The 144,179-nt window shown below is 42.2% G+C and overlaps 2 protein-coding genes across 5 annotated transcripts; one reads left to right on the top strand and one right to left on the bottom strand.

Moving 5' to 3' along the window:
- Positions 1–6,989: 6,989 nt before the first annotated feature.
- Positions 6,990–33,464, top strand: FAM98B (family with sequence similarity 98 member B). The gene is made up of 8 exons (XM_046652931.1): positions 6,990–7,088; positions 14,316–14,461; positions 15,871–16,005; positions 20,482–20,660; positions 23,555–23,635; positions 24,235–24,351; positions 30,339–30,506; positions 32,654–33,464. Exons 1-8 carry the CDS (start codon positions 7,018–7,020, stop codon positions 33,041–33,043), a joined length of 1,287 nt encoding a protein of 428 aa, XP_046508887.1. The 5' UTR covers positions 6,990–7,017; the 3' UTR covers positions 33,044–33,464.
- A 1,888-nt stretch (positions 33,465–35,352) lies between these two features.
- On the bottom strand, positions 35,353–112,517 carry RASGRP1 (RAS guanyl releasing protein 1). Of its 4 annotated transcripts, none has more exons than XM_046652927.1 (17): positions 112,246–112,517; positions 107,224–107,408; positions 70,410–70,515; positions 64,468–64,530; positions 63,140–63,271; positions 61,047–61,200; positions 57,791–57,964; positions 56,618–56,734; positions 54,043–54,318; positions 52,589–52,669; positions 51,131–51,235; positions 50,136–50,245; positions 49,227–49,371; positions 48,863–48,899; positions 47,949–48,101; positions 46,139–46,524; positions 35,353–39,040 (listed from the first exon to the last, which is right to left on the bottom strand). In XM_046652927.1, the coding sequence occupies exons 1-17, from the start codon at positions 112,317–112,319 to the stop codon at positions 38,906–38,908; spliced, it is 2,433 nt and encodes an 810-aa protein (XP_046508883.1). In that variant the 5' UTR covers positions 112,320–112,517; the 3' UTR covers positions 35,353–38,905. The 4 variants fall into 4 exon arrangements, with proteins under 4 accessions (XP_046508883.1, XP_046508884.1, XP_046508885.1 ...); XM_046652928.1 differs by lacking the exon at positions 112,246–112,517 and adding an exon at positions 111,948–112,195; XM_046652929.1 differs by lacking the exons at positions 107,224–107,408; positions 112,246–112,517 and adding an exon at positions 89,802–89,879.
- Positions 112,518–144,179: the final 31,662 nt, after the last annotated feature.

Here is a 144,179-nt window from a genome sequence, read left to right on the forward strand (position 1 = left end):
TGACAACATTGCCTTGAAATAACAGATCCATTTTATGGCAAAGATGGTGAGACAATGGGTGAAACACCAAAATGTTTACAGGTGCTACTTACCATGTACCCTATGAGAGGCGGCTGTCCTGATGGAATGGCAAAAGGGCCTATTGAAGACTCAGGTAAGTGACGAGCTTAGGCTCAGCATCCTGCAGGTTGAGGTGCTGATCTCCAGTATAAGGCATATGAGCTGAACCCATGGCTAATCTATAGAGATGTGCCCATTAGCTAGAATACATGGACCCAGGAACTAAGGGGAGAAAGTAGTATTGGCTCCCTCACCATCACTCCAAAGGACTCACTTGTAGAATTTTGTGCTTACTATGTCCACAATTTTAGGCTCTTATGGGTTAGAGACCCTGGCTCCCAGGGTGGGAGGATGTCGACTGTGGCAACTATCTTTTTACAGGTTTGGGCTCCTCATGCCAGGGAACTTATAGGCAAAGATAGTTTACTGACATAGCTATTTACCATGAGCAACTCAGGTTGCTGCTACACAGTGGAGGCACACTGAAACACAGAATTTTTACGGGTGCATCTCTTGTTGCTCTTGTTCCTGTATGACTACCAATGACTAATTTCAGCAAATATGGCTGTCAACACAGATTAACTGAAATACTGGCCAGGAATGTGGGAAATATATAATAGGTGTGGAGGAGGAAGATGACGGGCATCCATTACAGCTTGGACCATCAAGGAGTCTAGCTTGGTTTGCTGACCATTCTAAAGTCTTTTGAGGAGGTTCCAGTGTCCACTACCTCAAGAGATTGGTTTTGTACCTCTCCTGCCAGGGAAGAAGGGAGGGTCTTTCGTCTCAGATATAATAAGAGGGTGCAAGTGGCTCTTGGTGAAGCACGGGCTGAACTGACTGGATTTAGTTTATGCACCCCCCAGAGCTGTGCACTTGCATTGCGTTCTGGCCAGAGTGGTCCTAGCAATAGCTTGTGCTGTTCAGTGTTGTAGAAACCATTGCAGCTGCCCTCCTTGCTCCTACAGACTGAAGGCCTCATTGCTGTGACTTCTCTTGGATCTTCAGGTCACTTGTGGGTATCCTCTGGTGTTGTGCTCATGCCACCTGCCTGTCATTGTCTGCCCTGGGGATTCCATGTAGCTGCTGAGGTGCATATGTAACCTGGAAGTGTGAGGGTGTCATCCTCCTCATGGAACAAACTTTGACAGATGGAGACATGAGCTAGCTGATAAATCCTTCATTCCTCACCCAGAGAGATGATTGGGAAATGCATTAGCTTCATAAGACCTCACTGAAGAGACAGGGCAATCCGATTGTTGTTGCAAAGCTGTGGCCACCTTGGAAACGCGCTTCCATATATTTGCTCTCCTTTCCTGCCTCACTCCCTTCCATTGTTCTTGCTTCCCTAGGATTGGACTTACCAATAAGGTCTTAGCACCTAAGCTTTTTGCCTCAAACTCTATTTTCTAGGAAATCCAGGCTAAGACAATTGATAGCATTTATTAAGTGCTTACTATGTACCCTATACTGTTTCAAGCACTTACCATTATTAATTATTTTTTTATTGTGGCAAAATTTACATAAAATAAAAATTGCTATTTTCACCAAGGTTAAGTGTGCAACACTATTAATTTATTTTTAAAGTAAACTTAAAAAATAAAGTAAAACATACAGACCAGTGCAGAATTCCTGCAGTCAATGTATTTGTACAGGTCAATGAATTTCTGTAAAGTGAACAAGATATAGACCGTTAATAACCCCAGAGAAGCCCGTCTCTAGTATCTCTGCCAGTCATTAGTCCTTCCCAAAGGATGTCACTAGTTTGACTTCTATCACCCTTCGTCTGCAGTAGAAAGAATTATTTTATGCCTGGATTCTTTTGCTCAACATTGTGTTTGTAAGATTTATTGATGTTGGATGTGGCAGTGGTGTGTCCATTATCATTGCACATAGCATGCCACTGTATGACGATACCTTAATTTATTTATCCATTCTGCTGTAAATAGACCTTTGGATAGTTTCCAGTCTTTGATATAAATAATGCTGCTATGAACATTCTTTTTTTTTTTTTCTGCTTTTTCTCCCCAAAGCCCCCCAGTATGTAGTTGTATATTTCTAGTTGTGAGTGCCTCTGGTTGTGGCATGTGGGATGCTGCCTCAACGTGACCTAATGAGCAGTGCCATGTCCATGCCCAGGATCCAAACCAGCAAAACCCTGGGCCACCAATGCCCAGCGCGTGAACTTAACCACTCGGCCACAGGGCCGGCCCCCATGGACATTCTTGTATATGGCTTTTGGTGCTGGGCCACAAGGATTATATAGGTTCAGCTTCAATAAATACTGTTTAATCTTCCCCCAAAGTTCACACTTCCATCGACAGTGTATAAGAGTTCTCGTTCTTACATTCTTGCTGACATTAGATATTGTTGGTTGTGGGGTTTTGGTTTTTTTTTGTTTCTTTGGGGTTTTTGTTTTTGTAATTTTAACCATTCTCTATGTATGCATAGTAGCATCTCAGTAGTGTTTTAATGTGCATTTCTCTAAGGGCCATAAGGTTGAACACTATTTCATATAGTTTTTGACCATTTGAATACTTTTTTGTGAAGTGCCTATTCAAGTCTTTTGTCCAGTTTTTCCCCCTTTCAGGTGTCTGACTTTTTCTTATTGATTTGAAGGATTTCTTTATATCATCTGAATATGAACCCCTATCAGATATATGTATTGTGGATATTTTCTCTCACTTGTGTAGCTTGCCTTCTCAATTTCTTAATGGGGTCTTTTTATGAACTTAATTTTAATAAAGACCAATTGTCAATGTAACATTGAGTATCTTCATGTTCTGTGGAATAGGCAAAAATTTCTTCAATAGGACACTGAAGCCCTAACCAATAGACTAAGAAATATTTGCCTATCCCAAGTTCATGAAGATGTTTTATGTTATCTCCTAGAAACTTTAATCTTTTAACTTACATCCACAGTCCACCTGTAACTGATTTTTGTGTATTGCATGAAGTAGAGATCAAGATTTTGGTATCCCATTGACCCAGCACCATATATTGAAAACACCTGCACTACAATGTTGACTTTGTCATACTCAAGTGATTGTGTAAGTGTTTCTGTTTTCATGAGATGAATTGGCCTATAAATTCTCTTTTTAATAATGTCCTTATTGATGTTTGCTTTAAGGTACTACTGTCCTCATAAAAAGCATTGCAAATGCTCCATTTTTTCCTAGTCTTTGGAAAAGTTTGTATATGATTGGGTATTATTTCTTTCTTAAATGTTTGGGGAAATTCATCAGAAAAGCAATCTGACCTTGGAGTGTTCTTTGGGGGTGAATTTTAATTAGAAATTCAATTTCTTTAGTAGATATGGAAATATTTATATTTAAAATTTTTCCTTGTATCATTTTTATTAAATTTTATTTCTTAAGAAATTTATCATTCATCTTAATTTTCAAGTTTATTGGCATCATTTTGTTCATAACATCCTCTTATTAACTGTTTAATGTCTGATGCAAAGAACTGATGTCTTCTTTTTCATTTCTTATATTGGTTATTTACGTCTTTTTTTTTCTTGATATGCTTAGCTAAAGGTCTGTCAATATTATTAGTCTTTGCTAAAAGACTCAAAGTTGGGTTAATATTCTCTATTGTATTTTTCCCCCATTTCATTGATGTCTACTCTTATCTTTATTATTTCTATCTTTCTGTTTCCTTGAATTTAATTTGCTTTGTTTTTCAGTTTCTTGAGATTGATACTTAGACAGTTAATTTTCAATCTTTTTTTTATTTCTAATATTTGCATTTAATGCTATATATTTTCTTCCAAGAATGGGTCTAGCTGCATCCTTCATGTGTTGATGTGTTGTTATTATCATTCAGTTCAGAACATTCTCTTATATCCATTTGATTTCTAGTTTGATCCTTGGTTATTGAGAAGTGCATTGCATAAATTCCAGATATCAAATATTTGGGGATTTTTTTCTTTTTCTTTTTTCTTTTTGATTCCTAGTTTAATTCTACTGTAGTTAGAGAACATGCTTTTTATGATGTTAATCTTTGAAGATGATGATACTTACTTTCAGGTACGGTATAAGGTCAAGTTTTATAATGACACACGTGCACTTGAAAACATGCATATTCTGAAGTTTTGGGGAGCAACAATATATATCTATGTATACCAATTAAGTCAAATTTATAAATCATGTTGTCCAAGTCTTGTGTAGGTCTACTGATTTTTTTTTTTTTAGGAAGAGTAGCCCTGAGCTAACATCTGCTACCAAATTTCCTTTCTTTCTTCTTTTTTTTGCTGAGGAAGACTGGCCCTGAGCTAACATCCATGCCCATCTTCCTCTACTTTATATATGGGATGGCTACCACAGCATGGCTTGCCAAGTGGTGCCATGTCTGCACCCAGGATCCGAACCCGTGAACCCTGGGCTGCCAAAGTGGAACGTGCAAACTTGACCACTGTGCCACCAGGCCAGCACCTCTGCTGATTGTTTTGACTGCTTGTTAACATCAGTTAATGAGAGATATATGTTTAAAATCTTCCTCTGTGATTGTGGATCTGCCCATTTCTCCTTAAAGTTTGTTTGGTTTTCTATTTATATATTTTGAGGCTGGTTACTAAACAAATAAATATTTAGGATTGTTATAGCTTCCTATTGTCTTGACACTTTTATCATTATGAAATGTCTCTATTAAAGTCTCTCTGAAATACTTACTGCATTAATAGCTATTTTTATTAATATTACTACCCAGCTATCTATGGTTTAACTTTTTATTTTCCTTTTTTTTGTCTTTTTAAAGATTTAATGGTGGTTTTTTTTTTATTATTCTATTTTCCCCCTCTCTTAGTTGTTAGTTATACGTTTGATTATTCCTTCAGTGATTACTTTTAAGATGGTGACATGCAACTTTTATTTACTACCATAAGTTATTTTACCACTTCCTAGACAATAGAAGAACCTTATAGTTCTTCAACGCTATTTGTTCTTTAACTCTCCTCTTAAATTCCTTTTATATTGCAAATTTCACGAGACATTATTATTGCTGTTTTGAACAGTCAATATTCACTGAGTTTTACTCACACCCTTACCCTTTCCAGCAGTACATTTCATTCCTTTAGCCATTATTGTACTTTCATCTGGGATCATTTTCTTTTTGTTGAAGAACTCTCTTTAACTTTTTTTTCCATGTGAGTCTGCTGGAAACAGTTTATATCATTTTTGTTTTACCTGAAGACATCTTTATTTTTCCTTCCTTTCTTAAGGATATTTCCACTGTGTATAAAATTCTGGATTTGTGGTTATTTCTTCAGTATATGAAATATGTTATTCCATTATTTTCTTGCTTCCACTTTTTCTCTTGAGAAATCAGCGTATGATATTATAGTCGAAGTTTTTTTTTTCTCAATCTGCTTTTAAGATTTTCCCTTTACTTTTTGTTTTCAGTATTTTTACTAAGGTTTTCCTAAATTGTGATTTTCTTTGTATTTATACTGTTTGGGGTTAGTAGAGCTTTTGAATCAGTGGCTTGGTGTCTTTTGTCTGAAAATTATTGGCTAGAATCTCTTCTTGCATCTGCCCAGTTTTCTCAGTGGCCTCCTTGTTGGACTCCAATTATTCCAATTACTCTGTTAGACCTTTGTACCTTTCCCATGTATCTGTCATGTGGCGGGGTTTTTTTTTTTTTTTTTTGTATTTTTAATCTTTTCTTTTTTCTGTGCTTCAGTTTTGTTATTTATTTTTTAGGAAAAATAGTCACAGAATACTCAAGATTAACATTAATGAAGAACAATTGCCTCATTTCTATTCCCCAGAGATTTTTCTCTCCAAGATTACTAAGAATAATACCTTCTTTGACTCTTCAATTCTTGGAGGGAGGCGATAACCACTCAGCACATACATTCTGTCTTTGGTTTAGAGATGAATTCAGATACATTAAATTGCTAATAATTTTATACTTAAGGCTGTGATATATGGTAGAGCAGTCATTTCTGAAATTTATTCAAATGTGTGGGTAAGCTTGCCTCAGGGGGGTTTTATAAATTTATGAGTAAGCTTTAATTTTGTAACAGTGATTAGGGAGGTGAGAGCATTACTAACTTTTAGTGGACTGGGGCTAAGGATGCTATGTATTCTGCAACGCGGGGGATAGTCCCTTACAAGGACCAACCATTATGTGTCTTGCACAACTTTCAACAGTCCTGCTGTATATTGATTTGACCCTATATCCTGACTCCCTTTTACTATGAAGCCTAAATTATTTTTTGCATAGTTCAGGTAGACACTGAATTCTGCATGAATGGTACACAGAGGGAATACTGTGTTTTGTTTGGAACTTTATGGAGAGTTAGTCACAATGATGGAAGATCACATCAACTACTCTATTCTGCCCATGGCATTTTGGTTTCTTACATAACTCCCCTATATTTTGTCAGCAATACAACTCGTCGTCTGTGTGTTTAAGAGGATTCTACAGCTAGATACAAGCATCTCCTCACTTCACTGATCTACATTTCATAATGAAAATAAATTGTTATAAATTACCTTCTCTTTATTTCTTCTGTAAAGTCGAAGCATTGCCCTGTACATTGATTTTAAAATTCTATGTGTAGGTCCATGATATTACGTACCAAATTGAGTTCAAGATAAGTTTTCATTTCAGGATTTTTGTTATAAAATGAGAAGTCTGGAGTCCGAAAGGTTGAGAACAAGTAGGAGAGAATCACGATGTTCGCTGAGTCTGATTTCAATACACAGATAAGACCCAACACAAAGATGCCTTTTTATTACTATTACTTGCTGTTGTTATTATTTTTAAAAATACTGTTACATAAAGCGGTTTTAGGCACTAAGTCGATTCCCTCCGGGCTGGGAACCTCCGCGCCCCAGTCCGCAGGGCTCCTAGGCAGCCCGCGTCGAGACGGCGACCGGAACCTTGGCGCCGTGACGCCAGTTTCCGGCGGGCTCCTTAGAGCGCCGAACAGCTTTGGGCCGCAGGACCATGAGAGGGCCGGAGCCGGGGCCCGAACCTACCATGGAGGGCGACGTGCTGGACACTCTAGAGGCGCTGGGGTGAGTATTCCTGAGTACGCCTTTTCTCCGAAGACGTGAGCTCTCCGCCGTCTGGCTGCTGCAGGCTCCTTCCCGGGGACCCCGCGGCCTCGGAGCTCGGTGCAGGCCTCCGGCCCGCGCCCTCCGGCGCCGACGGAGTTAAGCGGGAGGCGGGAGAGACAGCCGTTTGGGGGTGGAGCGGGGCCGGGGCGCATGGCCCCTCTTCCAGGCTCCTGGCCTCGGGACTCCACAGCCCGGCCCGCAGCGGGGTCGCCCAGCGGCCGGCCGGCGCCGGTGCTCCGGGCGGCGTGGCCCTGCCCGCGGGGCTGTTTGTGTTGACGTCGTTGTCGTGCCCGGGGGGAGGGGCTGGAACCCGGGCTGGGGACTGTCGTCGCTCACGGTGTGCAACCTGTGGCTTAATTAGGCCTCGGGGTGAATCTCTCCTGCTGCCTTGACCGGAGAGAGCGTTTCAGTTCACTTGCGAGCCCGTTCAACCATTTCATCCGTTCCTGAACAACATATTAGCTGGGTGTTAATATGTATTTATGAATGCGTATTTCTGTGCTAGGCATACCAAAAAGACAGTTTTCAGATTCCTAGTAGCTAACATAGTCGTGGGGCTACAAAGAGTCTACTGGTATTTACAATTCAGAGTGTTAAGTGTAATAAGAACTCCTGGGATGATGTTAACAGTTGCAAGCCTGAGAATCAACACATGAAACATAGTCCTTCCCTCAGCCTCATCCTATCTTTTCTTCACAGCCCTTTGCTGTATCCCAGATTATCTTGTCCTGCCCATTTATTTATTGTTGCTTGATTCCCCGCCCCCGCCAAGTCAGCTCCAGGAAAACAGGTGCCTTATCTGTCATGTTCCAGCAACATCTTACAACGGGGTCTGGCACAATAAATAGTGGTTGAATGAATGGGTAAATGAATGAAGAAAAGTTCAAAGAAAAGAGTACACAGAGGGAAGCATAGAGCCTGATAGTTGAGAGTCAAAAAAGACCCGTGAATTAAAGAGATTGGAGCCATCTGCATAGCTGTTTGCCCTGCCAGTGCTCCAGTGTGTGAATGGGATGGCTGTGCCTTTGCAGGGCTACTGTGAAGCTTGAAATTCCCTCACCCCACTTTATTTTTGGCCTAAAACTGCTCTTGGGCCTGTGTCAACTGCTAATCTTTTGGACCCTGATAATACCTGCTTTGCAATGACCCACTGTTCCAGAGCCTTGCAACTTAGTAGATCCTGACTAAATGTTTGTCAAATGAAAGAATAGAACTAGTGATTATTTAGGGGGCATTTTTACATCTGTGAAATCTCTTGGAAATTTTCACTTAACTTGGTTAAGGAAGTAACCAAAGCAAGAATTTAAAATACTGAATAGAAGTTTAGTCCCCAAACAGTTTGAGCTTCCAAGTACTCTAGATAAGAATAGTGGGATTCTGTAAATAGTTTAGGAAAAAGGAGAAGTCACTGCTTGCTTTCTTCCTTCATTCCTTGAATTTGTTTATAATAGGTGTTTTGAAAAATGAGGTTTGCTATGATCTTGGCTTTTATCAAGGAAAATTAGTTTCAGATTATTCAGTCTGGAAAGTAAAACAATTTATACACTTTGGAATTGATTTTTCCTTATCTGAGCACAAGATTTTGAAGTTTGAATTTTCCTATAATGGTAATGAGATGTGAAAAAAGAGTAGTTGTTTACTTACAATATGTAAGTAATCGCACACTGTATTTTAAAATATCCATGTAGATTGTGAATAATGCACTTTCTATTGTGATTAAAACATTTAGGAGCCAGACCTGAAGGCCTAGCAGTTGAAGTTCAGTGCACTCCACTTTGGCAGCCTGGATTTGGTGCCTGGGTGCCGAACCACACCACTCGTCTGTCAGTAGCCATGCTGTGGTGGCGGCTGACATAGAAGAACTAGCAGGGCTTACGACTAGAATATACAACTATATACTCGGGCTTTGGGGAGGAAAAAAAAAACATTTAGGATATCAGTGAAAGTACTTTAGTTTGTCAGATAAAATAGAATGTTAAAGGGAGGAATTAAAAGGGAAAATCTCTGTGAAAGAACAATTTAGTGATATAGTATATTATAAATGAAAACAGGATAGGAAGAACTTAATTTCCTCCCCTTGAAAGGAGCAGGCTGGAGCAGATGATTTCAGAAGTCTCTTTCAGTTCTGGCAGTCTGATTTTGTAGAACGGTGGAGCTCAGCCCTAGCTGTGCATCAAAATCATATGTGGAGCTTATGAAAAATGTTCCAGTCTCTTCTCTACCACAAAATGACTGAATCATGATCTTGGGGGGTGCAGTATAGGCATGCATGTTTTTCAAAAGCTTCACAGCCAAGATTGAGAAACCACCATTATGGAGGGAAGTTTATTTCAAATATTTGTTGAGCACAACTCTATATTTGGCACTGTTCTGAGAAGTCAGTGACTAGCAAAATAGACAGTCCCTGTCCTTGTGAAGCTTACAGTATAGTGGAGAAACAGACATGATCCCACAAATATTTATAAACTGTAAATGTTTTATAAGAAAATAACAGTGTGACATAACATGACAGGAGGACCTATGTAGTCTTAGGGGTTAGTGATAGATTCCTGAAGAATTGACCTTTGAGTTGAAATAGGAAGGGTGAATAGGAGTTAACTAGGTGAGGTTGGGTGGGAAAGGAGGTCAAAGGTGCCCTTATAGTGAGAACAAACTATGAAAGGCCTTGAAGTGTGAAGGAGCGTGCTGTATTAGAAGAACTGGAAGGAGGCTAGTGTGGCTGGAGGGCAGAGAGCAAGGACCAGAGTGGTGGAGACTAGATTGGAGAGTTCAGAGAGGACCAGGGCGTGCAGCTGCCTTTAGGCTGTGTTGTGGATTTTGTTCTGTCATAACAGCAGTGGGACATAATTGAAGATTTTAAATACAAAAGGGAGTAATTAGATGTCTAGTTTGAAAAGTTACTTCTGTTGGCAAGGTAGAGAATGGAGTGGACGATTAGTAGTAGTCTAGACGAGAAGCCGTTTACTTAGTGGCAGTGGAAATGGAAAGATGTGCATTACAGGACTTAGTGATTGCCTGGATATTAGAGTGAAGGAGTTGATGGTCTCAAGGATTCATTTCTTCAGTAGGTAGTATTGAGACCCAAAATGAAATGATACACCTTGGAATCTAAATTGCATAGGAAAGAAAGTGAAGACAGCAGGGAGCTAATAAATAAAGAGATTGCAGAGGGACCAGTGGAATGGAGGTGGAGGTGAGATTACAGAGTAGTTGTAGAAGAGTGGTTGAAAGAGCAAGCTGAAACTATAGGTAGTAGATTGTGGTCAGGGAGTGACATATCTGAATTAGTGGTTTCGAAGGTGGTGTAGTTCCAGGTGATGGCAAGATCTAGGGGTTGGTTCACTGACGTGTAGTGCCGAGGTTGGAAAAGAGGAAGTTAGGGAATTAAGAGCTCAGAGTATTGGCGAGGGTATACATATTTACTTTAAAGAAACTCAGTATAATGGCAAAAATAAGGATGGAGAGGAAAACTGAGCACAGGGAATGTGGGAGAGTGTCCAAGAGATTGATAGCTGAAAACCACAGGAAAAAGAGGATGGCAAATATGAGTGGCCTGAGCCTGGAGAGAGCTGGAGGTCTTTATAAGATAATGGAGGAGCAATGATATGAATGCTGTCTTGGGAAGCAAGGGCAGAAACTTTACAATCTGACCTTGAGGAACTTGAGAGAGTAAAATAGCCTAAGCTACAGGTGGTAGGGATAATCTTTCTGGGAAGAGACTGATAATCTAGGAGAGTTGTTTATGGATGGAACATAGTAGAAGAGTTTGGGAAGCAAGGAGAAGTGAAGAGCTGGGTTGGAGGCAATTTAGAAGGTGGGTAAATGACAGGGGCAAAGAAAGAGTCTCGTATTTTATATGCTGGCTGATGAAAACAGAGAACAGAAGATAAATTAGGCTGTGTCTTTATGGAGGTTTGCCAGTGGCTCTAATGACCTGAAGATTTGGATCACTCAGCTTGAAATAGTGTCATACCATCAACTGTGTCCCAGTGTATGTGGCCCTGGGGGAGTCTAGGCCTGAGGGGAGGTGTCCCCAGTGTTTGGAATAAGAGTAGCGCTTTCCTAATTAAATAAGAATATATGGAGCAAACTAGAGCATAATAATAATAATACCTATCTTATAGGATATTGTGGCAATTAAATGAGGTAATATACATAAAACAGAGAACACTGGCCTAGCATAAGAGTAGCTTATAAATGTTAGGTGCTATCATGATTATGGTTGTTATTAGATGCTCAGGTTTGTTAAATGAATTTATTTTTTCTTCTTTTTATTTTTGCCTGATTTGATGAGTTGAGGCATTAAGGAAAGTGGGAAGAGGTTCTCCTCTAAATACAGTATTTTTGGATGATTTAATCAGTTTTTGTTGAAATTTATTATTGGCATTTCAGTGAAAATAACTTATCACCAACAATTTGAATTAAGTTTATTCAAGAGTTTATGGTTATTGCTTTATTGCAGAAGTGAAGGCAAGTAGGGGGAGATCAGGTGCTTACTGTTAAATCTCACTGAAGGGCACGTTAAGACGTGGAGGAAGGGTAATACGTAGAGGAGCCAGTCTGGGCTGGAGGAGCAGGGACAGTGGTCTGGTTGCGGCTCTGCCTTAATCTGGCTGCATTACCTGGCCAGCTTACTTGCGTAGTTTCCTTATTAGTGTAAACAGAACTTGGAGAGTTCACATGGAGTGTTTGGAGTCAAATCTGGACTTAAATCCTAGTGTCGTCACTTAGTTATTTATCTTCTCATCCCACAGAATCAGCATAATACTAACTTCAAGCATTGCTGTAGAGATTAAATGAATTCTAAATAAATAAATTTATATATAAACACAGACCTAGCACTGGGCCTGGCCTGCTCCTTGAGGCGAGTCTTCTAACCTCGTTAAGCCTTAATTTCTTACTGGCAAAATGAGAATTTGAAAATACTCACCCTTCATGAGATATGACCAGAGAAGTCAGAGAAAAAGAAATGGAAATGGCCTTGAAACATAAGAAAGATTTACACCCTTGTTCCTAAGAGAAATGTAAATACCAGATGGTCAAAAATCTAAATGGTTGACCACTTTGGTGAGTTAGGGGAAATGCATACTCTCATGCCTTGATGGTATAACCCCGTAAAGGAAAATTTAATGATATCTGGCAAAGTTACATATCCACTTACCCTTTGACTCAACAATCCCACCTCTAGGAAACTATCCTTGATATACACTGACAAAAATTTGCCAATTTTTTTAATAATGGCAAAAGACTGTAAATACCCCCATTGTCCTTTAGTGGGGGCATGGTGAACCAAATATGGTGCATTCAGACTGTGGAGTACTATACAACCATAAACGTGATTGAGTAGTATCTCTGCTGATCTCTAGGATACGTAAATGTGTGTGTGTGAATGTGTGTGTGTTTAAAGAAAGTAATAGAACAGTATGTAGTAGGCTACTTTTTATCTGAAAAGGGAGAAATATGTATATTTATATTTAACATTATCAGAATGACAACCCAAAACTAATAAATATGGTAACCTATTGGGGAAGGCGGGAATAGAGTAGAGGGAACAAGATTAAGATTGCAAGCTAGATTTGTCTGAATGTACCTTGTTTTGTAAATTAGACTTTGAGACCATATAAATGTTTGACATAATTATAAAGCAAAATTAAATAAAAATGAAATCAAAACAGAGAGAGACAAATCTCTAAAAATTAAAAGCAAAATGAAATGAATGTCCATCAATATATGAAATAGGCAGTTGAATCACATGGAAAGGAATTGTTTTTCTATACATCCTTACTGGAATTATTCCAAAGATTTAAAAAAATAGTTTTCAGTAATTTTATTGTTAGTAATAATGCTGATTTTCCTATTCTGAAACTATGTAATTTATATCTATTTTTATATATACTAGGATTACATAAATGTCATTAGAAACCAGAATTTTCATTGTAAAACAGAAATAATACAAAACAAAATAAGTAAAAACTCTACACTTGTAAATTTGAATTGGAAATAGCAATGTGAACTTCTGCTGTAATTTCTCTTAAAGAGGTGCAGATACTGTGACTAACCTTTAGTAGCAGGTTGTGTACCCTAAATACCTTGAAAAAGAATCGGGGCTTCTTGGAGAAATGGGCGATTACAGGTATAGGACAGGAATGTCTTGTCATGGAAAGCGAAGAAAGTATTCAAAAAATACTGGGGACAAGTCAAAGGACTCCTCGGCCAATGTGAATGGGCTCCCACTACCCAGAGATAGGACAGTTTAGATAGCAAAAGAAAAATAGCTGCAGTGGATTAAAACCCATCACGTATATTAAAATCTATAAGTTTATAATGTTAAAGCTCAGTTGCAGAAAGAACAATAAAACTGGTATCTAATTCAATTAAGATAATATATAAAATGACCAGAAAACTAAGGTTCTATTTAAATACATTTTGTAGCAGTGTTTATAATTATAACTGATTTAGGTTAAAAATTTCATAAGTTCTTTTCAGCTTTACACTTTTAAATTTAAAGTTTACATCTGTTCTTTTTTCATTGTATTTCCTTTTCTTATTCTTCTAACTAGTGTAAGGTTATTAGACTCTGCTCTGTGTGATTTTGTGTTACATGTAGTATTTATCTTAAAATTGATGATTTTACTAAGAAATGTTAAAATATAGGGAAAAAAAAAAAGCCAGGCGTCAGCCCAGTGGCACAGCGGTTAAGTTCGCACGTTCTGCTTCGGCGGCCTGGCATTCACTGGTTCGGATCTTGGGTGTGGACATGGCACCGCTTGGCAAGCCATGCTGTGGCAGGTGTCCCACATATAAAGTAGAGGAAGATGGGCACGGATGTTAGCTCAGGGCCAGTCTTTCTCAGCAAAAAGAGGAGGATTGGCAGCAGATGTTAGCTCACAGCTGATCTTCTTCAAGAAAAGAAAAGAAAAGAAAAAAAGCCAAATGTTAATTATATATTGCAGAAATTTGCAAACCATTTCTACAACAGACCAGATAGTAAAAATTTTAGGCTTTTCTGGCCATACTGTTTCTGTCACAACTACTCAACTCTGCCATTGCAGTGTGAAAGCAGCCGGAGACCATCTGTAAATGGCTGTGTTCCAGTACAACTTTATTTACAAAAACAGGCAGCAGGCCTTGATTTAGAGTGTTAGGTTTTGTTTTGTTTTTTAACCTTTCATGTCTTCTTTCTAGGTACAAGGGACCACTGTTAGAAGAGCAAGCCCTTACCAAGGCAGCGGAGGGTGGACTGTCTTCGCCTGAATTTTCAGAGCTCTGTGTTTGGTTAGGCTCTCAGATAAAATCATTGTGCGACTTGGAAGAAAGTATCACTTCAGCTGGTATTGCCGCTGTGTTTTATTTATTTTTCTGTTTAATTGTAAAATGAAATGATAGCTTATGATTTACGGTTTTATCTACAATGTGCCCCTATACAAAGAAAAATCATTAAAATTATGAACTTCAGTATGTGATATTAAATATCTTTGGACTAAATTGTATATTAATTAGTCCAAAATTGGTTCTTAAATTTGTATAAAATTATAAACAATTACTGTTTACTTGTTGTCTTAACCTTAGTATTATTCTTTAGAAAAAGTAAAGTCTGAATTTGGTTATTTAAAAAACTTTAATTTTTGAATACCGTTTATTTTGAATTAAGGTTTTTTTTTTTTTTTAAAGTACATGTAATCTTTAAGTCATATTACCAAGCCTATAACTCAGGACATGGATTCATATGGGAATACTTTTATAAAAACTCCTGTACTAGCTCATAAAGGTTTAATTCATTACTGTCTGGTAACTGGAGTCCTTGTGGGTCTTTCATTGGTAGAACTTCAGATAGTGTACTAAAATGAAAAGTAAAAAAGTATTGGGCATTTGCTAGGGGATGAACTAGCCTTCCCTTCTGAACTATCATTACTTTTAAATTGTTTTTTTCCTTCCTAAATCTAATAGAATTCACTTGAAGCAAAGTAAAATAAGCTGGATTGAAAACATGACACAAGTTCCTACATAATTAGATTATGAAAGAAAGATGAGCAGTGAGGCTTAATTAGATGATTGCATTTTTTATCTGAATCCATAGAAGTAAAATAGAAATGTGTCATTTGCTCTGAAGCCAGTTAATAATTATAGCCATAATAATGCTTTTAGTATTTCAGTTACTAACATAGAATATTTCCAGTTTATCTACTTTTATGGAAAGTCTAAAGTTTATTGGAAAATACTTCTCAGGGATTTAGATACAAAATTATTCATAATCTCATGATTAGACACCAAGGTTCTTTTTTTTTTTTTTTTTGAGGAAGATTAGCGCTGAGCTAACATCTGCTGCCAGTCCTCCTCTTTTTGCTAAGGAAGACTGGGCCTGAGCTAATATCCGTGCCCATCTTCCTCTACTTTATATGTGGAACACCTACCACAGCATGGCTTAGTCAAGCGGTGTCATGTACACAACTGGGATCTGAACTGGCAAACCCTGGACCGCCAAAGTGGAACATGCTCACTTAACCGCTGCACAACCGGGCTGGCCCTGATACTTAGGTTCTTAAACTTAAGTGTTACTTTGTGTATGCAGAAATTGTTTGGTTACGTTTACCTAAGCTTTGGAGTCACACATGTAAGGATTTAATGTCAAAGTCAAAATTTAGAATTGAATGTAAAATTGAAATCAACTAGTGGTATATTTTAAAGTCTCAGATAATATGGTAAATATTCAATAAATGTTTTATGATTTTTCTTTTTAAAGGGAGAGATGATCTAGAAAGCTTCCAGCTTGAGATAAGTGGTTTTTTAAAAGAAATGGCATGTCCATATTCCGTACTCATATCAGGAGATATTAAAGACCGTTTAAAAAAGAAGGACGACTGTTTGAAACTTCTGTGTAAGTTATCTTTCTTTGAACATTTAAATGCACGTGTTTGATCTGGTTTTTGTTATTTTCAAGTCAAAATTTATGAAATTTCATTAATGAGGCATTAGACATTTTCTCTGTTAAAAAGACTTTAAAATTTGACTTAAAAGATGAAGCTGACTCAGAGATATTTATATAAATATTATATAAATTCTACTAATATACATTCTAAGATTTAATTTTTTTTAAAGATTGGCACCTGAGCTAACATCTGTTGCCAATCTTCTTTTTTTTTTTTTCCTTCTTCTCTCCAAAGCCCCCCAGTACATAGGTGTATATTCTAGTTGTAGGTCCTTCTGGTTGTGCCATGTGGGACGCTGCCTCAGCATGGCCTGATGAGCGGTGCCATGTCCACAGCCAGGATCTGAACCGGTGAAACCCTGGGCCGCCAAAGCAGAGCGCGTGAACTTAACCACTCGGCCACATCTAAGATTTCTAGTACTTATGAATTATTTGGCCAATATAGAATGCCTGTGTTTGTGATTTATATAGTATTTTAGTAATTTTTTCTTTACCTAATTCATCTCTTAGCATTTATGACTAGATGGCTAAAGTTGGTGATCTCCAAAGTCTTATTTAATCTTAAAACTTTCTGAAACTACGCTGCTAAGCAGATTATTAGATCTCATTTTTAGTGATAGGCACTGAATGATAATTGGTTCAGAAATATTTATTAATCACCTAGTATTGTATGAGAAACTGCTCCAGGCACTAGGGATATATCATTTAAAAAAAGAGTGCCCTCTGGCCACTTGAATTCTAGTGAGTGTGGCCTTTTTTTGTCAGGTGAATTTGGAGTATAGATTACTCTATATCCAAACAATTACTATAAATAATAGATCCATTTATTTGTATTGTGTCCTTTCAAAATTTTTTATTTCAGTCAGTGTAATTTCATGCTCTTTTGAAAGTTCTGCAAACAACCCATTTGAAAGAATTTTCCTAACATCTTCTGTCATTGGAGATTTCTATTATTTTAGATTGTACCATTTATGAAAAGGCCCATGTGATATATTCCTCCTAGGCTGTAGTGTTAGTAATGTTTGTTTCATTAGAGCAGAAATCGTGTGTAATTTTAACTAGTGGCAATGAAAAAGGATTGACATTTGAATTACCTTGTGTGTGTTGAGGAAAGGGATAAAAATTATGTACCTCTCCCCCCCATTTCTTACACTGTTTCCCCGTCTTCCTCCCATTTGGTGCGAGTCACTGATTTAATGAACCGTTGTTATTAATGGGAGGTCAGTAACCCTTAGGTGTATTGGGACAGGAAGGAGGCTCAGAAGCACTGGCCTAGAGGAACTGTAATCTGTTGTTTCTCTTTTTTTCCTTAGCTGCTAAGAAACTCAGCACTAATAGTAATAAAAGTTTCTGGTACAAGTAAAAGTAAAGAGGCTATATAAGAGGAATTGGTATAGTTTTTTCTGATTATGAAAATACATGTGCGGGAGGTGGGGTGAAATGAGGGGTTAGTGTAAAATGAGTACAGGGTTTCAGGTGGGGAAGATGAAACAGTTCAGGAGATGGATGGTGTTGACGGTTGCACAGCAGTGTGTGTGTATGTAATGCCACTGTGCACTTAAAAATAGCTAGAGTGGTAAATTTTATTTGTTAAAAAATTACATACTCATCATAGAAATCTTAAAGTGGATAAAATTGTAAAGAAGAAAATCATTTACAATCTCACTCCCCAGAGAGAATCATGAATAACTTTCTGGAATTTCCTTTTCCTTTGTACATACACATTTAAGTAAGATTGAGATTCTGTTGCAGGTACAGTTCCTTCTCTGCCTCTTCATTTAGTGTATTGTTAGCATTTCCCCATCACTTAATATTTTTTTGAAAAAACAATTTAAATTGGCTACATAACATTCTATGCTATGGATATAACATTTTTATTTACTAGATTTCAAATTTGGGGGTATTTGGATTTTTTTCTATTTTGAATTAATTTCTTTGTTCATATATTTGGTTGCTTTTAACTTAGACAAAGATCATGAACATTTAAAAAATATTACGAATATTTATCTCTGGTCTACATTTATATCGCCATATTTTGTTCCAGAAAGGTTATACCAATTCACAATCTTATCAGCATCTTTTCCATCTTTGTCTTTAGTTTGTCTTTAAAACATATTGATGTAATAAGCTTCTTTATGTTGTTCTTAGAAGTGTTTGTGACATGTACAAAATTAAAAGGGCCAAATTCCTTACTATGTAGAGAGCTTTATAAGTCAAGAAGAAAAAGAGAAAAACTCACTGGAAAAATGTGTAAAGCACATAAGAAATGAACAGGCATTCTACAGAAAAGTTTTTTTTTTTTTTTTGAGGAAAATTAGCCCTGAGCTAACATCTGCTGCCAATCCTCCTCTTTTTGCTGAGGAAGACTGGCCCTGAGCTAACATCCGTGCCCATCTTCCTCTACTTTATATGTGGGATGCCTGCCACAGCATGACTTGCCAAGTGGTGCTGTGTCCACACCCGGGATCCAAACGGGCGAACCCTGGGCCACTGAAGCGGAACGTGCGAAGTTAACTGCTGCGCCACCAGGCTGGCCCCCAGAAAAGTTTTTTAAGAAATTGCTTCTAAACCTGAAAAGATGCCCAGTATCCCTCACAGTTAAAGAGTTACAAAGATAAAATGACAGGATACCATTTTTCACTTACCAGGGGAGCAAATACCAAAAAAAAAAGTCGTAATACAAGTTTGGAGGAGTAAGCATTCTCATATACCATAGGTATTAGAGTGTGGTGGGAGATTAACTGGTACAACCTTTTAGAATGGCAAATTTTCAATATTATAAGTGAAATTCACCTGTCTTTTGACTTGGCAATTCTGTGTGACTGGGAACATATTTATTTCCCTAAGTGTACAATGAAAAGATGTTCATTAAGTCTTTGTTTGTAGTAGTTAAATAGAAATGGTCCATCTTTGCAGGGATACCACTATCTAGCCATTAGAATGAAAATAGATCAAATGTACTGATGTGGAATGATGTCTAAGATAACAATAAATATACAGAACATGTATTCTCTTATTTGTATAAAAGAAAGAAAAGTGGGACCGGCCTGGTGGCATAGTGGTTGAGTTCGCACACTCCACTTTGGTTCACCGGTTCAAATCCTGGGTGCGGACTATGCACCGCATATCAAGCCATGTGGTGGCAGGTGTCCCACATATAAAAAGTAGAGGAATGTGGGCACTTATGTTGGCTCAGGGCCAATCTTCCTCAGCAAAAAAGAGGACGATTGGCAGCAGATGTTAGCTCAGGGCTAATCTTCCTCAAGAAAAAAAAAAAAAAGAAATGTGCTTAGATGGTAGATATGTATTCTAAATATACATACACATATATGCCTGAAAAGATAGCCAAGAAACTAATAATGGTGATTCCCTCTGGGGCGGGGGAATCTGAGAATCTATGGTGGGAAGACTTTTAAACACTATATTGTTTACCACCTGCATGGATTAGCATTCTAAATACTGGACTGAGCTCTTGTTTCTACTATTACATAGAGCATACTTCCATAGAACAAAGAAGGACTTGAGCCAAGGTTCTGTACAAAATATAAATGTTTGAAGAACTGGTGACCTGTTTTAGTGAAGTTTTGGAATCAGAGGAACCTTGGCATAGTCCTCATAAGCAAAGTTTGATATGTATTGGTCTTAACTTTTTGTGGGCTCTTTAGACTGTCTGTCGCGTATAGATTACATGGAAAAGTCTATAAATCAGTGTCTTACACATTCTTATGCATTCTTAAATTGTTGATTTACTGGTGGGTCCCTTCTATTGGACTTTAAAACTGTTTGCCAGTAGGCACTATCTTTTTTTTTTTTATGGTTCCTTCCGCCCCCTTTATACTTATTTTGTTTTGTGATAAGAACACTTAACATAAGATCTACCCTCTTGGCAAATTTTTAAGTATACGTTCCAGTATTGTTAACCGTAGGTGCTGTGCTTTAAAGTGGATCTCTAGGACTTATTCATCTTGTGTAACTGAAACTCTGTGGCTAGTAACTCCCTCTTTGCCCCTCTCCCGAGACCCTGCCAACCACCTCTAGCTTCTGCATGAGTTTGACTATTTTAGATTCCTTGTAAAAGTGATGTTGTGTAGTATTTGTCCATCTGTGTCTGGCTTATTTCAGTTTGCACAGTGTCCTCCAGCTTCATCCATGTTGTAGCACATGGCTAGATTTCCTTCTTTTTTAAGGATGAATGATATTCCATTGTATGTATGTACCACATTTTCTTTATCCATTCATCTGTCAAAGGACACTTAGGTTGTTTCCATAACTTGGCTGTTGTGAACAATACTGTGGTGAACATGCTAGTGCAGATCTCTTTGAAATCCTGATTTCATTTCCTTTGGATATATACCCAGAAGTGAGATTTTTTAAGGAGTTCCTTGTGCATTTTAACATTATTTCTTTTTCCCTTTTTTATTATAGTATTTTTAAGTACAGAACTTCAAGCTTTACAGATACTACAGAACAAGAAATGTAAAAATTCTCAATTAGATAAAAATAGTGAAATATATCAGGAAGTTCAAGCTATCTGTGATACCCTTGGTGTACCCAAGTCAACGACTTCTGACATTCCGCTTATGCTAAACCAAGTGGAATCAAAGGTATTGTATTTGTTTTATTTTTCATTTCCCAAAAATTCCACTAAATGCTGACATGCAAATATTGTATTAAAAATGAAAATATTTCCTTTAAGTGTAAGATTTACATTCAATTTCAAGAAGTTTATCTTCATGTAAACTAAATTTTGCATTTGGAGTTAATATGTATGTGGGCTGACTTGACTATAGCTAATATTCAGGAAGCCGATCTTAATGAGTGAGTGCCCTTAGGCTTTGCAAGAGTTTGCCGTGATAGAAACACTTTGCAAATTTAAGGATCTCTTTCCTAAACAAGGTTGGATTACAGTATAATGAAAGAAATAGAGTTATTCTAGAGAGTCAAAGGCAAACTAAAATTTTTTTCAGCGGATATTGTTAATAGAATTGCAATATGGTTGTCTTCAGCAGTGAGCAAGCACAATTTCTGGTGGATAAGTATTCATTGTATAGTGAATGTGAGAGAATGCCACTCTTGCAGACCAAATTCTGGCCTAGTTCCTAGGATTTGTAGGAGTCCTCTAGAGGAATAATACAGGATTCATTTTAAAGGAAAAGAAAATTCTCACTCTCAAGAATAGGTGCTAAAACTCCATTTTTAGACATGCTGCTTTAAACTAAATCCTTGAATAAAGTTCTCTTTTGCATTGATAGTTTATGAACTGAAAAATAAGATTTATCTGAATGAAGTAAGAAAATTTGAATATCATTAAGATGAAAAGACAATATTAAAAACTTTTTTTGGTAGAATTTGCAAACCAAAAAATAAATGTTTGAATCCCAGGTCAAAAACATTGTTCTGGAGTTAACAAGATACTCTTCAGAGTTTTTTTTCCCTTTTTCTCTAGATTAAGAATGATCTGGGGTTGGCTAAAATGTCTGGGACTATTTCAAAGTGAAACAGGTTTCTGAGCTTTTCCTAATCTTCCAGTGCCTCCACATATCTCAAAGAGGCTTTTCCGTTTTATGGGTTTTAGTTAATATTAACAATATCCTCAAACCTCTCTCGTCCCTACTTGAAGCAGGCTGTAATGCCTGTGTTAGTTGCTGGCAGGCTAATTATAAGGTAGCTATTGTTGTGGCCATCGTGGCCAAATATTTACCTAAAGGACTTCCTTCTCCATTCACTTTGTATCAGAAGCAAAAATTTCCATATTTTCTTTCTTCTACATGTGACATGTCCAGAAGATACTTTGTTACCATTGGGGAAGAAAATGATCATTATTTTCCAACTTGAAACTGTTCAAATATAAATCGAAAGTAATTATAGTAATAATAACAACAAACGTATAGCATTTACTATTCTAAATGTTCATATGTAATAACTCATGTAATTCTCACATCACCTATAATGAGGTAGGAAACTGAGGTACTGAAAGATTTAATAAATTAGACAAGCAAGTTTCTAAGTAGTAGTGGTAGACCTGAGGTTCGAACCCAGGCAGTCAGCCTCCAGAGTCTGTGCCTTAACTCCCTCTCTGACACAAGTCATTCTCAAACTTACTAAAACTGTTACCTGATGTTGAAATTCTGAGAATGGAGTTGAGAATGGAGCTGAATGAATTACATGTAAGAAACTACAAGTTTGCATTCAGAAGCCCTCTTGTGTGAGGAGTTACAACTAAAACTTTTAGTATATGAAATAACAATCAAAATTGGAAGTATTTACAATAGTTGCATAGAAATGGTATATTTTAAGAAAATAAGTTAATAATTCTTTATAATATGTAAGAATCGTGTCAGTATTTCAGTCGTTCTTGTAGAGGTGGATTTGCTGCGAAGCTAATAAAGCTTAAGCTTTGGGGTTTCTCAGTTGTACAAGTTCTTTCTAAGCTAATTTTTTAAAAACATCTTTCTGAAGATAAATATATGTGCCATAAGATTCACCCACTTTAAGAGTATAATTCAGTGAATTTCAGTATGTTTGCAGAGTACACCCATCATCAAAATCTCGCTTTACAGCATTTCCAGTACCCTCAACAGAAGCCTGTGCCAGTCACAGTCACTCCGCATTACTGCCACCAGCCTCAAAGCTAATTTTGTCTTCATAATTTTTAATTCTTTTTCTTAGCGTGCCCCCAAGGTTAAATAAGCTTCATACCCCTCAAAATCTGAACTGCTCTTTGTTGTTTTCACTAGTTACCTTATAACCAAGAAACTGTAAATATTTTCTGCAGTTTTTAAGTATTTTCTTTAGATAATGAAGGATTCTTCAGTTAGCGGGGTGAGCCCAGCTTAGGCTGTCACTTCTCAGTCATTTTCTTCAGGATAAATTGCTGTTATTGGAATGACCCTTAACATTGCTAAAGCAAAAGCAAATGCCTAATAGCTTGTTCACCAAAATAAAAATGTTTCAAGTAATTCAAATTAGAGACTTTGCAAAAGTCATGAAATGGTATGTGGTGACTGTAACTGAGAAGGCTTGTTGTCCTGTGTTGTCTTGCTGAAGAGCAAAACCAGAATATGTGCAATTAGAATGTGGACATAGCTTTTAATTGAGAAAAATGAATGTGCTTTTTAAAGGTTTTAGCATCTTTTTTGAGAATTTACCAAGATGTAAGACAGTGCTATCTGATGAAGAAACTCCAAAATTATTTCACATAAAGCATACAGATTCTTACAGTAAAACCTTTAGTGACTAGTTTTTTGGTTGTCTGTGTACATTATTTCTTATTCTGGAAAAGAAGATGTTCTATAGCTTGGATAAATATATAACTTACGCTTTGAAAAAGATGTTTGCATTGTAGTGTTACTCTTTCCTGGTAGGTGAAGGTATATTTTAATTATTTCAACTTAATGTTTTATTTATTCTCTAGCATTCAGAACAACATTTTAAGCAAGAATAAGGTTGTTTTAAATTAGGGATATACATTTTTACAATCTTTTATATTTACTTTTAGGTGAAAGATATTCTCTCAAAAGTCCAGAAAAATCATGTGGGAAAACCACTGCTGAAAATTGATTTGACTCTGGAACAGGCGGTAAATCCCCCCTCCCCGTTTTTATTAGTTTTATGTAATTAAATTAGTAAATACAACTTAATTTTGTAACTGGACATCTAGATTTTACAATGTGTAGCATGCATTTATTACTTTGGAGAACTAGAATGGATTGATACTCTAGAGTAATAGGTCCTAAAATTTCTTCAATCACATTATTAATTTTAAAAATACCTGGTCAGGAGTATTTATAGTCCCTAATATGTTAGCATAGTTGTGATTTGAAAAGTATAGTAGCTCAAAGCCAACAAGATGGGAAGTTATTGGTGTTTTTATTCCTTATTCGTCCAAGCACTTAGCAAGTAGACATTTCACTTAAATTAACGTTTGGTTGAAGATGAGATAAATGCTACCAATTTTAGAGTTTAATTTATATGTTTAATATCTTCTGAATATCATAAATGTCCTATCAAATACTCTTTATTATTTAAATAATTTACTGTAAAGTCTCGTGGGTTCAGAAAATGATCATCAAGTATAGTATCTTTTGAATTAGTAGGAAGTATTGGGTATAGTTTTCAAGTTTCTTTTCTGTGCATCATGAATCTAAAGCTTATGATTTTTGTTTCCACATTCTTTAGAAACAATTGGAAAGAATCAACGATGCTCTTTCCTGTGAATATGAGTGCCGCCGGCGGATGTTGATAAAACGATTAGATGTGACAGTGCAGTCTTTTGGATGGTCTGATAGAGCAAAGGTAAGGCTGTTTTCCCATCTGTGTCCTGCAGGTGGTACTCTGTGACAGCTCTGCCTGCTCTCTTGTCTGTTACTATGTAACAGTCACATTTGCACAATATCACTGTCTGATGCACATGCCCAGGCCTACTACCAGTCTTATATAATCATCCTGGTCTTGTATAAATCCCTGTTTGCAAATACCTTAATTTCTCCCCATATCTTTCACATTTGTTTTAAACTCATAGATGTTGTGATTTATGCAAGGATGTGCATAAAAGAAAGGGCATCATATGAAACAGTGAGATAGATATAGTGAGCAAATGGTCAAGAAAGCAGGAGATAGAAATAGGAACAGGTAATACGCATGCCTGAACAAGTCTTCTTACAAGTGTTTTAAAGCTGTGGAGAGTGTTTCAGTCAGGGATGGGGCATTCCCAAGTAGGAATCTCTTCAGATACCTTTCTAGAGAGCTCTTTGCCTTCATTCCCTTTTTATGCCTTTAACCTGTACTCAGACCTTGTCTGGGATCCCCTGCCCTACCCTGCATCATAGTCTAGGTAAGCTGAAATAATTATAGGGTTCACCTTATTTGCTTCCCCTGTTTCAGGGGTCACTGTCCTGTGCTCCTTGATGTCCAGTGTCTCAAAATCTCTAGTTCACATGGGTTGTCCAGTTTTATAGTTGTTCCAGGTGTGAAGGTAAATCTGGTGCCTGATACTCTCAGGTGTTATTATATTCTTTGGATTAACTGGACAGTTCTTCTGCCTGTGTTTTATCACTGCGATCACTTACGCACCTTTAGTAAGCTGGTGCTTGGGCTGGGCGGGAGCATCCAGGATGGTTGTCTGGCTTCTGCTGTCTGCTGGGCTGTTTTGGTCGTCTTCTTTGCTCTTCTTTATTCTCTCTCTCTCTCCATGTTGTGTCTTGTATTGGTTTCCTATGGCTGTTGTAACAAATTACCACAAACTTAGTGGCTTAAATAATACACATTTATTCTCTTATAGGTCTAGAGATCAGAAGTCTTAGAATGAAGGTATTGGCAGGATTACATTCCTCCTGGATGCTTCAGGAAAGAATCTGTTTCTTTGCATTTCCTAGCTTCCAGATGCCAGCTGTGTACCTTGCTTCTTGACCTCATCCTCCATTTTCAAAACCAGTAGTGTAGGATCTCCCACAATTTCTCTCTGCTTCCATTGTCACATCACCTTCTCCTGTCTCTGACACTCCTGTCTTTCTCATATAAGGATCCTTATGATTACACTGGGCCCAGCGAGATAATCCAGAATAATCTTTCCATTTCAAGATCCTTAATTACATCTGCGTCTGCAAGGTAACATATTCACAGGTACCAGGGATTAGGATGTAGACATTGGGGGGCCATTATTCAGTTTACCAGATGTCTCACCTTCTTTCTCATTGGATTTTTTCTTGCATTGTGTTTCTCTATCAAATGCTACTGCTTCTTTTTCTCTTTTTATATATACTTTAAAATCAGGTATTCTAATGAGTCCTCCATTTTCTGTATACTTTACCTCCCAAAAGCTTGTATCTTCCAGTTGCAATCTTAGCTGTTTGCGTGGTTATCCTTGGATGCTGCACTATTTCCTGGATCCCATGGCCTACTCTTTCATTGTTTATTCCCTCATTCTGCTGTAGTAAATCCACAGATAACTTCCTAACAAAGAATGCTTAGGAGGTGATTTTCTGAATTCTTGCATTCTGAAAATGTTTATTCTGCTGTCACATTTGATTGATCGTTTGGATAAACATAAAATTATAGGTGAAAACATTTTTCTCTAAGAATATGAGAGGCATTGCTTCATTGTTTTCTAGCATTTAATGCTGCTATTGAGAAACCTGATGCCATTCTCTGTCCTTTGGGGTGACCTTTTATTTTTTTCTGGAAGCCTTTGGGCTCCTCTATCCTTGGAGTTCTGAAATCTCACAATGTTTGTTGGTCTGGGTCTTTTTTTATTCATTGTGCTAAACACTGGGTGGACCTTTCAATCCATACAATCTTACCTTTTATTAATTTTTCTTTATTAATTTCTTCCCTTTTCTTTATTTTGTTTTCTTTTTCTGAAACTCTTGTTAGTCAGATATTGGACGTCTTGAATAGATTTACTTAAGTTGCTTTATTTTTTGTCTCATTTTACATCTCTTTCCCTTTTTGATTCACTTTCTTGGAAGTGTCCTCAATTTTGTTTTGTACTTGATATTGACCTTTTGTTTCTGCCATTATTTTTTAAGTTCCAGGAATTCCCTTTTTGAATTCTCCTTTTGATTTTTGATTTTTGAATTCTCCTTTTTCGTTTTTTCCCCTTCTTTTATGGATGTGCTTTCTTCTTGAATGGGGATGAAAAATTAAGAAAAATTTTTTTTGCCTTCAGTTTTCTGTTTTCTCCATGGTTTGTTTTTCTTTGTCTCCGTCTCTCTTGTGGTGGCTTTCTTCAAATGCATAGTGGTCCTTGGTTGTCCAGAGTTAAGAGCAAGGCACTGAAAAACTGATTGGGAACTATAGACATTGATAAGGATTATTGACGTCATGCTTTGGGTCTGGCTATTGTGCTGTGGGAATTCTTAATGCCAACCTGTAGAAGTCTTTTCTCTAGCTGCTAATTTTTTCAAGAAAGAAACTCATTTTTCCTCCACACCTTTTTCGTTTGGCCAGGGGAGAAGGAATGACAGCCTGGCACCAGGGGTCAGAGGAATAGACTGTTCCACAAATAGACTGAGTTGACCCCACTTTTCAGCTCCAGATTTCATTTTCTGAGATGTTGGTTCCCTCTTATCTGTATCCCTCTTTTCCATTCTCTTTGTTATAGTATATGTATACGTTTTTATAATTTAGTGTGTTCAATCTGACTCATTACCTTGAAATACTCTGTCATGGGTATTGTACATGGAGTCTCCTTCCAGATCCCTGGCAGACAGATACAGAAAATTGAAGAGTGATTAGAACAGGGTTGCTGGTGAAAACTGTTATTATTTCAGAGAAAAATTTTTTAGCATAGTAATAGTATAGCTATAAGGCAGAGTTGAAGACTGTCATTCATTTATTTTCTTTGAATACAGATTTATTCAGCACCTCATATGTGTTGAGTGCTATGATGGTACCTGGTTCTGGATGAGCATCTCAATATTCTATGATTAGGTGTAGAACATTTTTAGAAGATTTCTGTATCTGTAATTCCTAGTCAGCTTCTCAGATGGATAAAGCCTGTTTTTCTCTCCTACATGTGCAGCAGGATAAACTCCAAAGATGTGTGTGTGTATCCATGTCATTGAAATGACTCTTGTATGCAAGAAGCCCAGATTCTCTAAGAGCTGTGAGTTACCAAAGAAGTAGATGACATGATTGCTGACCTCAGGAAATGTAATAGAGGTCAGATGTGTGGGAGGTACCAGTTTTACTGACCTCCAGAAACTTAGTAGGGGTTGTATACATGTTGGGTCTCCAGTTTAACCTGATAAAATTTCAATGATAAAAAGCAATTGTTAAAAGTAGTGCATTAAAAGTGTCTTAACATACTAGCTTAGAGGATGTTCCCAATGTTGGCCTTAAATTTACAGAGAAATCCAAAACAAATGAGTTTTGACATGTTCTTTTCTTTGACTTTTTAATGAGATCCTTGGCAGTTAAATTTTTGGTTGTGTCTATGATATATTTCTAAAAGTGGAATTTCTTGTTCAAAGAATATATGTGATTTTAATGCTTTTGATGCATACTCCAGAGTTGCTTTCAAAAAGATTATTCACATTTATTAGTATGGTTAATCTAGTTTCTTTTCTTTATTATTTTGCTAGTATTGAGATAAGACTGTGAACATAATTTTATAGTTTGCTTTTTCACTGAATATATTGTGATCATTGTCCCATATCTCTAAAAGCTCTATTTCAATACTCTTTTTAAAATTAATTTTTAATTTATTTCCTATTTTTTGAGATATCATTTGCCATTCTTAAAATGTAGCATTCAGTCATTTTTAGTGTATGCACTGTATTGTGTAACAATTACCGCTATCTCATTCCAGAACATTTCCATTACCTGGAAAAGAAACACGCATCTGCTAGCAGTTATTCCCAATACCCCCACCTCCCTTCTTTGGTAACCACTACTAAGATCTACTTTCTGTCTCTTTGAATTTGTCTGTTCTGGATGTTTCATATACATGGAATCATACAATATGTGGCTTTTCATGTCTGGCTTCTTAGCATAATGCTTTCAAGGTTCATCTATGTTCTTGGATGTAATAGTACTTCCTTTCAGCATCCTTTTTGTGGCTGCATTATATTTTATCATATAGTGATGCCATAATTTACTTAACTGTCTTTTTTTATACATTTTTCCTATATTAACTAACACCAGGAATATTACTATGTATAATTTTTATTTGTAAATTTCAAAGTATATTCTTATGGTGATTACTAAATGAAAATTTACTGTGTCAAAGGTTGTGACTCTCAATGCTCTAGATTCACATGGTCAAATTGTTTTTTAGGAAGTTTGTATGAATTTAAACTCCTATGAGTAGGGTAAATGAAATTTTGTCTTCTCTTTAATATTTAAAATATTATCAGTTTTATTGCTAACTTGATGGTTAAAAAAGACTAAATTGTTTTAATTTTGTATATTTTTATTATTGGTAAAGTTGAACTTTTTTTCATAAGCTTATTAGTCATTTGAGTTTCCTCTTTTTTTGAAATTTCTATTTGTGTCTTGTCTTTTTTTTCCCCCTTTGAGTCTTCCTGTTTTCCTTTTGATTGAGCTTTTTATATATTAAGGAAGTTAGCTAGTTGCTTTATTTGTTGAAAATATTTTCCCCAGTTGTCTTTTGGTTTTCTTTTATGTTTTTTGATGTATAGAAACTTTAATTTTTGTAATACAGTTAAGTTTTTCAATTTAAAATAAAACCTTAAACAATGAACTCTATTGTATTTGGAATTCTCTTTGTTCTACATGGTGTGCCTTATTATTATTGTTATTACAAATAGTCAACAGTTCATTCCAGCACCATTTAAAAAATAATTCATCCCTTTTCTCGCTGACCTTTGATGCCTCCTCTATCATTTATTGCATTCATACATTTGTCAGGCTCTGAATCTCAGTTACTTATTTTGTTTAATGAATCTGTTTTTTCCCCCAGGTTCCATTGAATGAGACTGAGGTAGGGTGGTAGACTGTTATCTGTACACCTGTGCTTGGGGTCAAATAGACCTTTATTAGTAAGTGGGCAAAGCTGAGATTCTCGCTGTATTTTGGGGAAACTATTTAAGCTTTTTAAGCCTCACTTTTTTTCTGTCTGCAAAAGGGGATAATAAAAAGAACCACTCTAAAAGGATGTTTTGATGATTAAAGAAATAGTGACTAAGTGAACAGTATCTTGGCACATTTAAAAAGTACTCACTGAATGTTAGCTGTTACGACAATGAAATAGTTTCATGTTGTATATTAGTATCTAGTAGAACTCTTCTTGTTAAAATTCTTTGAGTCATGCTTACCTGTTTAGTGTCTGGATTAACTTTAGATCTTTTTTTTTCCGTCCTCTCAAAAACCATCCCAATAGGATTACAGTAAACCTCTAAGTTGATTTGGGGGAAAACTGACAATACTCAATGTTCCCATCCAGAAACTTGGTATTTCTCTCCGTTTATTCAAGTTTTCCTTTTGTTTTTGTAAGATGAGATTTACTAATGTTTTCTTCTTCAAGGTCCTGTATGTGCTTTTGGTAAAGCTATTTTTAGTTCTTTTGTTTTGTGTTAATATGAGTGGAATCTTTCTTGTGTTACTTTTTAAATGAGTTGTTACTGATAGTTATGTATTCTTTTAGCATCTGTTGGTCTGTTTTTTTCATTCTGCCTACAAATTATCAGATATTTGAATGTTTTCCTCTTTTCTATTTCTTGTGCATTATCTCCTTTTTTTTTCTTTCTGATGATTCTGATTGTCATTGCTCTTTCATTGAAATGTTCTTTTCCTTTTTTCCCCTAATCTTTGTTATTTAGGTAAAAACAGACGACATAGCAAGAATTTACCAGCCTAAGCGTTATGCTTTGTCACCGAAGACGACAATTACATTGGCACATCTACTTGCTGCTCGTGAAGATCTGTCCAAGATCATTAGGACAAGTAGTGGCTCCAGCCGGGAGAAGACGGCATGTGCCATTAATAAGGTTGGTTCTTCTTTCAGGACAGTGGAGAATGAATTTATAATATCCTCGTTTGATGTTTTTACAGATTTTAATCCATTTTTCTTTTACATCCTGGTTAAACTCCTAGAAAAGGGGTGTGGTGGAGGGGCTTCACTTGCTCTAGGCTTAGTTCACTGTTGTGTGTACGTGTCCATTTGAATTTCTGTATTCATAAATGGAACCAAAGTTTTATCTGAATTAGGGGAATTAAGAATTTATTTTATTAATAGCTTTAGCAAGAACTAATTTGCCTTCTTTCCATTAATGTAATCATTTTTTGTCAGGAAAAGTCTGTAAGAATCTTTTCAGGTACTGACAGATTGCTTATATCCTTGGTGTAAAGGGAAGAGTACGTGCTCTGGAGTCATACAAATCTGGGTTCACATCCTAGCTCTGTTGTTTGCTTTTAGAGGAATCACCTTGGGGAAGTTACTGAATCTCTTGGAGGTTCCGTTTCCTGATTCAGAGTCTAGATGCATTTCTCTGATAGTGGTCTGAAACTCAGAGTCTGAATTGTTCACTTTGTAACAGTAGCAACAACAATAATCTAGAATAGTAATGTCAGCTTGAATAGCATGTATTCTCCATTTGGATGATGCACTTTAAGGCGAACTTGATTACAGAAGAGCAAAAAATCAGCAATACAGGATTTGAGTAATTTTAAAACCTCGTTTCTCACTCACTATAGTTAGAAAGGCATCCTTGATACAGCACACTTTGCCAGAGAGATGGTTGTATTTAAAGGCAATTGACTAATTATTGCTAAGTTAAGCACTAGTGTTTGTGCCTCTTCGCTTTCATTTTAGATCAACCTCCTCTGTCGTCTGAAGGTGCTCTGTCTTTAAATATGTTACTTAATATCTTGCATCAAGTTATAATCTGGTCTTGCCAGATCGAGAGTTCTCCTTTAAGTGACATTGCCCATCTCTTTTCTGAGTTTATAATTTATAGTCTAATTATTTGAGGGCAATCTTATGATCACTTCCTGGAGCACCATCCCCGTATACCCACCAGCATAAGATATTTGGTAGAGAGATCAGTGCGAATAACAACCAAGACAAGCTAATTTTTGGATATGATAATTAGGACATTATTGCTGACTTTCAAAGAATGTATGTATACTTTGAACTTTGCCCCACAGTGAGCATGTTGTACTTTTTATATTTTATTTATGACAAATTACTAAAACATGGTTTTGATTAGAGGATCAGTGAAAGTAGAACCCAACTGATTCATAGGTCATTTTAGTTGAGGCAGCTACTGTTTAACTTCTTTCCTGAAAGAGACTAGGCAGGAGCTGTTGGCTTCCCCTTGGCTTTAGTGAGTGAAGGACACCCTCCTCCTCTATCTGTCTTTCTCTCTTCATGGGCGCATAAAGAAGCTCCTTTCTATAGAAGGTTGGGGACCTAAACCAAACTCTTCCTTGGTTTATGCTTCAAATATTGTAAAGCATGGTTAAATAAATTTATCAGGTCTTTTTTTTCTTTGTAATAGTATAGTGACTAGTGTCATTGAAAGTTGGTGAGCTTAAATTTCTCGTAAGAAAGGAATTGTTTGTTGAGAATCCTTGTATATCTTTGCCATGATACCTTGGATTATAATCATTGTATTCATCTCTGACCTCATATCCACGTTATCATATATACCTCATACTTTATTGAAATAAAATGTGCTCAGAAATACATTCTTTTATTGGATAATTCATTAAGAAATCAATGGCACTGGGAAGCCCAGAGTTGTTGTATAAATGGATATGAAGTTAGTTAATGTAGAGTATGCAGTTTATGTATATTCAAAGTATTTTGCTGAAAAAATTTCTTAAGTGTGATAGATACTACATTTGTTACAGAATTTGCTAAACACATTTATACAAGAGAAAATCAACAAACTCTTAAGTTTCAGAAATATTCCCTCAGATTGTGTAAAAATAATACCAAATGCTGAGGAATTTGTCATACATCACATATTTTCAATATTAATTCATACTGCCATGTCTGATACTTTCATGTCCTTAAATATTTGGCTTCTGTTCCTTTATTAGAACAATAACTTCAATATCACTTGAATCCTTTATGTAAGTTTTTACTTTTAAAATATTAGAAACTGAAAGAAAGTGTTTCTTCATGCAGGTGCTGATGGGAAGGGTGCCCGACAGGGGAGGACGACCAAATGAAATTGAACCACCACCCCCGGAAATGCCCCCTTGGCAAAAGAGACAAGAAGGCGGTGGACGGGGTGGTTGGGGCGGTGGAGGTGGAGGTGGTGGTAGAGGAGGTGGTGGGGGTGGAAGAGGTGGCTGGGGAGGTGGAGGGGGTTGGGGAGGTGGTGGGGGAGGGGGTGGAGGGTGGGGAGGAAGTGGGGGAGGTGGTGGTAGAGGAGGTTTCCAAGGCAGGGGAGATTATGGTGGGAGGGGAGATTATGGTGGAAGAGGAGGGGGCTATGGTGGAAGAGGGGGCTATGGTGGAAGAGGGTACGGAGATCCATATGGAGGAGGTGGTGGTGGATATAGAAGATATTAAAACTACAAAAATTCGATAGCAGTGCTTACTTCTTGATAGATACATTAGGCATAGTGTTCTAAATAACATACTTGAATGTCATCTTTGAAGTAAACACATTAGACTCTGATGATAACATTCTTTAACTGGTTAATATGTAAGAGCATTGTTTTATACTACCATTTGATCTCTTAAACAAAGTGATGATTTTTTCCATATTCTCTGTATCCTTGAGCATGTTATGTCTTTTTAAAAAAAACAAAAAAATGATCAAAAATTATTTTTAAGAATGTAAATATTTATTACCATGAGACTTGGAAAATGGAAAGTATTTTATTGTCATTATTGAATTTAGATTGTTACCTGTATTTTATTCAGGTTTGAGACCCATAAATGACCCCACTTGTAATGGAAAGGAATATAGACTGTTGCCTTATCTGTATTCCTGTGGCTGTGTTTTGTATTTGTTAATTCTACTTTACAAAATAGCGAAAGGAACTGACAGTTGTTTTCAATAGGTAGTTGTCATGATTTGTTTTTTCTTTTACAGGAGGCAATGCCTCTGGTCAGGTTTCTGTTAAAGTTCTATTAATTGAAGCCCAGGTTTGCTGTTCTGCATGCATATTTGATTTATTTTCCAGTTGGATTCAAAATCCATGATTTTGTTTGACTTGACAAAGCAAAGTTAAAGATTTGGGTCAGAATTTCTCTAAAGGGACAAAGACATACTAATTTTACATGATGGTGTGAAAAACATTCCTATAAAGTCGTTTCTTCATCATTTGTGCCATCACTTTAGATATCTGCATATTAAAAGGCAGGTTGAGCTGCATCAGGTAGGATTAGGGCAATAACTTCTAGTTTCAGTAGATCAGAGGTAGGTATGAGGCATCCCTTGGTAATTCGGATTCACAGCTAGGTGTGGGAAACACAGGGTTAGGGGATGGTTGTGTCTGGTTTTGTGGGTGGACTAGTCAAAGGCGTGGGGATCGAGAGTTGTGAACTCAAATCATAGCACTGGCTTAGGGCTGCTGTGGACTGAAATGACCTTAGTTCTCAAGGTGTGATTTGTCCTCATTTGTCAAATGAGGAATGCGGCACTTGCACCCTTCTTGTTATGTTTCATAAAGACCTACGTGCAAGTGCAATTTGTTAAGAATTTATAAAGGACCTATTGAGAATGGTTTAAGAGGTGGGCCAAGTAATGCATTTTTCTCTTAGTGTAGATGGTGAGAGAAAAGGAAATAGCCACACAATTTTTTCAATGCCACTGTAAAATCATATCCTGTCGTAGGCTTCTGGTCAACACCTGCGGATAACAACTTTTTGTGATCTAATCAGCTCAACAGATAGAAAGCTGAGTACCAGTGGACAAATGGTATTTGATATTTGGCAGTTTGTTGTTTTGTTTTGTTTTACACTAAACCCCATGGTGAAATCTAAAATAATGTTGAAACTTTAAATATTGTGTATACTGCAGTCTTGGCCATGTATTGTTAAGCTAACCCTTCAAAGAAATTTGTTCAGGAGAGGAAAGCAAATTTTTTTGGTTATTTGTAAACTTAGATTTTTTTTTATGTGTTTATATTTAATGAAGAGACTTAATTTCATTTGTGAAAAAGGCTTTCCATAATTAAGAAAACACTTTTATCAGTAGCCTTGGACTCTGAAAAATAAATAATTTTTAAAAATATATAGGCAAAGACCACTGGACTGAAATATTTCAAGAGTTATTAGTTAAAACAGAAAATGTGCATTTAAAAGCTTTGCTTTTCTGCTCTATTTCTTTCCAGGAGCTTTGGTTGCTGATACAGAAGGAGTTTACAACTACTTTTATCACTAAAGGTTTATGGCAAATAATGGCAGAAACATTAGTTTATCAGTTTCCGTAAGCTTTCTGTGTACCTTCCTGGGAGTGCTATTGGGTCATCCACTGTACTCACTGTAAATCTTAGCCAAGTTTAGCACTTGCTCCTGGAATCATGTTGGAGCTGGAATTGCTCCTATTTACACATTCTCATGAACTTCATTTGAATGAAAAGCTGAGTGGTCTAGCCCCTAATATCTTATTCTTTCCTGTAAAGTAGGATTTTCATGGTAATCTTTATTCAGTAAAGATTTCTTTTGTAGAAGAGTGTGCTGAGCAATTTCTAGAATAGCAGTAAGGCACTTTGGGGCCTTAATCTGAAAGGTCATAATGTGAAAATGTTTTATAAATTGAATGCAGTACAAATGTAGAGTATAATGAATGGCACTTCACTGCTTCCTAAAGTCTAACACCTTTTCTCTGCCTCCTCTTCATTCTTCTCCTGCCTGGTTCTCAATTTCATTTTTTCCTAATACCTCATTTTTCCTTCCCTGTTTTTTTCTCCTTGCCTTGGTCTAGCCTGTAGTATTTCATAACACCTAGAGACATGACCTTACTGGGAGTTTCTGGATTAAAGAAGTAATTGACCTCTCATCTGGCCCTATAGGACATAAGCCCTGTCTGTACATAATCACCACAGCATTGCACATAAGCTCTCAGTGAAAGAAGGGATCCAGCGTTTTTTTTGAACCTAGTCCCTTGTATTCTGCAGATCAGGGAAACCTTGCCGTATGAAACAGAAAAGACATTTTAAAACAAAAACATTTAATTACCTGTATTTGTTTCAAAAGAAAGTATGATAACCCAAAAAAGATTTGTGACCAGAGAATGTCTTGAGCATTGAAACTACCTATACCTTGTAAGGAGCACAGGGCAGACATACTGGGGGTGGAGGAGGGGAGGCAGTTTAACCTCTCCTTCAGGGTCAGATTGGCAACGCGACTTCATTATTTTCTCTGAAGTGTTATGGATTGCCAAAATGATAAACAGACCCACATCCAAATGTACCACAGTGGAAACTGAGTGAGTGGAATTTTTCCCCTTTCTTCATGGGTCTGGTTAAACAAAAGCTGGCTGAGGATTGAGGGAGCATCACGGCTATCTCTAATCACTACATAATGAGAGCAGGTGAATTGCCCTGGGTGGTCTGTGCACCGCGTTGAACCATCCTTTACCACAGCTTCAAAGCTTTTCTGCTTGCTAGTTTGCTAAGATAGAACAATGGAATTAAAGACAAAAGCCTCAGAGAAATGACAACCTCAGATTTATCTCCTTCAGTGTTAAGCATTTATAGACTTAATATTTGGGGATCACTATACATCATTATGCAAGAAGATGGGAAAAGGTTGAATATTTCTGTACTGTTACTTTATGTTATAGACAGATTTAGAAAAACTTACACTGAATAATTACTTGTCCTTTCGGAAAACTCAGTTTGATTAACAAAATGGAGAAGTGGTCTCAGCTGTGGATTGTAGTAAAAATTCAGTTGAAGCTTCTACATATTTATGAACGAGAAGAAACAGAAGACATTTATGTTGTAGGGGTCCTAATGTTTTTTATCATATAAATAATACACAAAGAAAACTTACATTAGGTATCAAAAAAAATCCCTTTACAACCTGTACATTTGTTTTTTTTCCTTGCAGTTCTTTTACATTATACATCTTTAGACAGAAATTCACAAATGGTCAGTAAAAAGGCAAGTCAGTTACCAAAGAAAATGAGAAGTGACATTGCTGTTAACAAAATAAGATTTATCCTTGTTTTGGCAGATAAATAGATTCCCAAACTTATTTCAAGTAGTACAAGATACAAAAATTTGTATCCTAGGCTTGACAAACCAGAAATGTGCTCCAGATTATTTCTGTAGATTCCACTAATCCCATGTAGCTCAGCGCAAACAAGACTAATTTACATCCTCTACCTTTTTGGCTCCTGCTGGACTGTAAAGACCTGTGATGAAACTGTTGCTTCCTATCCATTTCAGTGATAAATTCTAGAATGCTTGAGACCCTCTAGCATGTTAATTTGACTAATTTAAGGGGACTGTGACCTTTTGAATTCCTATAGATTACAGATTATATACAGAGAAGCTAACCTGGAGTCTGTATTTTGGATGGAGGGTTAGGAGAATGAAAAAATTTGTGTTACATGACTGTCTTTAAAGAAATTGGGCAGTACCATCTTTGGTCTATATCAGAGGAAAAGAATAATAGTGGAGACTATGAATTTTAAAGATTATCCTAAACTCATGTTTGTTCCATATAAGGTAAGTAGCAAAGTGCTTCTATAAGTTCATATACCTGGTGGTGGACCTAAGGAGCCCTTCTGGGGGGATTTCTGAGTTTGGATTTAGACGAGGGTAAATCTGTGTGTAAAGTGATTCTTTAAAACACTAACTGAAAGCTAGTCACTAGCTTTGTCACTAAAGCTCAGCACAAGGAGGTACGCAAATGAGAACTGGTCTTTCATCAAAGAAACTTCTTCAGTGGTCTGAATCCTCCAAGGAATCTGTACTCTTTATATACTTTGGATTCTGCTGAAGACTTGGTGCTATTAGCTTTAGGTTTGGAACTCTTAATTTTGAGATTATACTCTTGGCATTTGGTCAACTTGTGTATGAATTTCAAGACAGCTTGGTTCCAGGCTTTCCAAGCAGGGAAGGTAAGTTCCCCCCAAAAAGAAAATGATCATATGATTTTTCTTAGAGAAACAGAGTCTGACAAAGGAGTTTGTGAACAGTTGCCCTGACAACTAAATGAGCCCATTTATCACGAACCTTCTTTAACAGAAAACTCATAGAACTCTTATTAAACTTGTGATTTTGCCAAACAATACAATTTACATTGTGAGCAATTTCATCTTATAACAAAGTGAACTTTATATTTCTGAATTTGTGTGAATGACTAAAAGTTGTTTAATTCACTTCCACATTTTGTAAAGGAGGAAATAAAATTCCAAGCCACATGCATGCCTGATACTGTATATACATAATATGTACATATATATATACACACTGTCAGCTATTATTGAAGCCTCTGATCTGATTAGCTTATTTCTAAATAATAGTGAAGACAGAATAAGCACAAATTCACTTCAAAAATAATTACTTAAAAAAAAAAGATGGCACATGAAGGGTGAAACAGAGTCTATTTTTTAAAAAAAGCCATAAATTCCTAATTCTCTCCACTGTAGATAATATGAGGGCAAACATCATGTTTGCATTATGTTTATTTTAGCTAATTAGCCAGTCATGTAGGTAATAGCCATGTTTCCAGCTATTCCATTTGGCTACTTATTATGACTGTGAGACTAAAACCATGAGTTGATCTGCACTTGGATGATGTCGTGTTTAATAGGCCCCCCAAAATTTGTGGCTACATCTCTAGAAGTTCCCTTCTAGGTAGATATCCTTGTGTGTATGTGAGTGTAGTGAAGGAGGGGGAAAGGCTAACTGATTAGATCTGAGGTAGTGAAGTGGGAACCAGATTCGTAAAGAAAGCTGGAATATAGACTAGGAAGTGAATCTACTTTCAGAATGTGGGTATTTTTCCATTATAAGCAGGCTTTGGATGGAACAAAGGAAATCCCTCAGTTCACAGAAAACCTGGGGAAGGAAGCAAATTCATTTTCTAGGGATTTTAATTCTAAGGAAGAAGTAACTGGACAGGCCACATAGGAGAAGCCACCTTCTCAGAAAACTGTAGTTACGTTTTTATCATGCTTTTAGTATTAGTCTCAGGGAAAAAAAAAGGTTTGTGTCATGAATGGCAAAAATTTTGTATTCTTGAGCTTTGCTCCCCTTTGATTCAACTGACCGGAAGAGAAAAACAATACCGCACATTAGGAATCTTCTAGGTAAAAAAAAGAATAACTAGCTTTTCCTTTTTAAAGTACCCTTTTTAAAAAGCCCGTCAATCTAAGGTTCCCTGGGTCTTTGTGTTAACTGGTTTAGGAAGTGAGACCTCTGATAGACTCATCTACAGCTTGTGTGTGCTCCTTGAGTTTCTGGGCTAAGAACAGTCACCCTGCTCCATCTGAGCTAAGACATGATTGCTTCTTGCAAGCTGGAGAGTTTCTATTTTCTTCTGTGCACATTTCAGTTGGATCTTTAGAGCATCATTATCTGCTTTCAGGGTATTTATTTCCTAAAGAGAAAAGAGAATGAGGTATGTTAATAAAGCAGTAATGAATAGCAAATCAGTTAGACTATCAGGAGTACTACACTTGATTGGCATCTCATATTCACTGTGGCTGGGAATTAGAAACTATTTTCAAGACAGTTATTTTGCCCTGAATAGAAAATAAGTTAAATATCAAATGAGCATGTGCAAACAGCAATTAGTTTTTGTTATCAAAGATGTGAGTGGCTAGTCGGCAGAATAAACTGTTCCCTGGCGGTAGGTGGATAGGTGGATCATGACAAAACCTCTGGATGTGGTGTAGCAGGCTAACTAAACTTGGCAGAAACAGTCTCTGGTCAGGTTTGAGCATGAAAGCAGTGACTCAGAATACTGTAATGTGAGATATCATCGAACATTTAATCTAAGTTTTTTTCCCTCAATCATTGAAAACTAATGGACTCTTGATAAGGATAAGAATTTTATCCCACCCCCTAAACTGGGATTAAGTTATCTAAGCTGCAGTGATTTAACTATAGAGACAGCAGTTGACTTCTGGCCTTCTGGTTCTTTTTTTTAATTGAAATATATTTGACATTTATCATTCTTTAAATTTAAGGTGTACAACAGGTTAATTTGATACAGTCATATATTTGCCATTGTACCAATAATTAGCACTTCTATCATATTACATAATTTTCTTTTTAGTAGTAGGAAAATTAAGTTCTAGTCTCTTAGCAAGTTTGATTATAATACAATATTGTTGTCTATATTCAATATACTGTGCATTATATCTGTAGGGCTTATTTACCACTCGTAAGTTTATACCCTTAGATAGCATCTCTCCTGTCCCCCCACACCCCATCGCCTGGTAACCACCATTCTCTTTGTTTTTACAAATTTGGCTTTTTAAAATTCCACATATAAATGATATCATAGAGTACTTGTCTTTCTCTGTCTGACTTATCTCACTAGCGTAATGTGCTCACAGTCCATCCATGAGCAGGATGTCCTCTTTTCTCATGGCTGAATAATATCCCATTGTGTATATGTACCACATTTTCTTTATCCATTCATCTGCTGATGGATGCTTAGGTTGTTTCCATATCTTGGCTATTGTGAATAATGCTGCAGGATGTGTGTATCTCTTTGAGTTAGTGTTTTTGGTTTTTTTGGATAAATACCCAGAAGTGGAATTGCTGGATCATGATATTTCTATTTTTAATTTTTTGAGGAACCTCCATACTGTTTGCCATAGTGGCTGCACTAATTTATAATCCCAGCAACAGTGCACAACAGTGCACTTTTCTCCATGTCTTCGCCAACATATATCTCTTGTTTTCTTGATGATGGCTATTCTAACAGGTGTGAGGTGATATCTCATTGTGGTTTTGATTTGCGTTTCCCTGATGAGTGATACTGAGCATCTTTTCATGTACCTGTTGGCCATTTGTATGTCTTCTTTTGAAAAATGTCTATTTAATTCTGTCCATTTTTTAATCAGATTGTTTTTTTGTTACTGAGTTATATGAGTTCTTTATATAGTTTGGATATTAACCCTTTATCCGATATATGGTATGCAAAATTTTTCTCCCACTCTGTAGGTTGCCTTTTCATTTTGTTGTTTCTTTTGCTCTGCAAAAGCTTTTAAGTTTTTTCTGGATGTAGTCCCCATTTGATATTTTGCTTTTGTTTTTTGTGCTGTTGGTGTCATTCCCAAAAAAATCATTGCCAAGACCTGTTGGGTGTGTATATATTTACAATTGTTATATCTTCTTGATGTATTGACCCTTTAATCATTATATAATGACCTTCTTTCTCTCTGGTTATCATTTTAGGCTTGAAGTCTATTTTGTCTGATAAAAGTATGGCTATGCCTGCTTTCTTTTAGCTTCTGTTTGCATGGAATACCCTCTTCTATCCCTTCACTTTGAGCCTATGTGTATCTTTAGAGCTGAAGTGTTTCCTGTAGGCAGCATATAGTTCGGTCTTGTTTTTTTTTTTTTTTTTTTTTTTTATGCATCCAGCCACTCTGTGCCTTTTTATTGGTGAATTCAATCCATTTATATTTAGAGTGATTATTGATATGTAAGGACTTACTACTGCCATCTTGTCTTTTGCCCTCTGGTTTTTCATCGCCATTGTTTCTTCTTCCCTCTGTTTCTGTTTGCCTTTGTAAAGGGTTGGTTTTTCCATGGTGATGTGTTGAGCGTCATCCTTTTTTTTTTTTAAAGATTTATTTTTTTCTTTTTCTCCCCAAAGCCCCCTGGTACATAGTTGTATATTTTAGTTGTGGGTCCTTCTAGTTGTGAGCCTCATCTTTTATGTTTCACAATTCTAGATTTTTGCTTTGTGGTTACCATGTGGCTTACATAAAACATCTCATAGATAAAATAGTCCTGTTCATGCTAATAGCACCTTATCTTTGTTTCCCTATAAAGGTTTCACCCTTTTACTCCTCTCCTTTTATATTGTTGATGTCACAGTTTACACTCTTTTCATGCTGTGATTTTGTTGAGAAATTATAGTTGCTTTAGTTATTTTTAATCCTCCTTTCCTTAAGCCTGTATACTATAATTAAGTGGTTAACACACCGTTCTAGAAGTTACAGTTTTCTAATTCTGTTTTTCACCTTTGCTAGAGTATTATGTACTTTCATTTGCTTTTTTGTCACTAATTAGCATTTTTTTTCATTTCAGCTTGAAGAGCTCCTTTAGCATATCTTACAAGACAGGTCTGGCAGTGGTGAACTCTCTCAGTTTTCGTTTGTCTGGGAAAGCCTTTATTTCTCCCTCATATCTGAAGGATAACTTTGCTAGGTAAAGTATTCTTGACTGGCAGTTTTTATCTTCCAGCACTATGAATATGTCATGTCGCTCTCTCCTGGCCAGTAGAGTTTCTGCTGAGAAATCTGCTGATAGCCTAATGGAGCTTTCTTCAGAGGTTTCTTTCTTTTTTCTCCTGCCTACCTTTAAGATTCTTTCTTTATCATTGAATTTTGACAGTTTCATCATGTATCTTGGAGAAGGTCTTTCTGCATTAAGATAATAAGGTGTTCTGTTATCTTCTTGGACTTTTATGTCCAGTTCCCTTCCCCAGGTTTTGGCAATTTCTCAGCTATTATTTTTCTAAATATGCTCTCTGTTCCCTTTTCCCTCCCTTCTTCTTCTGGTAGACCAATTATTCTTATGTTTGTTTTTCTCATCATATCTGATATCTCTCACAGGGAGTTTAGTTCACTTTTTAAAAATATTAGTTCTCTTCTAATTGCCATTTCTAAGTTCCTATCCTCTAAGTTGCTAATTCTTTCTTTCATCTGATCTGCCCTATTTCCTAAGCTCTCTAATGCATTCTTGATGTCGTTCATTGAATTCTTCAGCTCCAGATTTCTGTCTAGTTCATTTTGAAAATTTCAGTCTCTTTGGTAAAGAACTCTTTCTGTTCATTAATTTTATTCCTGAGTTCATTGAATTGCCTTTCTGAGTTTTCTTGTAGCTCACTGAATCTCTTCATAACAGCCATTTTGAAGTCTTTACCAGTTAGATCTCAGTATTCCCTGCCTTAGCATTCAGTTGCTGGAGTTTTTTCTTTTTGTGATACCATATTACCATGATTTTTCATAGTGTTTGATGAAATGTGCCTCTGCTGTTGCATCTGAAGTAGCACACACCTTTCTTAGTTGTTTACTTTGACTGTAACAGTTCAATGACTGGCAGTTAGAAACCTTTCTTTTGTTTTCCAGAAGGTGATGTGTACTATAGCTCAAGTTTTTGGTTTCTCTTTATCTGGATTGGCTGTGGGGCTGCACTCTGGAGCACACATAAAAAAAGCCAGCAGCAGAGTGGGGGCGAAGTATGGACTTATCACCTGGGGCTTTGTGGGTGCCCATGGCATGGCAGGGGGATCCTTGAGTGGGGATACCCTCAGAGGTCCATGGGCAGACCTCCTGCGGAATTCGGAAGCAGACAGCGGGGGAACTCGTTTCTTCAGTGCTGTTTGTTATTCTTGTCTGCTTCTTTCTCTTCTCTCTCTTTTTAATCACAGACATCTTTGTTCAGAAATCTGGGTGCTGTTGGAGAAAAACGGGTCTCTTTGGCTGCAACCTGCATAGCCAGGTGGTCAGCCACTCTCTGCTTTCACTTTCCACCTCCTCTGTGAGGGAAGAAGTTCAGTGTGTTGCACTGTCACCATGGGGAGGGAGACTGACTCCTCGAGTTCTCCCGTCTCCTCTGCCTACAAACTCGTCTCTGTCTTGCTTTGATGGCATGCTTGGTTCTCCTGTGAGGCTGGTGAGCCTCCACAAATTCTCTCTTTCTCTCTTGTGTCTGCTCTGTTTTGCACTCTCTGGTTTTGCTTTTTCCCTTGACTGCAGCAAGTGGGGGTGGGGCATGCTCACCAACTCTCTTGGATCTGCGGATCCCTGTGAGGTCCTATCCATCTATTTTCGGAAGCACAGGTAGGTAGAAATCTCCAGAGTATTCTGGTATAATGTGCAGAGTCGCTTCTGTTTGGTTATGAATGACCAATTAGTTGTAAATGAAAGGGGAGAGGAAAAAGGAATAACTTAGGCCACCATGATGCTGACATCCCAGTCTTCTGACTTGGGATCCAGTGTTCTTACATTATACCATATTGATTAACCCCATCCTCCAAAGTGGGCAATTTCTGGGTAATTTGGGATACATTGAATTGCTTCTCAGTGTAAATTACCTAGATAGCTGTCTGTTAGCTACCATTTGCTATGTGCCAGGTACTGTGTTACATGATAATAGAGGATCTTAGCCCTCACAAAGACCCTGCACATTGGCGGTATATCTGACCCTAAGAGCCTTTGCTTTTTCTTTTGTCCCATGCTGGTTTCAAAGTATATTCATACTTAATATGTAATATTAATGTATACAATATTAATATAACATTTTAAATTCCAACTTAATTTGTCTACTCATTGTGGATGGGACAGGCAAGTCACTGTAAGGATTTTACTTGATGGGAAAGTGGGATTCACTGTTCTTCTAAAAGGTACATGGTGAATTCTGGTCCTTATGTCCCTATGACAAGCATAAAAGTAAAGAGAGGCAACTAGGAAGGTGGTGAGAGGGTCTCCTGCTCTGGTATTACTGCGTCGGAATTATTCTGGACTTAACTCATCTGAAATCTTTCTAACACCCACTTACAGCAAGAAGTCATTGTTGCCAACTACATTGTTTCCTCTCATGGGCATGTAAAATGTCAAGATCTGATGCAAACCCTAGAAAGCATGGAATCCCAGCCCCGTACTTTACAGAGGACCAAATAGGTCACACTTGAACAGGTAGGTAAGAAATATCTGGCACGAGAAACAAATCTTTGCCCCCAAGACCAGAGTTCTCTCTATTGAGTTCACTTTTCAAGGTTTCTTTCATTGTTCTTAAAAGTTGCTTTTGGCAGTTTCTACCCTAAAGAGAGATGGTGTTGCGTAACCCACATTTGCCACCTTCTGATTGACTTGGTTCTTAAAGTATGTCTTAAAAAATACTCTAAGCAAGAGAGTACCTTTCATCCAGAAAATGTGTTTCTTTTTTCATGTGTTCCTCCTAATATTATCTTCTTTGTTCCATGCACCAAACCAAGAGTTTCACGTATATTATCTAACTTATTTCTTCAAATGTTTCTCTAATTCAATTACTGGGAGTCTGACAGGGAAGGTACAACATTGAGAACAAGGCAGGAATCCTGAGGCCCTTTTGGGCAGTTTCACTATGTCGTATGTGCAATTATTTAAGGAATTCTAGCTAGGTGGATGTTGGTTTTGTGTTTGTACTATAGGCCTCCAAAAACACATTGCCAATCTCAATGTAGTAGGGGCCGGGGGGGAAGGCAGGGGCCGGCCCTATGGCCGAGTGGTTAAGTTCGTGTGCTCTGCTTCAGCGGCCCAGAGTTTTGCTGGTTTGGATCCTAGGTGCAGACATGGCACCACTCACCAGGCCATGCTGAGGCAGCATCCCACATAGCACAACCAGAAGGACCCACAACTAGAATATACAACCATGTACTGGGGGAACTTTGGGGAGAAAAAAGATGATGATTAGCAACAGATGTTAGCTTAGGTGCCAATCTATAAAAAAAAAAAATGCAGACAAGCATTCTTCCCCTTTAATAAAATGAATGATGATGTTGGATCTAATGTATCCTTGCTTTCCCATCCCTAAGATGACTTAGGTTACCTATCACTGGTAGGCAACTACTGTCCCATGACGAGGTCTGTCTAAGCCAGCCCTCACCATGAGCTTTGTACTCTAAACAAAAAGGAGTACATTAGTAATTGACCCCACAGAATTGAGTATTTGGACAACTGCCTCTTGTCCCATCTCCTATTTTCCTATGTTTTCTTATTTTTTTAACCTCATTATCCCCTTCTCTCAAACTTTGGCACCATATTCCCAAACTCCTGTTCTCCTTTTCTTGATAAACTTTGTCTTCTCTATTGCTTCCTATAAGGTACCTTATAATTAGGACATCGTGAGCCTAACAAAAAAGCAGCTCCTGATACCACAATTGTTACCATTTATAGATTATATTGCTATGTATTATATTCAACTGTGCATTTGCCAGCTGCTGTTGATTTAGCAGTTCAAATATATATATAGAAGATCAGCACATTCCCTGATGTGTTCGAAAAGATTTCCCTCATTTATATTAAGAGGGAGGCTTTTCCTGTGGTGAGCTATAATATACTCGCCTCTTTTTTTGTAGCACAAAGATCACCTACCTTTTAGGAAGATGCCCAGGCAACTTTGTTTTAAGTTTCATCTAGAAAAGCTGTCGTGTCAGCACAGTAAAGCTGATCAGTAGAAACTGGTTTTTCTCAAGGAGCCTACTGTGAACAGAGCTTTGGGTCCTGGGACCAACACTTTGAAATGGTACCTTTATGGCAATAGGGAGCACTGTATATCCTCATCTACTCCTATAACGTGAACCAGGGCCCCCACTGGTTTCTTTGAGAGAAAGCCAGAATACTCTTTTTCCTTTCTTGCTTGCTTTATCCTGCCTGGTGATCAGCCTGGTCTGAGTCTTCATTTTACATGTTCTTCCCTGGTTTAGCCCCACTTTTCTGAGAGAGTCTGAAGAAAAGGAAAAAGAAGGTACCTGTTCCAGCTCTTGGTAGGTTGGGAGTCTGAGGCGGCGGAGCTCCTCTTTTGATTTTATGAGAGATTCTTTATTCTCCCACTTGACAAAAGCCCGCTTTCTGACCAAGACTGGGCTGGGGCACGGAGATGTGGGACTGGGAAGCACATAGAGAGTATCCTGGGCTGTCTTCCTTGAGGAAGACAGCACAAAGGGACCAGAAGGGCCCTCGCTGCCAAGCCAAGGCAGTGGTTCGGTCTGGGTGGCCTTGTGGGCGACAGTCCTCTTTAGCCGAACGGAAATCTTCTGTGAGGACACTCCCATGAGCATGATGGTCCGATCCTTACTTTCTTCACTGTGTTCCACAGCCTCCCCATTAGGGAATGTGAAAGGTCCTTCCTCAGGTGCTGTAGAAAGATGTATGACATGTTAGGACTCTAAGTCAGAAAAGCAGAGACTCAAGACTGACGCACTGGTTCCAAATGAGATCTTTCTTATTGTTATGGGAGTTCCACAGGACTCATTTTCAGGGATCCAATTTAGGAGGTGGAGGAGGCTGAAACCCAGGGGCTTTGCTGGCCAAGCCATGGCCTCTGGTGTCAGGCTGCATCTACCCTGAGGAAAGGGCATCTTTTTCTGTTTGCACAAAGCTTACGTAGATGGTTTCTGTGTCTGCAGATAAGTTGAAGCCCCTGCCTCAACATTGTCATGTTTCGTAAATTAAAGAGAGCAGGGTCAATATATAGACAGACACTCTCTGTAAATACTTTTCTATGGACCCTGCGATTTGGGATCTCTCAGCACTTAACTTTTGGTCCTGATAGTGGTGGCCTCCAGCAGCTCCTGGGAATTCTCTGTGGGACCTGTTTGCCCATTTGTACAATGGGCACAGCTTAACTGTCTGAGGAAAGTTCCAGCTTTGTGGTAGTGTGTCTCAACATATATTGCCCTTGTTTGATACTGGTTGGGAAAGGAGTTTTCTTTAAACCAACACCCCTGTCCAGGACCCAGCCTAGATATTAACTATAAAAAGTAAAGTAAGGTGGATGTATTTGAGATGGGTGGTAGGCTTTAAGATAGACTGCCTTTTAGGAGCAAAGGGAAGAAAGCAAATAAAAAAGCAACAGAAAAGGAGCCCTTAAAATGTCAGGAAAAGGTCCAGGAGACTACAGTGTTGTAAAAGTCAGGAGAGGTGTAAGTTTCAAGGAAAGAAAAGCAGATAAATATAAAAAGTTACTGTGAGATTGAGAAAGATAATCAGCTAAAAATATTTGATGAGCAGGTGCCATCCCAGAGAATAATTGTTAATAAAGAGATGGAGGCAATTTGAATGGATGACAATAATATCCAGTAGTCAGTTTTTATTACAAGCAGACCTTGGCTTATCGCATTTCACAGCAGTTTTCATCTGTTGCCCATGATATACCTATGTTTATCCTACCCATTAGTCTACTCCCTTGTGGGTTCTAAGAAAGCCTCAGAAGTCCTTATCATCTGGGGGCAGGGCTGTGGAGAGAGGGCTCGGAGAAGAGAAATCTCCAGGTGCAGCCTCTTTCCAGGATGCACACTGAGGCCCTGGACCTTCATGCTGTTCTCTACCACCTTTCTCCCATGAAAATTTGCATTTTCATTTTGTGTGATAAAATTGTGGTACCCAATGGTGATGTGTAACTCCTAAAATATAGGGTGCATCATATACACGCGTCTTCCACAATGGTATTTGTGGTGATTTCTATTAAGAGTGGCAAGGATAAAGGTAATCGTTCCTCTCCAAAAACTTTATCCTTCCCCACTTCACTTTCCAAGGTGAATGCTGCCAGTGCCTACTTACCGTGGAGCATATCTTTGGCTCCCAGTGAGCAAAGGTTGGACGTCGGCCCCACAGAGGTGCTGTTCTCTGTGGGAGCTGCTGGGTTCTTGGCTCGCTTCTTGCACTCGAACACAACCAGATCTTTGCATTGTTTGTGGCAGTTCATCCCGCAGTCTGTGGACAAGACACTCAGGTCAGGAAGTCTTTCACTTTCTTCAGGCAGTGGCTTGTCACACATTCCTGTCCTATCTTCTGGAGCTATGGCACCTAACATTCCTAGTGAACCTAGCATTTTTCTCATTTGGTCAACCCTGGATGTCACAATCTTGTCATAGCCCTTACCATGAGTCTCAGAATCAAAAGTAGTATCTGGTTATCCTGGAGAGAAAAGGTGGTGTCTTGGTCATCCCACACATACTGCCTACTCTAAGGGGACCCTCTACAGGCTCCAAGATGTTAGGGCTTATTCTTCCTTGCTGTAAAAGGTCTCCTCTCTTTTACTCCTGAATTTTTCTAGTCATAGGAAGGACAATTATGTCCTGAGGGATCTACTGATAAAAGGAAAGCTGACAAAGGCCTTTGGTAATCACTTATCTTCTGTTCTAAAAGTAATTCTATGCCTTTCTTTGGGGAGCCACCTTTCCATGACCATATGAGAGCATAATCTCCTACCAGCCATCTCTGTTTCCAGGGCAACCAAGGCAGAGAGAGGATCTTGTCAGGGGAAGCTGCCTAACTGATCACCCAGGCATTCCTCTCTTCTGTGTGGTGGCATCACTCTCAGGGGGTGCTCTGGGGAAGCCAGTTGGGGATGTGGCTGTGAACTGTGCTGAGAAGTTGGGGACTGAATGGACAACTATGATGGATAAAAAGTGCTTTATAGAAGAGCCCGCAAGACCAGGGAAGACAACACAGTCGACAGAGCTGAGCCTTACCTTTACACCGATATCCTTGTTTGATTACTCCCCAGAGCTAAGAGACAAACAGGACACAGTCAGAATGCACCACACCTTGTTCACCTCTCTGTATGAGGCTATACGTTGACATCCCTTCTACTCTCTACCTCAAGTGGGAGGGAAACCTCGTTTATCTCTCATATGTCTTGTCCCTCCTGACCTTGAAAATAGGAAAAGTTGTGCTGATCAGAGTCAAATGTTCTCAAGAAGCTCACTGTAGTGGATTTATGACCCAGGCCTTTTCCTGGCCTTAAGTGGATGAGGTCTGTGCCTTGGACGATTATTTAAACTGTCTCATACCCCTCCGCAAGTTCAACACTGAGGCACTCTAAGAACAACTTACAAATCCAGCACAGTTGTCACAGAAAGTGGGCTTCAGGTAGGTTGTCTCTTGGAAGTTGTGAGGGAAGCCCAGGCCCAGCTTGGAGTAGATTGAGCTGGCCCTCATGAAGTAGGCTGTGATCTCGTCTCTGCTGATGAGGCCTTCCCTGCCAGCAAATGACAGAGACCAGGATATGAGCGGAGGGTGGGGGCAGCAAGAGAGGCTTCTAGCCTTAGAAACTCACCTTTCTGTGTGGTCGAGTGGTAGAACAGCGTGTATTAGCTAGTAATTACTTCCGTGGGCCCTCCGCAATAAGGATACAGGGATAGCATGTCATGAGGAGGTGAGTTGGCATTAATCATTTCCACAGAGTTGTACTTTGGCTAAACTAGGTTTTCCTAACTTAATTTAACCAGTATCTACAAAACTTGAAAAAGAAATGATGGAAAATACGTGTCCAGGGAAAGACATAGCCTTATGCTGCAGTTTCTGACTTTAGACAGTACATAACACATAACTGGAACCCACCTACCATACATTTGGTTTCATATGGAGAACCAAAATAGAACTTAAGTAACCTTGAGAGAACTAAATATGCAAAGTATTAATAAATAGTAGCGGTTTCTCCTAACTTGTAAGGACGAAGCAAGAAGGAAGACTAGACTTTTTCTTATTTATAGTTGACTGTTCCTAACCTGGCAGATTTATGTAATCTTTAGTTCTGAGGCATTTAAAAAAGCATGCATTTTTCATGGTCTCTTGTGATCCAGACCAAAGCAGACAGGTATTCACTTGCTTGCTCTCTTAGCCCCAATATTCGGTAAGTGATCACAGCAGCAACACATCTGAGTTTACAGATTCCTCCAGTGATGCACCCACAAACTGTTCTAACAGGCTCAGAACCACATATCGCCACACACAAATCCTCACCTGTCTTTGTCCATCACACAGAAGGAAAATGGAAAACTCGCAGCAATCTTTTCAAACTCTTCCTGAGAAATGTATCCATCCTGGTCATGATCATAGTTCTTGAAGACAGACTGTGGAAAAAGGAGTTTCTTTGGTGATTTACCAAAGAGAAACCAATCATTTCTCCCTTTAACCAAATGATAAAGGGGCTGGAGCAGCTGATAAAAGCCTCTTCTCAGCCTGAATGAGAGGAACAAGGAAACATGCTCCTTAAGCTGCTGTAAAGAAGCACAGGGTCACATCCCAGGTCTTCGCTGGTCCGGCATCTGGAGGGTGGCCAGGGACATGCAACCATCAGCACTTCAGTCATGCCCTCACTCTGGCTACCGTGGACTCCGTGCTCGTCGCACAGGGGGCTGTTCTCCCTCCACCCTGCCCTGCTTTCACTGCTAAGCTCGGACTGCAGCATCTCTGAAGCTTCTACTAATAGCCCAGTTTGAAGTGCTCCCTCCTCCCTCTTACTCCTCTACTGCTCGTTGTTCTGTCACTTGCTGGCTCTTACTTTTCTGTTATTACACTGGAATGGTCCACAGGGATAAATGTAGAAATATGAAAGTATATACTCCTCCCTTAGCATTTAGCACAGTGAACTGAATCAAGCAGTGCCCAAAATTTCAGTTTTAGATTCTCCTTATTACCCTTACTTAGACTCAAACCTTTTCCAATACCTCTCTGCCCCCAGATCAACCGATAACCTTTAAATATATGCTTTCCTGCTAGGTCATAAGAGGAGGCACACCTCCCCCCCACCGATATGAGGCCAAAGTATGTTGGCAAAACGTAACTTCTGAACAGTTCTGCAGCCACAATATGAGAAGTAAGTGGTTCTCTGTGCTCTCATAGGAATGAGTTTCAAGTTTCTTATCTTTGTGTTTCTACCATTGAACTTCCCCTCACCCCTATACAAAACTAAGCCAGGCAGTGCCTTTTGTCGGCAGAAACACAGCTGTACTTACATCCACCATCCTCTGCACATGTTTGCTTATAGTCTTTGGGTCAGGTTTGGGAGACACTCCAGAGGCCCAGTCCACTACTACTGGTGGCTTTGAAGGTGTTAGTGGCTAAAATGAAATATTCAGAGAAATCTCCGTGACTGTAATGCAATATTATATAACCTACAGCTCCTTCCTTTCCCCTGCCTGCTGGCTGCATCCATGGACAATCCTCAACCGTGTGCAGTGGCAAGGAGCAGAGCCCTCACGTCACTGAAATCTAGGACAGTAACCTTGGCTAACACAAGTATGATGCTTTACAGGTTACAAAATGCTCCTCACATACATTATCTACATCTACAGATAATTTAAAATTCTCCATTTGCCTGAGTTTCAATTCCCTGTCCATTAAACTTTTTGTCAAAACCTATCAACAAAGAGTAAAATGGATCATTTAAATTTCCTCTCTGTTCTCTACTTACTATTTAATAGAGATGAGGATGAGGAGAAAAATAGCTAAAAGGCAGGAAGACACACAAGAAAAAAATCTGAGGCACGAACAAGCTGAGATGGAATTCATTCCTAAGTATTTGAGATTTGGCCCAAATTAAAATCTCTTCCAAAAATGGGAGAATGCACCTTTTCCATTGAAATGCCCTCTAACACCCTGAAAATTGAACCCACCAAATATTGTCAGTGAACATCTTTCATTACAATAGGGAGCTAGAACTTGAACTTTGTGTATAACGACAAATTCAGCCACCTGAAAAGATAAGCTGAATTTCTTACATGTGGGCAACTCTCTCCCCTTGAGCACCACTTCTTTTGGGGCTGGGAAGCTTCCCAGGATATTGTGGGGATTGTTGGTCCTTCAGAGGGAAGACCCAAATTATTTCACCTGCCTGTAGGAGAGGTGGGGCCAGGCAACCGTGCAGTTGCTACTATGCAGCACCAGGGCTGTGAGCTATTTTAGGGACTCAGCAGAAGAGGTCCAAAGACCCAGCAGATGGCTCTGTCTGACCCAGATGAATTAAAGATGATGGGGCTTTTCAATCTACCAAGCTGGAAGTCCTCTGAAGTTTAGCTTCTGTTTAGTATGCATCTTGCTCTCATTATCATCAACAAATCAGAAGAGAAACCACTGATGTGAGGACGCTTTATAATATTAAAATAGGAGGGAGAAGTCACTCCTGCCCACAAGATTATAACCCTTCTCTAATTTGTAAACCACTGATTGATTCCACCACTCATTCTGACACTCTTAGTCTTAACCCTTCAAGTAGACTGCAGGCTCTTTAGGGTCAGGCATTATTCCTCATCCATATGTTGAAGCTTTCTCTGTTCCTAGCCCAAGGTTGGGCACATGGAAACATAACATGCTTATTATACTGAACTAAAAGTCTGTTCCTTAAGATGAATGACTTCTGTGAGTGGCTTATAAAGCACCTGTTAAACACAGGAGTCTTAATATGAAACACTCACTGGGGCTTTGTGGGTCCTTGGTTCCCGGGCATAGGACAGCTCGTAGATTTCATCTTCGGTGTAGTAGAGATCTAAGGATAACTGTGGATACAAGCAGAACAGGGTAATTGCTAGGATGCCATTTGCCTTCCTCAGGGCTGATGTGTTGTTTCTTGGAGTGGTTTACTCTTCTAAGCTCTTAGTAGTTTGTTTTTTAAAAAGGCACAAAGTTTGCAGGGTGTAAACCTATTATTACAATAGTGTAAGTGTTCTTTCTTGTTAAAATGCTTTTAAATTTTGGAGAAGTCTCAAGATGCCCTCTTTTAAACTATGATTTAATATCTAGCTTCTGTAGAGCTCAAGCGAAAGGCCCTGTCTGGTCAGATGGTCCACAGTTCACCTGTTCTCTCCCAAAGCAGACAGGTGATCTGAAAGGCCCGACACTGTTATAATTTGATTCCAACAGCAGAGCCCAGTTTAAATAACAGGTATTATTAAACAATATTAAGAGTTAATGATTTTCATATATCTTAGAACTATAAGATTTTGGAGGAGAGAGGTCTTAGAAATAATCTCGTTCTTAACCTAGAGTCTGTGGATGGGCTTCGGGGGGTCCAGAACTGAAAAACATGCATATTTTTGAGTATATTGCTAATGTATTTTTTTCTGGGACGAATGTTCACAGCTTTCACCACAGGACTTGTGATCCAAAAGATAAGATTCAGTGCATCTTTCCACAGACGATGTTGTCTAAGGCCAATACCTGCCAAGGTCACCTGGTCAATTAGCAGAAGGGCTAGGATTAGACACCAGGATTAGACACCAGCTGGATGCACAGAGACTAATCCCTCTGATTTTACAGAGGAGGAAACAGAGACTTAAGAGTTACATGCCCACAGTCACAAAGTTGGTGAACTACAGAATCACCAGGTCTGGAAGGAGTCCATCTGATCTCACCCTGCACCCCCAGTGCTAATCCTGGGCCGCTGCACCATTGCAAGTGTTTGCCTCCCCTTGGCCTGAACACCTCTGGGAACCCAGGGATCTAAGCCAGTGGTAGCAGGACCTAAATAATGAACCTGGTTTGTTTGTTTTTTACATTCTCTGTCTTGTCGTTTTTCATGAGCACACACTGTCTCCATCTCTTACCAAGCGCTGCATCCTGATTTGCTATCAGCTCCTCCCAGAGAGCGTAGGACTGCTTTTGCAGGGGGAGGGAAACACTCTTAGAAGTCTGGAGGGCAGACCGCTTACGAGCACAGCCTCTGGACTCCCACCACCTGGGTCTGAAACCAGGCTCTGCTGCTTAATAATGTTTGGTCCTCTGGCAAGTTATGTCGTTGTGTCTCGGTTTCCCCATCCATAAAATGGACACAGTACTTTTATGAGGATTAACTGAGCTAATATTTGGCAAGGTGCCGAGTGGTGCCTGGCACACAGCAAGTGCTTAGTAATTGTCTCACGTGTGAGCTCACCGTCAGCAGATGCACCAAGTCCTTGTTGGCCTCCAGGGGCGGGGGTACCTCTTGCAGCTGGATCAGTTCGTTGATATGATTGTAAAGGGTCAGCAGCTTGGGTACATTCACCTTCCCATCCTCCAGGTAGTCAGGCAGGGCTTCGTACAGGGAGATGAGGTCTTTGAGGTGCACCCCCAGGATGGGGATCTTAAAGTGGGTGCACTCCCCATAGGCTCGCCGGTAGTTGTCGTAGTTTCTATAGGAGGACAGCAGCTCCGTCATCTCACCCAGAACCTACAAAGCAGAAGAAGAGATCCCATCACAGGTCCCCACCAGGCAGGGTGTACTGTCTGCAATGGCCACCTTGTTTACACTGAGCCCCTACCATGGTTTCACCCCATCCCTAATTTGTTGGGCAGGGGGTGATCCATCTAAAAGGTGCAGATTATGACTCCCGAATTAAAACCCCAGTTCACGTCGAACATCACAGGGTGTATTTGCAAACACAAGATCTGCTTTACTTGATTCTACTACATAACTGGAAAATTCTAAATGAGGTTTTGTTTATTTTTATGCTAAAATTTTTCTTTTTAAAAATAAATAATAGAAGCTCCCAATATAAACATTAAAAAGATACAAGAGTATACAGTGAACAGTAAGTGTCCCTCTGACCTCTATCCCTAGGCCATGCAGGTCCCCTCTCTAGTGTCTTCTGAATGCTTCCAGAGACTCCAGTCCATCCCATATGCAATGTGATGTCAGAGTGCTAACTGTCTTGCTGGCATGGGAAAACATGTGTTCTACAGGCGGAGCATCAGTCATCTATTGCAAGTTCTTATTCTGTAAGCAGGTGACATTCCCTTCACAGGCTGAAACCCTCACCCAGAGAGACTGAACAGACTAGACCAGTTCTCAGCGAAGGCCATGAAAGAGGATGAGGTGAAGGTCCCAGGGGGCTTCGTTAGAGCTCACAGCCTGCCCCGGCGCTGGAAGAGCACGGCTGCTCTCCAGCACGAAAAGGGAGCAGCCAGATCTGGGGCTCTTTGCAAACACACCTGGCTCACGTCAGCAAGCAGTTCATAGAACCTCATTCCCTGCGTGATGACCAGCTCCTCAAGAGCAAAGACAGGATGTAAAGACCATCTGCCATTCACGTTACAGTGCAAAATAACCATTTTAAACACTGTACCAGAAATTCTTTCAGTAAAATTGAGGCCTAAGAAGTAGAATTTCCCCCCAGTGAAGAATGTTAGGTCCTCCCTCAATGACGTTAGCCTCCCTCAATGACTTTAGCTGGCAAGACAAGAGAGCCTCCTCATCACACACCTCCTGCCAACAGTGCAGGTGAGTGTGAAGTGTGGAAGGTGCTCACGAGGCAAGAGACTAACAGCAAAAATGACAGAGATGTTTCGCCCCCCTCGAAGGTGAAATAAACTACTAGGGGACACTTACTTTAACCCTGGACTTACTAATTCACTAGGCAGACCACCCTGGGGGTCGGGGCCCACAGGCTGAAGAGGAGCAAGCTGTATCTTGTGAGCAAAATGGCACGAAGGCATATTAATCTTTGTGACTGTCTCCTTCTGTCACCTCTGAGACAGGGGCAGTCTTTTCAGTTGTTCCACCTGGCCTCAGCGGAACTATTAGGGAATCATAAAGTGACTAGAGAGTCCTCTTTTGAGCAGACCATTGGGAGGTGGGGTGGGGCAGCATCCCCAGAGCCCAGCTGTGAGAGAAGGCATGATTAATAAGAGACTTCCCAAAAGGAGGCTGAAGACCTGGGAAAAACAGCTGGGGCACTGTGGCCCAGACGTCTCTCCCTAAGAGAGTCTCCCTCGGTGCCAGCTCGGGAGCATTGGGGTTTGAGTTTCGTAAGGGAGGGCTGGTTGACCTCTTACACCAGATGAAAATGCTCAAAGAGCAGTCATTCTCTAACCCCCACCATACCTGGCTGCATTGAGATCTGCAGAATATCCCAGTGGCTTATATGTATAACAGCCCTATGTCATAAAGGATTAAAGTCCATTGTGTAAAATCTAATGAATAATGTAGGAAAGTGCATGGGACACTCAAGAAAAATATTCCTCAATAAAACACTATCTACTTTAAAATGGCAGCTGAAAAGCTCATTTCCAGGGACAATTCAGCTATCCAGAATGTCACTCTTCAAGGGATCTGGATAGCGTGGTTTCTTATGTGTCACTCTATAACTACACTTGACATGCAAACTGAACTATGGTCAACGGAACCACTATTCCTTTTGGGAAAACATTTCAGAGCAAGTTGCTGGAGCAAGGGAGTCGGTGTTCAAGATGGTGACTGCATAGTCAGTGGTAAATGAACACGGGAAGGAGGCATACATTATTTTAACTGATCGTCAGGAATGTGTGCAGTGACACAGGCCAGACGGAATCATAGTCACTCTCAGATCTGTGACGTCCTCATCCTGTGGGTTTTGCCTCCCTGATATTTTGCCTGGTTGACAAAGGACGATGAGGTTCAGAAATGCTCTCTAGGTTGCCGCTCAAGGAGGAAATGTTGACACTGGTCCAGGAATGCTGCTAAGGGGCCCGGAGGAGACAGTAGCACTGACCTTATTGATTTCGTGTGGGATGTGGGAACTTGTCTCCTTGAGCCTGGAGATCGAGCTGTGGCTTAGCCCTCCTATCACAGCCATCAATGTATTGAAGTTCTGTAGTTGGTGGAGCTTCTGTGATACAGAAAACAGATGAGAGCAGTCACTGTACATGTCACTTAGATGGGAGCGTAGGGGCTACATTTGTCTCCAGCCGCAAGTCTTCCTTCCTAACACTGGCAAAAATGAGTGATCAGATGTTGTAATTTTCTGTTCATTTCTTCCCTTACGTTTAACTCCAGACCAGTAGGTCCCAAATCTAGCAACATGTCACATCTCCCCGCTTTTGCTGCAGCTGGTCTGTGACGACCCTCTACATCAGTGTTTCTAAGCATCAATCAAAGTACTTGTTTAACACAAGGATTTCTGGACCCAAGCCCAGATGTTCTGATCCCCCGGCTCGGGGGTCGAGCTTAGAGATCTGTGCTTTTACTATACCTTTAGTTACTATCAGAGCAGGTGGTCCAGGTACCAAACTTTCGGAAACACTGGTCTAGACCATCTGGAGCTGGAAAAATGTTAAGCGTAATCGTTCATACCCTTCCCCCCATATTAGCCAGGCGATTTTATTTTTGAGGGCAATACCAGTGCCTATCTAGGATACTAACTCAGACAGGGGAGCTGGAATCTCTGGGGAATTTCGAAATGTGTTCACAGTACCTGTTTTCCTCTTCTCAAATGCTTAAACTCTGCCCCTCAAACATTAAACCTAGCCATTCAAAACAACGTGGGCTCAAAGACGAAGGACAACTCAGGCTGGTGCAGCCCCAATAAAACTGGGAATTGCCCTTCCCTTTGCCATGTGGGCCAGATTTGGGGAGAAAATGTAGGCAGGTAAGCATCTTCTGAGAAGATGCTAACAGATCTAAACAGATCTACAGATCTAAAACCGTACAGATCTAAACAGATCTAAAACCGTATCCTGACCCCTGTATGCCCCTCTCCATATTATCCTTGCGTGGGAAAGAGAATAGTCACCATATCTACATCTGGGGACAGTTGAAGGCACACAACCACCCCAGCTGCTCCATGGTTCAGGAGGGAAAAGCATGTATAATGGATAGACTAGGTTGGGGGAAAGAGGATAATTTATCTCATAGCCCAGGCCTAACGTCTAAATCAGTCACTCACCTGAGCCACCTGGATGAACTTGATAAAGACTTCCGCTCGGAGCTGTGGGGTGGGGCGGCTGAGAACCATCAGTTGTACCCACTGGGAGATGCCATTACACAGGGCAATGGACCGCTCCATGGTGGGGTTCTCCTTCACACAGCTATTCACAAGGTAATTCTGGTAATCAGAGAACTAGGGGAAAAGAAACCCATTAGGACTGCCGCTCTGGTATTCTGGGAGATAGAGGCGTATCACCTCTGCCCAGCTGACAGCTAGAAACTGCTCTGGGACAGAGGAGCTCTTGCAAGGCCGCCTTCTGCGTGCCCTCCACTTGGCCAACAAGAATGAGAGGAAGGAAATCTTTATTATTCTACCTATGGTCTCTCTACATCAAAAGTCATTAGGCATAAGTAGATGTGTACACATCCTGGTTAATCTAAATATAGTATTTAAGTAGACATTGATACTGTCTCTTCTAATTTCTAAAGAACACAGTATAGAAGAAAAATCTCAGTACTAGTTCTAGCTCTATTGCTGAAGTTAAGGGGAAAAAAAGATAATCCTTTCACAAAAATCTAATCTCCGCCCCCCCCCCCCCCCCAGCTGTTTTCTTAATTTAAAAGCGGGAGGGTACAAGCTGCCCTATCTGGGACATGGAGTTCTTACAAACATCAGACATGGTAATGCATAAAAGCACCTTAACTTTCCAAACTGCTACATCAATGTGAGGTGGTGCTAATAGGATAATTATTAACCTCATGCTAAAACAAACCTGTTTGGATTTCCTTCTGCTCACCAGTTTGAGCAGAGGCCAAGTGAGTGGGGTGCGCGAAACCTGGTTAGCTCTACATATTTGGTGACCATAGTTTCCCAGCTGGACAATGGCACTGACTGTGGTTGACAATGAAGCAGCATATGTGAGACGGGAAATGTTCCAGAAGATCCCTGTATAAGTGATGACTGTAGCTATTGTGTCCCTGTCACAAACACTCCTGCTCAAACAGTACAACCAAGAGGAAGGAGTAGCCTGCTCTGCTCCAGTGCTCCTATGGAAGCTTTCGGTGCTGCTCCCCAACTCTTTTCAGCTCTCTGCTTCGGAACCCTCCCCTCTGAAATCAGGTGTGACCACGTGACACAGTTTAGCCAGTAGAATGTGTGTGGAAGTCATGTGAGTTTCAAGGAAAATATCCAAGAGGCAGTGAATGACTTGCCGTGTTGCCTTTCCACTGCTGCAGAGACTGTGGAAATTCACGTCAAGATGAAGCATCCTACATCCACACTGTGATCAGCAGAGGCCCCTGCTGACCCATGTTAGACCCTGTAGTGTGAGTGAAAAATAACTTGTTTGTGAAGCCACTGAGATTGCGGGGCATGGGGCTTAGGGGGCCGTTACTTCAGTATACAAACCTTCATCCTGCCAGACTAGTAAATACACTGATGAGAGAAACTCACAACCTAAATAAAATAAATACAAATTAACTTAGCCCCATTTTACTATGCTGTGATTGCTAACAGGTGGAAAAACACGAGTAGGACCAAAACTATCCTTAAGAGAGACATATAAAGCAAAAATCTTGTAGTTCTAAGAGAAAGTTCCCATGACTCATTCCAATGAATACATTTATATATATATCTGCCCCGCTATAAATATAACATATTGAATCCACTTGTTTTATAAAATAATTATCCAAGTAATCTCCCCAACCCCCCTAAAATATTATAATAAACAGAAAATATCAAATACCACTCAATTCACAGCAGAAATAAATTTTCCCTCCAACTCAATGTTGGAGGGAAAATTATTGTTTGGGAGAACTGTTTAGAACTGTGTAGAAAAAACAAAAAAAAAAACCCAGTCTTCTTCTATGAGGGGACCATGCCATTAAAAAGAAGTGAAAGTTCAAACTGACATTTTCTTTTCCAAATAGAACACTGCCTCTACCCTGCGGGAGCACAGGCTCCAGGTCCTTGTGCTACACTGATTTTTCACTTTGGCATCAAGCAGACACCTTACAGGCCTGACCGAGCAGCCCTGCCAGCTGGGCCCCAGCACAGCTCAGATTTCCAGCGTGATAAATGGCTCTTTTCAGTGTCCTTCCCCGTGGCAGGGGCAGGCACGGCCAAATGGAAACTCCCCAGGTGGAGCTTCCCAAGCAGGGCCTGTGGTTCTGTCTGAGGGGTGCCAAAGAGGAGACTGGGGGACTACACAGAGCAATGCTTGGAGACTCATTTCCAAATGGGAGCTAGGTGGTTCCTGGCTGATGGCCCAACAGCTGTGTGAAAATAGGGTGGATATCAACATTATGGGTGAAAAGATGAAATAACCTCTGTAACCTGGTGTGCAGATCTCCTTCCAGGCACAACCAGGCTCAATAAATTGGCGCCGAGTGACTGAGAGGCCTGTGACCCTAGCTCCAGCTCTGACTCTAATAAGCTATGTGACCTTGTTCAAGCCCTCTGGGCCCCCATCCCCTCATCTGGGGAACACAGGTCATTCTAAGAAATGCATCCAGCAATTAGGTCCTCTCTCTTTCTAGAGCAAAGCTGAAGACTGTATCTTTTGTAGGGGTGGGGGCTGAGTTGGAGTAAGGGTGTCATTTCTCAGGAAAGCATATGCCCAGTGAGGGTCTGCTGGCATCTGACATGTCGTCAAGTTCTCTTGTACGGAACCAGTGTTGTTTGGTATCACATGGAGTTTTAAGGAGCAAGGTCTGGGTCAGCACAGTTTATCTCTAGAATCATGCATCACTGCTGGGCCATGTCAGCACCACTTCAAGGCTTTAGGTAGATTTTGGGCTAGACCAGTAGCATCTACTTTATTTTGAGATTCCCCAGAGCCATTCAAAGCCTATCCTAGAATGAACTCAAACCCTTAGAGAACATATCAGCCCTCCCCTCCCCACCCCCACTGCTGCACACTTTTCTTTGGAGGAAAATGAAAAACTTCTAGAAGCCTATTGATTATCAGGGGTAAAATGTGTGTGTCTGTGTATGCTGCGTGTACACTCACAAATGCATGTGTGCAGGGTGTCATGCATGCCCATTGTCATTTGAATGAGGGAGCGGGCATGGAGGATGGGAGGCGGGACCCACAGCAGGAGCAACAAAGGAGTTCTGAGTGTACTGATTCTTCAGACTATACAAAGTCTGCTGGGAAAGCCGACCAGCACGGAGAGGGCCCTCTAGGGTTAGGAGGTGGGCGGGCTCTTGAATTTGTCTGCTTAGTCTCAGAAATACTCCATGCAGCTTTTCCCCCTGCCCCTTGGGTACATACCGATATCCTCCGGAAGGACTTGAACTCAAGGTAGGTGAGGTGCTCAGAGAGCTCTTCTGGTTCCAGATGGTCAAAGAGCAGAGAGACTTTCCGTTTCTTGCTGGTGTTTGATTTTATCCTTTGAGTAAGTTTCCTGGACCAGTCACGAGCATTGCTTTTGTGAGTAAACACGAAAGGGAGAAGATAGGGAAAAAGGATAAGTCAAATTGCTTTTTAAGGCAAGTAAACCCATTAAGCTTTCCCACAAGAATATACAAAGCACCATTAGCTAACTTTCCTTGGCCAAAACAATGCATTAACTGAGTTTCCCTGAATCAATTTTTTCTATGGTGCCAACTAGGAAGCCTTGCTTGTTTTCAATGAACCTTTTGCATGTGCCATGGGAACTGGGTAAAAATGTGTTAACTTTAGGGCTGTGGGAAGGACAGGGTCTCAGGCAGTGGTCACAGTTTCCTGGCCTTTGGTCCTGGCTCATTTGTCTAGCCCCTGGCATGTGTGCTCTCTCCACACCTACTGTGTGTTCCTTCATTCTCATGAAGGTGATGGGGAGGCTCTCTGGTTGGAAATCTCAAGGTCATAGGGCAGTTTTCATGCCAGAAGAGCACAGAGAACCAGAGAGAGGAGAAGCCGTGCTGTGGGGACTCATGTGTAGGAACATGTGGTCACTCTGAACAGACTGACCCCAGCCACTGAAATGAAAGCCTAGCTAGCCCTGGAGTGTTCCCCATTACACACATTTTCTTGTACACAATCCATGTATTTCTTACTCAGTTTCCATTTCCTTCACTAAGGAAGCAAAGGAAAGCAGCCATTTTGAGAGGGAGCGGGTTGCAGATCTGTGTTTCCCAAACTAGTATTCTTGAGGACCTTGTCTCTTGACAAAAGGATTCTGTGCTCAGAAGAGTTTGGGAAATGCTACAAATTCTGTAGCCCCCTTGGCCAATGAGCATATCACAGACTCTGAGAAGCACTGCAAAAGGAAAGTTTAACTCACTATTTCTCAAGTATATCTGGTCAGGTAATATGCCAGTGACTAATTCCTAAAGAACATACATACTGTGGAAAATATTGGTAGGGGAAAGTCAGCTAGGGACATCTTGGGATGAGGAGGTCTGGGTTGGAGAACTGCCCTGCACCCTAGGTTCTGCACCTTTAAAATGAGGACACTGTTAATTCAAAAATTTCTTTTATCTTTGAAGTTATATAATTCTAAGCAGAGAAGTACAGAGAATCCAAACTGATATATAAATTTATTTGGGACTATGAAATGTGATGTTGAATTCATTTCTTTGTGGCTATGGCACAGTGCCTTGAGGGCCCTCACAGTCCAGCTTCTCCTCTGCCACTAATTTAACTAGCTGTGTGACCCCCAGATGAGTCACAACCTTGCTGAGCCTCAGTTTCTCAAGATGTTGGATAAAATGATCTCTAGAATATGTTTCAGTCCTAGAATTCTAGATCCTAGGAATCTGTATTATTCCAAAATGAAGTGGCCACATCGTGAAGGCCTTAGCCTACAATGTGTACACTCTCCTCTCTCAAAATTAGGAAAGGCACTCATTTTTCCAGAAAGGGCCAATCTCATAAATAAGAAATCCGAGGAATAATTTGAAATATTTCTGAGAGCCTTTCCATCACTGACACTAAGTGTCTTGCACAGACCTCCATGTCTGTTATAAGCCCTCTGTCAACACATTTCTCAGCAGGCCCGTCCCCCTTGACACGTTCGGGTGCCTCAGGCACTAGCTGCTGAGGATGTGTGGATTTAGTCACTGCACTTTCAGTTTCTCACGATCTGGATAAATTTGAGTCAATATCTTGCTGCTTGATTTCTTTTTCACTGGGACTTTTTTTTTCTTCTGCTCTTGGATGTTAGTCACCTACAGCTTTATCGCCAGGTGGCTTCTCTGCTTTCCTGTTAAATGTCAGGCTTTTCACTTTGGTGAGGCAACTGGAACCTGCCTGTCTGAGCTTCTCAGAGAGGTGAACAAGCACAGCAGTCACAGCTGGGAGTGGGAACCTAGCTGAACAGCTTGGATTGCATTACAGGAGGGAGGTGGTTTTGAAAGCTTAGTAAAAACCTTGACACTCACATTTGAGTTGTGTCAATCAGGCGGCAGTGCAACTCTTCGCCGTTAGCTTTCACCAGCTCCTGAAACTCCTCCATAGCATTTGTCAAGCTGGCATCCATTTTAAACATGGTCCAGAATTCCGTTATCCAATACCTACAAGGCGGGAGTTACAAAACACCATCTGAAACTGAAGCCAAGGACTCACACTTTGGTGGCGTCTTCCCATGAGGAGGACTCAGAATAAGGCAGGGGTTGGTTTGTCCCTCTGAACTCCCAGGAATACAGAATATATACACTACCTACAGAATATGAGGAGCTGGGGTAGGGGTTGGAGGATGGAAGGATCACCTGCTGACAGTCCTCTGCCCTCCACATGCTAAACACTCTGATGGGATAAGGCGCATGGTAATACAAAGACTTAGGCACCATCATGTGTATCAGAGATAATTATAAAGACAACCACAGACAAACCAAATGTCCAAAGATGGGGCAATGAATCTGTAAATTCCCCTTTCTCATATCTTAGAATATTACATGGCCGTTAAAAATAATGTTTACAGAATGTGTTTAAGGATTAGAGAAGATTCCTATGGTATGAAGTGAAAAATACAGGATATAAAACTTTATATATAGGGGCTGGCCCCGTGGCTGAGTGGTTAAGTTCGCGCGCTCTGCTGCAGGCGGCCCAGTGTTTCGTTGGTTCGAATCCTGGGCGCGGACATGGCACTGCTCATCAAACCACACTGAGGCAGCGTCCCACATGCCACAACTAGAAGGACCCACAATGAAGAATGTACAACTATGTGCCGGGTGGCTTTGGGGAGAAAAAGGAAAAAAATAAAATCTTTAAAAACAAACAAAAAAAACTTTATATATATTTTGATCTTCAGTATGTTTAAAAAAATCTGCTTGGAAAAAAGACAAAGGAAATACACCAAAGCAGGTGGTTGGATATGAGTGATTATTACTGTATTCTTTTCTGTATTTTCAAAATGCTCCAAGATGACCTATATTACTTTTATAATTAGGGATAAAAACAAACAAAATAACAAAGAGATCCTTCATCATCTCTGTATCTCTCCCTATGCTATTTGATACGAAAATGCTGTAAGACTGAGGAAAATGTTGGTTTAAAATATTAAGCTCAGGCTCACTAGAAAACACTGAGTGTGCTCTGTTGGGGAATTCCAGAATTAAGGATTGCCCTTTCCAGCCTGTCCACCTGTGTGGTGTTCTACACATGGTCAGGAAGAGAAAGGTGGGGAGGACGAGGAAGGAAGTCAAGTCCCCTGTTTCAGTCTTTCATTTCACCTACTCCACAAAGTGCCAACAGCAGGCAGAAACGTTACCTTACAAAATAGCAGATCTTCAGGCAGAGCCCTGGTGAATTCTGTGCCAAGGCATCCTTATAGGTAGGGCTGTGGTTAAGGGAAACGGAAGCCTCTGTTACAGAAACCAAACGACTTCTCATCTCTGGAAGTATTTCCTCAAACTACCCCCCACACATAAATAATAATTTTTTTTTAATGAAAATTTTCCTTATCTCTCTCGCCAGAGGATAAAAACCAACTCAATGTGTGCACTGTATGCTTACTATTACCCAGAAGGGTGACAATGGTGACTTTCTATCTAGCCCACGCTGAAATGGCCTATGGGACGAGGCTGCTGCATCTCCTTTGCAGAAGCAAAAGTCAACGGCGTGGAAAGGTTCCTAGAAGAAGAAGGGGCAAATGACCTCCTGCCCGTGCCCAGGAGGTCAGGAGTGCAACTGAGACGAGTGAAAAAGAGCAGCCCCTTCGTATCTTTTGAAATGTTTCCAGTAACTGATAAACAATTTGTGCAGTGAATTAGAAGGGGAACAGATAAATATTCTGATACATTGTCGTGATAATTAAGAACAATAATGTGGAAAATAATAATGTTTGCCTAGATGATGTCAGAAGATTGACCTTATAATTTGTGATGGCAAGTCAGAAAAAGCCACATGAATAATCCAAAATGCAATCGGAGGTCAAGTGAAGGATCCGTACCGTTTGGAATATTCCACGAGAATGGTGCCGTCCTAAGAATATGAAAACATAGCGAGATTCCATCAAGTTTGCATGTCTTTAGAAATATATGGGAAGAATATTCATTTATTTTATAAGCCAAAGAAATGCAAGATCCAATCCAGTGAGGACCCTGGGTGGGTCCTACCGTCTTCTGTCAACAGACTGAGCAATCAGGCTATGTGGGCTGTGTGCCCCGTAGGACAATATGTCCTCTTTCTCTTCTAAAAACTGTGCCATAACTGCAATCTAGGGTTCAGTGAATTTCACAGCAGGACCCCTGAGAGGAATCCCGTGAGCCAGCTGGCAGAGACCTCAATTAACGGGGATGGGAACGGCCTTCCTTCAGTGGGAATGGGTAGTCTAACCTCTGGAAAATTTAGAGTTAAATATAGAAAAGTAAAAGCCCAAGTCATGGTACTGATATTTTTCATTAGGAAAGAATCTGTGTGTCCTGAGATTCTATATGTCGATGATGTTCAAGAGCATATTAGAATGATAGCCTTGAAACTTCAATTTGGAATATATAATTAAGTGCCTTAGACTTGTGGTTTTAAATTTAAATCTTATTAAGTTTATGCATAGCTCTGGAACATCTAAAATAATGTTAGCTTTACTGTTCATCACTCTAATCTGCTAGAGTTATAAAAGCTATTTAGAATTCAGGAAGGCATCTGAAGTATTTTAAAATAATCTAAAATGTAAAATTCATAATTGTAGTTTAAAACCATTGGAAGTATTTAATTAATTAGTCTTATTCAAGTTAACCAAACATTTTTCAAGGCCCCTTAAAAACGCTTGGTGAAACATGTTAGACTTAGAGAAAGAATAAGATTTGCAAACTAACTTGAGCCCCTAAAGAAGAACTATGGTTGTAAAATTTGTGCTTTTAATGACATGACTTTAATTTGAAAAACTACATTTTAATAGATTTACTGCCTATAAAATCTGTCCTTGAAAACACCAAAACAAACACACAAAACCACACACACATCAATAAGGGTAATCAAAACAGAAATAAGCCCAGGCAACTGGCACATTTCACGAAGGCAAAGTTCTGATGCCTGCCTTTCTTGGGCCTGAAAGGTAAGAGAATAAGATGACTCTACGTTCTTCATGCCACGTGGCTAAGGAAATGCATCCCTTCGATGCAAAGAGATTCAGTCATAAGGCACGTTCCAGATAAACACGTCTCAGATCCTGTGTTTTCATCATTTGATCTACCTGTTGAAATCTGTATTCTTCTTTCTAACAAGGAAGGCACAAAAAGCACACTCCTCTTGAAAACAACTAAGTGGACCTGTAAAGGTGCCTTTCCCCGTGGAGTTGCTCTTTCTCCTGGGCACTCCTAATCCTTCTCTTCATGTGTCCATCTGGCTGGCGGTGCCCGGTGGCTGTGCGTGGGACAGTATCTGTGTGAACCCAGTCAGTCTGCATCCCAGAGCTGAGCCTGTGGGCGCATGCAGGTCACCACGCAGAAAGAGCCTCCCAAGGTCCTTAGAGCCCCTCCCCCACAGCAAAGGCAGCCCCGAAGGGAGGCAGGGCACCCCTTTCTCTGCAGAGGGAACAGATGCCCAGCACGTGCAGGCCAGTAATCAGAGGCTCAGGCCACCGACGGACCAGGGGGCGACGTCAACTGTTTGCTGGAAGCTTCATGCTCCACACCTTTTCCTTCTCTTCACAGCCAGGACTGTGACGAGGAATCACCAGGATGGCTCTGACCGTACTTCAGGCATCTCAGCTAGTCAAAGCATGTTTTTAAATGTCTCTCTCTCTTTAGCAATGGAAAAACAGGAAATCATCTGAGCTTATTTAACTAACAATTCTATTACTTCCACGCCAGAGAACAGGGACATTATGTGTGAAGAAAAAATTGTTTTGCCTTCAATGTTTAACCTGGGTTTCAATGACAGGGAGTTTTATTTCATATTCCCTTCTTAGAATCCCTTCCCCCCTCCCAGACCTGAGCAAAACGCAGATTTCCCACCTAAAAGTCCTGATATATATGGAAAGAGTGTCCTAATGTTTTGCACCCACAGTAACACTTTTCTTGTGTCCTAACGTGAAATGGCCATTAAGCTAAGTTCTAGAGAAATAAAGATAGATAAGCCTTGGTTCCCACTGTTGAAGGACACACAGCCTACCAGGCAAGATGTCATGTAAATAGGTAAGTTACAATATGGTGTATGTATTTTTAAATATATGTTAAAAATACATTTATATCTTTTTTTAAAGCAACTTGTCATGTAATTAATTTCAGTACCCCTTCAACCTTCCAGATTGCTAACACAATTCAAACTGCAGCAACTGGACACAAGGGTTCTGTGGTTTACTTGAAACAGTCATCTAAAAAGACCAGAGTACATACAGATTACATTGCAAAACTTACACCTGAAGTCTAGGCAGATCCATTTTTTTTAGCTAACACAATAAAAACACTTCCCACTTTCTGCAAGCATTGATGAAAAGCTTTTCAAGGCAGATTACATTCAGGCCAGAGATATAAGAAAGACAGTTTGACTTAAGCAATACAAAACTAAGTCATAAGAATTAAATAGATTTTCCATCAATAATACTATGTTAAAACAATACAGTCATGCATTGCTTAATGACAGGGATACATTCTGAGAAAGGTGTCATCAGACAATTTCATGTGTGGACGTCATAGAGCGTACTTACACAAACCTAGATGGGATAGCCTACCACACACCTAGGCTATATGGTACTAATCACATGGGAGCATCATCGTATTTAAGGTCCGTCTTGACTGAAAAGTTATGTGGCACATGACTGTAGATGTATTTTTAAAAGTCAAGGGAGGGCTGGAAATGTCAGCAAAGACTTCACAGATGGGTCTTGAAAGAGCTTGCTAGGTAAAGAGGGAGAAAGAGGCATTCCAGGCACAGGAATTGTAAGAGGCCCCATTCTGCCTGGTGGGTGGAGCAGTTCAGTGTGGAGGGGGAAGGGGTTTCTGAGAGAGCTGCAGGATGAAGCAGAAGGGATACACTGGGGTCAGACTGTGGAGGGCCTTTTCCTGGCAACTGAGGAGTCTGACATTACCCCTGTCGTTTGCAGAGGCTCTGAAGCAATGGCCTATGTGATTTGCTTCTTAGGAAAGTAACTTCAGCAGTAGATAAGGAACGGGACGGGGAGGCCTCGTAGATGAGAAGACCAGTACAGGATAGAGGCCTAGGAGAGAGGCAATGAGGGCCCAAACTAAGGCAGAGGCGTGAGAATCGAGAGAAGAGACCAGAGAAGAGTCACTTCTGAAGCAGAAACCCTGGACTGGGGAATGGACTCTGTGGGAGATGAAAGGTAGCAAGGAGCCAGGAGTGCTTCTGATGTTTCTGGTTTAGGCAATTGGCCGGGTAATGACACCGTTAACTGAAACTGAAAATGAAAATACAGGTGTCAAAGCAGAATTAATGGGTAGTAATTGGGGATGGGAGTAGGGATGAGTTAAGTTTTGAACATATTAAGATTAAAGTGTCTACAGGACAAACTAGTACAAACATTAAAATAAAAATGGTTTGGGTTAGAGAAATACAGCCTTGAAAGTCATAAGCACAGAGGAACGGTGGTGGAAATCACCCAGGGAAGGAAGCAGAGTGAGAAGAAAACCAGGATGTCCTCTCTGGGTTTAAGAGGTGCTCGAGGAGACGCTAGATAGAAAGCTGGAAGAGGAAGAGCCCAGGAGGAAGGAGAGCCAGGCGTGTCTGGGAGCCCTGGAGGGAGAGTTCGGAGAGGCAGGGGATTGTCAACAATGCCCACTGTAAACCAGGATGGAAAAAAGCCACTGGGCTTAGCAACTGGGAGGTCACTGGTGACATCAGAGGAAAGTCTGAGTACAGTGGTGGGGGCCACAATTGAGTGAAGGAGCGAGTAGGAGTTGAGAGATCGGAGATAGTGAGGGCAGACTATTTTAAGAAGTCTGCACATCAGATTTCTAACCCTAACAATGGAATGAAGGGGAGGCAGGCTTGAGAGTTTATTTTTAGGTTGGAGAGACTTCACTGTGTTTTAGGTTGAGGGGCAGGTCATTGAAGAGACAGACTTTAAAAGTATAGGGAGAGAGGAGATAACTGACGGGGTAGGAGTCTGTGAGAAGTGGGAGGGGGGCTGGGAAGGGGAGAGGGGTCCATCCTGCTGTATGGGCAGGTGGCAGGCGGTGCACCAAGGGCGGGTGCCCCAGGGACAACTTAGTCCTCAGACCAACAAACGATTTGTTCAGTAAGGAGCATTTAATCATTGACATTGTTTGGAATGGTTGGGACATGGAGTTAACAAAAAGTAGACCAACTCTGAGTTGGTTTTATTATGGTCTTAAAATTCTCTGCACACCAGTCACCACTTCTACCTGCATCTCTTATCACGTGGACCCCTCTCAATGCTCTGCCCTTGGAATGCACTGGGAACACCTCTTTTAATACAAGAGGGAAAATTTCATTAAGTAGGTTTAGTGAAGAGATTCAGTCCTGGTGGCTTCTATTTTTTTCTGTGTGCCAAAAGATGAAAGGGAGGGGTCAGGAGAGTGGTGAAGGATTAGAGAATCCACGAACCATGACTCAGTGCCAGGGACCTGAGCTTTGGGCGCTAAACAGGCTCACCCCACCTACAGTCCTTTCTTGTCAGGGACCACAGCTTACAGTGTCATCAGCAAGAGGGAGAAGGCGGGCACTTTCTCCACCCTACTCAATTCACACCCCTGAGAAGGTTAACCTTCAACAGGCTTTGCTTGGCGCATAGCCAGTGCCTCTGCCTGAAGCAAAAAGGCCCCAGCAGACTCTCCAGATGCCAGGGCAACAGGAAGCTTTCTTTAGGACCTGGAGAAGGTAAAAAAATTGGACAGAAAAGCCAGAATGCAGTCTATCATGTGAGTCAACGCTTGCACACCTGTCAATCCGCAGAGGATGAAAATGAATTTTGATTAATCTACAGGACAAGTATTTTTTACTAGCAAGAGATACCAAAGAAGACTGTGTTTACATGTTGATTTCTCTGACCACTTCCCAGAGTAATCAGCATCAATCATATCGCCCCACCCAACAGAAAATACACAGACACATGTATGGACACACACACACAAACACACACACAAACCCTATACCTCTGAAAGGACACATGAACCCATTTACCACTCAGGGTTCTTCCAAACCAATCAAAATGAAAAGCATACTTCAAATTCCGAGATACTTGCGAATGAAGCCTGTTTTAGGATTGCCAGTCACTGTGCTAAAGGATATAGGGTGATAACTTTTTGGAGCAGTTCGGCAGAGGAAATGAGAATTCGGTGCATGGTCAGCATGACTTGCAACTGCTGGTTACTTCGACACAGGTTTCCATCTGCATCTGAAAACATAAAGAGCAGCATCTGAGTGAGGCCCCGGAAAGAAATTAGTCACCTGGGGGTGACCACCCTCCATTCCTCAAGGGTGGATGAGTGTGGGTTCCCCAGGTCAGGGCTTTGCTTCCGCTGCCCCAGCACCACACATCCCTCCCTTCTTTGCTTTTCCTATCCTCCCACCGTGTTCTCCCCTTCCCCAAATGTCCATTTTGATGCTCGTTAGCCACCCTACTCAAAAAGTGGTAGAATCTTGGGAAGGGATAAAATTTGTACCAGTACGCTTGAGTCTCTGTTGAAAGCAGAAAAGATCCAGGTTTTGTGGGGCCTAAAGTGCATATAATTGAGAGGCGGGGGTCCTTTCTAGGTCAGAGTGAAAAAAGCTATAGTCTTAATAGATTACAGTTAAAATATTTTACTTTTGCAAATTTTACAAAAACATATGAATACATTTCCAGGGCTCTGCGATGGCCTTGGGAGGGACTCATGCCAGTGAGGGGCCCTGAAACATAAGCTACTCTAGTTTTATGGGCAACATGCCTCTGGATGGAAATAAAGGAGGAAGACCATGGGCAAACATTACATTTGGAGATTATGGGTGGGTTACAAGTGTCCATGATGATTTGTATCAAAGAGCATGTTTAGCTAGCTTTTCCAACTCCCAGCTGGTACCAAATAATAAGATGCATTCTGTACACTGGCATTAGGCTTAAAGATTCCCCTTGGAGTGGTTTTCAAATCCTTTTCAACATGTATGGCATGAAGTGTTAGGCGCTGTGTTGGTTATTCGCTGCTGGATCTACTCTCTGTCCTTCACCATGGATTGCATGCTGCCAGCCAGCTTCCAGTGGGGTTCAGCCATTGGGAAGCATCAGCAAGAGAGAAGTCAGGATATTTCTTTCTCATTCCCTCTGCTTCGGCACTTGATAGTCACTACTGGTCCCTTCAATGAATGATCACACTCGTTGACCCCTCCTTCATGACTCCAGCTCTCACTGGCATCTAAACACTTCATCTCCCTTGACCCTTTGCACCTAAGTGTGGCAATGACTTCTGCCTGTTGACAGTCTCTGGCTGCAGCATCTCTTAATTCCACTCTCATCTCTGTAAGTAGTTCCTTCATTAAAGTGTCTTCATTTAAACAAACAACGTGAATTCTGTTCCCAGCTGGGCACTTGAATGATTTAGAGTAAAGCATCAAATGAAAGAATATATATGAATTGTTTTATCATTTGATAGCTCTTTAAAAAACATTATACAAAAGAGGTTGTCATTGTCATTCTTTCCAAGTGTACCAGATGGTAAATGAAGGACATAGTACATTTGGACTCAGGACTTAGAAGTCCTGGTTCATTCTCAAATGATGACCTAAAGTCATAGTTCATTGAGAAAATATAAGTAAACTGACAGGATTATTCACCTTCCCATCACTAAATCCACCAATTTACCCACACTCTATTACTCTTACTGCCTGCCATCCTTGGTTTCCATGGAAGGCCTTTTGGAGGCCAACACTTCCACTGTGTTCTGGGTCTCCTCCTTTCTCAAGAAGGATCCTGCCACCTTTGTCCACTTTCGTTCCTGCATTATCAACTTTCTCTCTCTCTCCTGATTTACTTCCACTGGCATTTAGACATGCCCCAGAATCTCCTATTTAAAACAAAATGAAATAAAATAAAACCTTAAACTCTCATCCTCTCTAGCTACCTCTCCATTTCTCTGTTCCCCTTTTCAGCAAATCTCACTGTCATTAATTTCTCACCTCCCATTCATTTTCAACTATTCCATTTTGATTTCTATCTCTATCATTCCACTAAATATTTTATTTTCAAGATGACCAACCAGCTCCACACTGCCAAGTCTAATGTTTATTCCTCTGTCCTCATCTTACTTTATGACTCAAGTTGCATTCAACCCAACCAAGTTGACAAGTCTCTCTGTCCTGGAACACTTTCTTCTCTTGGCTTCTGTAACATCACACTCTCTCAGCTTCTCTCTCAGGCTCTTCTGTCTTCTCTTCCTCTGCTAAGCTTTTAAATGTCAGTGTGCTCTGTAGCGTAGTCCTCCTACTTCCTTTTCTATAACAATTTTTAAAATTTAAAACTTCTTAAATTTTAAATTAAAAAAATTTTAACTTCTTTTTTCTAGGTGAATTCATCTAGTTCTTTGTCTAAAATACTATCTGAATGCTGATGACTGCCCAACTAATATCTTCAGGCCTGGGTACCAACTTAGTATGTCCAACATCCTACTTGGCAAATCCACTCAGATGTCTAATTTCAAACTTAACTCATCCAAACAAAACTCTTGACCTACCCCTCCCCCTAATTCATTCCTCCTCCATTCTTCCTCATCTCAGGAAATGGCACCACCACCCATCCTCTCAGTTACTCAAACAAAAAACCTAGGAGTCATCCTTCATTTCTCACTTTCCCTCACATCCACTCCATTAGCAAGTCTTGATTCTATTTTCGGAATATATCTCAAACCCATCATTTCTCTCCATCCTTGCCATCACACTAGCTGTAGCCATCACCATGATGCAATGACCTCATTGACCTCCCTGCTCCCACTCTTGTCCATCTACCATCCATTCTCCACACAGCAGCCAGGAGTGAGCTCCTAAAACCCATAAGTCAGGTCACATGCTTAATACATTTTAATGGATTCCATTATACTTATAATAAAACACCAACTTCTTATTATGGCCAACGGATTTCCACATGTTCCAGCCCCTTTTCATATCTCCTACTTCATTTCATACCACTTTGCTCTTCTCTACACTTCTAGTTATACTTCCGACCCTCTGACCTTATTCCTACCGCATAGTCTTTGCATTTATTTCCTTCAATGTGGTCTTTTTTCCCTTGGTCCATTGATACCATTTAGGTCTCAATTTCAATGTCACATCCTCAGAGAGGTCTTCCTTAAACTACCTCAGATAGCCATTACTCTGCCTGAGTTTCTTCATAGCACTTATCATGACCTGAAGTTATTTTATTTGTTTAATTTGTATGTTCTGAGTCTTGACTAGAACATAAGCTTCATGAGACCTGAGCTTTGTCTGTTTTTCCCACAACCATATCTCCAGGGCCTAGAAAGTACTGATACAAAGTCGGTATTCCTGAAACATTTGTTGAGTAAATGAGTGAACTGGATCAAAAAAGAGACCCCCTACCTTTTCCTGCATCTTTGGATATTGAGTTTGCTTTTGTCATTAGCTCTTTCATTGATGATATTTAGCATACACACTTATTCTCCTCTTGGCCACAGTTTACAAAAGAAATTCAAAGCTACGACTTGACACATCACTTTTATGAAGTATTCAGCTAGCCGGGTTATATTTTTTAAAATCTTTCACTCATTTTTCTTAACTTATTCTCTGGTGAGGTAGAGTTAGTATGGCTATCTCTATGTTTTCTGGCCCAAATAATTTCTATAATACTTATCTCTTGCCACAAAAATTCTGCATAACAAACCACCCCAAAACTCAGTGACTGAAAACACTAATCATTTTTTTCTCTCAAGTGTCTGTGAGTTGGCTGGGTGTCGGCTCATTTAGGCTGGGCTTTCCTGGGAGCCCTGCTCCGCATTCCCCCCAGGTTCCTTGGACCAGTGGGCTCGCTGAGGCGTGTTCTCTCGTGGCGATGGCAGGGCACTGAAGGGCAACTAGAAATACCCAAGGCCTCTTAAGCCCAGGCTTGCAACGGGCATGCTGTCACTTCTGCCTTAGTCTGTTGGCCAAAGTGAGTCACACTGCTGAATCTCGAGTCAAAGGGCAAGAACCTCAAGGTCACATGAAAAACTGACAGAAAGAAGGTGAAAAATGGCAGGGGGGGAGGGGGGAGAGCAATAATGCAATCAAATCCACCACAATTATGGTGGGGGGGAACTTTTCAATTCAGCATCTGACAATATAGTTTTTATCATGCATCTTTCCTCGCAGAGGTAGTGGTACTCATATTCCCGCACACTATGGTAAGAAGCAGGAGAACCTGTGAAACACGTTTGCAGGGTACGCATTAGAATGTTCTTGGAGCTATGGACACAGTCGCAGGCTTATTCAGTACGGACAGAATCTAAGACTTGCTATCTCAACTGTTCTTTGTGGCTGGTAGCATCTTGCCAGGGGTGCTCATATATGAGGGACGAGGGCTTAGAAGCATCCTGGGTGAGAATCAAAACAAGTTATCTATGGAAGGATTCAAGGAACTAAAAAGATTTGCCATGGAGAAGTCTCGAGAAAGATGTTAGAATTGTCTTTGAATATCTGGAGTGTTATACGTGGGAGAAGGATTAGATTTGTTCTGTTAGGCCACAAAAAGCAGAACCAGAGAGGATGAACAGAGGAAGTTATAGAAAGACAACGGGGCATGACATATGGCAGAAACTTCTAACCACTGGGACTGCTCAACAATGGAAAGCATTCCCATCACAGATGTACTCAACAGAGGCTGGAGACAGACACTTAATTCTATTATTGCAACCGGCATAGTTGTTGTATATGGAAGTCCCACTAAATACCAGGGCTGTCTAAGCACTTTAACAATATTATTTCTAATTCTTACAACAACTCTGCAACATTGATATTTTTCACAATGTACAGCTGAGGAAATTAAAGCATAGAGAGATTGGATAATTTGTTCTAGGTCAAAGAGACAATGAGTGGAGGAGCTAGGATCTGGCTCCAGGTCTGTCTGATTCCAGAACCCCAGCTCTTTCCACTACCCTTGGCTGCATGCCGCGTGACCATTTGTCAGGAAAGGAAATTCAAGTACTAAATGGGGGACTAAGGTAGAGGAGCTTTAAGTTGTCCTCCAGTCCTTAGGGCGCAAGTCTGAGACATGCCACTGGGAGAGTGGATTGGAACCAATGCACATTTGGAAGAATAGCTTTTCTCCTCTGGTGATTGCTGAAAATCTCTTGTATGCCTTGGTTGATTGACACTGATCATTCAAGTTACCTTTAAGATAAGAAGGGTACTGTGCCTAAGGTTCACAATCACATTCGCTCTCCACTTTTACCTTGCACACCCTCTTCCACAGAGGTCTGTGACATTCCCCTACTGTGGCTTGTTAATCCTCGCACGCTCTCTGTGGGAGTGAGGGCTGACAAATGGTAAGGCCGGGAGGGGATGACTCACTCAGCAAAGGGAACCAGAGACGGGGCGAGGGAAGAAGTATCTCTGCCCTGGGCCAGAACTCCCTTCTGGGCTCTGCTCTTCCAAGAGGAGAATGTCTCCGCTTTGCACTTGCCCTCATTCCTACCACCATCTCTCCCCAGCATGACCTTCGCCCTCCGTATGACCTCATCAAGGATGCATTCCCATCCTCCCCTGTCTCACAGAGCATGCACTTCTTCCTTTCAGAGGGGAAGAGCCTCCCTCGGAAAGTCAGATTTCAAAGTGGGTGGTCAAGGGGAATCTACCTTCTAGGCTGCTAGATTTTATTTTGATATTTTGATATAATTGCTGTAAGCTGATTTAAATATTTCAGTGAATAATTTCATTTTGTTTGCATCTTTAGGCTTTTTTAAAATGCAGGGTGTCATATTAAAAATTCTAATAAGTAAAATGTGCAATGCATAATAAAATGTGCCTAGTTTCCCATTGCCATCTGCTTCTCCTTACGCTTCAGAAGACTTTAAAAGGTTGAAACCTCAGTGAGGTCTAAAATGTCCATCTTCCATCCTCTCTCACTTAATCTGAGGAGTAATGTATGCTGCTAGAGACATATGCTAGTCAAAGACCCACCCAACCTATGGACCATTTGCTCCACAGAGCAAACAGAAAAGCCATGTGGCTTCTAGAGAGTCATTTGTTTATGAGCCAACAACCCATTTTCCATCATTAGACTCAGTGCTGGCAATAGCTACACTTCATGGTATCCCCAAATCTTGGGGTAGAAAAAACTTTAGAAACTTTTATCCAATGCATTATTTCCTCCTAAAAGTATCACAGGTAACTGGCTGTCAGCTTCTATTTGTACCCTTCCAATAAAAAGCTATGGCTCCCTAACTAGCTATATGGCAACTCTTCATTCTACTTCAATTAAAAACACTTTATAATAAATCTCCTCTGTGCAGGGCACTGTCCTAGGTACCAAAGAAGATCTGAAGAGCTATGAGAAAACTCTTGTCATTGAGGAGCTCACTATCTAGTTGGGGAATAAGACACACACCCAAGCAGCAGCAGGTAGAAAGTGTTAAGAGTGAAGCCCATAGAGACCACGCTGAGTGGTGATATGGTTCAGAGCAGGAGAGACCCAGCCAGTTGTGGTGGTTCAGGAAGCATCTCTTGATATCTGTGGTGAGGTGACCCAGAACTTCAAGACTCAAGAGGCCACCTGGTCCAGCCCCCTGCCCCTAAATCGCCCTGTAGACTTTTTTCTTCCCTTCTGTGGTTTAATCTTCAGCAAGCTTCTTGCCTCTGAGAGCAATGAACTGCTCCCTGATGCAGATGAGAATCCCGGGAGAGCAAACTTGCAAAGGGCTGCATTCCAGACCCTGTTTCTTGCTGACCAGAGCTGGGGTGACTTTCCTACAGTGAAGGCTTGTCTGGGGGATGAGGCAGAAATGGCTCGCTGCAACATGGACATAAAACATGCCCAACATCAGAGAGACTCCGGAATAGAGTCATCTCTTCCTTTGTTTTGGCTTCCATGGAAATCTCTTGATGTGTGAAGGGGTTTTGACTGCACCAAAGGTAGAATGTCAGAAACTGCTATACTGACGGTATGCACGCTGTCAGCATTGAGGACATAACACAAAATAACAGGTGCGCCGAAACCAGGGGCCAGGAGATGGTGACAGGAAAGCTAATGTCAGAAAAACAGGGCAGAGCTGGATGCAGAGCTAGAGCAGGGCTGAGCTGCTGGTGGAGGTCAGTATCTCCAGAAACGAGAAGACTTGATCCAGGTAGAACCTGACAGATGCACACAGAATTCTGAATGTACGACAACGCGATACACATTCCAGAGAAATAAAACCTACTTGACAGCAACACCGGCACATTCATTAAATCCTGTCTGGAGAGTGTACAAAAACTGCCGAACTGAACATAGGTTCACTGTTTGTTTTTGTTTCTTTGTTTTTTGAGCGCCAGCAGTTGCAACTGGGGCAGGAAGTGCGTGTGGAAAAAAGAGTGTGGTGACACACTTTGAACTCTCAGAGCTTCTGCTGCTGGAGCAGCTTAAAACATGTCTTGGGCAGCCCCTTGATCTGGCATTTGTCCCCAGCCTCTCAAGACTAGGGGAGAGAACAATCAGGAGAAAGCAGGTGACTTGCTAAGGATGGGGCCTCACTTCACAGGGCAAGTGTGAGAATCAGTGTGGTGGCTGCCCGTGGTGTGTTGGTAAGAGTTTCAAGAACAGCCCTCCTGGGGGGGGGGGGCGCGAAGGGGGAGGGCGACAGACCCTGATTTGCAGATTTCTGTGGTGTAAATACTCTCACTATGGCCCATTCTGAGCTACCAAGGGGAAGTGACTGAACCTGGAGCTGGCAAGAGAGGCTTGCTGTCAGCGCTCAGGCCAGATGCAGCTGCTCCAACACACCTGGTTGCAGCTCTCAGCAGCACACCTGACGTCAAAGGGCGGGAGCCTGCTCAGCTCCCTGTCCTCTTCCTACCCAGCCTCCTTGCTCCCGGGTGCTCCTGAACCCACTTTCCTCCTCACCTCACTCCTACTCCCATGCCCTCCAGGTCTTGCCTGGTGACTGAGCAGGGAATCCAGGCGAACACATTCCTCTGGAGGAGAGGACTTCTAGAGGGCATCCTCCCAGAGACATGGCACTGCAACAGCAGGGCTTAGAGTGGTTAGTGCTTGACCCCAATGGCAAAAATTTGACTGTAAAGTGAGAACTTGGAAGAGGAGAAGCTCCCAGTTCCTTATAAATCTAGCCCTGCTCCTGGTCCCTCCAGGACCACCTGGTATATCAGATTCAGGCCCATGGTATGGAGCCTGCCACAGGAGTGAGGTCTACCTAGAATATTTCCTATTCCTTGGCCCAGCATAGGGTTCAGAAGCTCTGAATACCTCAGTTACAAGTAGAATTTAATTGTTTATTTGCATCGGCCAGGGGATACCACAACATGGGCAACATACAAGCCTCAGTTTAACCTTGACCTGCGATTTCAAACTTCTGCAACAGGCCTTCAAGCAGAGTCTTACCAAAGTGGGGAGGGGGTTAGTCAGGCTCCCCTCCTCTCTCCTTCAACCCTGGGGGGTGATGACAGCCAAGGCCAGGGACTCAGAGCAGGGAAAATCCCGGCTAATCAACCCCAGCTTAGCGGGGCTTTGGTCTAATCAGGCCTCCCTCGACGCCTGGCCCCGAGAGGCCAACCAGGGAGACACTTGGTGAAGGAAAAGAACTTGCGCTTCCTCCCTTCATTCTGTTGATACTTATTCACTGTCCTGCTGGGCCAGAGTGGGGGGAGCAGGCGTTTCAAGTTGCACAGCATCTAGATACACGTACAGACACACACATAATACGTGCATGCACACACTCAAATCTTCCCTGAAGCGAGCCAGCAGCTGGAGAACCACTGCTCTCCCTGGAGGAGAACATCTGATAACAATGCTTTCGGCTTTTAAAGCACACAGGTGCAATAAATAGAATCCACTGTGTTGAATGTCTGAGTTGCACAACGCTGTGCAGTACCAGGGACCGTGGGCTCAATTTTAAAGATGAGGAAACCGAGCTGTCATGCTGGGCCATGGTCACAGGGCAGGTAAGTGGAGGCTCCTGGACAGGATGGCCCTCTGGTCCCCAGCCCAGGGCTCTTTCCTTGACATCTGCCTCTCCTCAGGGATTAGAAGGCGAGGAGGTGAAGACTAGTTATATTGAGAAGAGCTCTAACTTCAACCATCTGTGCTACAGGCTAAAGCCCTTCCCCACGCCCCACATCTCCTTTTCTCCCCAAGAAGCTCTGCACCCATACAGACCAAGCTCACCCCTCTCATTGCAATTATGGTGCATACTCTAAAAATCTCCCTGGAGACCCGAACCCTTAAACCCACCGCTTTTCATGACATCAACACGAGGCTGCTGTTACTGGCACTGTTTACCTAGGATGATGAGAATGCAGAGAGCCTGTGAGCCAGTGGCCGTGTGGGTGAAAACGCCAAGTCCCCTGAGAGCTCACAGCACCCCCCAGCCCCCCCGCCCCCCGCCCCAGCCCCGGCATCGGCCCACCTGACCCTCCCCCTGCAGCAGACACTCTCTGCACTTGCTCTGCCCACCCAGACATCGACGGGAACGTTCCTCCCCGGGCATGGATCTTCTTCTGAAGCCTGAAGCTCTAGGTGAAGGGTGACCTAGATTTTTTGGATGAACGATTGCAATCTATAAATGTCTAACCAAGCGCATGAATTGCGTAAAGTGAAAAAGAGCTTTTAGCTGTATTGCCTCTGCTGAGCAAGAAAGCAGCCTTCCTTGGGGATTGCCGCCTCGGTCTGCACCTGTCAGGAAGAATGAGGGGTCTGAGAAGTCCTGAGGGATGCTGTCCTCTTCAGTTCCATGAATTGGACCCAGTTCTGGGTGTGGGGGTCAGGGGGCCGGGCTGGCACTAAAAGACAAGAGAAGGGAGGACGGCGACAGGTCCTGGGCAGACCCAGTACTCTGACTCTGGGATGATGCATGACCTCAAACTCTAAGAGCCATTATTGGAAAGTGGCACCAACGGAACATCCCAGGCGGCTGCTTCACCAGGGCCCATCAAACTCCTTGCAACAGTCAAATTATCTGGCTGGGGAGTTAAGCTGCAATTTGAGTCTTTGGGGAGCTGCTGTCAATGCAGCCTACTTGGCTCACACGCGGTGACCCTTCCCCACGACAGCACCCCAGGAATGTGCCTGGTGGGGTGAAGGGGAAGCAGGGCCTTGTCTCAGCTTCCCAGAGGACGCAGAGAGTGGCCTGCAGGTGGCCAGGAGAGAGGCCAGCAAAGGGGTGAGTGGACCCAAAGACAAAGAAATGCAAACAAAATGGGGAGGAAAGTCTGGGGCAGTCCTCTTCCTTGCTCCCTGGAGCACACTCCTCTTGCTGCTTCATTCTTGACTGTCAAATTCTGGGCCTTTTTTGCATATTTGTTGACTGGCTGGATATTCTGAGAAGCAACTCAAGGGAACTTCCCAATTACTCACCCAGGGAATACAAGGCCCATCTCACACTGACTGGTTGGCCACAAACTCGGCCTTGACTGCATCCTAACTGACCTAAACGCCTGGATAACCTCATTTCAGTGCCTGACAGGACTGAAGCAATCAGTGTATGCTGACTGAAACAGCAGTGCACCGAATACAGTGTCACCATAACTCAGTTTGCACCACAGACCCTATCCTTGGCCTACAGTGCTCCACAAAGGACAGTCCTGTATAAAAAATGTCATCCTGGGGCTGGCCCTGTGGCCGAGTGGTTAAGTTCGCGCGCTCCGTTGCAGGAGGCCCAGTGTTTTGTTGGTTCGAATCCTGGGCATGGACATGGCACTGCTCATCAAGCCACGCTGAGGCAGCATCCCACATGCCACAACTAGAAGGACCCACAACGAAGAATATACAACCATGTACCGGGGGGCTTTGGGGAGAAAAAGGAAAAAAATAAAATCTTAAAAAAAAATGTCATCCTATCCCACGTATGGGAAAAGTCACTGAGACAGAAGTCACTCTGAAAGTCTCTCCTCCCCTTCCTTATTTGTAGTCAGGATTAGATTACATTTGATTCAATACAGAAAAAGGCTTAGGAAACTGGGAAGCACAGTTAACAGTGGGTGAATTGTTCTTATCTTGCTGGCCTGGGGCTTTCTTTTGCTTTTCTCTTTGCTCCTCTTAGTCTTTGGTTATTCCAGGCTGAGACTATGACTTTTCATGAAATACAAAACTATAATCACCATTCAAAGACTCGTTGTCCATTGTGGTTTGTCACACCCTCCATGCCACTGAGACTGGACTTGGTTTCCCCTCAAGCAGGGTCCCGATCCGTGGCAGAGTTAGCTGGGGGCCTTCCAATCCTAGGTTTTACATGTCCTGCCCCTTAGACCCTCACGACATAAAGATTTCTTAGTTTCCTGAGGTGCTAGAGAGAAATCTGCGTGAGGCCCTGGGGAACAACTCTGAGAGGGAGAAGTGCACGGGTGGGTGAGGAATCTCTTATTATCTGAAGGAAAGAAGAAACTGCCCTCTGTTCAGGAGCCAAGAGCCAAATAATGTGTTTCAAAACAGCCCAGGTCACGAACCGGTGCTGTGTCATCGTCCTACAGAAATGGCAAAAATGCACCACTGAAACTCACAATGTTGATATGAACTGGAAGATGGAGGAGACCCGAGAAATATTTGCTATTGTTGGAGGAAAGTCAGCATCTGACCAGAAGAAATGAACTAAATTCAAAGTTGAGCCTGACTCTCTCTCCCTCTCTCACTGTCTCTCTCTGTTGCTCTTTTTGTTAACATACTTGGAGTGTGTCCTGTGTCCCAGGTACTGTTCCCAGAGACTCTTTACATGTATTCACTCTATGAGATAGGCAGTATTATTGTCATCGGATAGGTGAAGAAACTGAGGCAAAAAGGGGGCAAGGTAACTTTCCCAAGTTTAGCTAAGGGGCAGACCTGGGATTTGAACCCTGGCTTCCCAGCCCTGGGAGAGGTCTAATCATTTCTCAGTCTCAATTTGCTCATCTGCAGAATGAGAGCTTGATGATGTCCTCCCTCCATCCCTCCCAGCAGAGAGGGAATCAGGAGATCAGTCCAGATAAGGAGAGAACTTTGATTTTTTTGGGGGGAGAACAAAGTCCTGAACTGAGTCCAAACCACTGTGCTATCTGGTTGACTTGTGGGTTCCAAATATCTAGGTGGCCTGACAGCCGCCACGTAGGCACACGAACCCTCACTGTGCGAAGAACTAACAACGTGCCATTATCAGTGCTTTCTCACTAACTACCCTCTCCTTGCACGTTAGCTCATTTGAGCCTCACAACAACTCTGTGGATGTACATTATTTCATTAATTTATAGGTGGGGAAACAGAGAGTAAGGTAATGCCACCTGCCTAAACTCACCATGTGATGAGTGACAGTGTTGGGACTTGAGTTCCCGTCTTTTGACTCAAGCCCTGCCCTTCCCACTGTATCCCACAGCTTCTCATTCTGAGAGTTGTGAAGACTAGAGGCGCATCCTTTACCTCAGTACTTGAGGGTTTCTGGAGCCAGCCTACATGTAAGTGACATTAGGAACCACCACCACGGCCATCTTATCTTGAGTACCCCCTGTGCTAGATGCGAGCTCGGCCGTATTACAGACGTTCTCTCTAAATTTGGATCACAGCTCTGTGTGGTAGATGAAGAAACAGACTCAAGGGCGGTAAATTAACTCATCAGTGGTCCCACAGCTAGGAAGGGGCCCCTTGTTGGTGGTTTTATCACTGAGTCTCGAGTGTTAGTCTATGACAGTCCTGCATTGCCTTTTAAATGAGGATCCTCCAAGGAAAAGGAAAAGGATGTGTTGACTTCCTGTCAGTTCCCTGTAGTCTCTAGTCTGCTGCCGTATGCGCCACACTGGGCCACTTCTCTCACTGAAGTCACAGTATGTAAGAACAGATAGCGACTAGCAACTACTGAGTAACACAAAACAGTGACTGCGCCTAATGTAAGGAAAGAGTTAAATGCCTTTGGAAGGAAGAAATAGCTAAGGATTTGCATTCCCAGGATCCAGAGCTGTGAGGGGCTGCTGGGGGGTGATGGTGAGGAAACTAATATAGGTTTTAAGAAGAAAGGGTAAAAAGAGGAATCAAGAAACTATAAGGACAAAGCAGGAACTAACATTTATTTAGACCATCCTTTCAATTTGTGTTCATGTTGCTGGCCTTTAGTTCCATTTACAGATCTAGACAGAGCAGCCCCTTGACACACAGTGACAATCAGAGATCCCCAGATATCTGGAAGGATCCTGAATTTTAAAGTCATTGTGCGATAGAACAAGGTGTCCTCAAGTGAGAAAAGCTTAGGCTAAAGTTCAAAAAGCCTTCCTAGGCTTTTGATTTTGATTAGATTTCCCCAAACTTATCTACCGAAAAATTGACATTTTTAGGACTGAAAAGGTGAGGGGAGATGTCTGAAGCAGCTGATATCGTGGGATCTAATAGGTGGATTCCAAGATTTCTTCTGTTTGTTGTGTCCTACTCAACTGATCAACACCTCTTTGGTCAGCTCCTGGGAGCCTGCTCTGAGCAGAGCAGAGCAGGAGGGAATGCTGAGGGTGGAGCCACCAACCCCACACACGCATCGGAAATACCGCTAAACAACCCGACTTACCTTTGCAGAGCACTTTGCACTTTACAAAATACTTTCACATGCAGGATCTCATTTGACCACCACCACAACCTTGTGAGGAGGGGAGGGACTATATGCACCTTACAGATGAGAAAGGCACACAGACAGACCTGAGGTTCAGTCTGTCCAAGTGGCATCTGTGCAGACTGATGGGGGCCTGTGCTATACCAGTCATTAAATATTTGGAATATCGCCCCTTGATAAACAACCGGCCCATGAATAACACCACCATCAAGTGGCAGAGTTGGAGTTCCAGGCTTGAACGGTCTCGACTCAAGTCCAGGGTGTTTTGTTCAAAGAGTGCTGTGCTAGGTACTGTGGGGGTGCAGAGATAACCAGGATCCTGTCCCAGGAAGGGTCCAGGAGCCACTGGCTCTCATACAGGGCAGAATACAGTAAGGGCCTGGAGGGAGGTACAAACGAATCACTGAGGCAGTGTGGAGGACAGCAAAAGCCGGATCTGACTAGAAGAAATGGCTCAGCCTTCATGAAGAGGTGGCATTTGAGGTGGACCTTGAAGGAGGGGTCACATCTTGACAGAATGAAATGGAGGTAAGGGTATTCTGGGTGGGGAAAGACATGGTTTCTACTCTTGGAGATGAGAGAGTTATTAAAAGTATATTTAGGGGGGCGACCCTATGGTGTAGTGGTTAAGTTCACATGCTCCACTTCAGCAGCCAGGAGTTCACGGGTTCGGATCCCGGGTGTGGACCTACACACTGCTCATCAAGCCATGCTGTGGTGGCATCCCACATACAAAAAATAGAGGAAGACTGGCACAGATGTTAGCTCAGGGACAATCTTCCTCACCAAAAAAAATTAAATTATTTTAAAAAAGGATATTTAGGAAAGGATGTGAAGCCCAGTTTGGTGGAATTAGAAAGCACTCGTAGGCAGGGAGAGAAGTGTGGAAATGTAGGTCAGAGTCACAGTACTGGGAACCTCACATACTAAGTGGAGGAGTTGCCATTACTCTGATCTTTACCTTAAAATTCTGCAAAAGCAGAAGGTCTGTCTACAGAAAGAGGAAAGCAGCACCCTCTCCCTTGGTATTCTGGTAAAATTACCAGGTTTTTTGTGACTTACAACCTCAGCCCTCAGGGCTCTTTTCAAGGTGGATCATTTCTAAAGAACCTTTAACCTTATTTTAATTTCTACTTGCGTCTTTCCTTAACCACACAGCCACCAACTGAAGGCTACAGTGTGGTCTGTGTGTGTGTGCGTATGTGCACGTGGGTGCACTTGCTGCTACAGTGAGGTCATCTTGGCATATGAAATAAATGTTGATTTTTGCTGAACTCAACTGATTTCATTGTTATTTAGGAAGCTCAGTTACTTGCGGTTAATATTTTCCCCCCTCATGTTGCCAGCACAGCCCCTTAACCCTTAGTTTCCTTCCCTGTCCACATGTCCCCTTCCTCCTTTTGAAGGTGAGGAATCATAATGGAAGACCATCCATGGTTACCACGGATCAAAGACTCTAAGGTTTCCGAGATCTGTCACAGGGAGGCTGGAGCACTTGCTTTTGGAACAAGTTCAGACCCTGAAAATGTACAAGTCGTCAGCAAGGATGGGGCTGAGAGTTGGCAAGTCTTTGACTTTACCCGCTGGCTAAGACTTTTACCACCGTAGGGTAAATATCGTTCTTTCATCTGTCACTCTTCCTATGCACCAGCTGGCATGTCTGCCTCTCATGCATGCTAGGGATTTAAGTAAAATGATGACCCCATAGGCAGTCCAGATAGGTCAAGAGTAGACTGTGAGGGAGGGACGGCCTTCAGTGCTTTCCTCACTTGGTGTGTTTTTTCCTCTTTATCTCCCATCTTTTCAAATAGCTAGTTATCTACGGAAACCATAGGCAAGACCGTGTTAAGGTATTGGAGACTTCAATATTCTTCAAGTCATATTTGCAGAATAATAGCTATTCTGAGAGTCATAAGGAAAAGAAAAAATTCACAATAGCTAAAATTGGGGGCTTTAGTAGGTGAATTTTTCTCTTTTTCTAGTGAGGAGGCCTTGATGATAATACTGTACAAGTTACCACAACTCACCCTTCAGAGAGTTTCAGGGGGGAAAATAATCAATGGTTTTCTATCTCAGAATGAATATGTTCAGACTTATCCAGAAACAAATGAATATATTAAACCTGACTGACTTTTCAAGACCTCCAGGGTAGATTAAAAACAAAACAAAAACACAAACCAAACAACCTCCCCCAAAATGGGATCCAAGGCCTTGTCTCATACCTACTGCATCAAGACATCCCGGGATGGGGCCTCGAATTTAGGTTAATAAAGCTCTCAGGGACCCGATGGTCAGTCAAGTTTCATTGGGATGAGTTAGGTCATTCCTTGCCCAAGCTACCAAGCTTGACCCCATGAAGAGTCTTCCAATTTCAGAAATCACTGGTGAGGTTTTTCAGCTCTTTTCAGGGCTAGATGCAAGGGAAGTACTTAACAAATAGGTGATTTGGTGCCCACACTGCAGACTCCTCAGTGGGGCTTGGTTAGTTCTATTTTATAAATCACAGTCTGAAGTGTATTAGATATCAACCCGGAGTAGCCAGAAGACCTTGATCAAAGGTAATGGATCCGGGCCACAAGGGGCTCCTATTGTACATTGGCAAAGCTCCCCTCTCCCTGGGGCCTGCACAGCCACATTTTGAGGTGATATTTTATCCCTGAAGCCAGAGACCAGAGCCCTTCATACTCTCCTAAACAAAGATGTCAGTTCTCCTGCAGCCTTCACAGGCTCTCCTGGTTGAGGGTCTTTGCCGACAGTCTCTGGGCAGTCTCCTGTTTCCCCTCTGTCCGTGGTACCCGAGGAAGTGCTCCTTGGAGGCCATCACTTTCCAGGAATTACTGAAGGGACCCCAAAAGCTCAACCCAGGGCTGACCCTGTTCTTCTTTGTTTGGACAGGGGCATTTTATCCAGGACATTAAACCCATCTCTTTCCCTTTTCCACCACCCAACTCTTGGGCCTGTTAGCACTAATACCACTCCTGCCAGAGAGAGGACCTGGAGAGGGTGTTGAACACTATTTTAAAGTATTTCAACAACTCTGGTAAAACAATTGGAATGGACTCAAAAGGATGATTAAAATGAAACGTTTGGGTTCTTGGTAGATTTCAACAAAACCCTCTTCCAAACTGGCATGGTCTCATGAATTAACCTTCAAGTAATTTGCCATGTCACCTCTGTAGTTCTTGGGGTGTTCCAAAGAGTATTCCATTAGCAGCAGGTCACTTGATTAAATAAGGAGGTTCCTTTTGGCAGGGTTTTATCTATCTCCCCAGCCCTCCCCAGTGAGTCACTGGAGGGGGGCTCTGGTTTCTGAGTTACTAGACATTTTGCCCCTCTGATCTAGGCCCTCACGTATTCGACCACACACAATCACAAAAGAACCCAAAGGATTAAAGCAGAGGTGCAGCAGATGAGAGTCATCTTCACTCCTCACCTGCTGCTGCCTTGAAGAGCCTGGCTCTCCCTCCTAGCAACCTCTACTACACAAGCATGGATTGTGAAAAGGAGATGTCCCTCACTTAAAGTTCCTACAGAAGGAACTTCTACCAGTTTTCTGGCAGCCTGTTTTGGTGATTTTTTTCTCTAATCAACTTCTTCTGTCTTATTGAGGTACAGTGAAAGGCACATCTCTTAATGCACAGCTTGATGTCTTCCGACAAATACAATACACACATGTAACCCAAACCCCTCTCAAGATCTAGCATATCTCTATGACCCAGTCAGTTCCCTAATCTTCCAGTCAGTTCCTCTAGCCCCCTCCCATCATAAAGCCATCATTCTTATTTTTTTAAATCATAGATTAGTTTTGCCTGTTTTAGAATTTCATATAATTGGAATCATACAGTATGTATTCTTTGTGTAATGCTTCTTTCACGAAGCAAATGTTGAGATTAATCAGTGTTGACCCTATCAGTGGTTCATTCCTTTTTATCGATGAGTAGGTATTCTGTTGTATAAATAACATATTTTGTTATTTTCTAATGTTAAGTGACATTTGGGTTCTTTCCAGTTTTGGATTTTTATGGCTAAAGCTGCTATGGATGTTCTTGTACAAGTCATATTGTGGACATATGTTTTCCTTCTCTTGTCTAAATATCTGGAATCGATGGGCCATAGGGTAGGTACATATTTAGCTTTATACAAAACTGCTAAACGTTTTTCCACAGTGACTGTATCACTTTACAACCCATCAGTAATGTCTGTAACCCAGATGCGCCACATCCTCATCGACAGTTGGTGTCCATCTCTTAATTTTAGTCTTTTTAGTGGGTGTATAGTGGTATCTCATTGTGATTATAATTCATGTTTTCTAGTGCCTAACAATGTTGAGGATTTTTTCTGTTTATTTGCATTTGTATATCCTCCTTTGGAAGTGTGTGTTCAACTACTTTATCCATTTTTAATTGGAATGCTTGTTTTTTTATTATTAGGTTGCACAAGTTTTTTATATATTTTGAATAAAAGTTCTTGTCAAAGATATATAATGCCAAGTATTTGCTTCCATTCTGTGGCATTTGTTTTAACTTTATATTCAAGTCTCTCGTTCATCTCAAATTACTTTTTGGGTAAGGTATGAGGGACAGGTCACAGTTCACTTTTTTCATTGCGATCAGTTGTTTGATCACCATTGGTTGAAGGGACATTCCTTTCTCCATTGACTTGCTTTGGTACTTTTGCTGAAGACCAATTGCCCATATATATGGACTTGTTTCTGAATTTGCTATTCTGTTCATCTGGTATAATTGTCTATCCTTAGCCTGTACCCTATGGTCTTGATTATTGTGGCTTTATAGTAAATCTTGAAATCAGGTAGTATACGTTTTCCTACTCCATTCTTTTTCAAGATTGTTTTGGCTATTTTAGGTCCTATCATTTCCATATAAGCTCTAGTTGCATCACCTGAAACTATTTTTTTCAGTCTCTTCTAAGATATTGACTTGCCTTCAAATATCACTGATTTTTTCTTTTCCAGCGTCCAATGTAATATCAAGCCCATCCAGTAAATTTTTCCTTTTGGTGTTTTTTCTTTTTTACTTGTAGAATTTCTATTTAGTCCCTTTTAATATTCCCACTTCTCTGTTGAGTTTACCCATCTGTTCACCTCATTTTCAATCCTTCAACATATTTATAGTAGCTTTTCAAATTCTCTATCTATGATGAACTCCAATGTTTGTGTCAACTCTCGAGTTCATTTCTATTAACCTTTTTTCTTCTGGTTATGGGTCACATTTTCCTGCTTCTTAAACATCTTGTAATTTTGTATTACACCCTGGGCACTGTGGATACAATGTTGAGAATTTGGATCGTGTTCCTTTACAGAGGCATTCGATTTACTGGTGCCTTAAAGTGATCCGGTCGAGGCTTCAATTTAGGCTTGGTTAGGGTGGGTCAAGAGAAGCTCTCATTCTGGGGCTAGAGTAGTCCAATTCCTATGTTTCAGTTTTTCCATGTCTCAACTGAATGCCCAACGTATTCTCTCTCTCCATTCTGGCTGGTTGGAACTGCAATATTTCCCAGACCAGGAGACTTCCAACGACCTACAGACCCCCAGGAACTATTTGGTGTCATGGAGTCTCACCATATTCATGCATAGCTTACTATTTGGCCAAAGACTAAAGGAGAGCCCTTCTCTCCAGTACCTTCTCTGCAAATTCCAGCCATCTCATAAGCCCTGGACATAAACTCTGTTTCCTCTGCCAGGCGAGATGCTGCTCTCTGGGCTCTAGTCCCCTGTACCGCAGTTTCTGCCCCCAGGCAGAAAGCCAAGATGAGTCTGGAGTTCACCTCACGTCTTTTCACTTTATCCACAATCACAAATCTGTCCTGTTTTCCAATACCCAAAAAGAGTTGCTTCACGTATTTTGTCCAATTTTATAGTTGTTTACAGCAGGAAAATAATTCTAATACCCAATATTCTATTATGGCCAGAACTGGGAGTTCTTGTTTTGATGTTCCATACCTTTATAAGTGGGAAGTTGCAGTTCTTTGCTGAAATTTAAACCCATTTACTCTTTATCTGTCCTCTCGGAGGGAAATAACTCACACTGACTCTTCTATGCTTAACACTGTTAAGACAAAAAGGAAAGAAAAAGCCACTTATTTATCTTCTTTTCCGATGCTGCCATCTTATATCCTCATAGATTCTATTTCTATATAATTTCTTAAATATTTATCTCCTCTGTACTCTGTTCAGCCTTCCATTCCTATTTTAAAATCTGGAGACTAAGCCTGAATTTAATAACACCCTGCACTCTTATGTTTCCAAATTTTGGTGCAATACACAGACATTGTTCTGTGCATGCCCAGAACACCAGCCTTCCTTCGGGAAACTTTCCTTCCCCAAATTCAATCATGTGGTTCTAGAGAGAAATACTCCATTCCTTTTTTTTTTTTTTTTTGACTTTTGATTGAGATTATGATAGTTTACAACCTTGTGAAATTTCCCCCCACCCCCACCCCTTTCCCCTGGAAGCCACTAATCTGTTCTCTTTGTCTACATGTTTAACTTCCACATATGAGTGGAGTCATACAGAGATTGTCTTTCTCTATCTGGCTTAATTCACTTAACATAATACCCTCAAGGTCCATCCATGTTGTTGTAAATGGGACAATTTTATCCTTTTTTATGGCTGAGTAGTATTCTATTGTATATATACACCATATCTCCTTTATCCAATCATCAGTTGATGGGCACTTAGGTTGCTTCCATGACTTGGCTATCGTAAATAACACTGCAATGAATATAGGGGTGCATGGGACTTTTAGAATTGCTGATTTCAAGTTCTTTGGATAGATACCCAGTAATGAGATGGCTGGGTCATAGGGTATTTCTATTTTTAATTTTTTGAGAAATCTCCATACTGTTTTCCATAGTGGCTGCATCAGTTTGCATTCCCACCAGCAGTGTATGAGGGTTCCTTTTTCTCCACAACCTCTCCAACATTTGTTACTTTTTGTTTTGGTTATTGTTGCCATTCTAATGGGTGTAAGGTGATATCTTAGTGCAGTTTTGATTTGCATTTCCCTGATGATCAGTGACGATGAGCATCTTTTCATGTGCCTATTGGCCATGTGTATATCTTCTTTGGAGAAATGTCTGTTCATGTCCCCTGTCCATTTTTTGATCGGGTTGTTTGATTTTTTGTTGTTGAGTTGTGTGAGTTCTTTATACAGTATGGAGATTAACCCTTTGTTGGATACATGACTTGCAAATATTTTTTCCCAATTGGTGGGTTGTGTTTTTGTTTCAATCCTGTTTTCCCTTGCCTTGGAGAAGCTCTTTAGTCTGATGAAGTCCGATTTGTTTATTCTTTCTATTGTTTACCTTGTCTGAGGAGACATGGTATCTGAAAAGATCCTTTTGATACTGATGTCAGAGTGTACTGCCGATATTTTCTTCTAGAAGCCTTATGGTTTCAGGTCTTACCGTTAGGTCTTTGATCCATTTTGAGTTTATTTTTGTGAATGGTGAAAAAGAATGGTTAATTTTCATTCTTTTACACGTGGCTGTCCAGTTTTCCCAGGACAATTTGTTGAAAAGACTTTCTTTTCTCCATTGTATGCCCTCAGCTCCTTTGTTGAAGATTAGCTGTGCAGAGACGTGTGGTTTTATTTCTGGGCTTTCAATTCTGTTCCATTGATCTGTGCACCTGTTTTTGTACCAGTACCATGCTGTTTTGATTACTGTAGCTTTGTAGTATGTTTTGAAATCAGGGATTGTGATGCCTCCAGCTTTGTTCTTTTTTCTCAGAATTGCTTTAGCAATTCGGGATCTTTTATTGCCCCATACGAATTTTAGGATTCTTTGTTCTATTTCTGTAAAGAACGTTATTGGGATTCTGATTGGGATGGCATTGAATCTGTAGATTGCTTCAGGTAGAATGGACATTTTAACTGTGTTTATTCTTCCAACCCATGTGCATGGAATGTCTTTCCCATCTCTTTATGTCATCATCAATTTCTTTCAGGAAAGTCTGTAGTTTTCGTTGTATAGGTCTTTCACTTCCTTGGTTAAATTTACCCCAAGGTATTTTATTCTTTTTGTCGGAATTGTGAATGGGATTGTGTTCTTGAGTTCTTTTTCTGTTAGTTTGTTATTAGGGTATAGAAATGCTACTGATTTATGTAAGTTGATTTTATACCCTGCAACTTTGCTGTAGTTGTTGATTATTTCTAATAGTTTTCCAATGGATTCTTTGGGGTTTTCTATATATGAGATCATGTCGTCTGCAAACAGTGAGAGTTTCACTTCTTCATTGCCTATTTGGATTCCTTTTACTTCTTTTTCCTGCCTAATTGCTCTGGCCAAAACCTCCAGTACTGTGTTGAATAAGAGTGGTGAGAGTAGACACCCTTGTCTTGTTCCTGTTCTCAGCAGGATGGCTTTCAGTTTTTGCCCATTGAGTATGATGTTGGCTGTGGGTTTGTCATATATGGCCTTTATTATGTTGAGGTACTTTCCTTCTATACCCATTTCATTGAGAGTTTTTATCATAAATGGATGTTGGATCTTGCCGAATGCTTTCTCTGCGTCTATTGAGATGATCATGTGGTTTTTGTTTCTCATTTTTTTAATGTGGTGTATCACGTTGATTGACTAGTGGATGTTGAACCATCCCTGTGTCCCTGGTATAAATCCAACTTGATCATGGTGTATGATCTTTGAAATGCTCCATTCTTAAATTACTCCACCCCTGTGACTATAGCTGATTGGTTCAAGCAGTAGCCACCTGCCCCAACGTGAATCAATCAAAGTTCTTCCCTGGCAATTTTTTCATTGAACTTGAGGAAAACACATTAAATCTCTAATCGTAAGAGACACAGGATTCGCAGCTGTTAGTGCTATATTCCCTGTCCATGGAGGAAACAAACCTTCCATGAAAGAGAATGATTAGCCGACACGCAGAGAGAAGCAAGTCAGCGAGAAAGAGAAATAAACGCGAGCACTTCCTGGTGGTGTTCCAGTTCCTAATTTCAGATGCTCCCAAGGCCTACAAGCATCCTGTATTCTTCCCGTGCTTTTAGTTATGTGACGCTAGTTGAGTCCACGGAGGCCCCTTACATTGTTCTGCCTACTGTGGTATATGCCTACAATTTGCCATAATAAGATTTTAAAAGTAAAAGTGCCCTCAAACCTAAGAAAAATCCATGATTAAGAATTACAGAAAATTCAGGGCCAGCTCGATGGTGCACTGGTTAAGTTTGCACGTTCTGCTTCAGTGGCCTGGGATTTGCCAGTTCGGATCCCAGGTGCAGACCTATGCACCACTTGTCAAGCCATGCTGTGGTAGGCGTCCCACATATAAAGGAGAGGAAGATGAGCATGGATGTTAGCTCAGGGCCAATCTTCCTCAGCAAGAAAAGGAAGATTGGTGGCAGATGTTAGCTCAGGGCTAATCTTCCTCAAAATAAAATAAAATAAAATAACAAGAATTACAGAAAATTCAAAGGAATCTATTGCCCTAATTTTCTTGGATGAACTCTAATAAATTCCATGAGATAGTTCTTGTTGGATTTTTGTCATTGTCCTGACTAATATTTTGAAAAATAATTACTTTTTGTGTTTTATTTACTGGAACACCTATTAATAAAAAGGTGTTTTTTAAAATAGAATTTTTTAAAAAGCTCAAATTTATGTGAAATTTTAAATTACAGCACTATCTACTAGGCCACACCTGCTTGTATCTATTATGGTGACATCTCGGTAACATTTTTGACACAGCCACTCTAACCAGAAATCTGCATCCTGTATCTGCGGGATGCCATTTTGCATCCTTTGGCAGTCTGCATTAATCTGAGGGAGCAGTACACAAACATTTGTGTATAGTAATAACGATTGCTACTATTTTTGAGTATCTACTGTGTAATGGCGTTTTGATAATATTTTACAAAAAGGCTTTCTTTCTACTAAGATACCTACTTCACAACAATACAAGGATTATGTATTAACTTTCGTGTTGATGCAAACTGAGTCTCAGAAACGTTAAAAAATTTGCTAAGGGCAAAAAGTTACTATGTGCCATCATTAGGACTGGACCTCAGAATACAACTAGGGTATTAGCCTCTTAACCTGGAAAGTCTATTTCTATAAATATGATCTCAGGTTATTTTAACCTTTTGAGAAGATACATGACACTACTGGCTCATGTTACATTTACAATGTACTAAAATCCTTTGGTATTTTTTGCAAGAATGACAATTAATCCAGTTTTCCTCCATCCAGAACATACACGAAACTATATATATATATATATATTTTTTTTTGAGGAGGAGGATTAGCCCTGAGCTAACATCCACCACCAATCCTCTTCTTTTTGCTGAGAAAGACTGGCCCTGAGCTAACATCCGTGCCCATCTTCCTCTACTTTATATGTGGGACGCCTACCACAGCATGGCTTGCCAAGTGGTGCCATGTCTGCACCTGGGATCCGAACCGGTGAACCCCGGGGCCGTCAAAGCAGAACGTGTGCACTTAACCTCTGCGCCACCAGGCTGGTCCCACAAAACAAAATTTTTAAACTTCAGTTTAAAAGACACTTATTCCTATTGAAGTGCTGTTTGTCAAAGTTCTTTGCTCTACCTTATTGATCTTGCTGAATTTTAATTTTCATCTAATGTACCTATCATTCCCATCAGTGTGTCTAACAAAAACATAGATTGCATTTAAGTGTGATGAAAATGTCCAGAGCTACTCATAAATGTTTATACCTGCAGAATGACATCCATGCATACCCATATCTGTATGTATACACTTTGAGTATGATTACTAGCCAGCTATGAATCTGTTTATCTAGATTTTTATGTAGCCTATATTTGCCCTTGTTCAGCATTTACTTTTTGACTTTGTAGCAGAGGCTGTCAGTGCCCCACCCATATAGTCTCAGGCTTTATCATTACAGTAGATGCTCACCCAACTTCTACCTGCCCGAGGGGGCTTGCTCTGGCGGCCCTTCCCACCTCCACCTGTGTGCAAGGCAGGCCAGCAGTGCTGGAGGGTTAAAACCCCCTAGAAGCAGCCCTTAGCCAACGACTGCTGGAACTTGGTATATAAATCCCCCAGCTCCTTTGCCCTGGGTAGGATGGTTCCAAAGTCTTCTACCTTGACTCCAGAGTAACAACTCACTTGACAATGCACCCTTTATAAGCTGCTTCCCTGTTCCTCGTCCAGTTCTTCCCAGGATCATCTTCCAAAGTCAACTATTTGTATTCAAATCCTTGTCACACAATCTGCTTCTGGGAAAACTCCAACTAAGACAAGCTTATTTAATTTTCACCCAAAGTAGAACAATCTTTAAGAATTTTCACCATTATTATTCATTTTGCAGATGAGAAAACTACAGTAAAATAACTCGTGTGAGGTCAACACTTGGTAAATGGCAGAGTCAGGACTGGATTCCAAAGACCACGACGCTGTGTGGCCTCCCATGGTCTCGGCTGTAATCTGTTTACTGCCTTGCTGAAATCAGGCTGTACCATGGCCATGGCATTGCCCTGGTCCACGCTGGGTGTCGGGGGGCGGGGTGAGGTGGGGTGGGGAGGAGAGTGTTACATTCTCTCCAACCCCCGCCTCTGACAGTAGGATTGAAGATTAAACTTTCCAGTTTTATTTTTTGTCTTTCTGGATACTGGAAATTCAACATCTCAGTGTTGAGCAGGGAAGGGGCTGAAGGTGAGGTGGGACGTCATGTACAGGACACGAATATGTTATTTCAGTGGTGTGGAACTGAAGTAGCCCAGTTTTATTCTTTCCTCTCTCCTCTTTAACACAAACATGGTACTCTATTTCATCAACCAAGAAAATTAGGACAATAGATTCCTTTGAATTTTCTGTAATTCTTTTTATTTTATTTTATTTTATTTTATTTTGAGGAACATTAGCCCTAAGCTAACATCTGCCACCAATCCTCCTTCTTTTGCTGAGGAAGAGCGGCTCTGAGCTAACATCCATGCCCATCTTCCTTTACTTTATATGTGGGATGCTGCCACAGCATGGCTTGACAAGCAGTGCATAGGTCCACAACCGGGATCCGAACCGGCCACTGAAGTCCCAGGCCATTGAAGCAGAATGTGTGAACTTAACTGCTGTGCCATTGCGCCGGCCCTGAATTTTCTGTAATTCTTAATCATGGATTTTTCTTAGGTTTGAGGACAATTTTGTTTTTAAAATCTTATTATGGCAAATTGTAGGCATATACCACAGTAGGCAGAACAATGCAAGGGGCCTCCACAGACTCAACCAGCTTCAACAATGATCAGCACACGGCCAGTTCTGATCCATCTGGACCCCACTCACTTCCCCCTCCCATATTAAAGTAAATCCCAAACAAGATCTTTTATCAGTAACTATTTCGGCATCTATTTTTAAAAATAAGGACTCAAGGAAAAAAACCCAATGCATCATTAACATGCCTAAAACCAATAGTAATTTCTTAATATCATCAAATATCCAGTCAGCACACAGATTTCCAAATACAAAAAATTATATAATAATATAATTGTATTATATTATAATATAATTTGTGTGCAAACATGTACACATAAACACAAATTTTAGAAAAAAGGTTCACACGTCATGACTGGTTGAAATGTCCCTTAAGTCTCTTTTAGTCCAGAGGGTCCTCCTCCATCTTTCTTGCAATTTAGAGGGCATTTTCTCAGTTAACTGAAGCTAAGTCCATCTCAGGTAGATGTTAGTGGTTGCTGACCAGGTGACGAGCCTCTAAGCCACTAGGGACAAGAGAGAGCGGGGGAACCACAGGCACGTATATGTGGGGAGCTCCTTCTTGGGGCTTAAAGCAGCACCAAACAGTCAGGAGAACCAGAGCCACTCTCAGAGACCAAGCGCTCAGCTCATCCTTAGCCATAATGGAAGACAGAGTCCGGCAGCCAGCGTCATGGGTACCACAGCTATCTTCTGGGAAGCAGCACGAGAAGCTGGAGTGACTCGCTGCATAGCCTGAACTCTTGGGAGTGGAGGTAAATGGTGAACCCATCAAGGCAGGTTTGGATGGAGTAAATCTGGAACCTGTGATACAAATGAACTGGGGAGGGAGAGGGCGAGGGAGCACGAAAAAGTACCTATGCACTTTGCATTAAATACGTGAATGCAAAATTAACCGAAATTATTAATTGCTCATCATATTTAAGGATGCTCTGTGGTCTGTAACTACATTCTAACAAGATAGACTCATAAATGATAATGCTGGGACATATCTTGGCTTCCTAAAGGGCCTTAAAATGGGGCTGCTCACAAGATTATAAAAACAAGAGCCAGATGGTCGTCCAGAGACATCAGTGAAGGGAAACCAGACATAGCTACCTTTGCTCCTGCACCCCAGAAATTCCCAGATGACTTCATCCCTGATGGCCTTATTACTATGGTTACTCCATTCTCTCCTTCACTGTAAAACTGGCGATCTCTGCTGTCCCCTCCCCCGTCAAGAATAGTATCTTTCTCTACTCCTTTTGTCCATTTCAGTGAATCACTGGTGTCCCTCCAATTCAAGCTCCATCCTGGCAGCATCTTCTGCCTGAAGATTTTGGAAAGAACCTTAGTAACCTCCCCAGGGTCCCTGACCACACTCTGGAAAAAACCAAAGTAGACAACATGGCCTCGCCAACACCACTGCTCACGTCTCTTCTACTCCACAAAGGAATCACAGATGTACCAAAGTGTAGCATCTTCCTGTCTCTGCTATGTATCTTTTGCAGTTGCTACTTCTTAAGATTCTCTTAGAAAGTTAATAAAGATGCAAGTTTTCTTCATTGTTTCTGAAAGTAAAGCGTATCTTCAACAAAACCCATCTGACTTTCCCTATGCATAAAAAAAGAACCCAAAAAACCTCACCCCTAGAATTTTAAGTTAATGAAAGCAGTTTTTGGTGCCTTCATTTATTATAGCTATAATCAGCCATGGTTGTCATAATTAGTGTGGAGCATTGGAAAGAAATGAGTAACTACTCTTCTCTTCTTGAATGTCTTTAATTCCTCATTAAAATCATTTTAGTTGCCAAGCAACCTTCACTTTTATGTCCCATATTTGAAGGGATTATGCCAGAATTATTTTTTAAAATCAATTTTAGGAAAAGATAGCAACTTGTGTGCTAGCACGCCTCTTTATAAACACTCATGTTAACTTTAAGATCATAATTGTTTCCACTGTGAATTATGGAAAGCAAAAAGTTAATTATAGAGAATCTACCATTTAAAAGTTAATGTGATTGTAGTACATATAAATATGCACAGAAGACAATCTAGGAAGATACAGCCAACAACGTCAATAATGTTTATCTTGCTCTTGGTGGTAGAATGGATGACTAATTTTCTCCTTTTTCCTAGTTTGTATTTTCTAAGTTTTCTACAGAGAACATGAATAATTTTTAAAGTTATTGAAATTTAAAAAGTAAATATGAGAGCTAAGTTACAGTCAGATCTTTGTAAATACAAGAACTTACAAAAGAGTGGGAATTAAATGAGACTATGCATACAAAATATATTAATATGAACACTGTATGGTTCATAGTAAATACTCAAAAGTTAATTGTTACTAAAATAAGACTTTAAAAGTCTACATAAGTGGTACATTTTATGTTATGTATATTTTACCACAATAAAAAAGTCTACGTAAGAACAATACAGACTCAGTCTATTTTATTAATTTGAAAGAACGGATTTAAATTTGGTTGGCTTTCTACGTCTCCACTCTAAAGATACGGGCTCTTTAAACAGATTAAAAGTAATTTCTTTAAATATACTAATTTTTAAAGGACTTTCTTCAAATTCACATTCAGCATCATGATTGAGACCTCATCACACCTTCTCCTAGACATCTTGAGTCTCAGAAATCAGTTCAACAGTGTCACGGTGAGGGGAAACTGAGGCACAGAGTTACAAAGTGATGGTCCAGCGCTCTGGTTTTAAGCCAATGCAACCTCAGAAACAAAACTGGAAGCTTCTTTTTCTCCAGCAAAAATTGATAGACAAACTTTTATCGATCATCCACAACAGTGCAATATGGAATTATATCATACAATGGATTTAATGTAATTTTGATTAAAATAATGGAATAGTCACCAAATCTTTGGAATAGGGGTATTTTTTTGAGTTTAGAGTTAATAAAGGAAAAGATAAAGGAAATATGGACAAATTTAATTGCATAAAAATTTCTGTATATTAAAATCCCCAAACTAACATAAAAATGGAAATGAGAATGGAGGAAAATGCCTTTAGCAAATGATATTCAAAGAGTTAATAGCTTTTTTACATAAAAATCTTTTGCAAACCTCTAATAATAAAAACATCAAGCAGCAAGTGATAAATAGGCAAAGGATAGGAACAGTCATTCACAAAATTGGAAATATCGTTAGCAAACTTATGAGAACACACTTAACAAAAGCTTGGTTATATGTATATCAATAGTACCTGTTAACATGTAGCGGGAAATGGAGGCAAACGATTAAACAGATGGAATCAGAAACAAACAGACACAGCAGATAACACACCAAGAACAGAAGTTCACAAAATCGAGGTTTGGTCAGTCAGAAATAAGGAATAGTTTAATCACGGAGAATTTTTAGAGGAGGTAAATTAAAGAGAAAAAAAGAAAACACAGTCATAACTTCAACTATGGAATAAGAATCTCTCAGTTTTACTTTTTAAGTTCCATTGTCACTTCTTTAAAAAATTTCTCAACTTCACTGATATTTCACTTCCTTTTCTCAAAGATATATTGTTCCTCTTCTTTGAAGAACACACGGAGAGTTGTTTTATAAGATATTTACAGGAAAGAAGCAAAAGGATGGTAAATAATTCTTACTTTCTCCTGATTAGGTGATTCAAAAGAAAATTTCCAGTTTTCAGCGTCCCCTTCCACCTCGACACTCTGCTACCTGAGCATCCTCTGTAGCTGGGAGAAAGCAGCGTGCTGGTTCACGTTCAACAATGGCCTCTCCAGGGGTGAGGTTTAAGAGAAAGCCCTGATTAGGAGCGTCTGCCCATTCCCACGGTGTAAATTCTCCCAACGCAGGCAACGTCAAGCTACTAGCATGACCTCACTGAATGTGGAGCTGGGAAGAGATGCACAGACCACAGCATACCACTATACAGCATTCACACCATACGGTACGACAGACATAACCTCCACAGCAGAGATAATAGTCAAATATGGTCATATCCTAGGAAATGATGAGTTTTGAGGATTTATCTTTATTTTTATTGTATTGTAAATTTATACAATTTAACTTTTAATCATGGCTGTGTTAACAAGTGGCTTGCAAAGTTTCTGAAAATTTAAGGCTCTGCTCTTGCAGATTAAGACTTTCAAGATTGTAACAGCACGAAATGGAGCGTGATGTCCTGGGCATCGACACAGGCCATGTGCCCATGAAGCTGGCTCTGCTTACACTCTTGCTCTTTCCCAGTGTTCCTCCCCGCCACTCTAGGACAACCCAACTGGGTGGTGGCCCAAACAACCTGCAGACCAAGGCCCAAAGTCCAGCAGCTGTAACTGTTCCAGGCAGAAGCGGGCACGTCTGACCCCCAGGAGGCGGGGCCTGCACTTCAGAGGGCCTTCTCCAATGGTCTCACGCCCAGTCGCTGCTGTTTCAGTCAACTATGTACACACTGCTTTTGCTTCCACACCATTTCCTAGAGTGTTTCCATCACAGACGTGATAAGCTTGATGTCACTGCAGGCCCTTAAGAAATCTGTTGGCAAAGTGGCGCTCTTGGAGGAGTACTTAGAGGAAGCGCCTCTCCAGCTCCCCTCAGCTAAGCCCCTCCTCTGGGCCTCTGACCCCTGGGGAACAGGCATACCCTAGGGAGTAAGGGCCAGCGGCACCACAGGAAACGGGTCTGAGTGTGGCTTCAAGTGGAAATGCAGACCAGGAAGCTGCCTTGAGCGCAAAGAACCAAACGGTAGTCATGAGAGACACCCCCATTCTCCTTATTTCCATGGCCAAAGCACCGACAGTGGGAAGTTCTCAAGGGAGTTTCTGCAGTGGAGAAGGGATAGCAAGGCAGGAGAATCCGGTAGAAGTGGTCCCAGGGTTGCAAATGCTCACGGGCAGGGCCTCGCTCTACTTCGATCTGGCCAGATTGCTTTAGAGATGTCCAGGACGCTGGCTTCCCCAGGCCCTTTTCTAGTTCATGCAGTGGACAAACCTACTTCCTCTATCGCTTCTCAGAGGATCTGTACCCTTCAGGTTTTCCATGTTTTCCAAGAAAATCCCCTGGGACGTCCAAGAAGCAAGTGTGCTATAGGACAGTATTTCTCAGAATCAGCCCATGGGTCACCTCCATCAAAACCACAGTGTCAGCCGGCTGAATGAAAAGCTCTGGGGTTGACCCTCAGGAATCTGAACGTTGAACACACCCCTGACGGGTACTGCTTCGTCAAAGCTGGAGAGGCTCTGGTTGAGGGGAATGAACGTGAGCCTCAGAGGTGAAGTGACCAGAGTTCAGCTCTCGGTGCCTCTCCCGCTAATGAGCTGGGCTGCCTCTCACAGGTTAACACCTCTGAGCTTCAATCCCTTCTTAATTAAAAAAGCAAAGCGGGGGCTGGCCCAGTGGCTCAATGGTTAAGTTCACACGCTTTGTTTCAGTGGCCTGGGGTTCACAGGTTTGGACCCTGGGTGCGGACCTAGTACCACTCCTCAAGCCATGCTGTGGCGACATTCCACATAAAATAGAGGAAGACTGGCACAGATGTTAGTTAGCTCAGTGACAATTTTCCTTAAGCAAAAAGAGGAAGATTGGCAACAGATGTTCGCTAAGGGCAAATCTTCCTCAGCAAAAAAAAAAAAAAAAAAGAAAAGAAAAGAAAAAATAAATAAATAAAAAAGCAAAATCATAACCATGTCACACGGTCATTATGAGGAGTAATGGAACCAATTTAGGTAAAGGCCCAGTACCCTACAGAGCCCACAGTAAGTAAGTGTTCAACCACCATCGGCTTATTGTCTGTCTGTCTGACTGTCTCTGTCTTTCTCTCAGCAGTAAATCTCATCTCTCTGGATGGACTTAGCGAACTAAAATGCTCAGAATTCCTGAGACATTGTCGACCTTATGCATAACATTGTTAAGACTGCCCCTGTTCTCTATTACAGAGGGAGGTCTCCTATAAACACCACCACACAGGAGAGCCCGGATGATCCCTTTTCCTCCTGTCTCAGGCCTGGCAGTCACCGTAACCCCTAGCCATGAGAGGGCAGGCACCGCAGCCCGGGGCACTGGGTGATGCCAGCCTGTCAAATAGGCAGCACAGAAGTTCCTTGGAAGAAATACCGTCTTGATCACAGAATTCACTCCGGAAGGCTAACAGTCATGCCTGGGAGATGCTGATGCCTAGAAGCCTGAGGACGTGGGTGCCCAAGGACCATCCTTTACATGTGAAACCTTGTGGCCTGGACTCCCAGTGACTGGGGGTTCCACTGAGGAGGCTACTGAGACAGCTGTGGTCTTCTTCAGGAAGGGCCGTCGTCAACAGTGGCCAAGCCTTCGGGTCCCTTCCTGACCCTACACTTGGTTTTGTTCCTTGGAGTTGTCCATTCTCAGCAAGGTCACAGCCCTTGGCTTCCGGTCCTGTGTTCCTGTTGCCTCTGAGTGCCTCGCTTTGGGGTACCGACTCTAAGTTGCAGAGCGGTAAGGAATATCTGAGCTTCTGTTTGCCACGGAGGGAACTGTGTGTGATCCCGACAAGCGTGTGTTTGCCTTCTTTGACTCCAATTTTAAAAACAGGTGTAGTGTTTTACCCTTAATAAGCTGAAGTCTATAAAATGCTTTTAACATCCAACTGCTCCACGGTGCAGGAAATATACCTATTAGTTTGGGAGGCCTTTGGATAGTATTGGTACAATGCACGTGGTAATTTTAATTAGTTAACACTTTGTTCAAGAGAGAATGTCAGACAGACACCTGGTATATAGACCGGGTCCAGTAAACTTTTCTTGTATTGAATGGAGTTGAATTTCTAATCTGGGGGAGACCAGGCCTGCAGAAAGTGGGCCCAGGGTGCAGCCTGTCCTGTGTGGCATGCAGGTCTCCCTGGAGTGAAGGGAGGCTTGTCCCAGGAGGGGGACCAGAGCACACTGAGCTCAGGCTGCAAGTGGCTGCTGTGGGCAGGAGAAGGAGCACAGGAGGGGCATACTTTCTTTTTAGACTGGGGCATGAGGCAGGTAGTTTCAAGCCTCAGAGGTTTGATTTATTTTCTTATTTGTCCAACAGGACAATAACACCTGATCTGCCCATTTCAGAGTCATTTTGAGTTTAAAAGAAAGTCAATACATATGGAACTCCAAGGAAAACTAAAAACCACTCTATCAATATAAGACACTGCTGAGCTGTGTTTCTCTTCACACTGAGTGGTAAGACAGACACAGTTTCCTCCCACAGCCCACCTGGAGCAAGAGCACTGCCTGCTGAGGACACGTCTACAGGTTTCTCTCTGATGCTGTCAGAAGCTGTCTTGCATTCCGAAGGGGACAAGGAAAGCACTTTCTGAATTTGGACATCTGAAGGCTTCCATTTGGCCTCAAATGCTGGCAACCCTCTTACAAAGTGAAAACATTCAAAAAAAAAAAAAAAAAAGCCCAGATGATCTCATAGGTCTTCTCTACCTCTGAAACAGATGGTGTGATTCACACACATTTGACATAAGTGGACCAGGTTGTGATGATTTGCCTCATTATGCACAGTTGAAGAGTGGATTAACTAGCAATAATATGGTGAGAATGTAAAGCATGACCTCTGATTAAAACAGAAGGTGGGAGTGGGTTATCTCGTGGTTAAAGCAGTGAACTATGACTCAAGGCTGTGAGTTTCTAATCACAGATCAGTAACCTTGTGTGTGACCTTGGAAGCCTTGCTAGAGGCCTTCAAGAGTACCCTTAATTTGTACATGCTGGTCACTCATCCTTAAAAGCGTTGTAATAAGTTCTTTTGAGAACAGTGTGGGTGGTAATTAATGGTTAATAGTACTAAAGAGAGAGCCATCAGGAACGACTGCCAAATGCCCATGATGCTTTCGAGAGTATCCAGACTACTACCTAGAGACACTAGAAAAACGCAAATCCCACAGTTTCCAGAAGATCTGTCTGTTGCCTTTGCCTTCAAGTCAATCATCTCCCCTGTCAGCACTCTCTAACATTTTCTGTGATAATGGAAATATTCTCCATACACTCTGTCCAGGGGTAGCTGCCACTCGTGGCTATTGAGCCCTTGAAATACGGCCACTGAGGCTTAGGAACTAAATTTTACATTTGATTTAATTTTAATGAATTGAAACGTATATGTAAATAGCCACCTGTGGCTAGTGGCTACCTTATTGGACAGCACAGTTCCAGCCGACTCGAACCTCCTCATGGCATCTGCACGAGGGTGAGGCTGAGAAGGTAGTACAAAGTAATTAACTAATTAGTCAGTCTATGTTTAAAACATTTTTTGCCTCCTTTTTTCAGGTTGGTGAAAGGAGTGGCTGAATCCAGGGTCTGAAGTGACAGATTACCAAAAAAAGAGTTTCCCCACTCTCGTGTACTATTTCCCTCTCTTCTCATGGGTATGAAAAGGAGAAGACACCTAAACTCATGAACCAAAGGCTAAGCTAGATCGTGTTATTCTAACGCAAAACTTTTCTCTACAAACCTGAGAAAATAACCAGTAAGACAGGATTCAACAGAAACATCAGCCTCCTTGCGCTATTCTCAGACCACCTCTGGGGAGAGAGAACTATGGAGGCATGGGCGCACACTGTCATGGATTGTTCTTTGCGATGAGCCCCGCTACCCATACCCAGCTCCACTTATCTCTGGAGCTCAAGCTCCACTCCCCTCCCCCCACAAGACACATCAACTGAAAACCAGAGGGTCACAATCACGGAGGAAAGTGCTGGTTCCCATTCCCTCCAAATACAGGGTGTCTTTTCTTCTTTGCCTCTTCCATGTAAACTCTGTGGCAGGAAACCCTGCAGTACATCATACGCAAGCCTTGCGCTGCTCTCTCTGCCTTTCCACAGCATTCCCATGGCCCAAGAGGGGTGGGACCAGTAGCTGTCTTCCCTCACCTACGTCCTCACCCTTGGAGTGAACTTACTTAAACGCTCCATGGTAAAGAATTTATTCTTCCTCCACACCTTTGCTTAGTATTGCCCAATCTTTTGTATATGTATATATTTTTCTCTGAATAGTGCATTTCTCAGGTATTCTAAAATCTAATAATGGGACAGGGTTTGGTCACTGTAATTCTCCTTGTGCACTGCCCAGCAAAGTGTCAGATGCAATTAGGGGCTTAATCAACACTTCTTGATAACGGATAAAAGACTTAGACACAATGGGATTTTTACAGCTTTTAGATTTTAAGGTCCTTGTTTTAGTCAACATATTGCAGAAAACAATGCGTCTTTTGCCCTTGTTGGATCTGTTGAAGGGAGTGGATTTATCTTGGTCCTTTTGGGGAAGGACTTCAGAATTGGTCATGTATTGTTCAGGTTGATGTCATAATTATTTGAAGGTTAGGAAAACAGCCCTAAGCTCAGCTGGCAGTTACTGTTGGTGCAGGAGGAAGAAAGATCGCATGATAAAGACATCGGTGGTCCATTTTCTCAACAGTGAAATGGAAAGAGAATAAAAATTCTTATTCATGAAATGGTCACAGTGCCCTGCTAATGGCCAGCAAATATGACTACTGAGACTGTCAAGCATATTCAAGTTGGGAGCCAGGTGAGAGTAAAGTCCATGAGGAACGATGGCTCATCACAGCCATGCTGCCACTGCCTCCCATGTCTTCTGGTTTATCTCCTTGCATGTCTATTTTCTAAGGAGATCATTTTGAAATAGAAAAACCATTCATTCTGCTCCCAAATTCATCCTTAACTGAAAGATGTAAATAAATAGAAATAATAAGTATGTTCCCACTTTTCCAAGTTAAAAAGTCTACAACAAACAACAAAGCAGTGATTCTCAAAGCTGGGTTCTTGAGTCAGCTGCATCAGCATCAACTGGAACGTGCTAGAAACATAAATTCTTGGGCCCCACCCCAGACCTACAGGAGCAGAAATTTTGTGGGTGGGGCCCAGCAACTCACGTTATAAAAACCCCTCCAGGTGATTCTGCACTAATATTTGAGAACCACTGCTTTACAACAAGGTCAAAATCATTGAAACTATTCCTTTCGATGTTGTACTAAACTGTCCTAAATGAGTACCCCTGAAATGCCAAGTCGTTCCTGATTCTATAAATAAGGTCTGACCAAGCACTCAACATGTTCAGCCAATAAGCCCTAGTTCTGACTTCTAGCAGGTCTGCATGTTGTGTGCCTGGGACCTGATCAAGCCGCCCACACACACCCCAGGAGGCTCCCAGGGGGCCACACGTGCTTCTGGGCTGGGCCATATGTGCTCATCTGCTTCACAGTGGGAGATGAAGGGGAGATGCCTCTTCTAAAAGGGGCACAGAGGGGGAACGGTGACACTGGAGATCTACGAATTTTCCATCATTCCTTTTTTGGAGGGGAGCAAATATTTAGTACTTTTCAATCACTATTTCACTATAAATAACAATCAAAAGAAAGTGCTTATAAAAAATTAGGCTAATGATGGTGAGCACAACACAGTCTATACGGAAACTGATAAATAATAATGTAGACCTGAAATTATATAATGTTATAAACCATCATGACCTCAATAAAATAACTGGGGAGGAAAAAAAAGAAAGTGCTTATAAAATTAAAAAAAAAATAGGGCCTCTTTGCAGACGCATTAAGTTGTGCATCCTTCATGGTAAGTACAAGAGATGACAGGGTGCAGCGTCTAGAGAATTCACCACCGGTGTGTGTCTGTGTGCTTATTTCCCACATCGTTGTCCCTCAGTTGCAACGCTTATTAACCAGTACCTTCCAGTCACAGACATTCTGGCTTTACCCGGTCCTATCCTATCCCACAACTACCCTCCAGATTGTAAGGAGAATCATCAAGACTTTACTGTCCAAACGATCCACAGCCTTTCAAATTTCTGTCTGATAACAGGGTCCGCCCATGTAACCCAGGCTTTGCATGCCCCAAGAACACAAGGACAGAAAAACGTCAAAGCACCAGATGCTCAACAGTGTTTCATGATATTTTTCATCACGAGAAAAACCTCCGTCCCAAGAAAAATGGAAAAGCAAACTCTCCTCAGGAACTTTTCTCACTTTGAATCGCACCTCTCATCACGACCTGCTATGCCCACACAGTCATGTGCCCTCGGTACTGCGCACAGGCTCCAACTTTTCAAAGGCTCCAGAGCTATTTTTAAAGCCAAAATACAATCTAGGCTGCTATTCTATAAAGCACTTTTTAAGGAAGAACAAATTAATATAGAGAATTTTCTGCATGTGGGCAGTTAGCCAACTCACCAAAACACTGAATGCAGCCGTTGATGAGATCGTCCAGGCTGGCTCCTTTGGCTGAATTTCCCTGAAACACCATCATTTGGAACTGGGTGATCTGCGCCAGGCTGGGGTGGCAGAGGAGGGGGCTGCTGGCTGGCTTCGCCTCTAGTTTTGCTTTAGGGGCAGCTCTGCAGCCATGAGAAGGTTTCCTGGGGAAAGTGAGGAGGCAGTGAGTGCAAGCAGGACAGCCAAGGGACAAACAAACTGGCAGCGCTCTGCTCTGAAGGCGGATTGGAGAGGAAAGGAGTAGAGATAAGACAATTAATCCTGTGAGTTGGGCTGATCGAAGACATACCCCTCCCACTTGGCAAATGCACCATTCGGACTGGTTGGCTGTTAAAGAGACAACTCCCCAGCAAATAACAAGGTGAGATTTCAGGGTTGCAAGTAGGGCTCTTGGTCCTGGAGTCAGGATCGCTCTGGCCCACTGTCTCCAGGGCCTGAATGGGAGAGGCAAGGTGCTACTATCTGAGCAGTCCTTAGCTCCCAGCAATAATTACTAATTTTAGCCACAAGGCCACTGACTTAAGTCTTAAGAACTGTTTAAGTTGGTCTCGTCTTCAGCTAAACTCATTCATCCTCAGCAAACATGGCAGATGCTGTAGAAAGTCGGGCGGCCTCAGAAACACTTTAAGGACTTTAGGGAAGAAGTCAAAGACTAAAGACCCATGTGCAGGCTTGACGGGTTACGGTGGTGGTGTTTAGATTTTGAGCTAGCCCTGCCCTTCTCACCAATCTTGGGTGGTTTTAAGATTCTGCTTCTCAATATTGATAATACAGGTAATCAGTATGAGTCATTTTTATTATTTAACATCATTCCATTAAGTCCTTACTTGGGTCCTTACTGATTGAAAAAGAAAGCAGAGGTTATGAGAGCTTTATGCCGGAACTGAATGTGAAAGGACAAGGCTGGATCTTGAAATGGCTTAGAAGTCAATAGGTCACCCTCGTCCACTCTCATTCAGCCTCACCCTTGGTCATGACCTCAGTACAAGTCAAGTTGTTTGCAAAATGATACAGGAAGTTAATTAAGCATTTTATTTTCCCTTCCACTTAAAAAATAAACATAGGGGCTGGCCCCGTGGCCCAGTGGTTAAGTTCGCACACTCCTCTTTGGTGGCCCAGGGTTCGCTGGTTCAGATCCTGGGCGCAGACCTATGCACCACTCATCAGGCCACGCTGTGGTGGCGCCCCACACAGAAGAACTAGACTGACCTACAACTGGGATATACAACTATGTACTGGGGCTTTGGGGAGAAAAAAAGAAAAAAGAGGAAGATTGGCAACAGATGTTAGCTCAAGGCCAATCTTCCTCATCAAAAAGCGTACCTTAAAAAAAATAAAAAACATACACAGACACATATCGATAATCTTTGAAGGTGTGACAGTGATGGGTGGCGCTGTTGGTAACTTCTCTGAGCATGTAGTTAACTCTTCTCTCCCTACTGTGGCTTTAGTTATTTCATAGTTTACTACCAAAGAGGAGATGAGAAAAAGAAATATACCTCAGATCGATAACTTTAGCTACTCACTACGCGCTTTGATAAACACACGATGGCATCAATTACCCAGTCAGTGCTTATTCCATGAGGAAGACATTGTGACAGGCCAGAGAGGACCAGTGAGAGAGAGTCTACGTGAGGGCACTGTGTAAACTGTAGAATGTACTCATTGTACGCTACTTGTTGCTGTTGTCATTGTTATTGTAGAAAATAGTCTCCCCCAGAAGGGACTGAAGACGTGCTTTGACCAAAATAAAATGCTGTGGTGCACGTGGATTTTGGGAAACCAGCCTGCTAAAAGACAGTGTACTGAGCTATGGGGCCACTCAGCGCACAGCCAGACGTGTGGAGGGGACACCCTGCCCTTCGAGCTGTTTCAAACTAGCTCCAGGGCGCTGGTCTGGCAGTGGCCACTGGGCTCTGATCCAACCTGGGGGGTGGTGGGCAATGAAATCGAATCAACAACTGGCTACTGGGAATCTGCTAACCCAAGGCAGTGATTTCCAAAAGATCAAGCCGGTGTTACAGGGCTTGATCAAGTTTCCGGCCATTATTGATTTTTATCCAGGCCCTGCCATAGCCCCAGGATCAGATCAGTATCTGAAAATGAGACAAAATAATAATGGCCCCCATGAACTGAGTCCCTGTGATATGGCAGGCACTGGGCCGGGGATTTACATTGTCTTTAAAGCTTACAGCTCAGAAAGATGTTATCTCCATTTGGTGATGTTGAAACTGAGTCTGAAAGAGGCTAAATGATATAGCCAGGGTTGTAGAGTTCATAGGTGCTAGATCTGGGATTTTTTTACCCAGCGCCCCTCTGGCTTTATTTAAAAAATATTACCATGCCTGGAATGGCGCACCTTTCACTCCATCAAAATTAGCAAGTGGACCATCACAGAGAGGCTGAAGAGGTCAATCAATTTAAGACAAAAGTAAAATCCTCCAAAAGCACAGATGATGACATAAAGGCTGAATCTGGGCCCTGCTCCTTCTGTGGGTCCCTGGCACAGTCCTGGAGCAGGCCACACTCTGCCCGGTCATTTCCCAAGCCCTTTATCTACACATGCAGAGGTCTAGGCTCAGAAGAGGACCGTGACTGGCCACCAGTGCAGAGACAGGCAGAACCAGGCCTCCTGTGCCCATGGCCTTCTCCCACCTGGGCTCCCTTCCCTTCCTGGAAGCACTGACAACTCTCGAAACCAGGCGCTGGTTGTCCAGTGTTGGAATGAGTCAGCTTTCCACCTTAGCTACCGCCTTTTCACCATGAAGACCTCCACTCAGGGCAGAGGCAAGAGAGTTGAAAATAAAGTCCTTCCCAGGAGAAGTGTTTAGTCATAAAAAATGACCGAATTCTAGAAGTGTTTCCCAGTGTCGCCAGGAGGGGAAACCACTTTGGTTGGCAAGGTGATTCTCGGAGGTCAATGCTTTTACCAGAACTAGGAGGGGCTCGGGCAAATTCAAGCAGAAAGGAACAGCTTGAAGGGAGCCTTGAGGGGAAGGGGCAGGGAAGGAGGGTGAGAGATGCATTCTGGGAAGGATGGAGGCCGGGGAGGTGCAAGCGGCCTGGGCATGAGAAACCAGGAGCAGAGACACTATTAAAAACCAAAGTGCAAACTGAGGGGTCTGTGAAGATGGGGGCATCTGCACCCTTAACTAGGAAACCCTGCTCTTCCTCCGCGCAGTCTCTTGACTGGCTTTGTGACAAACCATCAACTCGCTGTCTCTTCTGGTGAAATGGCTGTAGATAAGGATTTGTAAAATGCTTCACTCTAGACAGGTGTGAGGGTGTTTGAACAATCCAGAGAATGAATAGCCTCTAAGTCTGCAAAGGCATATTTTTAAAGGACGGTAGTCAAATGGTTCCTGGTCACTTCCCTCGTGAATTAAAAAGAAAAAAGCCCAAGAGAAACAAATTAACTTGAAAGTGTTTTCAGCGGCTAAAACGGGCTAATTAAAGCTCCATCAAGTTCGTGGAAGGAGATTGTCAAAACTCCGAACCGGGTCAGGTGAAATCCTTTCCAGGCACAGGTACCTCAGTGGAGGTCACGATTTCAGGTTAACCTTTATATGAAATCCAGCCCAGGAGAGTAAGAGATGAACTGGACGAAGAGAATGGAAACTTCCACCCCTTTCTTTGCAGTGGAAGGTGGCTTTTACTGGCTTCTTAGGATTCCTTCCAGTCTGTCCTCTCCCCGCCCCCATAATACAGATTCAACTTAACTTACTGAAGCCCTGCCCCCCACTCTAGTGCAAGGTCCTGCGCTGGATCCTCAAGGGAGGAGGAGGGAGGAGGGGGGAGGGGGGGGAACGGAGTGCAGAAAGGGCCAAGAACTTTCAGCTCTAGAAAGTCCAGCAGGACGAAGCTTCCTGCCTCTACAGGGTATGCTTATACAGGCTAGGCCCGGCGCTGTCACATCCAAGTCCATGTGGTTGGAGTTGGGTCGTGCACAACTTGCCCAGCCCTATGCTGAGCCCAGTAGTCTGGGCAGCTGTCCGGTTCCAGCCCTTTGGGGGACAAACACAAAGTTGCCTGGCCTGTCCAGGCCTCTTTCTCCTGCCAAGAGCCTTTTCACTCACTGTCACTCTTCCTTCATCTCTGTCACCCCAAGACCCTCCTAAAACATCTCTCTGGAATCACAGTCGGGTGGAGAGGAGCATAGGTCTCCACCCACAACACGGTTACACGGTTCGCTGACCTCTGCTTGCTCGCTGCAAACGCGCTTGGCCTTGCCGGAGATCCCCAGGGCCGCGAGAGGCCGCCAGGTGGCGCTGCCCGAGCCCGGCGCCCGCGGCAGGTGCCGGTGGCGCGGAAAGTCCGCGAGTGGGATCCCAGGTGTCCGGCGGTCGCGGCCGGGGGAGGAGGTCGGCCAGTGCAGTTCCGGACTCGCCGGACGACCTCGGGCCCCGCGGCCGCGCACCCCAGAGCCCTCCCCTACTGCCCAGGCGACGCGCTGGGCGCTCGGGGCGCGTCCGGCCCTTGCGCCCGTCTCCCCAACTGGAGCCGAGCCCCCGGCCTCCACCGCCCGCACCCCGGGCCAGCCACTTCCCGGAGAAGGAGACGCAGGGGTCGCCCGCCCCCGCGCCCCACGTCCCATCCCCGAGAGGTCCCGGGGGCCGCCCGCACAGTGGCCCCCGCCCCGAGAAAGGAACCTGATGCTCCCGAGGGCCCGGGCCCCTACTCACCGTGGAGCTTCTCTCGCCTTCCCCAGGGTGCCCATGGCCGCAGCCCGCGCGCCCGGAGCCGCCTCACCTAGCGCGGCGGGACGGGCTCGGTGGAGCGCGGCGCATCGCCACCGCCACCGCCGCCGCCTGCCGGGCCCCCTGCCCGGGCCTGCCGCCCCCGGGCCGCCCACCCGTCGCTCTCCGAGCCGGGAGAGCCCGACCGAGGCGCACCGCAGGCACAAACTTTGTGCAAGCGCGCCCTCGCCCTGTCGCCCTCCCCCGGCGCGCGCGCACACTCACACTCGCCCGCACGAACCACCTGACAAAGGCTGATGTTATCGGCTGGAGGAAATGTGTGGCGCTCCTCAGCTCTTCTCCGAAACCGGCCCCCATCGCTCGGTGGTGCCCGGCGGCCGGCGCCTCGCGCAATCCCGCCTTTCACCCTTGCCGTCGGCCTCTCCCAGCCCGAGGGCGAGGTCCGAGCTGGAGCTGGAGGGCTGGGGAGGCTCGGGGCGCACGGGGCCCCACCACCCCTGCGCCTGGGGAGGAGGGGGGAGCCCGAGGAGATGGGCTTCGCCTAGCGGCTCTCGGGGGACCCCCCGCCCCGCCGCCGTCCCGTATTCCAGTCCTGGCTCCCCAAGACCCGGTGTCCCCTCGCAGGCCTCTCTTGTATATATCAGAGCGCAGAGCCGGGGGCGGGGTAAGAAACTAACACACACTGGTGGATTCGCCTTTGCTGCGCCTTTGGGTGTCCTCTTGGTAGCAATTTGCAGGACTGGTTGGGAGACACACGCCCTGCTCCCTGCAGGAGGCGGCGGGTGTGCAGGAGCACTCCGGGGGCGTGATCCATATCGCGCGAGCAACAGCCGCCTGGCGTCTGTGAGTGTGGGAAACGTGGGGAGAGGGGGACAGGCGTGGGGAGAACCTTCTTACAGTGACCTGGCCTGGAATACGGCCTACCCCTTTGTCCGAATGATAGTGATGGTAACCACAGCTACCGCTGGCTGAGCGCGTTGTGCTAAGCACTTTCTCTACATCGCCTCATTTAATCATCTCCCCCAAATTCCAACAGGCCACTATTTTCAAGATGAGAAAATTAAGCTTTAGAGAATAATATGCCTCCCATCACACAACTAGTAAACAGCAGAGAGAACTATGACCTGGGCTGAGAGCCGTCTGACTCCCTGTGATGGCTGCTGTAGTGTCCTAATGACACACCCATTGTCACCGTCACATGCCAGAAACTCCAGCCACAATAATAGGTCTCTTCCCAGCCATAATGTTCTGGACCTCAAAGCCTCCCTCTGTGATTTCTCTTATATATTTCCTCATATTTATATGCCACCTTGTCCTAAAAAAAAAGATCTCAAGATAGCTTTCAAAGGTGCATAACCTACAAAGAGAAGTTCGAAAAATAAGGCACATAAAATGGAGTCAGAAATGAAAGTCTTTAAAAAAAGGAAAAAAAAGCACCCCAGAGAGTCCAATACCCTTGCTACAAGTGGGATCAAAGTTTGTCCCCTGAGTTTCTAGCAGTCAAGTTCGAAAGGGAGGCCTGTCTAAAACTCGGTTCCTGTCATATGCAAGAGCAAAAAAAGAATGCTCGAGAGAAGATCATATCTTTTTGATACTGAGAGCATAAACAAATTTCTCGAGAGAATCCTTGTGAACTTTGGGTAATAGAAAGAACCAAGTTCTCAGGCACAACCATGTGTGTAGAAGGGGGCATGTGGCTATTTAATAAATATTAAATTGTGACACTCTTGCAGACCTGTCCTGTATATGCATATGTATATGTGTCAAGTGGATAAACACATGCCTTTATGTAAATACATAATTATGTGTAAATATGTGTTTAGATAGATAAGCTATTTGGCGTATGCTAAACACACATGTAGGCAGGTGCATGCACCTATCCACCTGCAGTCCATTATGTATATAAGTATAGAAATGATTAGTTATTAGTTCAGTTAAGAAATGAGTCTTGCTGAGTTTTCTAAAGAAAAGGCCTGCCTCTGCCTGGGCACCTCCTTCATCTCTGGCTTCCTGAGAGCTCTGCCCTCCACTTGCACCTGATTCTGTTTCTGGGCCCGCCTGAGCTCTTTGATGAGGCTTTCTGGCGGTCCTTACCTGAGCAATTTGTCTTTTCCAAATACCCAAAAAATCAGAAGTTAGCTCTGTCTCTTTCTTCATCTTTTGCCGTGTGGTTAGTCTCCCCAGTGTTGTCTGAGGCACCTCTGACCTCAAGAGCAAAGTTCTTCTTTTCTCAAGTTCTCTTAGCCTCTCTTTTGCTTGTCCTACCTCTTTGATGGGCAGTAGTCAATGTCTCTGTAGCAGGTGAGAAAGGTTGGGGACCACTGTCTTCCTCTGCCCACCCCTTGGGTGAGGTCATTCCTTGGGACTCTTTCTCTGTCCTTCTTCCTCTTTTCACTCGGGCATTCTTAACTGATGTCCATGGGCCTTTTACTTGGCTTTTTTCACTTGGCAGGTATCTAAGCCTCTGAAACTAAAAACACCTGCTTTCATTAGATTTTCATTAAATGGTCCAGTACTCAAATTAGGTGTTTTTATGTTCTTCCATGACTTTGACAGGACCCACATGACTCTCATGTCTGAATAGCCAACCTTGAGGTCTGACATCCACACCCATGTTTCCAACTGGTTACCTCCTTTAATGGTCCCACAGGGCTTCCTCTCCACCTCCACAGCCGCATGTTGGTCTTGGTCCCCGTTATCTCTGAACCTGGACATGTGTAATAGCTTCGTAAATGGTTTCCCCAATTATAGGACCTCCTCTCCTCTGATCCGTCCTTCATATTGCTTTCAGAGTTACATGATCCTGTCATTTCTCTGCTTCCAAACTGCCAAGGAATCCCCAGTTGCCTACAGAATAAAGTGCCAACTTCTTAATGTTGTGCATCTTCACAACTGGACCTTACCAGCCACGGCCTCCAGCCATGCCCTCCCAGGCACCTGACCTCTTAGGGTACACCTGGGTCACTCCTGTAGTTGCTGTGCCATGTCCCCTTGCAGGCCCCACTGCTTTTGTTCATGTACTTCCTTCCGCCTGCCATTTCTTTCCACCTGGTAAACACACAGTTATACCAAACGCGTGTCAAACTGGCAAGTCACCCTAGAGGGCACACCCAGGGCTGCATCCCCAATGCAGGGGGGTGCAACCCACCTTTCAGAATCTGCCTGATGACTAGTTGTGCTTGGAGAACCTATTGGCTACCACAGCTTTCACTCTGCTGTCTAACACTGCTTCATCCATTTAAGACATTCACTGGTGCCTGCTTAGCATCAGATGCTGTCGCTGGCATTGAGAATCTGGTAGAGAACAAGACAGACAAGATCTCTGTTCACACGAGCTTACACGTCTAACAGACTGTAACCAAGTCAACAAGTGAACAAATACACCACGATCTTACACCCTGATTTCCAGGAGCTGCCACTTCAGAGTCGAGTTACCCCTGCCCTCTTGGGGACACCATAAGGTATCCCAGTTGAGGCCCCCCCCCCCGAACCTGTGAGGACAAAGCTGCCACATTTGGGGTGCACAGATCCAGGCGAGAGTGAAGAGAGATGGAGGGGAAAAGGAGAGATGTGACACTATCCTTTACCTGCCTGCTGACTGCTGCTCCTATTTCTGAGACACAGAGAACTGGCCTCGTTATTTCATTACTGTGACTGGCTGTCCCACACAACGGCACATTGGACGCTGTAAATCCCTGCTGCTGTCACCTTGGACCAGGGCAAGAGGAACTGCCCACCTGAGAAGCGACTCTTTGGCTCCGTGCCTGCAGACTGGGGGCCTGTGGCTGGACTCTTGCTTGTTTCACGGTTCTCGGCATCTTCTGGAGGATGCAGCAGCCTCTCTGGAAGTCTCTCCATCTGTGGGCCAACTGTTCTGCAGAGCGTTTTGTCTCCTTGAGGTACCCCCAGGGTTCTCCAGAGGGAATTTATGAATGTCGGATAAATTATATTTTAAAATAGATCACTCCATATAGAGACCCTACATGTCAATATCCGTTCTTGGTTTCAGCTGCTTTGAAGGATGCTGCCTGTCTCTGTGAAGTCCCTTCTCAGAGCACCACCCCCAAAGTCATATTTATGTGTGGCACAGACACATATTTTTGATTTTGGAATTTTTTTAGGATGCAAACTCAACAAATAAATAGAAATACATGTCATCTCACGGCTTTTACTGTTAGTGAGATGGCAGTCCCTGGAGGGCTTTGAGCAGAGGAGGGGCACGATCTGACTTCTGCTTTATAGGGGCACTGGGGCTGCTGAGTACCACAGGGTCTCATGGGAGGTAAGGGCCAGAGGCCCTCCGTGAAAGCAGCCTTCATAATTTCCAACTTCAGGGTCCCCCAGGTCAGTGGCTTTCAAACTGTTTGGAACATGACTCCATGGTGAGAAGTGTAAAATCACATTTTACATTCTGTGACTCAGATGTACATTTATGCCACATGTAAAACTGACACACAAGCTGTATGAAATATGATCCTTTCACATCCTTTTTTTATGCCATTAAAAAACAAAGGCTGGTCAGAACCCACTAAATGGATCCATTACTGGGTTTGGATCATAGGTTCCAAAATACAGCCTTAGGCTCACCTCTCATGATAACAATAGATCTTGCTGTTACTTCCGGAAAAGGGAAGCAGGTGGCTCTGAGTAGGGGGCGGATCTTACTTTTCATTGTTTCCCGTCTTATTACTTTTATTTTTATATTATGTGCAAACATCTATTCAATAATTAAATCCGACATAAATTCAATAATTCAATAATTAAATTTCAAATCATTTTGGCATAGAACTTCTTGCTTTCTTATTCTGGACTGCATGGCTTCAAAAAACCAGAAGCTGGGGCCAGCAAAGGTAAGTCGCCATGAATCTGCTTTGTTCAAGTTTATCAAAAAATGTCAAACAAAATGTTTTTCACAAATATTTGGGAGGCAGAATGGCAGAGAGTTAAAAGTGTGAGCTCTGGAGCTAGAGAGATTTTGAATTTCAGCCCTCGTGCTTCCTGGTAACATGACGTTGTGCAAGTTAACTTTTCTAAGCCTCAGTTTCCATGTCTGTGAAAATGGGCATAGACAAGGCCTACCTCATGGAACTTTACTAATGATTATACAACATGGTCTATGCCCAGCATGTTGTAACCACTAAAGTCATATTAATGTTTTGAGTGATTACTCTGTACCAGGTCGTGGGCATATAAGGTGAATGTTTCAGTAACCCAGTAAGTGCCACGTGATCACATCCAAGGGACACTTTGGTTCTCAGTTGATAGGGAGCTAGCTACTCAGGGGAAATGAGGTCTAGGTTAAGATGCAAAGGGTGAGATGAATAGTGAGCCAAACAGAAGTGAGAAGATGAGAGGAGAGGAGAGGGCAGGTGAGGGGAGGGAAGGAGGTGAAGGGAGAGGAGGGGAGGGGAATGAGGAGGAGAGTGGGGAGGGGAATGGGGAGGGGAGGGGAAAAGAGGGGAGGGGAGTGGGGAGGCCAGGTAAGTAGGGAGGGGAGTGGGAAGGGGAGAGGAGGAAGTGGGGAGGGGAGGGGGAGGGAAGGGGTGGGAGAGGGGAGAGGCGGGGAGGGGAGGGGAGTGTTTCAGAGAAAAGGAAGATGCAGAGGTAAGGAAGAGGAAGGGCAGAGATCTTTGCTGAACTACCACACTCAGGAACTTATTCCGATTCTCCCCACCCCCTGCGAATATATAAATAAGACTCTCAAGTCTGACTTAATCTTATTGCCTTTGCAGAATCTGAGAGGCTTCACACCTTGAAAAGACCCCATGAGCTTCTTAAATCCCTCGCTCCACTTCAGCTGTGATTCAATTAACACCACTCCTCAGGTTTGCCGTTGGGTGCTTAAGACAAGCGGTGCTGAAAAGAGGGCTGAGTGAGTTAAAATTCTACACTGGCCTTCTTTTCAAAGGGCTGGCATTGCAATCTTGGCAGCCATCATTTAGATGCTAAAACGAGTTAGCAAGACAGCCACTATTTTTAAAACTCCTATTGTGCACCCAGCACCCTGTTAACTTTAATAATGCTTAATAATTTAACACCAACCAAGACGAATGGGTAAAAGCTGGAAAAAAACAGTTCATAGAAAGATTCAAATGGCCTGGACCAGCCAAAGGATGTGGTTTTCTGGGTGCAAAAACTGTTTAATATGCATTCAAAAAAGTACTGCAATAAGCATAATATTGAAATAAAAACTCCTGAGTATTAATAGATACACTTGCGTGTGTGCAGTGGAGAAAATCGATGTAAATTAATAGGGGTGAGCGCTTCTCAAATTGGCATCCTCCGCAGATGCATCCTTAAGGGTCTAGAAGAAATGTTTTTCCCCTTAAAAGGGGTCATAGTTTGGTCATGTTTAAGAAATGCTAAAGTAGGCCATTTCACACACAACTTACGAGAGTTGTACCGCTTGATTTTGACAGTGGAGCTCTAATACCCCATCCTACTCCTGCCAACGCTCTTCCCCACCCCACGGGGCACGTAAGTATCTTTTTATTTGGTCTGATTCTCTGTCATGGGAATAGTGAGGGAAACTTTCATGGGCAGAGGGAAGCCTTAGGAAAAGAGTAACTTGGGACAGAATAATCCACCTTCTATTTGTCTCTGGCTTTGCAAGTGGGAAGTGAGGCTGTGTCGCCCCATGAAGGAGGGTGTGTCTTAACCCTGTGGGTAACTGTGTTCCCTGAGCACAGAGTTTTGTGTTTCACAAATAACAGTGTCACACCCAAGAGAGCACTGTGAAAATTAGAAATGCATTGATTACAAAACAAAGCTGAAAGCTTGAATTTTGCTGCGAGCATCGATCAACATTAACCTGCTTCCATGTCTCATTGGCAACAGACTCAAACATTTTAGTTGAAGTCATTTCTTAGCATCCATCCAAATGATAGCCAAAATCTACTGAAAAGAAAACTGTCTTCTTTTGCTTTGTTTTGTTTTGTTTTCTGGACCTTGCATCAAACTGAGAATACTTACCTCTGAACGAAGTGTGCAGCTAGCGGAGTCTGTGTTACGGCTTCTAAGTACGGATGGAGAACTAACCAGCAACCAAGATGGTCAGCCCAGTCTTCAGCTTAATAGATTTTGAAGTAAATTAATCAGAGAAAAGTGTCATCCTGTGTTGTGATAAATCCAGTCAGTGCTCATTTATGTGTGATTTTCAAGAGTCCCCGAAGTCAGGTTTTGCTCCCCAAGGAGGGTTGCCTCATGCTGCATCTTAATTTGAACCGCGCAGGTGTGATCCGCTGTAGCGTTAGTGGCTTTGACGTCATTAGTTCGTAACTGGGTGAGGGGTGTGAAGAAATCTGGGTTAGACTTATGACAGAAATAGACAAGTTATATATAATCAATACTGGCGGGTGTTTCAAAAATCCTCTTAAAAATCTAAGTCGCTGTGACTTTTGTCCTGTACCAGCCAGAGGAAGTAAATGGGTGGAGTAGGAGGTGAGGCGAGGTGGTGAGTTTGTCTCAGGCCCTCCCCACTTAAGACCACTCTAACCTCAGCAGGAGTGGCGGGGCCACATTTTGACGTTCCTGGGCCCCTTCCTCCATAAAAATATATTTAAAAGTATGTTTTATGATAGCGTTGGCATAAAGACGCATATAATCCAGACTGGATTCATTCATTCTTATCATATTCATTTTTTCCTTCTGACCTTAAAAGAAATTAAATCAAAACATTTTCCTGGGTCCTTATAAGTCCTGTGGGCTCTAGGCACTTCTCCTGCCAGATTCGTGGGCCCTGGGAGTTAGACTGGCTCCTTCAGGAAAGACAAAGAGCTCTTTCGTGGCTCCAGGAGAGTTTGTGGCTTCCAGTTGTTGAGAAACTTTGGTGCAAAATAAAGGGAAAGGTGAGTTTCCAGGAGGAGTTTCCTCCTGTCCCTTTTGGTCATGCGGTAGGGAGGAATATGAAAGATTTCCTGGACAGCAGTAAGGTGAGAAGTGGGATGAAAAGTAAAGACTTGCCTGGGAAGGAGAGAAAGAATTAGGGGCTCTCGAGGGTCATTCAAGGCCAAAATGGGGCCCACCTTAAAGGGGTCAAAAAACAGTACTTACTGACTACCTAGCTTTGGGACTACGGAGGGCTCGTCCCATACCAGGGAGTACGTACCTATTGCTTTCATGTTAGACTTCAACTCGGGGCTGTCTTACACAGAGGCCCAGCCAGAAAGGACCTGCCAGCCCTTGGACTATTGCAAAGAGTAGGCTAGGCTATTGGGCAAAATTGGTAGGCGGCAAAAACAAGCAAGCAAACCAAAAAAAGGGCCGACTTACATGTGATGCTATGCTGAGCTATATTCTATGATGGAATACAATGCTTTTTACTTGTTTCTCTGTATTTTCTGTTTACCATAAATTCCTCATGACGGTGATAGGAGCCAACATGCTGAGTGCTTCGGACATGTCAAGCACTGTGCCAAGAGGAAAGTATCCATTATGTCACTTCATCCTCACAAAAACTTCGTATGGTTTACCATTGTTGTCCCCATGTTATAGATGGGGGATCCAAGGCTCAGAAGGGGTAAGTGACTCACTCAACGACACATAGCTAGTGAAAAGTGAAACTGGGTTTTAAGTCAGTTTGATTCTGGAGCCCAAGCTTACCACCGTTTTGCTATATTGCCCACTCATAACATATTAGATTTTGCACCCAAAATAGTTGCGCTTGTTGGCTCTTGCCCATTATGAAATTCTGGGTGAAGTAAAGAGGATAAGCAGCCAGCGCTAACTATATTATTGATGATCTCAATGAAAGGCTAACCTTTAGCTGTCCTTCAACCACAAGTTACCAACCTGAGTGTCCTTGGGGTCAGAATTTTTGTCTGGTTACAGCTGTTCCTCAGCTCAGCTTAAGCTAGAATTCTCTCTAAAAAGACGCGGCCATTGGAGAGGAGATGGAGAGCCACTGACCTGAGACTTGCTCAGGCCTTACCCCGAGCTTTCACTTTCGTTATTTGTAAAGTGAAAGTACCAGTGTTATCAATGTGCTGTTAAGACGTAGGTCCGGCCTTGTTACGGTAATATATCAGTTCTCACATGACAGGTGCCAGGTGTGGGTGTGTGTCTACACATGTGAATGTTTCCTTAACAGATGGGGCTAAAAACGTGGTTCCCGTTACAATCTATTCTCCGTGATTCCTTTTCTAGGGGCTTTGGTCTTCTCCTTAAGAAATCAGGAACTCTTAGATCAAGTAATACAAGCATTGTTCCTTAGGGCTTTCTTACTACAACCCGAGAGGTTTGATCTGTTTGTTTGTTTGTTTATGTGAAAAGCGTTTTAGCTCATTATTATACTTTTAAAAATTCTCATGATTGAACTATTAATGGAGTTGAAGTCCAATCGTAAAGTCTACTCTCAACAGGTGTGCCTATTTTTCTGCAGTGCCAATATAAATTTAAACATTTGGTCTAACTTGGTCCAATTGGGAGGTAAGACTGATTTTGGCTTTTCTGAGTTTTGGATGATTTTTGTCCAGTCCCTCAAGTTCCAAGCCTCGACCATCCTTTCCAGGAACATGCCAGAAACCGAGCATTCTCACTATCTTCCAACCTTGTTGCCCTCCCCAGCCTGCGCACAGCTCTGATACAGATCTGGGCACTGAAGAAAAAGGGTCCCCACGTACCTTCCTCTCAACACAGGGTGAATCCCATGCTCGGAGTTCCTGACTCAGTGGTGCTGCTTTTCTTCCCGCTCCCCCGTCTCTCTGGAGGACCCACGGGTGACACATAGACTTCTATTTCCTGCTGTTCTATCAGGGCCTTGCCCTTGCAGGACATTTGAGGACCACTTTTTATCTTCTAGTTAACGTGACACCTGGCCTTTCTGCCAGCCCCATGAGTTCATGCCAAATCCTGTCCTTGCAAACCCTGGAGTCCATGCAGGAAGGGTCAGACGGTCAACTATCCAGGGTACCTATAAATCAGACGGGGGCTAGAGCTAAGGACACACAAGGAGATGCAGCAAGGAGGATGGCCCACCTACTTTCGGCTTCTGCTGCAAAGAAGCATGATAGGTCCAGCTTCCTGAAAAATTGTTTAACTGTGTCCCACCCTGCTTCATCCTCTGGGGAAAGAGTTGTCCTCTGCTCACACTTGTGTGTTTGCCCTTGTTACTGGGAAGTGGGTTCAAGCTGCCTGAGACTGACAACAGTCTTGCATTAGTATTTTTTATGCCATAACTTTCCTGAGGGTGTGGCTATCCCAAACCTAGAATAGGCTTCTGAGAGTCAGGAATTGCTTTCGATTCAGATGCTCAAGGCCCAAGGTTTTTGGCAGAAGCAGCTCTTTCTGAACAGTAAGTCATTGTTGAGTGACAGGAATAGGACCAGAGCTAAAGAAAATGAAGGTTTCAAAAGACTGCCTGAAACAAAAGTCTTTTCAGTCCCCGATATTCGGGGATATTTGGGGTTTCATCCCCATTGAACCAAGGCTGCTCATGTTACGGGGAGAAAACACACGCACTGTGCTGGCTGGCATCCAAGTACACTTTGATTGGCAGGTCAGCTGCCATTTCAGGATATGAAGTTCATCTGGAAGGGGAAGAAAGCGAGAAGCCTTTCCTGTTTTATCTGCGTTTATTCCCATCTTGTATTTCCTGAGGGGCGTGGCTGTAGTTATGGGTAGATATCAAACAGAAATCATATCATTCCAGCAGAGAAGAGAACTCAGGGAAATGGTTGTAAGTTTACCAGGTTCTTCCTTCTTCCCTAGGTCCATGTTTTTTGTTTTTTCCTCTTTCGAAAGTGAGGTCTAGCTTTTCTTAAGGAGGTTTGATTCAGATCTCAGCCAGTGCTGATCTGGAGGACTCAGGAGGGTTTTGTCAACTGTGGTCTTGCCCGTAGGAAGTGAATCCTGTCTGGGCCTGGCTGGAAAGACGCAGCCCTCTAAGACCTCCCAGGACCTGTGCACATTGAAAGATGGACTGGTCTCCTGGGGGAGATTTAAGGTTGTGGAGTCCCCTGGAAACACGTAACCAGGAACTGTCTAAAACAGGGCAGTTGCAGACTTTCAGGGCTGAGGGGGATATCCCAAACCTTTCTGGGTTTTTCCTGGGATTTCAGTAGACAGGTGGCTCCCTTAGTTCACAGAGGAGTTTCTATCCCTGTTTATTGTTCGTTACTCACCAGAGTCCTCCCAAGACGCAGAGACAAGCGACTTGTTTTGGGCCATGGGGTGAATCATTAACAAATTGGGAATGGCATCATGTCTTCAAAATCTAGCTTTGCCTCTTGACCAAAACAGCATCAAGTCTTTCTTGAAAAGATTATGTCACAGGTGGCAAAGCATTTGTCTTTGCCTGTCTTCATCTCATTTCTCTTTCCTGGTTTCTAGCATGTATTGTCTGAAAAGTATGATTAGCCTTCATAATTGATCCACATTATACAATTCGACTTTTATATGCTCCCTCTCTGCTAGTTATTTTGTTTCATTAAAATAGGCAGAAATCCATGTAATCAAAAAAAAAATAATAAAATGGCATATGACATTGCCTATAGCCCGGGAATCATCCCCATTGCAACCCTTGCTCTGTGCTGCGCTTGGTGTTGTGGTTTAGGGGAGCACGTACCCGCTCGATCCCTAATAGCCATTTTAGTGTTGACTATATCATTTTTGTTTTTTATTCAAGGACTTGTATATGTAAACTGAAAATATACATACATTTTTACAATGAATATTTTAAATGTTAAAAATCTTCTGAACTTCATAGCTTGTTTTGCTGAGAAAAAAACTCTAAGAACATTGATCAAGAATCTGATGAATTTCTGGAGGGGCCAGATGGTCTCAGAGGTTTAGTTCCCTCTCTTCTTCTCTCAAGTAGCCCCAGCTAGAACACCCCTAAAGTAGTTTCCAAAAGGGATAGGACCTGGGGGAGGGGCCAGAGCCCATCAGACTTTGAGTTTTGCAGAGTTTTCCCCAGTTTTAAGTAAACATTTACTGTTAGGTTGTTAGTTCAATTCTTTTTTTCTTTGCTTGACACACTGGACAAGTCACTCACTTCTGGAATCTTGGTCTCCCCGGTGGTGCTCTAGCTGGTAGCATCTATGATAATTTTCACCTCGCTTAACATTGACTGAACTCCATGCTCTTCAATTAGACAAGTGATACAGTAAAATATCATTAATCCAGACTCCATACTTTTAGAGGTTAGTAATTCCAGAGGGATGAGATGAAGCTTGCTGTTTCTTAAATATATATGTGAAGAAAGGGTTTATTAAGCCTAAGCATATGATTTTAGGAGCAAATAATTTACCTGCTAAGAAGAAAACTGCCTTTGAAGATGCAAATACTTTTTAAACACTGCTGCTACTAATTACAGAGAAGTTTAGCAAAGTAGACTGAGCAGCATTCTAGAAGAATCTTTAATTAATATATGTCCTGTAAAGTTAAAAAAAATAAAGATAACAACATAAACCTCCATATCCTTAAAGATATTCTGTAGATGACATTTTGGTTTTTTCTTAAACATGACATTGACCTTCTTCATACCAATGGGTCCAAATGTAAGAAGTTTAAGATGTCATAATGTTATAAGCTTTGGAGTGACAGATTGAATCATGACTTTTTGAGGGCAATCTAAGAACCTTTGGGATTTAAGTGTGATCTTCAAATATGTGGGTCTGTCTAGGTGTGTGTGTTTGTATGTGTCTGAGTGTGTGCACCCATGCAGGTGTGTGTGCTATTATGATAAATTGTCAGTGCCAAAGGATTTTAAGGCAGCTGGCCCAGAGAAACGAGCACGGGCGATGGAAGCTACTTATCTGGAAAAGTGTAAAGAAATCATCTCAGAACTTTGAAGTTGAGCAAAAGAAATAAAGAGAAACTTCACAGCATAAAAAACGAAGGGGGAAATAGGAGGCTAGTGTCACTTCATCATAAATATTCAGATCTTTGGCAGGATAAAAAAAAAAGGAAAAACCCACTAGAATAGACTTTCTGAAGTAGATAGTTATTTCTACATTTACATAGTGTTTATGTTTGGAGATAATAAATGAGTTTTGAGGTTTGTGTCTTAGAACAACAGACCTGTAGTCTATCCCTGACTGGCAGTGAGTGAAAAAAAATTCAAGCACATCCAAGCAAGTTTTAGGGAGAACACGGACATGCAGGGCTCCTCCGGGAGCGTTGATTCTAGTTCGTAGAGGATTTCTGACTCAGCCCTTTAGTGCTGACAGGTTGCCTGACTCCTCTGAGGCTGAGTTTAAAGTGACAGACGCGGACAGCATGTCAGCTTTCTCTTCATCTTTCCCTGACTGTGGTGCTCTCAGGATAAATGGGCACTGTCCCAAAACGAATATTTTTGTGGATGTCAAGTGTTCTTTGTTCACACGGATGACCCCTTCCCACACTATTTGGATTTTTCTGTCCAGATATTATTTGGCATTTCATAGTTTCCAAGCCATTTCCAGCCATTAATAAACCCAGCCTGCCCATCCATCTCTCCCCAGTTTGGTTCTTCTTATCAACCCCGGAGCGGCGGTGTTGACAGCTGCGCAGGGCAAAGGCTTTCTCCTCACAGCTCAGGAGTGTGACCAGGGGCAGGGGCCTTGGAGAACCTTTCTCCTTCCAAGATGCCAGCATTGTGACCGAGTGGATAGACACCAAATGACATCATCGGCATTCCCGTCTCACTCACTGGCTCCAAGGCCTGGAATTCCTACAGAAAGAACCTTTGACGTTCAAATTTCCTGTAAAAGGCCATACATTGTCCTTTGTGCAGCAAGGTTAAGTTAACTATACATCTATACGTAAAATAAGGAAGTGGAAGCCTTCACAGTCGGGCTGCTCACGTTAGATGATTAGCGAATGGTGACCCTGGAGCTGCAATCTTGACCTTTTGCCTTCAGATTTAGTGTTCTTACTACTAACCATGCTGCTTCCTCCATAAAATATTCTACCCTAAAAAATGTTTTAGCACAATTAGCTCAGCAGATTAACAGCCTCCAATAGATAAATTGCCCTGTTTGGAATGGAGTCTAGGGCATATGAGAGAGTGTGTGTGTGCGTGTTTTCCCTAATCTTTTGTGTGTGTGTGTGTGTGTGTGTGTGTGTGAGGAAGATTGGCCCTGAGCTAACACCTGTTGCCAATCTTCCCCTTTTTGCTTGTGGAAGATTGTCACCACGGTAACATCTGTGCCAATTTTCCTCCATTTTATGTTGGATGCCACCCCAGCCTGGCTTGACGAGCAGTGCCAGGTCTGCGCCTAGGATCCGAACCTGTGAACCCTGGGCCACCAGAGCAGAGTGCACGAATTTAACTACTATGCCACCAGGCTGGCCCTTCCCCAACTGTTTATTGTGAATTTCAGACACAGAGAGAAGTTGAAAGAATAGTACATAGGGTGCCCATCTACCCTCCTCCTAGATTCACTAATTAACAGTTTGCCATATTTGCTTTCTTTCTTTTAAAAATATTCTTTTCAAGAATAGTCTGCAGACATGCTGACACTTTACCCCTAGATTCTTCAGCTTCAATTTCCTAAGTATAAAGACACTCTCCCACATACCTGTAATGTTTCACTTATGGGTGAAAAAAGTCAGTTTTTTCCAGTTGTCCAGGCCCTATTTAAGTCTTCTCAATTGCCCTAAGAATGTATTTATAGCTCTTTTCTTTAGAACTAGGACCCAGACTAGAGTCACTCACTGACTTTGGTCATTAGATCTCTTTAATTTCTTTTAATCTAGAGCAGTAGTGCCTGTACAGTAACTACCAGCCAGGTGTGTACTATTGAACACTTGAAATGTGGCTGGTCCAAATTGAGACGTGCTTTAAGTGCAAAATATATATCAGATGCCGAAGACTTAGCATGAAATAAAGACAGTATCTCATTCGTATAATTTTAATACTGATTACGTGTTGAAATCATATTTTGGCTATATTGTATTAAGTAAAATATATTACAAAAATTAGTTTCATCTATTTCTTTTTGTGAGCACCCAAAGATTAAAAATGACATGTAGCTTGCATCGTATTTCTTTTGGGCAGAGCTGGTTCTAGAATGTGCTTCCTTCCTTTTTCCCCTTGACACTGACTTCATGAAGTGCCTATGTCAATTGTGTTTCAAATAAGACAGATGTATTTTGGTGGGAAATTAGGGACTAAGAAAAATTTGCAGAAGGGGCTCTTTCTTGGGAGGGCCTGGATGGGATGTCCCAGGGGGAGGAACACTAAGGAGCCTGTTAAAGAAGATGCTGTAAGCATCCGGCCACGTCATGTGCTTGCTCAGTGTAGCCAGTCAACTGTCCTTTGCCCCATGCCTCCTTTGTACAGATTTGTAAAGTGTCTGAGGATTCACTTTCATGTAATGTTTGGATTTTTCTTTTTTTGCCTAATGCATTTTTTTCTCAGTTTTTTCTTCTTCTTCTCGTGTTGGCTCACTTCTAAATTCATTCTTTTAGTTCATCTTAGGGGAAGCCCAGTGCTCCTGAGTGCTGTTTTAGCCATCTCTCAAGAGTTGCTGGACATCGTTGCCCTGGATACATCAAGGAGTGTTAGAGATGTTCCAGACTCAGTGCTGGAATCTCCCATGAGCCCTTCCCACCCACCTAGGCGACAGATGCTCTAGTCCAGGCCCACTCTCTTTTAGGACTTTCCTGCAATGGTTCACCAGAATTCTCTTTTTGAAAATAGTGACTTTTCATTTTTATTGCGGAAGGTAGCTGTGTTCATTTAAGTAAAGATAAGAAACATAGGATAATTAAAAGAAATTCTTACCCCGACTCCAACCACTACTCAATAGGATAGTTTGGCTACTTCTAGTGTAAACAATAATATTCCTTAACAATTACCCCAAACTTAGTGACTTAACACAAATTTATGACCTTACCCTTCAGTACATCAGAAGTCTGAAATGAGTCCTACGGGGGTAAAATCAAGATGTTGACGGGGCTACATTTCTTCTGAAGGCTCCAGGGCGGAACCAATTTCCTTCACTTTTCCAGCTTCTTGAAGCTGCAGGCATTCCTTGGCTCTGGTCCCTTCCTCCATCTTCGCAGCACAGCACTCCAATCTCTACTTCCGTGGTCACATCTCCTTTTTCTGACTTCATCCCTCTTGCCTCCATCTTACAAGGGCCCTTATGATTCCATTGAACCTACCAAGAAAATCCAGGGTGATGGCTCCATCTCAAGAACCTTCCTCTCCATCTGCAAAATCCCTTTTGCCTTGTAAAGTAGCAGACTTGTAGGTTCTAGGGGTTAGGACATGGATATTTTGAGGGGTCCATTATTCTGCCCAAACCCAAAACATTTTCCATTATCTGATTGCTCCTGTTTATGTACATGCAAATGTTTGTTATAAATTGAGGAAGAGTGAGGAATTTTGTGTGTGTGTATGGGAAGAGGGAACAGTGAAGGGAGAAAGGGAGAATGGAAGGTTTTGTGATATCTATTCCAGTTCTGCCTGAAGAACTGGACTTAAGACTTGCTGAATAGGGGGTGATGGCTGGAAATGGATGGAACCATTCAAGAAAGACTGTGTGGCGCTGGGGACATGAAGGGCTATTTTAGAGTCAAGGAAAAATGTGGCTCCAAGTTACTTGTTTTTGCCAAGAACCCAGCAGACTTCTTATGTACTGGGAATGGAAGTGTTGAGGCCTCTGGATCTGGCAGTGTCACATGGACATGCCTATTCTTATGGTGGCAGTAGTAGAGGTCCTGCATGAGAGAGAGCAGGTAGGTGAGAGAAGGGACAAGTGAATGCCACAGTTCAACTGTAGATGACCATGGGCACGATGATGCTCCATTTAGAGCCTCCCAGAAAGCCCTCTGATGACACGAGTGGAGATGTTAGAGGCAGAACAAGCATGTGGCTATGTGTATTCCACTTAGCAATATATTATGAACACTTTTTCCATATAAGTAATTTCCTTTTATGAGATATGGGACTTCCCAGTATCCCATGTTTGGAGATGTGCCAATATTTGTTCAATTACTCCTCTCTTGCTGTTGCTTCTAATTGTTTCTCTCTTTTAAACCATAGTATAATGAACATTCTTGAAGCTTTCACAAATCCATGAAAATTTTCTTAGGATAACTTAGCTGAAAGTGGAATTGCTGGATCTACAGGGTATGGGAATCATTCTAAGGCTTTTGAAGTATGAAGTACAATTTCCTTATCTGTAAAATGAAAGATAAGGTGAAATTGGTGACTTTTAAGCTTTTTTCTTTTCTTTTTAGCCAGTAGACTCTCCCAGCAGAAACTTCTGCAGAAACATGGAAAGTAAATGAGGCAAGGTGAACGCACTCTGTGGAGTGGGGCTGGGCTCTTTCTGCCTCCCCGTCCCTCAGCTGTCATGGGCTCTGGGGAACCTCTGGGTCTCTGAGGCACGCAGTTTGCAAACCACGGGGTGAGGTGACCTCACGTTCCTTTCTACTGACATCTTTGCTATCAGTTGCTTTGATTGAATGCTGGCTGTCTAGACGGGTCTGAGATCACTGTCGCTGGGTCCCCGCCATGCCCCCTCCTTAAGTAGTCAATAGGCACTTGTTAATCTTAGATTGCAGCCATTTCACAGCAGGTCAGAAGCAGGAGGGAACCTGCAGGCCAGGTTGAAAGGGAAGAAACAGCCACACCCACCTGATGGAGATGCTCCGGGAGCCTGGATGGGACAGATGAATTGGGGGAATTCCTGTGACTCAGAATTGAGGGAATGTAGACAGTATATAATAAAACTATAATTTTAAATGTATTGGTGACTTTGGAAATATTAAGTCGAACCTCTTTTTATTGGTGATGAGAAAATGGAACCAGAGAAGGTAAAGGTCTCCCCCTAGGTACACAGCAACATAGGGCATATCAGACATCCTGAAAACTATAGAAATGTCCTTGCTTTACTCCAGAGATCTCCCTCTCCCCTCTATAAAGGGAAAGGACAGAGGGGAGGAAGAAGCTAACACTTAACACACCGATTATGTACCAGACAATGATCTAGAATCATTCCTTATACCTTGTTCACCTCATCAGGATGGAATATTGTGCTGTCATATGCATGAGGTCTTTGCCTCACGAGTTCAGATGAGTGACAATGCTGTGACTCGAACGCAATCTGTGACACCAAAGACCATTCTTCCCCAATTTGGTTCTATTTTATTAACCTAGAAATGTACCTGTTGCCTACATATCAGATTGCAGAGGAATTTGGGGAGTAATTTTAAGACTAAATAAGGTAAAAGATGATGAATAAGAACTTGATAACAGACAAGACTCTAAGTAGGATAAAGACATCTCAGTTTGATTCCAACACATCAGTTTAGGATCAGAACCTGACCTGAAACCCTGCCCAGAACATATCCTCAGAGATCCTTTCTTGGCATGAAAGTTGGTATTACAGGAAGTCGTATAAGATGTAAAGAGAAACCCTCTTCCTCAGATTCCTCTGGGACATAGCACCTAATGTTCAACATCCCAGGGCACTCTTTATAAGAATGTGGGGTTTAAGGCCAAATCTCCAGAGTCATTCAGAAGACTTGGGTACCCAAACTGTGGGCATGGGGGTGTAACCCTCGGGGAGAGGGGGTGCTGCGGGAAACAAGGATCTGTGCATGATTACCTTGAATCTGAACTCCGGTACCACCTCTCATCCAACTCAGTTCTACAGGAGATCTTGCCTGATTTGGGAGAGAAATTCTAGGCTTTGACCGCCAATATCAAACTTCTCTTGGAAGTTTACAGTGCTGTAGAGTGGGGCTCATAGGCAGGAGGTATAAGAATATTAGGAAAATTCTAGAGCTTACCAACAGGATTGGGTTTTCCTTGCATAAAAGTTTTACAACTCGTGAAGTCCACTGTAATGCAACTCATGAGCCCATGGTTTTGTGAGTAAAACAGCCTTCAAAGTTTCTCCTAAAGTCAATGAGGCTGGAGCCCTGCTCTGCTTCTCCTCTCCTCCAGTGAGTGGATTCCTAAGCCCCTTCCCTTTGCCCAAGTCACATAAGAGTAGATTTTAATTCCTGAAAACTGTAAGCTGCGACACCAGTCTGGCATGCTCTCCCGTGACTCCCCAAACTCACACCTCTGCTGAGGTCCAGCCCCTGTACCTTCCTGGCAGCACCACCCCCTATTGTCTTCCCTGTGCTCAGCACCCTGGTTACTTCTTTCCTCTAATACATCACTAATAATTGTCACTAGCTGCTATATTGCATTGTTCTCTAGTTTTTCATGTGGTGTGTCCCATTGAACTCAAAATGTACACGTTTCTTGAGATTAGGGGAGCGGTGGGGTGATGAAGTTGACTGCTAGTTCAGTGCACTCAAGCTTAGAGAATGAATGCGTGTGAGTAGGACTTTGAACTGAGACTGCCTGAGATTAAATGCAGACTCTGCCTCGATCAAGGAACTTAACTCCTCTGTGCTGCAGTCTTCTTCTCTGTCAAATGGGCAGAATAATGGTGCCTACCTCGCAGGACACTCATTAAACTAGAGGATTCAGAGAAAGGGCCTGGCACATTGTAAGTCCTCAAAAATGTCAGCTGCTATTATTATTCCCATGTGCCAGGCTCCGAGTGGGCCATTTTCATCCATGATCTCATCTGTTCATCACGAGAATTTGGGGTGGTGGTGTAGTAAACACCATTGGTGTCTACACACCCGCCAGCTACTGCTTCCTCCTTGTCTGCAAAGTCCTGCTGCTGTTTACATGTTTGTCCTCCTGTCACCCTGTCCTTGGGGAAGGTGATTCTGCTCTCGGCCCAGGAGTAAGTGCGAATACTTTAAACCCATCATGGCATCCATCCCCAGTGACTGGTTCAGAGGAGGTCATGTGACCGCATTCAAGCCAGGGAGGCATGAGGGGAAGCCTGGCCAGGTGGGGGGCTGGGGGGTTGGGGAAGGTTTCCTCATTGATCAAAAAGAGGCACCTAGGAAGAAACACCCCTCTTTCTTACTCTGGACCTTGCGGTGTCTCGATGTTTGCGTGGAATTTCTACAGTTGTAAAGGAAGCTAACACAGAGGGAAGAGGCCAGAGTCAAGCGAAGCAGAGGTGGACCCTGGCTCCTGGCACACCTCTGCGCTTTCTGTTTCACAAGATAGGACTCCTCATGATGGTTAAAGCACTCAAGTCATGCTTTTCTGTCACTTACACCCAAAGAAAGCATCCTAACTCATATAGTTAAGTATTTTGCTCCCTATGTCCCAGATGAGGAAACTGAATCACAAAGGGATTTGCGTTATTTACTACAAGTCAGTCAGGCAACAGGTGGAAATGCAGGGCAGTGCCATACATCTCCAGTGGCCTGCAGTGCCCTGGGCATCATAGGACAGATGCTTGCTGTTTAATCAGTAGGCTGCATCTCAGAAACTCATGATGTTTAGCAGTCTGTGTTACCTCTGGGGGTCCGAGAGTTCTGCTCCAAGGAGAGCGCACTGTAGCGTGAGTGCTTCAGCGGTTTTAATGACTTTTCAACTCAGTGTGCATGCTGAGTTTCTTGAGTCCTCTTAAAAAGTAAGGAGAGGAATTATCTGAAGTGATACTCATTTCTAGGGCACACTTCAACACACACAGCTCTGTCGTAAGTAACGCTTGCTCTTTATTTAAATAACAGACTTTGGTGTGGTATTTCCCGCTTCTTAATGTCATGTTCATCTAAAAAGACAAGATTCATGCTATAAGTGCTTGAGAAGTCTAGTTCTCCTTTTCTGCTGCAGGCTGTGCTCAATTGATCTCAGCAGTTATCTCCGCTCTAAGAGGATCCTCTAACTGCGGACCTGGTAGGAAAGCTTGGGGTGGAGTATACGAGAACAAGAGTCAATCACCGTGGGAGGGGGATGTCTCAGAGTTTTCTGACCTGAGGAGCCTGTGCTGTGTCTCAATAGATGCCTCTCTGATGTTTGTCAAGGATAGAATATTAAAATACACCTTTAATTCTACTGAAAGCTAACCAAGGGAAAAGTAACTGACAATGACATACTGCATAGTCACAGAGCGTGACTGGGTTCCCCTTTATGTCCCACCTCAGACAGTTTGTACCAGCCAAGCTTGGTGCCCAGTGAACCTGCACCTGGGCAGAACTTCAAGGGCGGTGACCTTGACTGGTATAGCCAAATGAGGGAGGTGTCAGCCAGTGGGCTAAGATTGTAGCTGGGGGATCACCGCTCAGTACTATCTCCTTGAGAGCGAAATTAATTGTTAAACCCCCCTCCTATCTTAAGAAATAATCATAGGAGAGAAGCCAATAATAATAAGAGTGACGGTTAATATTTACTGAGCCCTTGTGACATACCAGACTCTGTTTTCAATTCTTTGCATACATTGTTATTTGAATTCACACAACCTGGGTTAGTTAAAATGTCACAACTTGTATTAATTCATACACCTCTCACGACAATAATAGTCAATACTATTGTTATAGATGAGAAAACTGAGGCACAGAGAGGTTGAGTAATTTACCGAGGGTTGCAAAGCTGGGAAGTGGCAATGTCAGAATTTAGATTCTGGTCTTCTAGGTCCAGAATCCAGCTCTGATCACCGCCCTCTAGTCTTTAATGGCCAAAATAGCTCATGAGAAAGAACAGATGGTTTGAAAATGGTAAACAGATGGTGAAGAGCAAAACACTTTGATCAAGCTAGTTTCATTTCTCCGCCGTAACTGTGCCTGTGGACAGCAGGGCACAGTGTGGGGAGCCCGCGTTCCGGGATATCTGGAGGCCAGTTCTGACTTGGCCCTGACTGGTTTTTAACGCCCACAGAGGGTGACAACATGCTCCCCCTTTTTTGCTATTTGGGCTAAAATTTAATGACTTCCAAACTTTGAAGTAGATCCTGACTCAGAATCTTTAGGAGTGGCAAACGGGAATCTGCGTTTCTAGCAAGCTCTCCAGGTGATTCTCAAGCAGGTGGTCTTTGGACCATGCTTGGAAACCAGGGGATTTGGGGGGCTCGTTCCTGGTCCTGATTTAACGACAGCAGGCTACTTGCATTGTGGAGAGGTTTCTCATCTGCTTTTGTCTGTAGAGGGGAGCAGGTGCCATGAGAAGAGCAAGACGTGGGGTCAGGCAGTTGTGTGATGGGGGGCCACTCACAGCCCCCGACTCTCTTCTCAGCTAAAGTAGCATTAAAAGATACCAAAAAGCAGGGACGCAGAATGGAATAGCTACTCAGCCATGTCAGTGCCCACCTTGATCGCTATAGCCGTGCTCTGGTCTATGTGGTCATGTCTGAGTTAGTAACACTGCAGAGAAAAGTTGAACTCTAAAGAGCCCTCAGTTTCTTCTTTCTTTCTTTGTTGTGGTAAGAACACAACACGAAAAGTACCGTCTTAAAATTTTTAAATGTACAATACAGTGTTGTTAACCATAGGCACAATGTTGTAATGCAGATCTCTAGAACGTGTTCATTTTGTGTAACTGAAACTTTGTACATTTTCAACAGCAACTCCCTATTTCCTCCTCCCCCCCAGCCCCTGGCAACCACCGTTTTACTCTCTGTTTCTATCAGTTTGACTATTTTAGATCCTCATATAAGTGGAATCATGCAGCATTTGTCCTTCTGTGACTGTCTTATTTCTCTTAGCGTAATGTCCTCCGGGTTCATCCATGTTGTCAAATTTGGCAGGATTTTCTTCCTTCCTTTTTTTTTTTTTTTTGAGGAAGATTGGCCCTGAGCCAACATCTGTTGCTAATCTTCCTCTTTTTTTTCTCCTCCCCAAAGCCCCAGTGCGTAGTGGTACATCCTAGTCCTAGGTCGTTCTTCTAGTTCTTCTCTGTGGGATGCTGCCACAGCAGGGCTTGATGAGCAGTACGTAGGTCCACGCCCAGGATGCGAACCGGCGAACCCTGGGCTGCCAAAGCAGAGCACATGAACCCAACCACTTGGCCACAGGGCTGGCCCAGGATTTCCTTCCTTTTTAAGGCTGAATAATATTTCATTGGTCTCGGCAGTGACTTCTCGGATATGATACTGAAAGCATAAGCAACAACAGCAAAAATAGACAAGTAGGACTATACCAAACTAAAGGAACCTCAATTCTTAAGTAACTTAAGTAATATAAGTTAGAATACCTTCTTGCTCTCTTCATTTTAGTTTTTTCCACCCCTCCCTTGAGGAAGATTTTGCCCAAGCTCCCTAGGGTAGGTCTAGCCTGCATGAAGTATTCTTATAGACACATCCCTCCCGTCCTTTCTTGGGACAGACGCTGTGAATTGGTATTTTCCTGTTGGCCCAGGTGCACCAGGCCATCTCTACAAACAGATTAAAGATGGTTTATGAGGTCCTAGCTGTCTTGCAAGGAACCTTTTTAAATTTCACTTATTTATTTTTAAAGCTGTCTCTTTTTGAAAGCCAGCATGATCTGGCATCGGGTCTAATTTTAGGGTCACAGTCAAGAACAGAAGAGTGAGAAGGGTTTTATTATTAGCTACGAAATTGTGGAATTTCTACTGTTAGAGAGTAATTTTTTCAAAACGTAAAATCTTGACTCCCATACAAATATAAAATGAACACACGCCAACTATTTTAACTCATTAATATTGAGAGAACTCTTAAGATATTACAGAGAATTCAAAGGAAAAGCCAAAAACTAGTCATAGGCAATCAGAAATGCTGATTTTCACTTGCTAATAGTTGCAAAAACAGCCTGTACCACAGGGTGGAAATCAAAATTCATTTGCTTTTTCATGAACAGAAATCATCTGTGTCACTCTGTCTCCACAAGTTAACATCTAATTCCACAGAGTTGAAAAATAGTTGGAGACCAAGAAAGGCACAGACCTCTCAGGAAGCAGACAAGCTTGGAAGGGTCCTCCAGATGCTGTCTAGTTTCCACTGAAAGGATACTCAATAATCTCTTTGCTCCTTTCAATTTTTTTTCAGTTTTTCTTGACTCAGCTGAGTGCTTAAATCTGCAGGGGTGCTAAGTGAACTTTGCCTGAAATCATGGCAGGAAATACTTTGTAGCACTACTTTCCCCTCTTACAACATTATTTTGTCATTGAAAACCAGTTCCCAGGAGGATTAACTTCTCCTCGAAACCTGCCCGGGGCAGGTGCTTGCTCTGACTTTTCTGCCTTGTGCGGCTCTTCCACCTGCTGGCCCACTGAGATCCAGTCCCAGTGATGGGGACCCAAACGATTGTTCCATTTTGTCTTTCCCCCAACCCAGCGCTTTCTCAGGGAGTTCCACGAGAAGGAGAGCACTAGCATAGTTAGCTCATCTCTAATTATCCTAGGGCTCAAGGATAAAGAGGGAGAGCCAGGGGGAGGTAAAGTTTAGAACTCAAGTTTTCTGATGACTAACTTGCACCAATGTCTTAGAAAAGTACTAACACCGGGGCCACTGCCAGAGGGCAAGCCTGGTGCATGTATATGTCTATGTATGTTTGTGTGTGTGTGTGTGTGTGTGTGTCTGTGTCTGTGTGTGGGTGTGTTGTCAAAGACGCTCTCCTTGACCAAACTTTAGTCAGGCTCCTCTCTGAGACCTCTTCTTGACTAGGCCACGACCTTGACCCCTGTCCTGTCTTGGTCTTATTTGGTGCAACTTTAGCAAGAATCATGCTAAGTCGGTTTAGCGAATCCCCCCACCCCTGATATCTGATCAGTCTCCACCTTTGATGCCTTCCGTCTTTGGCCTACCTTGGCAAGAATTCTGTTAGGCCAGTTTAGCAAGAATCCCGATACCCCTGGTGTCTCCTCTTAGTAATTTTCTATCCACTGACCCTCCTGGATTCAGCCCCCACTGGTCCTGAGCCCGACAGCCCTCTCACCCTACCGAGAACGCAGTGGAAGGAGGCAGGGTAGCGCCCACCCAGATTTACGCTCCATTGCTAGGGTGGCATCTCAGCTAGTGGGCAACTCAGCCCAGCCCTGGGCTCTTTCCTTAGTCTTCATTTTATAAAAGTTGTTGCCTTTTTTTTTTTAAAGGTTGGCACCTGAGCTAACAACTGTTGCCAGTCTTCTTTTTTTTCTGTTTTTCTTCTGCTTTTTTCTCCCTAAATCCCCCCAGGACATAGTTGCATATTTTAGTTGTGGGTCCTTCTAGTTGTGACACATGGGATGCTGCCTCAGCATGGCCCTGTGAGTGGTGCCATGTCTGCGCCTAGGAGCCGAACCAGCAAAACCCTGGGTCAACGAAGGGGAGTGCAGGAACTTAACCACTTGGGCCATGGGGCCGGCCCCAGTTGTTGCCTTTTTAATGGGCTGTCACTTTCAAACACTACCCCCTGGGGATGTGTTGGGGGAGGAGAGGTTGGGTGGAAGCCAGCCATCAGTGGCCATGTGGGCCCCAAGGGTCTGGTCCCACAGAGATGCCCACAGGACAATGAGAGCTCTGTCACTTCCACCAGCACCGCCCCCCCCAACACCTAACTGGTCCTTGGTCTAATAAACACTATAAAGAATAAAAAGCAGATCTCTCTCTACTCCTTGGCCATAAATCCCCACTTGTCCTTGTTGTTTCTGGAGTTGAGCCCCATCTCTCTCTCCTATCGCAATACTCCTATTGCAATAGTCTTGAATAAAATCTCCCTTACGCTTTTAGAAAGCGTTAGAATACTTTTTTCTTTAACAGTGTGTGGGTATGAGGGAGAGGATCTTTTCCAAAAGGAGTGACACTTCTCAGTGAGGGGATTACCAGGACAAAGAGTCTGGGAGGAAAAAAGTCACACCAGCTCTCCCACTCACTATATTACCTTATAGGGAGCTTACCTTACCTTTCTCTTCCTCAGTTTTCTAATCTGTAAAATCGAGATGATAAGATTTTCTCTAATAAGATGCTATCTCTCCCATAGCATTGTTATGTGAGTTTATGAATGTTAATTATATTTATAAAATATAAACATTAATATTTATAAAGCAGTTATGTGCATTTCACATGTTTTATTTTATTATTTAAATAACAATATTTGTCATTTAAAAGTGTTATTCTTAACCTTTAAGAAAAGTACCATTTTGAACCTAGGTAGAATGATATATGCGGTATAAAGCATGTAACAAGGAGAATCATCTGAGTAAGGGTGCTTTTTTCTGCCCTGGGTGGTTAAAAATCCTCAAGAAAGAATCCTTCACTCTGTAAGGTCTAGAAAGTTAATTTTGCTCCAGCTCTGAGCAAGAGAGAGAGAGAGAAAAGAGATGGTAGCATGCTGGACTTCTCAGAGGGTGACTCAGAAGTGCTCCGTGTTGGCCACATAGTTCTGACCAAACAATGGAGTGGGGGGTGGTCTCTGCTCCTGGGTGGAGTTCTCAGGCAGCCAGTCCCTCAGAGGAGCTGGGAGGAGGGCACTATCTTGTTGGGAGACATCTGCTTGCGGGGCGCTGGAGATAGGGGAGGTGGGAAGGTGGAAGTGGTGGCTGTGGCTGCCCTATCCATCTCTTAGCTAGTGCTCAGCCATCTCGCTATCGAGAAACCCTCCTAGAATAAATATATTCCCCGTCTGTGGCGAGGAGCCAGGGCCACTAAGGAAGTGAGGTCTGCAGGCTGTGGGCTGGAGGAGGGGCTGACCTCTGTGGGACGTTGTCTGAAACCTTAACACTATTTCCTGGAAGAACTGCTCTGACAGTAAAGAAGAAACCTTAGAGATGAAAATCTGAGTAGAAGAAAATTCTCAGGGCAGCCTCGGCCATATTGGATCTCGTGAGAAGGAAAACACAATGTTGGCGAAAGCAGCCAGTCGCCCAAACCCTCCCTCAGCCCAGGGTGAGGCCAAAGACTAGAAAAAGCATCTTAAGACACGACTGCTTCTGGGAATGGCCACAGGCAAGGAAGCTCATGTGTTTCCCCAAGTGGGAAATACGTGCAGTAAATTGGCAACTCGTTTCAATGAATTAAATCTGGATGTAATGGGTTGGCGTTAAGATGAGTCAAAATTAATTATTTCAAGAGAAGTTGCTTCAGCAGTGCACTGCGGAGCCGCAGCCACTGATAAGAAGGTGTGAGAAAGTAGTCTGATGATGAAAGGGCTCCCTTTGAAGGGGATTTCATTGGTTGGTTAATGGACACTGATAAAGGTTTTTGAAAGGGAAGCAAATGACATTCCCCTTTTCCTTAATGCCTCCATTCGTTGTTCCTAGCAACCGTGGGGTGACCTTTCCACTTTGTATATAAGATGCTCATCTCCAGGAGGCCAAAGATTTCTCACAGAGGAAGGGAGAAAGTTCTCTTTGTGGGGAAAACCACAAGATGAGGAAGGAAAGGAGAAATAGCTTGTGCCTCACACCTCTGGCATAACCCTAGACAGATGAAAAGCTACGTGGTGGGAAGATAAAAGGAAGAGAGGCCACCTGGAGTCTCTGGAGGCCACCAGGAGGTGGGAGATAGAAACTCTATATTAATCTGCGCTCCTAAAGCCTAGTTCAATTCTTTAAAATTTCATCCTCCCTTATATCCTTCCCAATAGCCTGCTGCGTATCCAGAAATCTCCCTTACAGTTAGTATTACTTCCAGAAATTAGTATGGGCCTGAGAAACAGGGGATCAGGCAAAATAGAATGAGTCATGATTTTTTAGTTATTTTACCTACATCAATGAATAATTATTTTTAATAGTCTAAAATATTTCCCAAAGAATATTCCTCTGTGTGGTATTAATAAATAACACACACACAAAGAGTTTTATGGTCAAATTTGCTTGAAGAATACAGGGTTAATGTAAATTCTATAGGTTTCTTTGTGTTAGGATTGCTCAGAGGCTTTAATAAACTAACGTGAATTATAAGTCAAAGTGGGCTATCTGGTGAGCAGTAATTCCCAAGCTTATTCTTGGAGCATCATGGCAAAATAGTGATTGAAGGGGCACACTTTAAGAGATGCCAGTTATTTCTTAATCAGTTGATGTCACTATGTGGAAGTTACCTTCCATGGTTTTCACCAGGAATGCACCACAGAGGACATCATGGGGCAGGGAAATGACATGAGTCAGGAGACCTGGGTTCTAGTCCTACGTTCTTCTTCCAAGCAGTGGTGGGCAGTAGCTAGTTGCTGGGCCTCAATTTTATCATCTGTAAAATTGAAGAATAGTGGCCTTACTTTGCTTGCAGGGCAATAGCCGGGAATATCAAATGAGAAATTTGAAATAAATGACGTAAGTGGGTGGTTGTTATCAATGTATGGACTAAGACATCCCCTGTCTTGCTTGTTTGAGTGATGCTTCCCGGGCGGCACTGCCTCTCTTTGCTCTTTATTTACTCTTTATCGAGTCAACGAAAGTCTGAATGCCTTTTTTGTATAAGGCACTCAAGTTGATTTTAGCACTATGCTGGAATTCATAGTAATCCTCTGGAAATAATTAAATCCCCCCAGATTGAATATGGTGACATTATTTAGTGATACCATGCAAACTCATAACTCATTTTGGCTGCCTGGACAAGCTCAGTCTGATAGTCCTTTTCGCCTGTTATTCATGGTCGTCAATGAATCGTTTCCTTGTTAAACAGAGCAGTGGAGCAAAACATGTGACTTTGAGGGCAGAGCTGGCTGCAGGGCATTTCTGCCCATCACCTCTGTGAACTCAACTTTCTTCCTTTAAGACCTGCTTTTGTAAGTACCTTCCCAAAGATAAAGGCTAGCATTGGTTTGGGTTGTTTTAGCATAGCCCTAGACAGTTTCAGACTGGGACTCGTCCACCTTTGTTGTCTAAGGGTGTTATCAAACCTGCCCTGGAAAAGTATGTGTTTCCAGAGATGTTTAAGTTTGGCAATTGTTAAAGCCCATGTTCTTAAAAAAAAAGTGGTTCAGGCAAATGAACTAAGTTGGGAGTCAAGATATAGCATGCCAGAGACCCAGAGCAAAAGCGGGTGCAGTACAGCTTGACTAATAATGCCATTCATAGCAATCACTGTGTGCACTTCACATCAATTAACTCCTTTAAATCTCATAATAGCATGTGGGGTTTGGGGGATACCATGATGAGCCTGATTCTACATGTGAGGAAAGAGGCAAGTTTACAACGTCTGCTCCAGGGTTCTGGTTTCAAGGATAGTGATAGATGTCCCAGTATGAGGGACATATTAGGCAATGCCTATACTACCCATAGTTCTGGGTAGTGGCTATGGCTGGTTGGATCCTGGATGGATACTTGTCTCAAAGCCAGCCAATTCATTGGTTAGTCCTATTTGCTCAATTATGACTTGAGTTAGGAGTCACAGAGAGAAGAGTCTCTATAAAAGCTCTAGGCACGATGCAGCCATTTTAGATCGTGTGCAGGAAGACGGGAAATTAATTGGAGCTCTTCCGCTGAGAGAGGCAGGGAAAAGAAAGAGCCACATGATGCTAAGAAATGGAGAGAAGGGTTACACACTTCAGCTCTGCGGTCTGATGGGTCTGGGTTTGAATCTGGACTCTGTTATTTGTGGATGTGGACAAACGAACACCTAACTTCTCTAGGACTCAATTTCCTCATCTTTAATGTAGGAATGATGATATCTCTATCAGGTGAATTGCTTAGCAGAGTGCCTGGAACGTAATCAACACTCATAAAATAATAGCTATTATCATTGTTAATATTTTGGATGGCTTTTCAGTTCTCCTAAGGCCTGACTTGACTTCATTTCCTTTTCTAAGATTCCATCATCTCTTATTACTAGAGTGAGAATTGATGGGAATGCATAGGTTGTCATATAGCACGGTGATAACTAACCTTCTTCCCCACTTTTTAAAAATAGATTATTTTTTAGAGAAGTTTTAGATTCACAGCAAAATTGAGTGGAAGGCATGGAGATTTCCCATATACCCCTACCCCACACATGCATAGCCCCTCCCTTTATCAATATCCTCCAAAGTGGTTATAATCGTTATAATTGATGAACCTACACAGACACATTATCATCACCCAAGGTCCACAGTTTACCTTACAGTTCACTCTCCGTGTTATACATTCTATGCATTTGGACAAATTAATAATGACATGTATCCATCATTATAGCATCATACAGAGTAGTTTCACTGCTGTAAAAATCCTCTCTGCTCCATCTACTCATCTCTCCCTCCCCTCAGCCCCTGGCAACCCCTGGTCTTTTTACATTCTCAATGGTTTTGCCTTTTCAAGAATGCCATATTGTTGGAATCATACAGGATGAAGTCTTTTCAGATTGGCTTCTTTCACTTAGTAATATGCACGTAAGTTTCTTCCATGTCTTTTCATGGCTTAATAGCTCATTTCTTTTTAGCATTGAATAATATTCCACTCTTTGGACGCACCACAGTTTATTTATTCATTCTCATACTGAAGAACACCTTTGTTGCTTCCAAGCTTTGGTACTTATGAATAAAACTGATACAAATATCCACGTTTAGGTTTTTGTATGGACGTAAATTTTCAGCTCATTTAAATAAATGCCAAGGAGTGCGATTGCTGGATCATATGGGAAGAGTATGTTTAGTTTTGAGAGAAACTGCCAAACTGTCTTCCAAAGGGGCTGGACCATTTTGCATGCCCATCAGCAATGAATGAGAGTTCCTGTTGCTCCACATCCTCACCAGCATTTGGTGTTGTCAGTGCTCTGGATTTTGCCACAAATGTCTCCCTTTAAGACTAGCTCTTTAGGGAATGGTCTGGATCTTGTGCAGGATTTATTTTTCATAGAATCACAATAAAAGGAAGACAATACAAATAATGCACTCTCCCATCACTCCATTTCCTTCTTTGCTCATCAGCTATGGCAATCTAGCATCAACGATTTATTATATCTCCACCCTGTTCTTAGTACTGCGCTGGACTCTGTGTGTGTGTGTGTGTGTGTGTGTGTGTGTGTGTGTGTCCCTGCCCCTGGCCAGCAGAGATGATGAGTTGGTAGGAAAAACAAAAGTAGCAAACTCGAAACAATTTAAAAACGGTATGATAGCATATAGCAAGCATTTTACGGTTCTTTACAGATCAATGATTCTTAAGTGAGGGTTTATGAGAACATACAAAATAAAAAATAAAAAGCAAAAAGCAGATTTCCCAGCCTCACTCTCCAAATTCCAAATTTAGGCAACCTCAGGAGAGTGATGGCAAATATTTATAAAGCTCATCAGCAAGCTTTGTTTTGCCCCAGATTTTGGAACCACCACTGTAAGATTACAAGCATAGTTAGGATTTATGGAATCCAGAGTTGTCAAATATGCCTTGATAGAAGGTTGAAAGTTAGACCTGGATCTTAGAAGGTGTGAGAGAGAGAGACAAAAGGGGGAAATATTCCAGACTGGGGGAATAGGGGGAGCAAATGTGGGGAATTTGGACTCTCCATGGCGTCTGTTGGGGGGCAGGAGATGGGGAGTGAAATAAGAAGACCTATGAAACAGGAGCGGCAGGTCCAAAAGGGAGAGCCACTGAGGCAGAAGATCATGCTTAAATTTTGCATTTACCTTTGTAGATTCAGCATTATCTCGGCCTATTGTTGCAGCAGGCTCTTGTAAAGCAGGTGGAACAGTGCTCCGCTGGTCCTGCTGGGAAAGCTAGGTGACCTCTAGTTAGCTCTGGGAATACCTCACTTCTACTCCTGGTCTCCATTGTCAGTGCCCTAAAGCAAAACCAGCTCCAAATGAGAGGAGAGGACCAGTGCCGTTTGCTGAAGTGCTAGCTCATCTTTGCAGGTAGTTCTGGATCAGCTGGTTGAGTCAAGACATCTGGAAAAGCCAGTCCAGTCCAAGCTGAGCCAGCCTGAAGCTCGACGATGGCGTCCAGGAAGTTGGCAGCTCAGCGGACTCGCAACTTGGTTTTGTGGTACTCACACCCTCTTTTACAGGAAAGGTTCATGCAGGACAGAGGAGTCTCAGCTAGGAAGGCTTCTGAGAAACTAGAAAGACTTTTACAGAAAAATTTGCTGTGTCTTTGCTATATACAACTCCACGATGCACACATGGCTGCTGCCTCCCTTCCTCCCAGGAACCAGCAGCCGGGGCATAGATCTGATGTGGAGTTTGTCTTTTCTGAGGGACTCCTTCCTCCAGGACCCAGTCTCTCACAGCTTTGCCTCCCTGGGATGTGCTTTTCTCCATGTCACCCCAAAGTCTGGACATGGTCTGTCAACTTTTCCCTGTCAGGTCTCCCCTATCCTGTGTCTTTTGAGATCAAGCACAGGCATTTGACAAATTGAATCTATGCTGAGTAAATCCTTAGCAAACAGAGAAAAAGCTGTAGCAAATCCTATAGTGTCTGGGGCTCTGACTGCTCTCCTAATCAAAATGTTCAGGATCCGGAGACCTACACTGTCAACAACCGTCACTGGAGTTTCTTAGGCCCACTGCCCTTCATGACTACCTAAACATGGAGCTTCTTTTTTTTTGTTTTCTTGCTTCTAAGAAGTCATCATATATTTT

Source organism: Equus quagga, chromosome 2, assembly GCF_021613505.1.
Source record: "Equus quagga isolate Etosha38 chromosome 2, UCLA_HA_Equagga_1.0, whole genome shotgun sequence".
Classification (NCBI taxonomy): domain Eukaryota; kingdom Metazoa; phylum Chordata; class Mammalia; order Perissodactyla; family Equidae; genus Equus; species Equus quagga.

Bases quoted from the DNA above. Each gene is read 5' to 3' on its own strand.
- RASGRP1 (XM_046652927.1), bottom strand. From the start codon at position 112,319: ATGGGGGCCGGTTTCGGAGAAGAGCTGAGGAGCGCCACACATTTCCTC. The intron at 56,735-57,790 runs GTGAGTGACTGA...TCTGTATCACAG, and splicing joins AGTTCATCCAGGTGGCTCAG to AAGCTCCACCAACTACAGAA. The intron at 49,372-50,135 runs GTGAGGATTTGT...ATTTGCTGGCAG, and splicing joins TGTGTGATGGACAAAGACAG to GGAAGGCCTCATCAGCAGAG.
- FAM98B (XM_046652931.1), top strand. From the start codon at position 7,018: ATGAGAGGGCCGGAGCCGGGGCCCGAACCTACCATGGAGGGCGACGTG. The intron at 7,089-14,315 runs GTGAGTATTCCT...TCTTCTTTCTAG, and splicing joins GACACTCTAGAGGCGCTGGG to GTACAAGGGACCACTGTTAG. The intron at 23,636-24,234 runs GTAAATCCCCCC...CACATTCTTTAG, and splicing joins ATTTGACTCTGGAACAGGCG to AAACAATTGGAAAGAATCAA.